Source organism: Chiloscyllium punctatum, chromosome 24 (assembly GCF_047496795.1).
Source record: "Chiloscyllium punctatum isolate Juve2018m chromosome 24, sChiPun1.3, whole genome shotgun sequence".
Lineage (NCBI taxonomy): Eukaryota > Metazoa > Chordata > Chondrichthyes > Orectolobiformes > Hemiscylliidae > Chiloscyllium > Chiloscyllium punctatum.
This window is the reverse complement of record NC_092762.1, coordinates 69,210,048-69,315,709: the sequence shown is the minus strand read 5'-3', so window position 1 is coordinate 69,315,709 and position 105,662 is coordinate 69,210,048. Positions and strand designations below refer to the sequence as shown.

At 40.9% G+C, this 105,662-nt stretch overlaps 1 protein-coding gene across 4 annotated transcripts; it reads left to right on the top strand.

Moving 5' to 3' along the window:
• The first annotated feature begins 5,157 nt into the window (after positions 1-5,157).
• On the top strand, positions 5,158-100,564 carry LOC140494672 (GRAM domain-containing protein 2B). 4 transcript variants are annotated; one of them, XM_072594117.1, is made up of 14 exons: positions 5,161-5,237; positions 14,939-15,068; positions 72,042-72,188; positions 73,275-73,353; positions 76,018-76,081; positions 76,336-76,436; positions 77,457-77,555; positions 78,558-78,629; positions 78,824-78,898; positions 79,183-79,270; positions 84,290-84,382; positions 87,625-87,724; positions 88,679-88,786; positions 97,420-100,564. In XM_072594117.1, the coding sequence occupies exons 2-14, from the start codon at positions 15,025-15,027 to the stop codon at positions 97,433-97,435; spliced, it is 1,086 nt and encodes a 361-aa protein (XP_072450218.1). In that variant the 5' UTR covers positions 5,161-5,237; positions 14,939-15,024; the 3' UTR covers positions 97,436-100,564. The 4 variants fall into 4 exon arrangements, with proteins under 4 accessions (XP_072450217.1, XP_072450218.1, XP_072450219.1 ...); XM_072594116.1 differs by lacking the exon at positions 14,939-15,068 and having other exon boundaries at positions 5,158-5,237; XM_072594118.1 differs by lacking the exons at positions 5,161-5,237; positions 14,939-15,068 and adding an exon at positions 12,963-13,000.
• Positions 100,565-105,662: the final 5,098 nt, after the last annotated feature.

Genomic DNA, 105,662 nt, shown 5'->3' with positions numbered 1-105,662 from the left:
TCCAACATCTGTTATTTTAATTACTAAATTTGATTTTTTTTTTTAAATGTTGTGCTGGCCTGTTAGTTTGTAACCTACAAATATTTGCTCTGTTTACGCTCAATCTGAAAGTAACCTATAATAGCCATTAATTTGACTATCACCAAGCAATGAACTTGCAGTTTACCTGGGATGTCAGTCTTTGCTGTTGTGCCCTCTGCTTCAATTTATCCTTTTATTTTTTTAAGAAAAATAAGCCTTGCCAAACTGTAAGCCACAAAAAGCAAGCAGCGCCACCTCTTCTCCTCTGCACTGAGTTCTCACGTTGTCTCTAAATTCCCTGAACTATATGTAGAACCATCTGTGTCTCACTCTAGATGGGATCTCTCCTTCCTGATCAAGTGAAGCTTATTGATGAAGGACCATAGAAGATATTCAGTATAGACATAAGAAATATTTAAAATGTATACAAAAAAAATTTGGAGCACTGTGAAAGCTTATAGTTTCAAAAAAAACGTTTGGACTATCACCTGATGTGAAGTGACTTTGAGTTTGTCCACCCCAGTCCAGCACCTGCACATCATAAACTTGATTGACAGATTTAAAGATTTGATATAGACTTTCACTGACATTTGTTATATAAACTTGTGTAAGGGTTTACCACTGACTTGAAGTGTGAATGTGATCCAGATATTCATTTGACTTTTAACTAGTTGGGTTAGATTACAGCCTTTGTTGGTGTATAATTATTGGATTATGTCAATTACATATTACAAGCGTTAAAATTTCAAATGACTAACAATGAGGAGTGTTATTGACCTTGGACCAACAGACCGCATTTATTACTAACAAACTTGAGTACTGATGTTTTGTAGGACTGGATTCAAGAAAGAATAAAAAACCATCCTGTGAGAGCAGGTTGAAAGTCAAAGGCATTCTGACTGGGGCCTTATAAATAGAGTACAAGAGTAAAGAAGCATTAATAAAATGTTCCTTATTCCATAATTTAAGCATTGTATACAGTGGACCAAGTTCGCTTTTAGAATGGGAATAAAATCCATAGGGAATGCACAGTGGAGATGCAAAGGAAGGAAATATGAATTTAATTCAAATTGCTTTGTAGCCTCAACTTCCCACCCCGGTGGAACAACGAGCAAAGAAAATTTACAACCTAGGAACAGGCTCTTCAGCCCTCCAAGCCTGAGCCGATCCAAAGCTTCTGTCTAAACCTGTCGCCCAATCCCTAAGCATCTGTATCCTTTTGCTCCCCATTTCCTCATGCATCTGTCCAGATGCATCATAAATGAACCTACTGTGCCTGCCTCTACCACCTCTGCTGGCAACATGTTCCAGACACCCACCACCCTCTGCATAAAGTACTTGCCTCGTGTATCCCCCTTAAACTCTTCACCTATCACCTTGAAAGCGTGACCTCTTGTTATTGGATCCTTTACCCTGGGAAAAAGTTTGTCTCTATCCACCCTGTCTATACCCTTCATGATTTTGAAAACCTCAATCTCCTTTTTTCTAATGAAAACAAACCTAACCTACTCAATCTCTCTTCACAGCTAACACCTTCCATACCAGGCAACATCCTTGTAAACCTTCTCTGCACCCTCTCCACAGCGTCCACATCCTTTTGGTAATGTGATGACCAGAACTGTACACCGTATTCTAAATGCGGCCGAACCAATGTCTTGTACAATTTTAACATGACCTGCCAGCTCTTATACTCAATACCCCGTCCAACGAAGGCAAGCATACCAAATGCCTTCTTGACCACTCTATCCACCCGTGCAGCATCCATCCTGCACTCCCAGATCTCTCTGCTCATCAACTTTTCCCAAGTCTCTTCTGTTCACTGTATAATTCACTCTCGAATCAGACTTACCAAAATGCATCACCTCACATTTGCCTGGATTGAACTCCATCTGCCACTTCTCCGCCCAACTCTCCAGTCTGTCTATATTCTCCTGTATTCTTTGACAGTCCCTTATGCTTTCTGCTACTCCACCAATCTTTGTGTCATCTGCAAACTTGCTGATCATACCAACGGTGCCCTCTTCTAGATCACTTATGTATATCACAAACAAGTGGCCCCAGCACTGATCCCTGTGGAACACCACTGATCACCTTTCTCCATTTCACGAAACTCCCTTCAACTACTATTCTCTGTTTCCTGTTGCTCAACCAGTTCCTTATCCACCTAGCTGGAACACCCTGCACACCATGTGACTTCACTTTCTCCATTAGTTTACTATGGGGAACCTTATCAAATGCCTTACTAAAGTACATGTATATGACATCAACAGCCCTTCCTTCATCTATCAACTTGGTCACTTCCTCAAAGAACTCTATTAAGTTGGTAAGGCACGATCTTCCCCCGCACAAAACTGTGTTGCCTTTCACTGATAAGCCCATTCTTTTCTAAATATAAATAGATCCTATCCCTCAGTACCTTCTCCAGCAACTTTCCCACCACTGATGTGGTGGCTCAATGGTCTATAGTTACCTGGAATATCCCTACTATCCTTCTTGTGCAGGAGTACAACAGGAACAACCTTCCAGTCCTCCGGCACTTCACCTGTATTTAAGGATGCCACAAAAATATCTGTCAGGGCCCCAGCTATTTCCTCTCTTGTCTCCTTCAGCAACCTGGGATATCACATCCGGTCCTGGGGATTTGTCCATCTTAATAACCTCGAGCATACCCAACACATCTTCCCTCCTCATGTCAATATGATCCAGACTAATCAAACTTCTATCTCTCATCTCAACATTCATCATGTTCCTCTCCTCTGTGAACACTGATGCAAAGTAATCATTCAGAATCTCACCCATTCTCTCAGGTTTGACACACAGCCTTCCTTCATTATCCTTTAGTCGACCAATCCTTTCTCTAGTTACCCACTCGCTGCTTATATAAGAATAAAATGCCTTCAGATTCTCTTTAATTCTGCTCGCTAAAACTATTTCATTACCCCTTTTAGCCTGCTTGATTCCTAGTTTAAGGGAAAAACGAGGTAAAAACAATGACTGCAGATGCTGGAAACCAGATCCTGGATTAGTGGTGCTGGAAGAGCACAGCAGTTCAGGCAGCATCTAAGTAGCTTCGAAATCGACGTTTCGGACAAAAGCCCTTCATCAGGAATAAAGGTAGTGAGCCTGAAGCGTGGAGAGATAAGCTAGAGGAGGCCCATTATGTTCTTAGCTGCCTGGACCTTATATGTGTTTCCCTTTTCCTCTTGGTTAGTCGTATGATTTCTCCTGTCATCCACTGTTCATGAATCTTGCCTTTCCTATCCTTTGCCTTCAATGGGACATGCCTATTCTGCACTATCTTTGAAAGCCTCCCACATATCAAATGTGGACTTCAGAGCACTTTTGGGAACATCTCCAGGACACCTGCACCAATCAACCACACCGCCCTGTGGCCCAACATTTCAACTCCCCATCCCACTCTGCCAAGGACATGGAGGTCCTGGGCCTCCTTCACCGCCGCTCCCTCACCACCAGATGCCTGGAGGAAGAACGCCTCATCTTTCACCTCGGAACACTTCAACCCCAGGGCATCAATGTGGACTTCAACAGTTTTCTCATTTCCCCTTCCCCCACCTCACCCTAGTTCTAAACTTCCAGCTCAGCACTGTCCCCCATGTCTTTTCCGGACTTGTCCTACCTGCCTATCTCCTTTTCCATCTATCCACTCCACCCTCTCCTCCCTGACCTATCACCTTCATCTCCTCCCCCACTCACCCATTGTACTCTATGCTACTTTCTCCCCACCCCCACCCTCCTCTAGCTTATCTCTCCACGCTTCAGGCTCACTGCCTTTATTCCTGATGAAGGGCTTTTGCCCGAAACGTCGATTTCGAAGCTACTTGGATGCTCCCTGAACTGCTGTGCTCTTCCAGCACCACTAATCCAGGATCTGGTTTCCAGCATCTGCAGTCATTGTTTTTAGCTCGTTTTTCCCTTCAAAAGTTATGTCCAATCCACATTTCCCAGCTCCTGCCTAATTTTGATATAATTGGGCTTGGCCCAGTTTAATTCTCTTCCCTTAGGATCACTATCATCTTTGTCAATGAGTATTCAAAAACTTACAGAATTGTGGTCACTGTTCCCAAAGAAATCCCCCACCGCAACTTCTACCACCTGGCTTGGCTCATTCCCCAATACCAGGTCCAATTCTGCAATCTCACCCAATCTTATTCTCCCATCCATATCTATCCCTTGAATATTCTTGTGAATTTTTCCTTTTGGTTTTGCCCTATTATTGGCAACTGGTCAAACAAATGGATCTTTCTAAGCTTTCAGCTATTCCTCCTAACATCTCTTTCGATTTGGCACCCTTTGCTTTGAGTAAGTCTCTGAAGCACCCTTGGGATGTTTTGCTCTGTTAAAAGGCATTGTATAAAAGCAAGCTATCATTCTTAATAAAGACTTTGATATTTTCTAATCAAGCTGTTCAGAGGTGTTATTTCGATCTCTGAAGAAGTGGGACTTGAACTTGGAGGCTCCTGGCAGGGTCACATCCACTGGACCACAAGAAGCCTATCAGGAAAGACTTAAAGTATAAACTGAAACCATGGGGAGCTTTGTTATTTCAGGGCAAGTGGGAATTGATTGTGGCATCTTTTGAGGATAAGCTGTGTAAATAAGTAGAGTTGAATAATATACGAGACCAGAATATGGGGAACTGAATTAGGTTTGATTTGTTCTTGCAGAGAACTGGCACAGATACAATGCTATTTCTGGTTGTATTTTCTTCAGTTCTAAGTTCAGGTTGAGCCACAATTTCTCCAGCAATTTCAGTTGTGGTTTCAGATGTTCAGGACCCGCAGTTCTTTATTTCAAATTCTCAGTCTCTGTCCCATGTGTCTGCATACTCACGCTTTAAAGTTATCAGATTGCAAACTTGTTGGAGCGCGGTGGTGGCGTTTTATTTTAAATTCAACCTGTGCGCAGGTGGGACACGAACCCCAGCCCTCTCAGCTCAGAGGTTGGGACATTGCCCGTCCTGTAAACAGCACAGTAGAGCTGTGCTGGACCAGGTGAGTGAGAATTGGGGTTGAGAACCTTGACTCTCTCATTGGTCAAACTGGCTGAAGGGTTCCCTCCCACAGATTAGCGTGAAACCTGCCGGAACCACAGGCGATTAGAGCCAACCAGCTGGGACACTGCGAAATGTATGAGATTTTAGAGAACACCAAACACTCGGTTAAAACAGGATTCTGGAAGCGCCACCAAACCAAAAGGTAATATCAATCTGTACGCAGAAGGTAAGATTTAAAAGGCGTGGTTCACTATTAACCTTAATAATGGTATTTAGAATTGGGTAACTTTGATTTTGTTTTGAAGAAGCTCCAGTTGGTGAACTTGTCAAGGGGTAAGACGCTTTGATACACTTTTAATATTGTTACTTGGTAAAAACGAGTTTACAATGTCCCCATAAATTGCGGGGAAGGGGTGCAGAGATGTTTGGAATTTTAACCCAGGATTGCAACTATGTCTAAATTCACGTGTGCACTGTGTACTTTTTAAATATCAATATCTACAACATGCGCAGCTCCATGTGTCTAATTTCAGAAGGGAGGCAGGGGGGCATATTATTAGAGTCCTAGAGATGTACAGCACGGAAACTGACCCTTCGGTCCAACCAGTCCATGCTGACCAGATATCCCAACCCAATCTAGTCCCACTTGCCAGCACCCGGTCCATATCCCTCCAAACCCTTCCTATTCATATACCCATCCAAATGCCTCTTAAATGTTTCAATATTTTCAATAAGTTTCTCCAACCTTTTATTGCTGATCATTCACTGTGACAGTCTTTAATCTGCTAAATGTCATTTCATTAAATCACATTTCTTTCACTTAATGAGCTTACTTTTCTCTGTGAAGTAGTCATTCATTGATGCCTAGACTCAAAACCCTTTTGCTACTGGAGCTTTTTTTTTAAAACTCTCTCTTTCTTCTAAGCTGCTGTGATTAGAGCTCCTCAGGGTACTTTCCAGTCAATCCCTCTGTTTGCAGGCTCTTTCAAGCTTTTTCTGCTTATCGTGTTAGGATACCACACACCATCATCTCCACTAAATTTGTGCATTGCCCAGACTTCAAAATCTCATGTTTTTCGTTCTCAATGTTTTGGCCCTTAACACACAGCTTGGTGGCCCATACCTTTCTGGTTTGATTCTTCTCTTCTGTCTTGGTCTTCCATCAGAGTTTGGAAAAACTTCTCAACAAAATACCTAATTTTATACATTTGGGAGACAGGTACGTGGCTAGAATGCTTGAGAAGGATATCGGTTAAACACAGGCAAACTATGGTCAGCATGAACAAGTTGGGCTGAAGGGTCGTCTTCTGTGTTGCATGATGCTGGCTCCTCTTATGAATCAGTGCCCCTGTGATCTTTGTATTATAGAATTATTGTTCCCCTTGGAAGTATGGGTCTAGGGTGAGTGTTTTAAATCTTAAAAAAAAGTAACCATATATAAATAAAGGCAAAGCTCGCAAACTTTCTTGGGAAACTAGATTAAAACTAAGGGCCGGTAGCAGTACGTTGACCACCCTATTTTATGGGGGAGATTTATTAAATCACAGTAAAGATTAATGCCAGTGAGAAAGAAAGACCCTTTGAGAAGGCTACATAGTGCACGTCCAAATAAGGAACTTAAGGATAGTTTCAAATTAAAAAGAACATTGTACAAATCAACAAAGATTAGTGGCTGGTCAGAAGATTGGGCAGGTTTAAGACTGACTTAGTAAAGGAGAACGTAGAGGATGAGAGAAAGCTAGTGAGTAATGTACAAACTGATCAGAGTTTCTGCAAATATTTAATTTGAAGAAATGTAACTAAAGCTAGTGTTGGTCCTGTAGAGGGTAAGTCTGGAGAATTGATAATGGAAGTGGTGTTGAACAAGTATTTTGTCTGTCTTTTAAAGACTTAGAAAGCTTCCTTAAAAAACTTAAAAATGAGAGGTGAAAGTGAGGGAGGAACCTTTTAAAGCAAAGATACTGGGAAAAGTATTAGATCTAAAGATTCACAGGTCTCCAGGACCACATCACCTGCATGCTAAGGTCTTAAAAGAAGTGGCTGCAGAAGTAAGATGTGTTGAGGATAATCTTCCAAAATTCCTGAAATTCTGAAAGAGTCCTAGTAGATTGGAAAATGGTGAATGAAAACAGGAAAGTATGCATCAGCATCCAGCATCTGTCACAGGGAAATTGTTAGGATCCATTTTTAAGGTTTTTGTAGGATATTTTAAAAAAAATTGTTTTTGCAGAATTCACATGACTTGGTAAAACAGACATTGCATTAAAATGATTTATTAATTTTTCATGCAAGTAACAAGCAAGGTGAGTTAACAGGCTTTTTATGGCGTTATTTTATTTGGATTTTTAAAAGGCACTTGAAGTGCTATATCAAAACAAAAATATTTGCTCTCTTTACTTGAAGAAAGGGATATTCTTGCAGTAAAACCAGTTTGGAGAGAATGCGTCTGACGCCATTCTGATATGGTTTTAAAGGTTGAAGGGGCCATGCCTCTACCCACTGAGGTTTAGAAGGTTGAAGGGTGAGCTTATTGAAATGTATATTCCAAGGTGACTTCAGAGTGGATTCCAGAAAACATTTCCTCTTGTGGAGAAGGCTGGAAAAGCAGAAACAGTTTAAGAATGAGGTGTCTGTTTTTTTTAGGTCAAAGGTGAATACTTTCTCCCTCTGAGGGTCCTTGCATTTGGAATCTTCCCAGAAAGCAATGCAGGTTGTGTTATTGCATTTATTGGACCCTGGCTAAGATGAATGTTATTTTTATAGATAAAACATTGGAAGTGAAACCAAAGAGATCAGCCATAATATCAACAAACCAGCTCATTGGGGCTGAATGGCCTATACCTACTCCTCTGTTCCTAAAATGTTCTGATTCTCACTTCTATTCTTACGTGAGATGTGCTTATTGCCCATTCCTAATTGCCCAAAGACTTAATTAAAAACCAACCATATTGCTAAGCGTCTGGCATCCCATGTACATCAGACCAAGTAAGAATGACAGACCGATTCATTCTTTTAAAAGATATTAGTGAATCAGCTTTGTTTCTTACATGAATTGGCAATGTTCATAATTAGATGAGATTTTCAATCCAGTTTTTCATTGAATTCAAGTTTTGCTATCTGCCACAATGGGGGACACAGCCACATCACCAAAATGTAAGCTTGGGATTCTGGATGACTAGTCCAGTGACATTACAGCATGTATTTAATATTCTGTCTTTCAATAAGATGAAAGTAAACAAGGTATTGAATTAAAAGTGTAAACTTGGAATGAAAGAAAAATAAAACCTACAATATGGGAAATAAGTTGAAACGCTTTATGGATAGAAGGGGTTGCATTTTCTCTGGTATTCTACGTCAGCAATGTCTATATGTTATCTCTTGAGTATCCAAGGGTATATTTTTCATTGTAGCAATAATGTCAGTAAGAAATCATTTGTTTAGTACTGTAACTAACTAAAGTTCTTTGTATAAATCTTAAGTGAGGGTCCAAGGGTCCAGACTTGCATAGTCTTGTAATGTTCATTTGCCCAAGTGAATGTTCTCCATATAGTCAATGCTGTTTTTAAAATGCAGACTTTCTGATCCACGATGCTATACTTTTGAAGCCATTTCTCATAATTTATAGCCTTTGTACCAGGAAACCCAAAACTGTAGTTAGAATCAGTTTCAAGGTTTAAGGTATTTTGGTGATTCAGAAGTGAGGAGGAGGTCTTTTGCCAAGAGTGATGCATATTCAAGCTTCCTGTGGTTTGTATGTATCAGGATGACTGACTGCTTTCCAGAGGGCGAACTGTAATACACAATAGAGTGATTAAGCGATTTCAGAACACCTACTTTGAACTGAATAAAACCCAGACCTCTATTGATGGAACCAAGGTTAATAGAACAACAAGATCCATCAAATAGGAAGGGGTAGAACCTTACACTGCCATTGAGTTAGTTAGTTTTACATAATCTCAAGCTGGGGAGGGAACACAAAGCTCACTAGATTGCAAATAACACTGCTCAATTTGTCTTATTTTAATGTGTCTGCTTTATGAACTTGGGTATGTGCTGTTCTCTGCCTAAATGTTTGCTAATATTTAGGTGTTAGGAATTATTGTAAAGAGCACTATTGATTTAGGTAAGATTAGAGCATGTTTACAGCACAGAGATCCAAGCTTTTGTTTGCATACTATTTGAATGTCTACTACAAGTATCAAAACCATTTTTTTCCCAATACTGATATTCTTACTTATTCAATTGTATAAACCATATTTTCTACTCCCCATGGTTCACTAATATCCTTTTAGGGAAGGAAACTACCATTCTTACCCTGTCTGGCCTACATGTGACTACAAATCCAACACAATGTAGTTGAGTCTTAACCGCCCTCTGGGCAATTAGTGATGGCAACAAACGCTGACCTAGCTATCGATGCCCACATCCTGTGAATAACTAAAAGAAATGTGTTCCTGTAAAGGCTAGTTTAAGCACAGTAAGACTGACAAACTGATATGCATTTGTTACTTGTAATAGTCATACTTATTTTGCGTTTAGTCAAGAATAAATGCATGATGCGATTTTTGAAAAGATTTTTGGCTCAGGTTGTGGTTTCGGTCGTAAGTCTGCTCACTGAGCTGGTAGATTTGTTCTCAGACATTTCGTCACCATGCTGGGTAACGTCATCAGTATCCCACTTTCTATTTATGTGTCTTGGTCTTGTGGTGGGTGATATCACTTCCGGTTCTTTTTCTGAAAAAGGAAAAATAGAAAGCAGGACAGAACACCAGCTCTTCAATGGAGGCTGAACGATGATGTTACCTAGTTGGTGACAAAACATCTGAGAAATTGACCAGCTCAGCGAGCAAACTTTCAACCATAAATACATGATGGCTGAAGCAAGAAGAATTGCAAAAGCTGAAAAATTAGTGTAAGGATTCATTTGGTGCCATAAGTACAAAGATGCTTTTGTTAGCAAAGAATGCTATGTAGGGAGAGATTTTAATAAATGTCTAGACATACCTCTGAAGTAGGCTGCGATATGACTAGTGCTTCAAAAGTTGCTTCTGGTAAGAAGTTTGACCATGTATAGCTTGAAATGTGCTGCCATGTAGTCTCACTATCCTGTAACAATAAACAGTGCTGAACAGTAACTAGGAAGCCTGGCCTAAACTTGTATCACAACCTGACGAACCCACGTGAGAACCCGAACCAACATGTTTTGGATGTGGTTTCTAATCCATTTAGATTAGAAAATAATCTAATAATTAAAAAAATAATTAGTCTCCTACATGTTGCCCCTCATGGTTCCAATTCTTCTTGTCCAAACGCAACCACTGCATCTCCAGTAATAACTTATCTTCTTGCTTTGTATGACCAATTCTGGAGACACTAATCTCTCCTTGTTGAATTGAATTGAATTTATTGTCATGTGTACCGAGGCACAGTGAAAAGCTTTGTCTTGTGAGCAATACAGGCAGATCACAGAGTTAAGTCGCAGAGATAAGTAAATAATGGGTAAACAGCAGCAAAAACAAAAACAGAGGTACAGGCGAATGTTAAGAGTTTGAGAGTCCATTCAATATTCTAACAACAGTAGGGTAGAAACTGTTGCAAAACCGGCTGGTACGTGTGTTTAGGCTTCTGTACCTTCTCCCCAATGGTAGAGGTTGTAGAAACACATTGCCAGGGTGGGATGGATCTTTAAGAATATTGGCGGCCTTTCTTTGACAGCAGGCCTAGTAGATAGATTCCATAGTTGGGAGATTGGCCTTTGTGATGGTCCGGGCTGAGTTCATCACTCTCTGTAACAGTCTCCGATCCTGAATGGTACAGTTGCCATACCAGGTAGTGATACATCCAGACAGAATGCTCTAGATGGCACACATATAAAAGTTGGCAAGGGTATTCGCCGTCATGCCACATTTCCTCAGCTGCCTGAGGAAGAAGAGATGCTGTTGGGCCTTTGTAACTAGTGTATCCACATGAGTCCAGAAAGCTATTGTGGATGACCACTCCCAGGAGCTTGACACCCTCCACTAGTTCCACCTCTGTGCTGCTAATGTTGTAGGAAGGGAATGAGTAACATCCTGCCAAAAGTCAATAATGAGTTCCTAGGTTTTGTTGGCATTGAGAGGTAGGTTGTTCTCAGTGCACCATTTTTCCAGGTTTTCCCGTCTGTAGTCTTTCGTAGCCGTCTGAGATTCGACCAACTATGGTGGTGTCATCAGCGAATTTGTAAATAGCATTAGTCTGGCTGTCTCCAGCCTCTTCCCAATTAGTTCATTATATTTTTGGTTATTAAAGCTAGATTGTACCCTTGACTTCACTATCATTGTCTGCTGCTGTAAACAGCTCTTATGTTCCCAAAACCAGAAAATGCCTTTACAATAGAAAACCACTTGGGAAATGTAGGAATTGAACAGTTGAAACATTCCATTTAACAGAGGTGTGGCAAGTTGGGGTCATGTGTGACAAATGTAACTTCAGTGGATGGGAATTCCTCTGGGGCTCAGCCAAAGTACAATTGAACAACGTTTATGGTTAATAAGCAATATTAGATTCTCTAAGAAGTGGAAACAGACCCTTCGGCCCAACAAGTCCACACCACCCCTCTGAAGAGAAACCCACCCAAACCCATTCCCCTACCCTATATTTACCCCTGACTAATTCACCTAATACTATGGGCAATTTAGCATGGCCAATTCACCTGACCTGCACATTTTTGGATTGTGGGAAGAAACCGGAGCACCCGGAGGAAACCCACGCAGACACAGGGAGAATGGGCAAACTCCACACAGACAGATGGGAATCGAACCCAGGTGCTGTGAGGCAGCAGTGCTAACCACTGAGCCACAGTGCCACCCATTAAATAGCCTGCCGCTCCATTGCGTGGCATAACACAAGTGCAGATGGGTGACGTGAGCAGCTACTGCTGGCGGAAAAAGCCTACTGCACCTAGTATTCCCAGGCGATCTCCCCTCCAAGTACTAACCAGGCCTGTGTCTGCTTAGCTTCCGAGATCAGACGAGATTGGGCGTCTTCAGCTGGCAACAAACAATATGCCGTGCCTTCACGTTGTGGGCTATGATCTCCACAGTGGGGTTGCTAGCCAGCACCTTGCAATCTCCAAGACAGGCATGTGTGCTGCAGCTTTTAAATCTGTTTTGTTTAGCAGGTACCGTCAGCTGGCCAATCTTGAGGCCTGAATCCTGTCCTGAAAGCTTTTTAAAATTACCTAACTTTGCAGATTAAACAGCTCCTGCCATCCCCTCTCCTGTCCCTTATTCACCCACACCTACACCCCCAAACTACCACTTTCTCAATTTTTCACTACATCCACCCCCTTCATCAGGGCAGTTTCACCCTTTCCTCGCCTCCCCACCCCTATCACTGGTCTCTTCCACACCCAGACAACACCACAAAAACTGCAGTATCCTTTCAGTTCACTTTTGTCATCTCACAAAAACTCAAACTAATAAAAAAAAGCATTGCCCAAACTAGCCTTTAACATGTACTTGAGCCTTTGGTATGGGATGAGTCATCATTTTGATGATGAACACGACTATGCTGTTTCTAAATAGCCTTGCATTTGTACTGACTGAACCAAAGGGAGGTCAGGCCCCACTGCATTGTTCACAATTCTTTATTTAAGCTGCAACGGAATGTATCTCCATACTTAGTCTGTTTTAGCCAAGTTGTGAATTGTATAAGAATTGAATGGAATGTTTAACTCCCTAATCTGTGCACAAAGTCTTAGCTTATTGGGTGGATTGCCATCCAGATACAATGGCAGCAATTGTAACATGCCAGGACCTTCTTAACTAGTCATTCTGTGCCTTGGCTTGCGAGTGTGTGATTCTCCATGTCCCATAGGAGCTCCCCTTTTACCCTGTATGCACTGTGCTCAGCATGGAAAAAAATCAGTAAGTTGCTCGTTAATTCTACATGCTGACTTTTGATGACCTTTTCAACAAGTGCAAGGTGAGTTTGCATATGTGTGCTAATGAAGCCCAGATCTACTCCTTACTTACTTTCTTTCATCCTGTGACTACATCTATTGGACATTCTGCTCACATCAAGTTATGAACATAGAATGTGGACAAATGGGGGGTTTTGCTCTTTGGCAGGAAGAATAGAGAAGCTGAATATTATTTACATGCAGAAAGCCCCTTGGCTAAGGAAGGGTATTCTGGCATTGGAGTCAGTCCAGAGAAGGTTCACAAGGCTGATACCAGCTATGGAGGGACTGCCTTATGAGGAAATGTTCAGTAGATTGGGCCTGTACTTTTTGGAATATAGACGAATGAGAGGCAATGTGATTGAAAGATACAAGATTCTTAAGGGACTTGACTGAGTACAGGAGTTGGTAGGTCATGTTGCGGCTGTACAGGACATTGGTTAAGCCACTGTTGGAATATTGTGTGCAATTCTGGTCTCCTTCCTATCGGCAAGATGTTGTGAAGCTTGAAAGGGTTCAGAAAAGATTTACACGGATTTTGCCAGGATTGGAGGATCTGAGCTCCAGGGAGAGACTGAACAGGCTGGGGCTGTTTTCCCTGGAGCATCGGAGGCTAAGGGGTGACCTTATAGAGGTTTTCAAAATTATGAGGGACATGGATAGGATAAATAGACAACTTCTTTTCCCTGGGGTTGGGGAGTCCAGAACGAGAGGGCATAGATTTAGGGTGAGAGAGGAAAGATATAAAAGAGACCTAATGGGTAACATTTTCACAGAGGGTGGTACGTGTATGGAATGAGTTGGCAGAGGAAGTGGTGGAGGCTGGTACAATTGCAACATTTAAGAGGCATTTGGATGGGTATATGAATAGCAAGAGTTTGGAGGGATATGGCCGGGTGCTGGCAGGTGGGACTAGATTGGGTTGATATATCTTGTTGGCGTGGACGGGTTGGACCAAAGGGTCTATTTCCATGCTGTATATCTGACTCTATGACTGGGAAATGTTGTTTTCCCCTTATTGGAGAGTCCAGGATCAGAGAGCATAATCTCCCAATCGGGAATCACACATTTAAGGCATGGATGAGGAATTTCTTCTCTGAGGATTGTGTATCTGGAATTCTTTACCACAGATTCTAGATTATTCAGTATGTTTAAGGCTGAAAGAGAATTTTATTCAGTAAGGAAATTAAGGATTATGGGGTAAAGGAACGAAAGTGGAGTTGTGGGTTGCTCAAGTCTACTGCGATCTTATTGAATGGTGGACCAGACTGAACGAGCCTAACGGTTTTTTTTTTGTCCCTAATGTTTCACCCACCATTGATATAATGCTTTTGATTCTGACTTACTGTACTCTGGGAAATAGATATCCCTAGGTATTTCTATTGCCTCAAATGATTCACAACTAAAATAGGAACTTATAGGCTAATCATTGTTTCAATTAGTCAGTAATTTTATATTTTACTTATTTACATTGTATTGCTACGTTGTTTATTGCCATATAATTTGAGTTCAGTGCATTATGTGATATTCTGCATTACACCAAAAGAGTTTGGCTACTTTATCAGCTTCTACTGACTCCCAGAAATACAGAAACCCTCATTTGCTTTTGTTTCAGGCTAGTAAAAATGAGTTTACATTAATTTCCAGTCATGCAAAGGCCCCAGAAGTAAAATCCCACTGTCCTGGCAGAACGTTCATGATTCCCTCCTCCACTATCCTTCACCATCCTGGCCATGTTTTAAAAACAATTTTTTTTTGTACAACTTGGCTATTAGTCTGGACTGGAAGGAGACTAGTATGTTGGTTTAAAAAAACATTAATCCATTCAATTTGTAAGTCAAAACAAATTCCAAGAAAGTTCAGTTTTATTTAATATTATTATAAAACTCCAGTATTTTTGGAAGCATTTTTATTTGAAAGTATAAGTTTGAAATGACAAACCTAAAACTTCTCATTCATAGATCATTTAGTTTTTGATATTTGACTCTGGCTAAAATGTTTAGATCAACGTGACTACTTTTACATCGCAAATGGATAAGAATAAGAAATGAAACATAAACAGTCTGCAATTCTACTTCTAAGTTTTCACTGGTAAGTTTGAACATGCATGAGGAATTTGTAGCTGTCAGTTTTGTAATATGTTATTGCGTGAGAAAAATATTGTATTAAAGAATGACAATTTTTCATTTATTACCCTTGAGCTTGTTAGTTGGCAGAGACAAAGGTCTGAGAACTGGCCTTGAAAATGTTGCAATGTAGATTATGAGAAGAGATAAGACAATTCCAGTATGCACCATAAATTGAGTTACACAATTGATACTACTTCTGGTACAGGACCCATCCTAATTTACATTACAGAACTCAAAAGTCTGATGCAGTTAGAAAAGTGTTAGGCTCAGTATTATCTATTTTCAGTTTATTTCTTGTTTGTTCTTAGGGTTGGCGCTTAAAAGTAGGAATGGAGTTATATTCATGGAGAGATGGTAGCATAGTGGTTAGGTCACTGAGTTAGTCACCTGGAGGATCAGGCTAATGCTCTTGGGGGGGGGGGGGAGGGGGGAAAATCAATTTCAAGTTACTACCTTTCTATTTCAGAAATATTATCTTTGTACTGGTGACCAGGACAGCTATCATTGTTGTAAAAAACCATGTGGTTCACTCAGGAAATCTGCTATTCTAACCTGATCTGGACTGTAATTTACTCCAAGTCCAAAACAAGCCACTGAGTTCAAACGGAGTAAGGCATTGACAATGGCAGCATTTGTACCCAATGCTCAGCGAATAAAAGAATAAGGAAAAAAAAAATTGATATGGGGGATGAAGCTACACATTTTTAAAACTGCTAGTTTTTACTACAATATAATTGTTTTGTAATGGATCTTGCTATTTTATAAGGCATCATTGAATAGGGCCAGATTATTTGTGATTATGTTGTGGGTTGGTCTCAAATTGCTATGTAGTGGATTTACAAGCTTCAAACATTTTCAGCAGTGATTTTATTTTATCATATGATTGCTAAATGGCCAAGAAGGGTGATCAGTTAGCTCGGTTGGCTGGATGGCTGGTTTACAATGCAGAGTAATTCCAACAGCGTGGGCTCCATTCCCGCACCAGATGAGGTTACCATGAGGATACTCCTTCTAAATCTTTCCCCTTGCCTGTGGCATGGTAACCACCAGTAATCTAATTCTAATGAGAGCAGCCTTATGGTCTCCTCTGCATTGGGGAGACAGGATGCCAATTTGTGGGATGTTTCAGAGAACATCTCTAGGGGACACACACCAAACAACTTCACCAGCCTGTGGCCAACATCTTCAACTCCCCCTCCCACTCTGCCAAGAATATGCAAGTCCTGGGTGTCCTCCACTCCAAATCCTAACCACCTGACACCTGCAGGAAGAATGCCTCATCTTCCAACTTTAGGATCCTCCAACCACACTGCATCAGTGTCAATTTCACCAGTTTCCATATTCCCCGCACCCCCCCCTCCCATTTTATCCCCAAACCCACCCTCCACTCAGCACCATCCTCTTGAACTGTCCCAGCTGTCCGTATTCCTTTCCACCTATCTGCTCCACTCTCCTCTCCTCTCCTCTCCTCTCTGATCTATCGCCAATACCCCCATCTGCATCTACCTATCATCTTCCAAGCTGCCTTCCCTCTGGTCCCCGCCGCACCCTCTTATTTAATTCTGAGGCCCACCCCCCATTCCTGATGAAGGGCTTATGCCTGAAATGTCGACTGTCCTGCTTCTTGGATGCTGCCTAACCTGATGTGCTTTTCCAGCTCCACACTTTTCCAGCCCTGTGGTTTGGTAAAACTATGGCAATTTTACTTTAGCTTAACATGGCCAAAAATGTGTTACTTCAGTGTAAGAAAAGCATGAGATTGTAGAGAGAGTTGGAAGATTGCAGTTGGACATTTTCCCAAGATGGGATCCCTGAGCGTGAGCTAGTTAAGTATGACTCCTTGCTGTAAGGTTTGTTATTCTTCCAGCAAAGTAAATATGCAAACACAAGGTTAGCCATCTGAAGGCTCTCAAACTCACTCTAGAGTTTGAACCCATTAACTTCAGTGATTTGTTTTCAGGTCACAGCAAGCACTCTGTGTTAAGAGGTTACTTTGCGATGAAAATGTATTTGCTTAGGAATAATTTGAAACAGCATGACGCATACTAGGCAGTAATCTGTATCCTCTTCATTATATGGAAAATAAGGTCACAGAGGCAAAACAAAGATTCTTGCTATCCATGCAGTAATCAATATTTTGAACTGAACAGTGATATTTTGTGAACATTTTGCAAATGAGGTCTTATTATTGTGAGAGAATTCCTGCAATATTTGAATTGTTTAATTTTATGATCATAGTTAAAATCATGGACATGGATAGGGTAAATGGACAAAGTCTCTTCCCTGGAGTGGGGGAGTCTAGAACTAGAGGACATAGGTTTAAGGGAAAGCTTTAAAAGGGACCTAAGGGGCAGCTTTTTCACACACAGGGTGGTGTGTATGTGGAATGAGCTGCCAGAGGAAGTGGTACAGTTGCAACGTTTAACATGCATTTGGATGTGTAAATGAATAGGAAGGGTTTGGAGGGATATGAGCCAAGTGCTGGCAAATGGGACCAGATTAGGTAAAGATATCTGGTTGGCATGGGTGAGTTGGACCGAAGGGTCTGGTTCTGTGCTGTACATCTCTATGACTCTATGACTGACCTGCTTGCATCAACATTATTTGTGCTATTATTTTGAAATGTCCAGATTTTTAAAATGTGAATATTTAAATCATCTTTTTTCAGAGAATTTAATTTATTTTCACTCTTTTATTCCTTGTTTTGAGAGTTACATTCCAGATTAATTTTTAAGGCTGTTCTGGTAGATTTCTTTTCAATCCATCAATATCCATAATCAAGACCATCAAACTGCACACGATATTCCAAATAGAATGTTTATATCGAATTGTTAAAACAGTTTTTGTAGATGTGTGCTGACTAAATTTAGGGTTATTGATGATTGCACTCGTACCTTTCTTTTTCATTTTCTCGTCCCTCCAACAATAAACCTGAACTAAAATATTCTGTATACCCAACACAAGGTTCATAGCTTCCAATTTGTTTTAAGGTTCTGGGACAGAGAGATTTTTAAATGTTGCTTTTTGCAAACATTTCTTGCCTTAAGAATTGACAAATTGGTGAGGGATTGAGCTACCTTGGCTGGACCTTTGGTGCCCAAAGCTCATGTCTAAGTAATAACATCTCATTGTTGTGGTTCTGTTCGCCGAGCTGGGAATTTGTGTTGCAAACGTTTTGTCCCCTGTCTAGGTGATATCCTCAGTGCTTGGGAGCCTCCTGTGAAGCGCTTCTGTGATGTTTCCTCCAGCATTTATTGTGGCCTGTCTCTGCCGCTTCCGGTTGTCAGTTCCAGCTGTAGTGGCCGGTATATTGGGTCCAGGTCGATGTGTTTGTTGATAGAATCTGTGGATGAGTGCCATGCCTCTAGGAATTCCCTGGCTGTTCTGTTTGGCTTGCCCTATAATGGTAGTGTTGTCCTAGTCGAACTGTTGTTGCTTGTCATCTGTGTGTGTGGCTACTAAGGATAGCTGGTCGTGTCGTTTTGTAGCTAGTTGGTGTTCATGGATACGGATCGTTAGCTGTCTTCCTGTTTGTCCTATGTAGTGTTTTCTGCAGTCCTTGCATAGGATTTTGTACATTACATTGGTTTTGCTCATGTTGGGTATCGGGTCCTTCGTTCTGGTGAGTTGTTGTCTGAGAGTGGCTGTTGGTTTGTGTGCTGTTATGAATCCTAGTGGTCGTAGTAGTCTGGCTGTCAGTTCGGAAATGCTCCTGATGTATGGTAACATGGCTAGTCCTTAATAACATCTCAATTGAAATTGTCAAGGACAAATTGTAGAATTTGCTGTGCTTGCTTCAGCCAGTTGGACAAGACTTCGAGCAGCCTAACCAGTAGTTTTCAGAGGAAAGAAGGCTGTTCTAATCAGTTCTTTTGAAAAATGTCTTTTCAGCCCAGTAGGCACGTCTTCCTTGAAGGGATTTATTTTGATGTTAAGTGTTCTAATCATCACTAAATTTTTAAGGTCTTGGCTCCCTGACTGGAAGACATTTCCAGTCAGATGTGAACTTTGCTTAGCCTTGGCATTTCTCTTAGTTTCCTGTAGTATTTCTGCAGCCAATGCTATTTACACACGGAGAAAGATCTCCCCAGCCTCTGTCAAAGAGCTGCACAGGTGTGGTTATGGCAAAGCATCAATTTAAATTTTGTTAGGGGTTACATATGGGCAGTCAAATTTATACAACCCGTTCTGCTGAAGCTGTGCAGTCTCCTTTATTAATCCATGAGTAATGAATGTCAGGCCTTAATTGTGAAGCTGAGACAAATGTTGGAAACATGAGTACACCAAATTACCATTTGCTTACCCATCTATGGAAAATATTCTGTACCTCGTGTGGCTGCTGCTAGGAGGTAATGATGAAGCTAATCCACCAGCAGCACAACTGTGAACAGCTTTTAACATCTTCACTCCTCCAAATCTGCAGAACAAATCAGTAAATTGCTGGATATTGGTGACTAGTCAATAATTTAGTCACTGAAGAAATTGCAAAGTCTGAGTTCCATATTTACAGATTAGATTACAGTGTGGAAACAGGCCCTTCGGCCCAACAAGTCCACATCGACCCGCCGAAGCGCAACCCACCCAATACCCCTACATTTACTCCTTACCTAACACGACAGGCAATTTAGCATGGCCAATTCACCTGACCTGCACATCTTTGGACTGTGGGAGGAAACCAGAGCACCCGGAGGAAACCCAGCAGACATGGAGAAAACGCGCAAACTCCGCACAGACAGTGGCCTGAGGCTGAAATTGAACATAACATAAGAACTAGGAGCAGGAGTAGGCCGTCTGGTCCTTCGAGCCTGCTCCGCCACTCAAGATCATGGCAAATCTTTTCGTGGACTCTGCTCCACTTATCTGCATTTTCACCATATCCTTTAATTCCTTTATTTTTCAAAGAAAATATCTATCTTAGCTTTAAAAGCGATTACTAAAGTAGCATCAACTACCTCCCTAAGCAAGGAATTCCATAGATTAACAACCCTCTGGGTGAAGAAGTTCCTTTTCAGTTCTAAACTTGCTTCCTCCAATCTTGAGGCCATGCCCTCTTGTCCTAGTTTCACCTACCAATGGAAACATCCTCTCTATTTCTCTTTTTATCAAATCCCTTCATAATTTTATGTTTCTATAAGATCCCCCTTCATTCTTCGGAATTCCAATGAATGTAATCCCAATCTACACAACCTTTCCTCATAAGCCAACCCTCTCAACTCCCAAATCAACCTAGTGAACCTCCTCTAGTGCCAGTACATCCTTTCTTAAGTAAGGAGACCAAAACTGCACACAGTAGTCCAGGTGTTGCCTCACCAGCACCTTGTACAGCTGTAACATTATCTCTCTGCTAAAGGGGTTGAGTTTAAAAGCAATGAAGGACAAAATTCCATTTGCCTTCCTAATTACTTGTTGTACGTGCAGACCAACCTTCTGTGATTCATCCACAAAAACACCTAGGTCACTTTGCAAATCAGCATGCTGCAACCTTTTACCATTCAAGTAGTAATCTATTTTGCTGATACTCCTACTAAAATGTATGACTTCACATTTATTAACATTGTATTCCATCTACCAGACCTGTGCCCACTCACTCAATGTATCTAGGTTCCTCTGCAAAGTTTCACAGTCCTCTGCACACTTTGCTCTGCCACTCACCTTAGTGTCTTCGGCAAATTTTGGACACCGTACACTTAGTCCCCAACTCCAAATCATCTGTATGAATTTGTAAATAATTGTGGTTCCAACATATCCCTGAGGGATACCACTAGTCACTGCGAGCCAGAATAGCACTCATTTATCCCCAATCTTTGCTTCCTGTCAGTCAACCAATCCTCTATCCACGTGAATACTATACCCCTAACACCATGCATTCTTATCTTATGCAGCAGCCTCATGTGCAGCACTTTGTGAAAGGTCTTTTGGAAATCTAGGTACACCACATCCACTGGGTCCCCGTTGTCCACCTTGCTTGAAATGTCTTCATAGAATTCCAAAAGAATTGTGAAGCATGACCTGCACATCATGAAACCATGCTGCATCTGCCCAATTGCTTTCGAGATGCCCTGCTATTTCTTTCTTGATAATAGACTCCAGCATCTTTTCCACGAGAGGTTAAGCTCATTGGTCTATAGTTCTCCATTTCTTTTTGTCTACTTTCCCTTTTAAACAGTGGCATCACATTTCCAATGTTTTCCAATCTGTTGGGGTTCCCCCATAGTTCAGCGAACTTTGGAAAATTACAGCCAGTCCACCTGCTGTTTTTCCCACCATCTCTTTTCGTATCCTGGGATGCATTCCATCAGGGCCAGGAGACCTATCTGTCCTTAGCTCCATTAGCTTACCCAGCACTAGCTCTTCCATAAGAATAATTGTTTCCAGGTCCTTGCCTATCTTCATCTATTTGTCACTTACTGGCATGATATTAGTATCCTCCACTGTGAAGACCGATACAAAAAACCTGTTCAATGCCTCAGCCATTTCATCATATTCCATAGCTAACTGTCACTTCTCATCCTCTAAAGGACCAACATTTACTTTAACCACTCTTCTTCATTTTGTGTATTTATAGAAACTTTTGCTATCTGTCTTTATATTCTGTGTGAGTTTTTTTTCTCTATCTTTCTTTATAGCTCTTTTTGTGACATTCTGTTGATTTTTAAAGTTTTCCCAATCTTCTAGATTCCTGCTGTTTTTGGCCACTTTGTATGCCTTCTCTTTCACTTTTTGATAACCGGCCTTATTTCCTTAGACACCCATGACGGATTACCCCTCCTCCTTACAGTCCGTCCTTCCCACCGGAATATCTTTTTGCTGAGTAATTTGAAAAACTTCTTTGAAGGTCCTCCCCTGTTCATCAACTGTTGCACCATAAAGTCTCTGTTTCCAGTTTACTTTAGCAAGGTCCTCTCTTATTCCATCACAGTCCCCCTTATTCTAACCCAGGATCCTGGTATTGGATTTTATCTTCACACTATCCAGCTGTATTTTAAATTCAATCATTCTGTGATCACTCCTTCCAAGAGGATCTCTGACTATGAGGCCATTAATTATTCCCATCTCATTACATAGGACCAGTTCTAGGATAGCCTTGCTCCCTCTTCTGTTCCATTGTATGCTGTTCAAGAAAACTATCACAGATACACTTGACGAACTCCTCCTCAAGGCTACCGTGACAGAGTTGTCGACCAATCTACATGCAGATTAAAATCCCCCATGATAATAGCCGTGCCATTTTTACAGGCGTTAGTTATTTCCTTGTTTGTTGCCTGCCCCAATGTGATATTATTATTTGGTGGCCAATAGACTACATCTATCAGTGACCTTTTCTTCTTGGAATTCCTAATTTCCACCCAAATGGATTTGATCTCGTGCTCCATTGAACAGACGTCATCTCTCAGCACTGCCCTGATGTCATCCTTGAATATCAGAGCTACACCACCTCCCTTGCATTCCTGTTTGTCCTTCCAAATAGTCTGGTACCTCTGGGTATTTCATTCCCAGTCACAGCCATTCTGCAATCATGTCTCCGTGATGGCTACTAAATCCTATTCGTTCATATGCCATTAACTCACTACCGTTGTTATGAATGCTACGAGCATTCAGGTAAAGTGCCTTAATGCTAGCTTTCTTATCATCGTGATTCACAACATCTGTATCTCCTGAGGTATCCTTCATTTTTGCTTCTTTCATAGTCTGCCTTGAACGTAAACCCTCCTGCATACATGCTAACCTGCTGCTTACCTTTTCATTTATCACCAAAGTTCCTATTGCTTTCCCTTTCCCTTTATTCCTGACTCACAAGTTTTAAAGTCCTAGTGACCACGCTATTTATCTTTTGCTAAACACTGGTTCCAGACTGGGATGGTCTCCACCTGAACCATCGCAACAGATCCCACCCCAGTTCCAAAACTGACGCCAATGCCCCATGAAATGGAACCCCTCTTTCCCACACCAGTCCCTTAGCCACTTGTCTACTTCCCTAATTTTCTTGACCCTAAACCAATTTACAATAATCCGGAGATTGTGACCCTTGAGGACCTGTTCCTTAATTTCATTCCTAGTGCTTGATAATCCCCAAACAGGTCCTCCATCCTACCCTTGCCTATGTTAGCCTCAAGATTGGCCACCACAACTGGATCCTCCCCCTCCCACTTCAGTCTCCTTTCAAGCCGGTCGGAGATGTCCTGCACCCTGGCATCGGGCAGGCAACAACCATGTGGGGCTCCTGATCCGGCTTGCAAACGATACTATCTGTCCCCCTAATTATAGAATCCCCCTGTGGCTACCACTTGTCTTTTTGTTACCCCCTCTTGAATGACCTTCTGTACCATATTGCCATGATCAGTTGGCTCACCTCTTTCCCACCTCCCCAACCACCACCACCACCCCATGCAGCCTGGGTCCCTGGTGCTGAGGCAGCAGTGCTTACCACTGAGCCATCATGCTACTATCAGCCGTGATTTGTTTTGAATGACCGAGTAGCATTTAAAGGGCTAAGAGACCACCTCCTCTTTCATATATTCCCTGTTTATAATTTTATCAGTTGTAAAATGAGAAAAATACTTGCGCAAATTGACCAAGTGGATACCACCAAAATGCATAAACTCGCTCACAATGGGTCAGCGTCTCTGCCTGTGGCACCTATTCTGCTTTTCTTAGAGAAACGCTTTGGGCAACACTTAGAAAAAGTAACGAAAACAATTTGCCAGTAACATTCTTGTAAAAATGTGTTTTATTAAAGTGTCTTCTGAGATCTGTAATGCAGTAAGGGCTTGCCATTTACCATAAATGCTTATTGGCAAAAGGAATGGCTTTTTCTTTTAGTTTTCTTTCCACTTTCTTTTGGGCTCTATGCTTCACCATTCTCATTTGGGTTTGAGGTTAAATCTATACTGCATCACTCTTTGACAAGAAAGGCACTTAAGTGCTATCTTAAGTGATGTCTCTCTGAACCAGGTATTGATGCTGGTCCAGATTTTTTTTTTTCTCACCAATCTTCAGTGCCATCACCTTTTGCTGTCTGTTTCCCTTCGGGGCTTATTGTGTCTGTTTGGTCACCTTTGTTAGCAGGCTGCTAAGTAACTGGATAGAGAGACTTGCATTTATATAGTGCCTTTTATAAACTCAGGATGTTGCTGTGTTTCACTGTCATAAAGCATTTTGATCTTTTGATAACTGCTACACAGCAGGAACCTGCATGCAGCAATGTAATCATGATCAAATGGTCTGTTTGTAGTGAGATTGCTTGAGGGATGAATATTGACCATGCCACTAGGCCAGTACTCTCTTATCCTTCAAACTTGTTCTATGATCTCTTTCACATTCAACTGAAAGGACTGATTCAGCCTCTGTTTAATGTCTCACCTGAAAACTAAGTCAAAAATGCAAGTTTGACACCATCTCTCAGTAATTGTTACATTAGGTGACTATGATGTTTGTCTGTCTTTGTTTTCAAAATGAGTATCAAAAAATAAAACTTGTTTATTTTTATCACTGGTATTTCCTTCGCTCCTTCATCTGCAAACTTGCCTCAGTTTTCACATTTTAGCTTCAACTCTCTACTAAGAGAAAGTGAGGACTGTAGTTGCTGGAGATCCGAGTCGAGAATATGATGCTGGAAAAGCACAGCAGGTCAGGCAGCACCCAAGGAGCCTTGGTGTTTTGGGCATAAGCCCTTCATCAGAAATGACTCTCTACTATCAACTGTTGACTGAAACCGTGCTATACCTTGTTTTTCAAAGCCTTTGTGACACTTATCAAAATGTTTAAAAAGCCACACGTCTTTCTTGTAACACTGGAAAAACTAAAACTATCTTTTTTTTCAGTTCTTAATGGGAATGTTCCCAGTTCCCTTCAAATTTCCTCTGGCAAAACCTTGAAATGCTGCACCCCAGTTTACGTATCAGCAGTGAAATGAAGTGTGACCGATTTATCGATAAAGGGCCAGATGTACCAATTAAGATTATAAAGTGCAAGAAAGGCCAAGAGCTAAGATGCAAGAGGGTCGGCAAATCTTGAGCTTTATTTTTACAAAGGGAAAACTGTTTTTGCCTTTCTGGCTATGTAAAATGTAAACCGTGTTCATCTAGGAGTTAGCTATCGAGCCAACTGAGCTGGTTTGTGATGTCAACAGCATAGATCCAATTCCCCTCGGTTGAGGTTACCATGAAGGACTCTTTCCGAACTTATCCTCTCACCTGAGCTGTGGTGACCCTCAGGTTAAGCCACCACCAATCTTCTCTCACTCGCTGTCTGTTGTGCTCTCACTCCCTCTGTTCTTCCCCCCTTTGGTTTGTCAGCTGGATGGAGGATTGGCTTACTAATGCCAATTGGCTCAGAATAAGAGGAAGGATCTAGATTAGAGTGGTGCTGGAAAAGCACAGCAGGTCAGGCAGCACCTGAGGAGCAGGAAAATCGACGTTTCGGGCAAAAGCCCTTCAGTCAAAACGTCGATTTTTCCTGTTCCTCGGATGCTGCCTGACCTGCTGTGCTTTTCCAGCACCACTCTAATCTAGACTCTGGTTTCCAGCATCTGCAGTCCTTATTTTTACTGTAAAAGAAGGTCTGTAATGAGTGAAGTGCTATAGAGATCAGTGCTGGAGTCATAAATAATTATGATAAATATTAACAACGTAGATGATGGAGGTTATTCCGCCAATTCCAGCATCTGTTCTCAGGATGATCAATTTTACCATAAACCACCTCTCACCCTGCCTCATGTAAAAATGTCATCCCTTACTCTCAATTCCTCTGCCACTGCTGCCTCTGCTCACAGGATGACCAATTTCCCCATAGAACATCAGTGATGACCACCTCCTTCAAAGACTGCAATTTCCCCTCCAATGTGGTCAACGATGCCCTCTAGCACTTCTCCACTTCGCAGAGGTCTGCCTTGAACCCCATGCCTCCAACCACAACAAGGACAGAATCCCCCAGTCCTCACCTTCCACCCCACCAACATCCTCTGCCACCTCTCCCACCTACAAACAGACCCCACCACTAGGGATATAGTTCCCTCCCCACACCTATCAGCATTCCTTGGTGACTCCCTTGTCAAACCCACGACTCCAACAGCTCTCACTCCACTGCTGGCACCTTCCCCTGTCACCGCAGTGCAAAACCTGCGCCCACACCTCCCTCTTCACCTCTGTCCAAGACGCCAAAGGATCCTTTCACATCGACAGAAATTTACCTGTATCTCCATCAATGTCATCTACTGTATCCACTACACCCAATGTGGTCTCGTTTACATCAGGGAGACAGGACATCAACTTGCAGATCATTTCAGAGAACAGCTCTAGAATACTCACACCACCTGCCCTTCAACTCCCCCTCCCACTCCACTAAGGATATGCAGGTACTTGGCCTCCTCCATTGCCAAACCCTAACCACCAATGCCTCTAGGAAGAATGCCTCATCCTGCTTTGTGACCCTGAAACCACACGGAACTAAACATGGATTTCACCAGTTTCCTCATTTTCCCCTCCCCACACCATATCCCAGTCCCAAGCCTCCAACTTGGCACCGCCCTGTTGACCTGTCCATCATTTTTCCCATCTATCCACTCCACCCTCCCCTCTGACCTATCACCTTCTCCCTCATCTTCTTTCCCGCCCTCTTCTCCCCCCACCAGCCCACAAGCCTCTTCCTGATGAGGGGCTTATACCTGAAATGTCGATCCTCCTGCTCCTCGGATGCTGCCTGACCTGCTGTGCTTTTCCAGCGCCCCAATCTCAACTCTGACCTCCAGCATCTGCAGTCCTCACTTTCTCCTCCGTGATGGAAATTATTGCCAAGATCATAGATGACACAAAAATGGGTGGGATGGGTAAGTAGTCAGGATGACAGAGTCTGCAGAGGGATGTGGACATAAGCAAGTGGACAAAAATTTGGCAGATGTAATGTGGAAAAATTGCAAAGTGATGTACTTTAAGAGAAGCTGAATATTCTTTAAAATATAGAAAGCTGCAACACAAGGATGTTGGAGTCCTCTAGCAACAATTCAAAAGAGTTAACGTACAATCAGTATTTAAAGGAAAGGCAAATAGAATCTCGGCCCTTATTTCAAAGGGAATGAAGTATAGAAATGAAAGTAAAACAAAGATCTCTTAGATGCTGAACATCTGATACAAAAACATACATTGCAGGAGAAACGCCAGGCCTGGCAGTGTCAGTGGAGAGAAAGCAGAGTCATTTCTGAATCACTGGAGTGGAAATATTAATTCTGCTTTCTCTCTACAGATGCTGTCAGACCTGCTGAGTTTCTTCAATTTCTGTTTTTAATCAAAATAGCAAGATTTTCCTAAAACTTTACAAGTCGCTAGTTAGATCATACCTGGCTATTGTGAATAGTTTCGTCCCCTTTATCTAAGGAAAGATTTACTGGCACTGAGTCCAGAGAAGATGCAAGTGATGACTGCAGATGCAGGAGATTAGAAAGTCAAAAAGTGTGACGCTGGAAAAGCACAGCCAGTCAGGCAGCATCCATGGAGCAGAAGAGTCGACATTTTGAGCAGGAATGTAGGGTGGAGGGGAAGGGGTCTGAGAGATCAATGGGAGGGGGGTGTGGCTGGGGGAAGATAGGTTGGAGCACAGGGTGAAGTGGATAGATAGGTAGGACAGTTCAAGAGTGTGGTGCCAAGTTGGAGGGTTGAGGTGGGGGGAGGAGAAATGAGGAAACTGGTGAAATCAATATTGATTCCATGTGGTTGGAAGGTCCCAAGGTGAAAGATGAGATGTTCTGCCTCCAGTCATCAGGTGGCGAGGATTTGGCCCAGGACTTGCATGTCCTTGAAGTGGGAGGGGGAGTTGAAGTGGTCACCCACAGGGCGGTGGGGTTGTTTCGCGTGTGTCCCCAAGAGATGTTCTCTGAAATGTTCTGCAAGTTGGCTTCCTGTCACCTCAATGTAAAGGAGACCACATCGAGAGCAGTGGACACGGTAGATGAGGTATTTGGATGTACAAAAAAATCTCTGCCGAATGTGGAAGGATCCTTTGGGGCCTTGAATTGAGGGGACGGGGTGGGGGGGGATGCAGGAGAAAGGAAGTGGAGGGTGTGTGGAGGTATAGACACCTTCATCTACCCCTCATCTTCCTAGCTCCCTCCCTCCTCTTTATTTCTCAGCCCCCTTTGGGCACCTACATTCCTGATGAAGAGCTCATGTTTGAAATGTTGACTCTCCTGCCTCTCGGATGCTGCCTGACCGGCTGTGCTTTTCCAACACGACACTTTTTGACTGAGTCCAGAGAAGCTTGACTAGATTGATCTTCAGTGTGGAGGGATTGCCTTATAAGGGGCAGGTGAGTAGGTTGGGCCTGAATTAATTGAAGTTTAGAAGAATGAGTGAACTGATTAAAACACATGAGGTTCTTTTGGGACTAATCAGGATAGCTGCTGAGAGGTTGCCTCACCTTGTAAGAAAAGCCCTGGACCTGAGGGCATAATCTCAGAGGAAGGGGTCGCCCAGTTAATACAGAGATAAGCAGCAGCTTCTCTCATAGTGTGAATCCGTGGAATTCTTTATCATGGCATCATTGAGGTACGATCAGTCTGTTTGCAGCTAAGGTAGATCGATTTCTAATCCGTAAGGGAATCGCTTATTGATTAAGCGTTTAGTTAAGCATCTGTTGACGCCATCTGCATGCACATTTTTTGTTAACTTTGAAAACCGAGCATGCGTAAATCTTGGGAAAAGCTGATTTAGGCCACTTCACGGCAGTTGGTTATAAGCTAGGGTTGGTGAGGACATTTTGTCAAATTGCAGAGATTTGGTGATGTGTTGCTTGATAGGTGAATTGTTGACTTCAGTTATCTATTTTTTTCCAACAAGATTACTTGTTGACTTATGGTTAACGGACTCTATAGCAAAACAATTGGTGAAAGTTTGACATTAGCATTTTGGATTCATTAAACCCACGCTTGTTTTCCATTAGTTAAGTTGGACAATTGAGCCTGCAAAAACAATAAGTTTTTTTCTTGCCCCATTCCAAAGGGGGTCAAAATAACCTGCATCATTTGGTGCTTTCTTTTATTGTAGTTAATCAAACTTGTGGAAAAGCTAAGACTGCACCAATATGATATATTCACATGTCAGTTAATGACTGCCAACTAATTTCAGTTTCAGGTCATACACATTTTTGTGAAGTGCATTTTTTTCAAACTGCCCTTAATATTTTGTAGTACAGTAACTATTGTGGTGTTAGGTTTTATCGTTGAATGTAACAACTCATGTGTTCAGACCCAAAAATGGTTTTATGTCCTTATTTAGGCCACTTCAGAGGGCAGTTACCCATCAGCCAGAATGGGAAGGATAGTTGATTACAGGGCTCTGACCCCATCTGCTATTCTTAGTTGTAATTACATAAAAATCTTGGTCACAAACTGTACAGATAATCCGTTGCTTACAATGGAATTGAGAACTGTCATGATTTAATTGATCCTACCTGAATATCAGATGTTTTGCATAGCCAATCTTGATAAGTTTGAACCCATGATAGACTTTATTACGTGTTGCAGTTGATAAGCTTTTGTTGAACACTATATATTGATGTTTCTTATTGCAAAGGTGATGTGTACAACAGGTGTGACTGTTGAACTGTTTCCAGCCTCATGTTAATGCTGACCTGTTTTCAGTACCTACTTGTATAGTGTCGGGCAAAAACACACACGAGTCTTGGTTTGTACGGTTTGTGAAGAATAAATTAGACTACAGTACAGAGGTAAGACTAGTTCCCAAGACTCTTGAATAGAGAAGTAGGGGGTGTAAGCAACAGAGTAAATGGACAATGTCAAAAATACCTTTGTCCAGCTATTTTGTTTAGAAAAATTGTGGGCATTTTCTTTCACCTGGGGTGCTATTCTCTTGAAAACAAGGGAATTCAGAATTAATTGAGGTACTTAAGTTATTTTGAGGGTTTGTCATTCATGATGATTTTCTGAGGCAGTTCAGGGCCAAGTGTAATGATGTTTACAAATGCTTTTTCTTGTGAACAACAGTGGAAGCCTGGAGTACTCTTTTTTTTATTTTGCACCAGAAGTTGCAGGGATAGCAGGTAAGACCCCACATAAACGGTTCATTCTTTGAATGGCAGTGTTAACACTCCACTGTGGCATTAATTGGATTGGCTGAAAACTTGGAAGTGGGCCATTGCGGTCACCAGTTCATTTTTATAATATTGTCACCATAAAGCAATCATTTACATGTGCAAAATGTAAACGTAATGCAGCATTGTGAAACTGTAAACGTAGTCCCAGGAGCCTGATACTCTTGAATGGCACCATCCTGTCCCTTGAGTACGGATAAAAAGTAAACCTCTTTGCAGGGATTTAGAACATAGAACGCTACAGCGCAGTACAGGCCCTTCAGCCCTCGATGTTCCACCGACCTGTAAAACCAACCTGAAGCCCATCTCACCGACACTATTACATTATTATCCATATGGTTATCCAATGACCATTTAAATGCCCTTAATGTTGGTAAGTCCACTACTGCTGCAGGCAGGGCATTCCATGCCCCTACTAGATTCAACTAGTTGAATCGCAGTTTCAATTGTGTATAAAAGGGACTTTTTTTTTAAAAAAAAAGAGATTGAAGCTTTACTTTAATAATGCTGAATGTCAATTGTAAGTTTTATTTCATTGCTTTGAGCAGCTGGTGATTAGGACTCGACTGTACAATTCAATAATTTTCCTGAATTCTGATTGTTGTTCTAAGAATTGGTGTAAGAAGCAACTCTTATCAACAATGTGCACCTACAACATCTACTTTTCAGCAGTTTTTTTTTCCCGAGTTTATTCAATGTTCGTCCATGCCATAAAATCGCTCACCGTTCCAGGCCTTTGCTTTAAAAAATAACCATTGGTTAGTTGTGAACATACCAGGAATCAAAGTTCAAATTTATTTATCATTTAATTTCATACCACACCTGCTATTGCTGCTTTTGTGGTTTGAAAACTACTTAGGGATTTTGAAGTGAATATAATTGTCTACAAAAGATTTTAAAAATAAGTCTGTACCGTTTGTATTGCGCAATATAAAGAAAAGAATTGGTATTAGCAAACTGCACCATACTTGGGTTGATTCTTGCTGTAAATAAAATTCCATTTTAATTGTCAATAATTCTTCAAATGTAGCCTTGCTTTGCATGTTTGCAGGAAGCTTCAACTGTCAGTTGTTGAGTTTGGTTATGTTAATCACTACTTTAAGCAGCCTGAGCAGCTTATTTTTATATGATCTAGCACTTGCTCCTTTTTATGTCTCCTTGAATGAAACTCCAGCTAATAAGTAGTTTCCTTTTGTGAACTGATGTGGATATATTTGTATTTATCACATGAGCTTGTTCATTTTTTAAAGATGTACCAAACAAACACCTAGAAAAATGAGGCTGATGATTGTAAATCTTTTTTTTTGGTTTAAGCAGTAGAATGTATACAGGAGACCATTTTAAATCTCTGCCTGATAAGCAGCTTTAGTTCCCAAATTGAGCAGGTGGAACAGCAGCTATGGGTTGTTCTCACTTAATGCACTTATAGTAAGAAAGGAAGTTGTACTATTGCAAAATACCCTAATGTACTGCGCTTAACTTTAAAATAATTTCTGATTCTTTGGGGCACTATCATTTCATAAGATGCCTGACTGGCTTAGAATACCCTGCCTATGTTTTACCTTCATAAGCAATGAGTTTAATGATACAATTGTTTTTTGAGATTTTTTTCTTTATGCCGTAACAGTCTGAAGAGGAAGTGACTAAAATCATAGGATTTTTTTTCCCATTCTGACTGTTGTGTCAGATGGGCAAAGTTACGTTAACCTTGCAGTGAATCATCCCTTTATTCCGAAAGGGTCATTTGCATCTCGACTGAAGTCCTGGCCTGGTATTGCATTTGCTTTAGAGTGCACAAACAGCAGCTTGTTAGAATTTGCTGATGCGTTTCTAGAAGTTTTGCTGGTCTGTCTTAGATTTTGTTTTTAAATAAAAGGGGCAAGCTGATGGATTTGAATAAATCCTAAAGTTCTCATCCACTTCAACCATGAAGGTCATTATCTATTCAATGACTTGGTCCCAAGTGCTGCTGGAGTTCAATTAGAAAAAAAAATATTAATAGTTAATGCAGCATCAACAGTTTTTAAAAATATTCATGAACTTGATGGGAACAGTTGTGATTTGTCACAAGTGTAGCCTGCATTCTTTTTGAACTGCCTACATATTTTGACAGGGTTGGGTAGCTATGGTATGAATTAATTTTGGCATATTATATTGCTTTTAAAATGTTGCTCAACCTGAATGTTTAGTAGAAAAGGAATTATTATATTTTTTGTTTCTCTTTTGAAAATATGATCCAAATGGTATGCTATCTTTGGTACTGCACAGACTGGTTTTGTAAATAGACCACAATGAAGGGTATTTTACAGGATTTTGATTTAATGTTTCCCCTTTTCTATAAACTGTACCTCAAACAGTAATGTTTATTTTGGGTTAGCAGTATTATCCAACAGAATCTGTTGTTCAATGACAATTATGTCCACAATTTGAAATGAATGTAGTAACTTTCATGGGAAATAATCAGTAGGAGAAACTAAGGTTATGGGTGAAAAGGCAGGATATTGGAGTTGAGGATCAACCATGATCTTGGAGGGTCGAGTGAACTTGTGGGGCGGCGCGGTGGCACAGTGGTTAGCACTGCTGCCTCACAGTGCCAGAGACCCGGGTTCAATTCCCGCCTCAGGCGACTGACTGTGTGGAGTTTGCACGTTCTCCCCGTGTCTGTGTGGGTTTCCTCCGGGTGCTCTGGTTTCCTCCCACAGTCCAAAGATGTGCCGGTCAGGTGAATTGGACATGCTAAATTGCCCGTAGTGTTAAGTAAGGGGTAAATGTAGGGGTAGGGGTATGGGTGGGTTGCGCTTCGGCGGGGCGGTGTGGATTTGTTGGGCCGAAGTAAGTAATCTAATCTAATCTAATCTGAATGTTCTACTACTTATGGATTTATGAAAAGTGCCTGGAACGTCCTTTCAATGTAACAAAATACTTTTTTTTTAAACCGTATACATTTATTTAATGTGCATATAATGTCCATTGAGGAACTAGTATAACACTCTCCATGGTCAAGTACAAACAGACCTGCAGTTCTTTTTTGTCCTTATCATTTTACCATAACTGGTTAAAGTTCACGCAGTCATAAAATGACTCAGCACAGAAGGAAGCTGAGTGCCAATTGGAAATGAGTGCTTCACCTCTTGTCAGCCTCTGGCCATTAGTTCCTTTTATTTCTTCCCTTTTTTTTCCCAGCCATTTTTCTTTTAATGTTGGCTGAATCTGTTTCCAGTACCTTTCTTTCAGACACTGCATTTTGGATCCAAACTGGCTTGTTTTTAAAAAATTGTTTATCTCTTTTAGCTGCACTCTCTCTGTAAATATGTCAGATGAGCTTACTGAAGTATCTGCCACCAGAAGCAATTTCTCCTATTTCATTTACAACTTAAAGTCATAAATGTTCTTAATGATTCAATTATTAATGTTCCTAGTTTCTTCAGTCTAAGGAGAAAACTCCAGAACTGTGGTTTCAAAATCACTGTCGTTTTAGTTATCTCTTCAGAACCTTTTAGCGGGTATTAACATTTAAATTTTTTACTAGTTTGTATAGAGGACAGAAATTCAGTTGACACTCGAAGTGTTTTTAAAAGGTTTAGCATAAATTTCTTAGTGTATTCTGAATCCTATTAGTAAAGCCAAGGACCTCTCTTTTCTTTAAATCAGATTTGTCAATGTGACCTGATATCTTGAAAGATTTGTGTACATCAGTAAATCAGGTGATGCATGCAAGTAGGTGTCACAATCACATGACCGGTGATTGTATCTATTACTCAATTAACTACATCTGAATTGCCCAATATGGCTAGTGGCTAATATATTGAGCAGTATTAGACAAGCAAGACAGAGGGATTTCCTTATTTCAAAATTTCATTAAATGTGAAATGGGAATAATTAGGCAAGTTGAAATACATGGCTGCATTCATTTTTGACACCATTAACTCGACATGTCAGCCATTGCCCTCTTCACAGGAAAATTTTGAAAGTTGATAGTTTTGCCTCAAGTGAATTCCATACATTCAAAACCTAAGCCAAAAATGTTTCTGCTCTCTTCCAAATCTTTTGCATTTAACTTTGTGCAACTACTTAAACTCCACAAATGCTAAAATAGTTTGTTTCTTGTCAACCCTACTTACATTTTCACCATTTTTCAATACTTATCAAATCATCTATGTATGAAAACCATGATATAAATGCAATGAAAACTGAAAGAACTGCAAATGCTGGAAATCAGAAATAAACAGAAATTGCTATGTAAACCAAGTATTTGAAGCCTGTCTTTGTAAATCCTCATGTCTAATGGTATTTTGCTTCATCATGCTCTTTCTGAAGCCTGTCTGGAGTCTGATTACTCTCTCTAAAGTTGCTGCAGTTTTGTTTCGCTTTGTCATATTTGTTTATATTTAATGCATCCTTGAGACTGAGAGCCTGGGATTTGAAATTTCTTTTCTAACGCCTTAACAACCTAGCATGTAGCTCTTTTAATGTATTTTTAATGCTCTGCATAGCACTAAGTGCTTTTCAAAGTATAATTGTTGGTTTTTTTAAAAATGCATCACTTCATGCTGACATTGAATCCAAACTACCATACCAATAGCCTATTATTTGCTTTTAGAGTTTCACTATCACTTCCATTGACTTTCTTTTAAAGCATTTTGCTCCTTTTCTCATCATATGCAAATTCTGAGGATTCCTTCCCCTCCCCTTCCAAGGCCAAAATGTTTGAGATTCGTGTCAGCAGTTGTTGTAACACAGTTGCCTTCAATTTGTAAAGTTGAAGGTTTGAAGCCCACTCCAGGGCTTGAGCACTTAAAGCTGCTACTCTATGTGCAATACTGAGGGAATGATACATTGTTGGATGTGCTGTCTTTTAGCAGAGATGTTAAAGCGTGGATGCGTTTTGAGTTAAAGTAAACTATCCCTTGACACTATTCAAAAGGTATTATTCTGGATGTCCTGGCAGATGATAACCCTAAATCAACATCATTATCTCACTGCTGTTTGTGGAAGTTTTATGTGAAAATTAGTTGCTGCATAACAACAACCATAATTCAGAGGTACTTAATTGGCTGTAAGTTGCTTTGAGATGTCTGGGAGTCATGAAAACCATGATATAAATGCAATGAAAACTGAAAGAACTGCAAATGCTGGAAATCAGAAATAAACAGAAATTGCTGGATAGGCTTCTCAGCTCTGGTAGCGTCAGTGGAGAGAAATCCGAGTTAATGTTTTGGATTCGGTGACTGGGACTGCCAGAGTGTTAAAGGTTTAGATGGAGAGGAATTTCTGAAGTGTGGACAAGACACTTTTCTGATTCAGTATGTGGATGTACCTACTAGAGAAGGTGCAAAACTTGACCTACTCTTGGGAAAGAAGGCAGGGCAGGTGACTGAGGTGTCAGTGGGGGAACACTTTAGGGCCAGCGACCATAATTCTATTCGTTTTAAAATAGTGATGGAAAAGGATAGACCAGATCTAAAAGTTCCAAGTTGTAAATTGGAGAAAGGCCAATTTTGACAGTATTAGGCAAGAACTTTCAAAAGCTGATTGGAGGCAGATGTTTGCAGGTAAAGGGACGGCTGGAAGATGGGAAGCCTTCAGAAATGAGATAACAAGAATCCAGAGGAAGTATATTCCTGTCAGGGTGAAAGGGAAGGCTGGTCGGTGTTCAGAATGCTGGATGACTAAAGAAATTGAGAGTTTCGTTAAGAAAAAGAAGGAAGCATATGTCACGTATAGACAGGATAGATCGAGTGAATCCTTTATAAAGGAAGTAGGAGTATACTTAAGAGGGCAATCAGGAGGGCAAAATGGAGACTTGAGATAGCTTTGACAAATAGAATTAAGGAGAATCCAAAGGGTTTTTACAAATATATTAAGGACAAAAGGGTAACTAGGGAGAGAATAGGGCCCCTCAAAGATCAGCAAGGCAGCCTTTGTGTGGAGCCACAGAAAATGGGGAAGATACTAAATGAATATTTTGCATCAGTATTTACTGTGGAAAAGAATATGGAAGATTATAGACTGTAGGGAAATAGATGGTGACATCTTGCAAAATGTCCAGATTACAGAGGAGGAAGTGCTGGATGTCTTGAAACTGTTAAAGGTGGATAAATCCCTAGGACCTGATCAGCTGTACCCGAGAACTCTATGGGAAGCTAGAGAAGTGATTGCTGGGCCTCTTGCTGAGATATTTGTATCATCGATAGTCACAGGTGAGCTGCCGGAAGACTGGAGGTTGGCAAACATGGTGCCACTGTTAAAGAAGGGCAGTAAAGACAAGCCAGTGAACTGTAGACCGGTGAGCCTGACCTCGGTGGTGGACAAGTTGTTGGAAGGAATCCTGAGGGACCAGATGTACATGTATTTGGAAAGGCAAGAGCTCATTCGGGATACTCAACATGGCTTTGTGCATGGGAAATCATGTCTCACAAACTTGATTTGAGTTTTTTTGAAGAAGTAACAAAGAAGATTGAGGGCAGAGCAGTAGATGTGATCTATATGGACTTCAGTAAGGCATCCGACAAGGTTCCCCATGGGAGACTGATTAGCAAGATTAGATCTCATGGAATACAGGGAGAACTAGCCATTTGGATACAGAACTGGCTTAAAGGTCGAAGACAGAGGGTGGTGGTGGAGGGTTGTTTTTCAGACTGGAGGCCTGTGACCAGTGGAGTGCCACCAGGCTCAGTGCTGGGCCCTCTGCTTTTTGTCATTTACATAAATGATTTTGGATGCGAGCATAAGAGGTACAGTTAGTAAGTTTGCAGATCACACCAAAATTGGAGGTGTAGTGGACAACGAAGAGGGTTACCTCAGATTACAACAGGATCTTGACCAGATGGGCCAATGGGCTGAGAAGTTGCAGATGGAGTTTAATTCAGATAAATGTGAGGTGCTGCATTTTGGGAAAGCAAATCTTAGCAGGACTTATACCCTTAATGGTAAGGTCCTAGGGAGTGTTGCTGAACAAAGAGATCTTGCAGTGCAGGTTCATAGCTCCTTGAAAGTGGAGTCGCAGGTAGATAGGATAGTGAAGAAGGCATTTGGTATGCTTTCCTTTATTGGTCAGAGTATTGAGTATAGGAGTTGGGAGGTCATGTTGTGGCTGTACAGGACATTGGTTAAGCCACTGTTGGGATATTGCGTGCAATTCTGGTCTCCTTCCTATCGGAATGATGTTGTGAAACTTGAAAGGGTTCAGAAAAGATTTACAAGGATGTTGCCAGGGTTGGAGGATCTGAGCTCCAGGGAGAGGCTGAACAGGCTGGGGCTATTTTCCCCGGAGCGTCAGAGGCTGAGGGGTGACCTTATAGAGGTTTACAAAATTATGAGGGGCATGGGTAGGATAAATAGGCAAAGTCTTTTCCCTGGAGTCGGGGAGTCCAGAACGAGAGGGCATAGGCTTAGGGTAAGAGGGGAAAGATATAAAAGGGACCTCAGGGGCAACTCTTTCATGCAGAGGGTGGTACGTGTCTGGAATGAGCTGTCAGAGGCAGTGGTGGAGGCTGGTACAATTGCAACATTTAAAAGGCATTTGGATGGGTATATGAATAGGAAGGGTTTGGAGGGATATGGGCTGGGTGCTGGCAGGTGGGACTAGGTTGGGTTGGGATATCTGGTCGGCATGGACGGGTTGGACCGAAGGGTCTGTTTCCATGCTGTACATCTCTATGACTCTCTGACTCTTCCTCAGAACATAAACACAACATTTTCTTTCTTTGCTGGAGTTGCCTTTGTCTACCATAATGAACTGTTTAGCACACCGCTACTTGTACTAGCTCAGCTATGATTGACCATGCCAGTTCTGCTTTCCTTTTGCCAATCTTGAGTTGGATTCAATGTAAAGTTCATCGACTTCCAATTTAGTTTGACTCACTCTGGACAAGAAACCAAGCAATGTAGCAAAAGAACCCTTGCAGTCTAACAATTAAATTTTTTTTAAGGTCTGCCTGGTACCATCCAGTGCAGGTGGTCTTCACTGTTATAGGCCTGTAGGGATTCTTAATTTTCACTTTCTGCTTGGAAACATAAGATTAAACACCTTGTGTAAAAACCCAAGAACACCTTTCCAGGGATTTTGATAATTGTTGATTTTTGCAGTGTTTTTATATTTCTTGCCATTTTTTGTGTGTTTTGTCCACTAGGAGTAATTTTAATTTTTTATTTGCAAAAGATTTGTTGTCTGGAAAGGCTGATTATACAACTAGCTTTATCGTTGCAACAAAAATTACTTCAGAACTGCAGTTGTTTTGTCAAATGCAACAGCTTTATAAAAAGCTTCTAATAACAATGGGATCATTAGTCAATGACTTCTTTTCTTTGTGGTAGTGCTGGTTGACGTGCATGCTGTTCATCTCACTAGGAAAATCTTTGCTCCTTTTCAAAAAGGTGCGAAGAGTCTAAACATGTATCTGTCCAGGTAACCAGTCTTTTCGTGCACCATCCCATCTGAAGGAGTCCCAGAGTGCAGCTCTTCCTCCGCAAGGATCATAGAGTCATACAGCACGGAAACAGATCCTTTGGCCCGACTGGTTCATGCCGATCATGTTTCAAAATTAAACTAGTCCCATCTGTCTGAGCTTGACCCATATCCCTCCAAACCGTTCATATTCTTGAACTTATCCATATGTCTTTTAAAAGTAACTGTATCCACATCCACAACTTTCTCTGGCAGTTCACTCCATACACGAATCACTGTGTAAAAACAAATTTGCCCTTTGTCCTTCATTAAATTTTCTCTTCTCACCTTAAAAAATATATCCTCAGTTTTGAACTCTCCTACTCTAGGGAAACTCTCCTACTCTTGTCATTCACCTTGACTATGTTCCTCATAGACATGCTTGTTACTACTTCATCATTGGCCTATGTGCTATTAGTAAGCCCCGGTTGGAATTGTTGAGTGATAAACATTTGATTAAATTTGAGCTGAGCACTTGGGCTAAGAGATCCGAGCTGATGTTCCTGCTTGCTTTTAAAGTGAACCTCTATGGACATTAACAATTAAAAATACAATTCAGACCAGTAAACAGAGGTTTCAATAACTTAGCACGCGGCAACCAGTGCAGTGTCCTTTTCTGCATTCTGTGTTCACTGACCACAATGGAGTCTTACCAGCAGTGGGAGAGACTTAACGCAAATTTAGATTATTGCTTTATAGAACACCACTGTTCAGGCTAAAAGAATGTTTGAGATTACAGTTTTGGTGTGTGGGATTAATAGCTATATGCTAATAGATAAACTGCTTCACCAATGGCTCTGATCACCTGGAACTAGACACGAGAAACTTCAGCTATGAGGGATAGATTGAAGAAGTTGAGACTGTTCTTCGTGAAAGTCTGAGAGGTTTTTAAAATTGTGAGGGGACAGTAGATACAGTAATGCTGGTTCCACTTGTAAAAGAAGAATGAGAGGGCATAGATTTAATGCAATGGGCAAACAAAGTGATGTGAGAAAATTTACTCACAAAATGTGTAGTCAGGGTACAAAATGCAATGCCTGGAGATGTGTGGAGGCAAGTTCAACGAAAGGTGTTTAAGACGGCATTGGATGATTTTTTTTTTGGATGTTAACTATGTGCAGTAAATGGGAGGTTGGAGTGTAAGACTAGAGAAGCCTTATTGCAACTGTACGCGGAGGAGACAGTGAGGACTGCAAATGCTGGACAGCAGAGTCAAGAGTGGGTACTGGATAAGCATAGCCGGTCAGGGAGCATCCAAGGAGCAGGAGAATCGATATTTCGGGCCTTTCATTGCGAATGAGGCTTGTGGGTCAGGGCATTTATCCCTCAGTTGTGTTTTCTAGCACCACACTCTCTATTCTGATGTCCAGCATCTGCAGTCCTCACTTTCTTCTCCTTGTGCAGTTACAGTAAGGCTTCCCTCGTCTTACACTCCAACCTCCTTGAAATAAGGATTCCATTATGTCCAATTACCTGTTGTAGCTATGTGCTAACTTTGAGCGCTTCATGCAGGAGTACCCCAAGTCCCTTTATCTCACAGCTTTCTGCAGTTTTCTCCATAGAAATAACACTGTATTGGTGAGACCACATCTGGAGTACTCGGAGCAATTTTGGTCCTGTTATTTAAGGAGGTATTATTTCATTGGAGGCAACTTTAGAGAAGGTTCACTAGGATCATCATCCCTGGTTTGGAGGGATTGTCTTATGAGCAAAGCGTAAATGGATTGGGACTGCATTCACTGGAGTTTAGAGAAATGAGAGGTGATCTCGAGGATTCTTAGTGGTCTTGACAGCGTAAATGCTGAGAGGATTTTCCCCCCTATGGAAGAGTCTAGGACCAGAGGGCACTTTCTCAGAGCAAGAGGGAGAGAGTTAAGATTGAGGTGAGGAGGAATTTCTTCTCTAACCAAGATTGAGTCTCTTTGGAATTTCTTGACACAGAGAGCTGCGGGGCAGGTTTCCTGTATATATTTAAGGCTGACAGTGATCCTATATCAGTAAGGGAATGAAGATTTAAGGGAAAATGCAGGAAATTAGGTATGAGGAATGTCTGATCGGGCGCAATCCTGTTTAATGACAGAGCAGGCTCGAGGGGCCGAATGGCCTGCTCCTGTTCTTGTTTCTTACAGTGTCACATTAGACAATACAACTGTATTGCATAGAACCCTGAAGAATTTAAGTGTATGACTTACATGCATTAAGAATGCTCTATCCACTTACATTTTCTTAAACGTACTGTAGATGTTGAAATCCAGTTGAAGCCCTTATTTGTTACATAATGCTGTTGAAATTGGCTGGTAATATTTTCAATTTGAAATCAATAGTTGTTGGCGGATGCATTATTTTGTTTTCAAGAGAGGGCGTTTAAGGTATTTGAAACACAGCTGAGGTTTCCATTGGTATTGTAACAATGTCAACTTCATCCATCATATTCTACATTGGGCTCAAAGACTCAATAGCTGTCTGTGTGGAATACTCCGTATGAAGCCTAAATAAATGAAGAATGTGTGCAGCATTCTTGCATATAAACAAGTTTTTGGTTGTAGAGGAATTGTTAAGAATAGTATTTATATTCAAAAGTTAAATATTGAAGTCATGTATGTAGCGACTGGATATTTTCCAGCTGAATGGTGAATAGCAAATAGGTTGGAGCTTCATTCTCTGGAGTTTAGAAGAATGCAATCTGAAAAAGGGTCACTGGACCAGAAACGTTGATTCTGCTTTCTCTCCACAGATGCTGCAGACCTGCTGAGTTTGTCCAGCAATTTCTGTTTTTGTTTCAGAAGAGTGAGAGGTGATCGCATTGAAACACAGGATTCTTAAGGGACTGATGGTAAATCTTGAGAGGATGCTTCCCCTCATGGGAGAGTCTGGGTGTTTAAATCAAAATTTTGTAATGAGTCTTAAATCATAGATAGTCAGAGAATTTTTACGTCGTTGTGTCCATGCTATCATCAAACACCAATTGCATTTTCCAGCACTTGGCACGTAGCCTTATGTTATGGTGTTTCATGTAGTAATCTGACCAGTTCTTAAATGTCTTGCAGGTTCCCACCTATTTCAGGTGAGAGTTCCAGATACCTACAAATCTGTTGGTGAGGGGGAAAAAAATGTTCCTTTAAATCCCTTATAAACCTTCTACTCCATGCCTTAAAAATATGTTCCCTTGCTACTGGCCTTTACTAAAGGGAAAGGTTTCTCCTTATGTACCCTGGCCAAGACCCTCAAACATTGTAGACCTCAATCAGCCTTCTCTGTTCTAAGGAAAACACCCCCAGATTATCTAGTCTCTCTTCAGAGCTGAATTGCTCCAGCTCAGGAAACATTCTGGTGAATCTCTTCTGCATCCTCCCGAGTTCAGTAACACCCTTCCTATAGTGTAGAGACCTGAACTGCGCACAGTATTCTAGCTGTGGCCTATCATAAGTAGCCTCTTCAGAACCTCCTTGCTCTTGGAACCAATGCCTTGGCTCATAAAGGCAAGTATCCTATATGTGTCTCCTCTACCTGTCCTGCTCCATCACGTCCTTCTGATCCTCTGTACTTCCTAGAGTCCTACCATTCAACATGCACTCCCTTCTGTTGTTAGTCCTCCCAAAATGCATCACCTCTCACTTTTTAGGAATAAGGTCTCTTTACCACTGTTCCTTTCCTCTGACTAGCTCGTCTAGATGTTGTATCAACTATGTCGGAGGGTGAGGGGTGACCTTATAAAGGTTTATGAAATCATGAGAGGCATGGATAGGATAAATAGACAAGGGGTAGGGGGAGTCCAGAGCTAGAGGGCATAAGTTTATGGTGAGAGGGAAAAGATTTTAAAAGGGACCTAAGGGACACATGTTTCACAGAGGGTGTTGTGTGTATGGAATGAGACAAAAAGACTGCAGATGCTGGAATCCAAAGTTGACTGGCAGGAGGCTGGAAGAACACAGTAAGCCAGACAGCATCCGAAGGTGCAGAAGTCGAAGTTTTGGGTGTAACCCTTCTTCAGGACTTCATGGATAGAGCTGCCAAAGGAAGTGGAGGAGTCTGGTACAATTGCAACATTTAAAAGACATCTGGATGGGTATATGAATAGGAAGGGTTTGGAGGGATATGGGCCAAGTGCTGGCAATTGGGACTAGGTTAATTTAGGATATCTGGTTGGCATAGATGAGTTGAACTGAAAGGTCTGTTTTCATGCTGTACATCTGTGACGATAAATATGGGACATCAATGCGTAGTTAACAATCTATGTGGACAAAAATGGATTGGTTCTTTGACTTGTTTTCATTTGGTGCCTTTTTCCTTGTCTCCTTTTTCCTGGTTGACAACTTATTAGTGTCATTTTTTAAAAAGAATTTGCAATCTGCACACTTTAAATCTCAAACACCAAGTAGGTTTGGATAATGAAATCCCACTGGTATTTTTAAATTGCTACAATCAATTTTACACTTTGTATGGGAATGTAAGAACCTAGAACCATTGCCTCAGCCATGCTTTCCTGACAATCTACCCTTGGCTTTAGATCATTTTCTGTTTGAGATGCTTCCTTTTATCGATAACAGATCAACAACTGCAGTTTTTCCTGATTTTCCCCCTTAGTGTAAGAACTGGAGTAGCACTAAGCCTGTTCAGATATGCTGGATTTGATTTCATAATCCAGTTGTACCCCTGGAATTGGCATATCCGGCGACCATGTAAGCAAGGCAAAGAAGCTTACTAAATGTTACAGGTTTAAGGGCCCCACCTGCAGCTAGTGTAACAATTTGTGATTCTGTAGTTGCTGAGGTCAGAGCCTGCTGTTTGTACAGTAGAGTAAGAAAGATGGCCTCCATCTGACGCCTGATGTACAGAGAATACAATAGCCAAATGATTGAAAGCAAGATTATAAGATTTGCTTCTGTTCCAAAAACAATGGAAATAAAGCTGGAATGGTGGGAATGCCTCATTCCCATTGAAATGTAGTGCTTTCATCTTTTGTGTATTACAGACATTGGCCCCTCTTTCTGATTCGATTAGATTCCCTAGTGTGGAAACAGGCCCTTCGGCCCAACAAGTCCACAACGACTCTCCGAAGAGCAACCCACCCAGACCCATTTCCCTACATTCACTCCTGACTAATGCACCTTGCACTATGGGCAATCTAGCATGGCCAATTCACCTAACCTGCACATCTATGGACTGTGGGAGGAAACCCACGCAGACACTGGGAGAATGTGCAAACTCCACACAGACGGTCAACCGAGTCTGGAATCAAACCTGGGTCCCGGCACTGTGAGGCAGCAGTGCTAACCCCTGAACCGCGTGCCGTCCAAGACTAAATCATCGAATCTACACCTCCCTGAACATTATGGGGCAATGTATTGTGGCCAAGTCATCTAACCTGCACACCTTTGGACTGTGGGAGGAAGCCCACACAGACAGTTGCCTGAGGCTGGAATTGAACCCGGGTCCATGCCACTGAGGCAGCAGTGTTAACCACTGAACCATGCCGCTTGATCCTTCTGTCGCCTAGATGTATTGAGCCTGCAGTCAGAGGGTGGAAAGTTGGTGTCATGAATTTCCTATTATTTTGTTTCATTTTAAAGAATAGAATTGGAGGCATTTGCAAATTTTTGCTCTAGAAGGACAAACTTCAATGGTGGAGATTTGCCATTGCAATTCTTTTGGAAAGCTTTTATAAAGTTTTTTTTTAATATCTTTTCCTTTAGTAGCTCAGTGGTTAGCACCACTGCTTCAGCATCAAGGACCCGGATTCAATTCCAGCCTCTGGCAACTGTCTGTGTGGAGTTTGCACATTCTCCCCGTGTCTGCGTGGGTTTCCTCTGGGTGCTCTGGTTCTCCCTCTCAGTGCAAAGATATGCAAGCTATGTGGATTCGCCATGGGAAATGCAATGTTGCAGGGATAGGGTGGGTCTCTGAGGGGTCCGTGTGGACTCGATGGGCCAAATGGCCAGCTTCCACACTCTAGGGATTCTATGATTTAGCATTACTGGACTCCAGAATCTTGTCCATTGAAATGGTTTTCAATCTGTTATAGTCATTAATAAAAAGGTGAGTCATTGTTACTGATGATGTGAAATGCAGAGTGATCATGTTGCTTAACAGCTTGCTCTGTCACCTTATTTCAGTGTGAAAGTCTGTTTCTGTTCCCTTATGTTATAGCAGTGACTACATGATGTACTATGGTATATCATCAGGATATGATGAGTGCTATTTTACTGCACTTATGCTTATTTTATAAGCATGACGACTTTGATCATGTTTACAGTCACATCAATTCTTAGCCATCGAATCATAGAAATGTACAGCATGGAAACAAACCCTTCAGTCCAACTTGTCTGTGTTTACCAGATATCAGAAATAAATCTAGTCCCACTTGCCAGCATTTAGCCCATAGCCCTCTTAAACCCTTTCTATTCATCTACCCATCCAGATGCCTTTTAAATGTTGTAACTGTACCAGCCTCCACCACTTCATCTGGCAGCTTGTTCCATACCTGCACCACTCTGTGTGAAAAAGTTGCCCCTAAGGTCCCTTTGAAATCTTGCCGCTCTCCCCTTAAACCTATGCCCTCTAGTTCTGGACTCCCCAACTCCAGGGGAAAAAAGCCTTGGCAATTCACCCTATTCGGCCCCTCATGATTTTATAAATCTCTATAAGGTCACCCCTCAGCCTCCGATGCTCTGGCCTATTCAGCCTCCCCCTATAGCTTAAATCCTCCAAACCTGACAACATCCTTTACACCTTTTCTGAAAACTTTAAAGTTTCACAGCATCCTTCCTACAGCAGGGAGACCAGAATTGAAGGCTGTATTTCAAAAGTGGCCAAACCAATGTCCTGTACAGACACAGCATGACATCCCAACTCTTATGCTCAATGCTCTGACCAATAAAGGCAACCGTACCAAATGCCTTGAAGGCATTTAATCACTGAGATAAAAATTTAAATTGGCGGACTGATAGCGTAGGTGATCAAGGGCTCATGTGAATGGAATCTGTTGTGGATACGAGCAGAAATTGTAGTCAGCTGAAATGTATGAAGGATGTGAATACTTGACTTTGAAATGGTCTGGAGGTGTCAAATACCACTTCAGGGTTTGACAAGCAGTTTTACTGAAGTGTGTGTCCGTGTGTGCAAGAATTTGATATCATATGGCCATCAGATAATATGATGTATGTCCAGTACATCGTGTACTACATATGGGGATCACCTGACCTGGGAGTGGCAGGTCAGATAGTGCTGGAAGTTAGCAGATGAAACAGGGTGACATCTGCAGTTAAATTTGTTACCTTGATTCTTGATGGTGGCAGTAGTAATAAGCAGCTTCTATTATAGCACTTCATGTCATCACAGCAGAGAAACAGATGCTGAGGTTGTAAGCAATTTGGTTCAGCCCATGATTACTGGAAGAATAAAATATTGGAATGAAATATAGGATTTCAATAGAGGAGTAAGAAATAGTTTTTGAGGCATTGCAAAGACAGGATCTCCAAAATACCCGTGAATAGAGAAATGGTATAATGTGGTTAACTGGGCATCAAGAAGGGAAGGTAATGAAACTGTGGCTAAAATGTGGAAGAACAAAAAGTGGGTTTAAGATACCAACGCTTTGCAGAGATTAGAAGAGGCAAGTCCTGGTTGTAAAGATCATTTCTGCTTACTCGAGACATCTCTCAGTGAATAGATGAAAAGTATTTTACACTTGGACTCTCTTTAATGTTGCAGTAAAATGTTACAATATCTGATTAACCAACTGTCAGCTCACAGCTGCAAAATGTCACTAGATTGACCTTTCCAAATTTTTTTCTGAGTTTCACCGTATAGGAATGATTTAGAAGGATATGGAGGAATAGTTTAGTTTGGGAAACCTGGTCGGCATGGATGAGTTGGACCGGCAGGTATGTTTCCACACTGTATGACACGAACACTCTCTATTGTTTCCTTTCTATTAGCTTCTGTGCATCCATTAGGTAACAGTGCCTCAGTATTTGACGTGGTGAGTATGTATCCTCAGAGTTTATTGCTCCCTCCCTCTTTGGTTTTTAATTTAGATAAATGAGAGGTGTTGCATTTTGGAAGGACAAATCAGGGCAAAACTTATACACCTTAATGGTAAGGTCCTGGGGAATATTGCTGAACAAAGAGACCTTGGAGTACTGGTTCATAGTCCCTTGAAAGTGGAGTCGCAGGTAGATAGGATAGTGAAGATGACGTTTGGTATGCTTGCCTTAATTGGTCAGTGCATTGAGTATAGGTGTTGGGAGATCACGTTGCAGCTGTACAGGACATTGGTTAGGCCACTTGGAATACTGTGTGCAGTTCTGGTCCCCCTGCTGTAGGAAAGATGTTGTGAAACATGAAAGGGTTTAGAAAAGATTTACAAGCATGTTGCCAGGGTTGGAGCTACATGGAGAGGCTGAATAGGCTGGAGCTATTTTCCCTCAAGTGTTGGTGGCTGAGGGGTGACCTTATAAGTTTATAAAATCACGAGGGGCATGGATAGGATAGATAGACAAAGTTTTTTTTTCCACAGGTGGGGGAGTCCAAAACTAGAGGGCATAGGTTTTAAGGTGAGAGGGGAAAAATTTAGAAGGGACCTAAGGGGCAACATTTTCACTTAGGATGCTGTGTGTGTGGAATGAGCTGTGGTGGAAAATGAAGGCTGGTACAATTACAACATTTAACTGGCATCTGCATGGACATATGAATAAGAGGCATTTAGAGGGATTTGGGCCAAATGCGGGTAAATTGGACTAGGTTAGGTTAGACTATCCGGTCGGCATGGACAAGTTAGACTGAAGGGTCTGTTTCCTTGCTGTACATCTCTATAACTGTATGTTTTATCGTGATCATTGTGCAGTTCTGTTGGGGAGTACATGCAAGGGAAGAGTGTCTTCCATTGACTTCCAACTCCATTTGGGAGGGAATCATGTAATAAGCTGAAAGCATAGAATATTTCCCACATCTTCACTCCTAATTAATGTCGCCTAGTAGACACTACCCAACTTTCCCTGCCCTTGATTAATCTGCACTTGCATCATAAAGTGACAAGTCAGTGTCATTTGTCCTGGTGGTTAGTAATAAATCTCCAAGCAAATGGTTTTTGCTCATTGTCCTAAATTTGAAGCTCAGCTTTGTTTGTGAACATTCTCTCTCTGCTTGATCAAAACTGGTGAAGTGGAAACTAAAAGACTTGAATTATTGATGATGGATTTGCATAGTCTAGACTTTTAGTACCTGGAGTCAATAGAAGATTAAGGGTTGGTCTAATTGAGATATTTAAGATAATTAAAAGATTTGAACAGGTAAATGGAAAGAGGACTTGAGATTAAGAGGGCATAACCATAAGCTTAGAACTAGAGATGACAGGATGTACTTCTTCACAAAGGAGATCTGGGAGACCCTTAATCCAAAATTCGACGCAGCTCTGCTGCTTGAGACAGATTGTTTTGTTGTCTATTACACTCATGCCCATCATTCGTGGATAGGCACGAATTATAGCATCATTAGTGATTTTTTTTTTTACTGTCTGTTCCTCTAATTCAACTGTATTTTAGATTGAAAACATACTTCAGATTGATTTAAATTGGATATGCAGTTCTACCCCTCTCTGCAAACATTTCAAGCTTAATTATTTTGGTGGCATTGTTTCTTGCGGGGGTTCCGCTGTTGTCAAAGTAACAAACATAACGCTGGATGTAATTCTATCTTATCAGGTAAACATTATCCAACATGTTCCAGAACCCTGTAAAAATGATATAGACAATTAACTAATCTTTAAAGCATTGCTTTTTTTTTGTTAACACAAATTACTTTGAAGGATGAGGCAAAAGGTGGCTGAGAACAGGATCATCTCCAGCTTTTCTTCCAAATCCCCCTGTCCTGGGCTATTTTTCATTGACCATTGGTTAACATCTGATCACAGTTGTGCAAGGCTGAGAAGTGGCAGATGGAAAGGCAAATCAGTGCAGGACTTATACACTTAATGGTAAGGTGCTGGGGAATGTTGTTTAACAAAGAGACCTTGGAGTGCAGGTTCATAGTTCTTGAAAGTGGAGTCACAGGAAATAGGATAGTGAAGAAGGCATTTATAATGCTCTCCTTTATTGGTCAGAGCATTGAGTATAGGCGTTGGGAGGGCACGTTGCGGCAGTACAGGACATTGATTAAGCCCCTTTTGGAATATTGTGTGCAATTCTGGTCTCTTTCTTATAGGAAGGATGTTGTGAAACTTGAAAAGCTTCAGAAAAGATTTACAAGGATGTTGCCAGGAGGGTTTGAGCCATAGGGAGAGGCTGAACAGGCTGGGGCTGTTCTCCTTGCAGCATCAGAGGCTGAGGGGTGACTTTATAGATGTTGATAAAAACATGAGGGTAATGGATAGTGTAAATAGACAAGATCTTGTCTCTGGGGTGGAGGAGTCCAGAAGTAGAGGACATAGGTTTAGGGTGAGAGGGGAAAGATTTTAAAGGGACCTGAGGGGTAACTTTTTCATGCAGAGGCTGGTGCATGTATAGAATGAGCTGCCAGAGGAAATGATGGAGGCTGGTACAATTACAATATTTAAAAGGCAACTGGATGGGTATAAAAAAGGAAGGATTTAGAGAGATGCCAAGTGCTGACAAATGGGACTAGATTTGGTTAGGATTTCTGGTTGGCATGGACGAGTTGGACGGGAGGTAAAAACAATGACTGCAGATGCTGGAATCCTCACCATTAACTATTCATAATGGGCACTAAATGTCAATCTAACTTGCAGCACTGACATCCACAAAAACTGATATCAATTTTAAAAGTTATGCTTTGTTTGATGATGTGAAAGATGAATTCTTATATTGTCAACACATTTCAACTAATCATTTAACAATGAAAAGGAACTTGACTCTAAATCAAGCTAAAAATGAAAAGACAATGTTGCATTTATAAAGTGCCCTTCACTATCGCCTACTCGTCTGCATTGATGGAACTGTTTGTTAATTGTACTTTGCAACACCACAAAAGGCTACACAGCACCAGATAGCGTGCAGCAAGGAATTACTCTGCTATTTCGTGGAGAGAATGCTGTCTGGCCGGTTCTCGGGTAGGGAGGAGTCTAAACTATCTTTGATTTATTCTGGCTCTATCCTGATTGGATTAGTGTAAAACAGGTTGATGCTGCATGCCTTGTGTCAGGATATTATCAAAAGTTCTTCTCTGGCGGACAGAACTTCATTTCACTCTGCCTACTGTGGTCACAGGCATTTTGAAGGATGACTGCAGCTATGTCAAAAGACAGCTTCCCTTCAGCAGGCAGGTATATGAAATTAATTGGGAGGAAGGTCCATTTCCCAGAACTTCTCAGGTAAATCCCACCATTTCATGAAGTTATTGAGATTTGTAATGGTTCACAGAGTGTGGTGATTTCCTTCAGTATCAATGTTTGTTGTTGTAGATGTGCTTCATAGGATTGTAACACTAATGGAAGCAGGATCATTTTCCCTATGTTGCTAATATCAACTAGATCATTGCAGTGTAGGTTGCATGTTCAATTTAGATTTGTTATGCTCAATAGCTGAAATAATTTGGAAGTACTTTTAAATGGCTAGCAATATTATCTACTCATTCTTGTGATGGCTCGGCAACTTTAACTGGTGCACTAGAAAAGGCACAGACTGTACTGTCCTTGGTCTTCAATGAGTTAGTTCCACAGGCAGCAGTATGCTCCAGCGATTCAGATTAGCAAGGGAGAGAAAAGTCAGGATTGTTGTTCTTGCTTGCTGACCTGTGAAATTTGTTTGAAGTATATGTACAAAAGGAACAGAAATGTTCACAATGAATTGTTTTTCCTTGGTCAAGTTTTACTTGTGAGCAGTTATGTGGAGAAAATCATTATACATCTCTGTTTCCAGGCAGTCAATATGGGAAAGAAAATGAATTGATAGATAACTTGACAGTGTTTTGCAATGCTTTAAGTTTGAGAGGGTCATTTTGAATTTTTAGGACTATCAAGTGAGTAATTCTGCCCATTTTGAAGAGTCCTGTTAGTTGACAAATATGTGAATTTGCAAAATTACTTTGAGTAGGTAAATTAAATATTTCCATTGGACAACTGAAGTCAAGAAATTTCTGTTTGTGATACTCTCTCATTCCTTTCTCTGCTATTTTAATATTAGGTCCTCCATAAACATTTAGAAGATGTCAATCCATGAATGGAAATTGAAGAGCAGTGCACTAGCATAGTGTTCCTCACTCTAGCGTTGCATCTAGAGGGTTGTAGCCAATCAAAGTGTCATGCAAACTTTACCATTTGCGAGTTGTATTTTTGGAATGGGGAAGTGCTGAAACCACAGGAGTGATCCCTGCTTGTTTTTTGCTGGACAGCTGACCATGGGTTCACAGTCATGACTCCATAATCTTGTTGTATCAGCTAATGTTGGGTTGTTTATAATTAGCAGTTGACTTCATTCTAGATGGAGTATCTTAGAACAGCCAAAAGCACGAATTGACGTTTAAAATCGAGTGTAGCTGATTGCTGCTTTTGTGTTGGGGTTTGTGGCATGTTTTGCATACCCACAGGTAAGTTATTTTTAAAAGTAATCTTTATGTCTATATAAATGCTAATTTAGAAGTAACACTATCTCCAATCATGAGGTGAATATAATCTGTTATGGAAGAAGGGTGTTGGATGTTATGGAATTGGATGTTGGTTTTATATTAAAATTCACAGATTAAAGGCATTGTTTAATTAAGAACTTGAGAGCACTTACAAGTGCACTTATTAATGTCCCCTACTCTGATCCGGGAATCCTGGGTTTCACCTTAAACCTATGCCCTCTACTTTTGGACTCTCCCACCCAAGGAAAAACACCTTGGCTATTCACCCTATTCGTATCCTTCATGATTTTATAAACCTCTATAAGGTGAACACTCAGCCTCTGACACTCCAGCGATAAAAGCCCCAGCCTATTCTACCTCTCATAGCTCAAACCCTTCAATCTTGGAAACATCATTGGAAATCTTTTCTGCATCCTGTCAAATTTAGCAATATTTAAATAACATCTGGATGGATATATGAATAGGAAGGGTTTAGAGGGACATGGGCCAAATGCTGGCAAGTGGGATTAAGTAAGATTGGGATGTTTGGTCAGTATAGATGAGTTGGACCGAAGGGTCTGTTTCTCCTGACCTAAGTCCCACCTATTTCAGAGGTGTTTAATACCTCTCTGAACAGGCTGATTAGAAAATAATTCAAAAACGAGACTAATTCCTTATTCAATTTTGAATAATTAGACTCCCCTTTAAGGGGCTAGTATTAGTTTAATTAATTTGACTGGAAGTTCCTTTCATTCTTTGATTTAAAAGAGTATAAAGCATGATGACTGGGACATTGGAGTGGTAGGTCGGAACAGACATAGTGCTAGCTGCTGTAAATAAACCCATTATCAAAAACCGTGTTTGGTGTCATATTTCACCAACTGGTTTGGGATTGAGTTAACAAAGTAACCTTTATCATTCGTGAATGTGGTCACCTTGTACAATGAAAATGTCTTTGTTAGCTGGATGTAGACTAAGGTGTTTGATCAACTATACTGAAGCAGATAATGGTTAGTTACAAAAGTGTGATATTCTTCAAATTTAATTTTCTCCTCTTAAAGTTGGCTACAAGCTGTGATTTCTGTTAAAGGACATGATGCAAGCATTCACACAATTGAACATAAATTTCTGATTTCTTGGTTTGGAAAGGATCTAGTCAGACCACTGCCTGACACACATTGCAATTTTTCATCTGTGCTTCCCATCTGTAGCTTTATCTTTTAATCAAGAAATTTGTATTTTGTGCAAAGAGACTTTTTGCTTTTCCACCCAGTGCTTTACACAGGAGAAACTACCAACTGTTGATTCTTATGTCCCATGTGAAAGATTTTCTTAATTGTGCAGGTTTGCAGAGAATATTTCTTCATCTTGACTTGCCTCTCTCTTTCTTACTGGAGTGTTTGGGAGTCCATTAGCACAATTGCATCCTGTATATGTTGGCATTTACCATCAGAGCTGATGTAAGATGAATCCTCATGATAGCCTATGGGTGTAAGATCCATCTTGTAGATTTGCTGCCAACATCCTCTGGTGGTGATCTATGGAGGCCTGCTTACTCTGTGTGGTAAAGGAAAACCGCCTGTGGCCCCAATGAGAAGAGGCTATTATCTTAGTATCACAGATTCTGAGAGATATTGTATTATGATCTTCTCTACTAATTCACTCATAAGCAGTCTGTTTACTATACCGCATTTCCTTTCTTTCATTCATAAAATTTGTTTTTGTAGTAAATTTTATTCTTGAAAGATAAATTTAAGTATCCCTTCCTAAGATGCCACCCCATTACTCTTTCTTTACGCATTTCGATTCTGATTGGCACCATTGTCAAGCAGAGTTTAGACCTGTTTACGTATCAAAGGCTACCCTGCATAAGTGTTAATTCTGTAACCTACTCAGAACAATGCCATCTATGCTACTGTGTCTCCATAACTCACTTGAAACTATGGAAAGATAATATTAATTAGCCTTTAGTAACTGTCTCTTGGGACCTGAATATGTTGCAGGACATCAAATGGTTTCCTCCACTAGTGTATTAAATAGGGCTACTATCCCCTTGAAGAAATTTACTATCAAATGGTGCTCCTTGAAACTGAATGAATGAATATGTAAGAACTGTCAAAACCGGCAATAGTAGATAAAATCTCATGACCAACTGTTTAATATCCTCTACACTTTTATTTAGAATGTATAATTTCTCACTTATTTAGATCATATATGTTTAGCATTTTTACTACCATTACTATCTTTAAAGACAAAAGGACTAACACCTCTTAATTGTGCAAGCTCAGACCAGAGATATTCTATTCCCATCGAGAATAACAGCCAGCATTTTAGATAGTACTTAAACCATGTGTCACACAAACCTGTGTACAATAGATACAACTATGTGCCTCTGTGGTGCTAAACTTTAAATGTATGTAAAAACTGTGCTGCTATAAAACTGTACTTTGGATTCCATTAAACTGTGCTCCTGCAGATGCTCAATAAAGAAGCTATTTTTGTCACTCACTGATTTTGGTCATTATTAAAAGTGATCCCAGAAATCCCAAATGCAGAGAGAGGCCATTTGGCCTATCGACTAATCCACCTAACTTGCAAATCCCCAGACAATACAGGACAATCTTTAGCATGACTCACACACCTAACCTGCACGTTTTCGGACTGTGGGAAGAAACCTGAGCACCTGGAGGAAACCTATGCAGACGTGGGGAGAATCTAACCTGAATCTGCAACATTCCAAGTATATACTTCACAGGATGGAAAATATCCTTTTCCAAAACAAAAATCTTTTTAAGGATACATTTCGACTGGATTATTGTTTTTTATTGCACAAAATGAAATTGGGGGACATTATGAGCAATACAGGGAGTATTTTTGCATGGACTTAAGTGTTGTGGCTAAGACCATAGCCATCTTTAACCCCAGTGCTAGTGCACTGTACAAAATAGTCATGCTGGTCATCCTGGTTTTATGTATCAAAACATTCCTGATGAAGGGCTCTTGCCTGAAATGTCAATTTTCCTGCTCCTTGGATGCTACCTGACCTGTGCTTTTCCAGCACCCCACTCTCGACTCTGATCTCCAACATCTGCAGGCCTCACTTTCTCCTGACTTTACTGTAGCTTTCTCTTCCATCCCTATCAGTCTGTCGGTTTATTTCCATGCTGACCCAGGTTTCTGGGAACACTTACTGGGAATGCAGTATGCCATCCGGTCTGCACTACTGCCTGACTTTACATGGCTGACGTTATGGAAAGCTGGTGAATAAGGAGGAAGGTGGTTGGGGAGGAGACAAATTTAGGAGCCTCCATCTTGGCCAGAGTGAAATGCTGCCTTCAGCCTTATGTGCTGAGGTCTTGTCCCTCCCTCACTGTGCCTCCCTCCCTCAAGGGTCAGGGTTCTTTGGTAAAGTAGAGGGGATAAGCAGCAGTCCAATGAAACAGAAAGTGCTTTTCAAGTTGTTTGTCTGGACAAGGGCGATCCTGTTTTTAAAAAAAGGAGTGCCGTATTTTTCAGATTTAATCTATAAAGTCCTAATTTGGAGTTCCTACCACTAACCTCTAGCAGCTCAAGTCAAATAACTTACAATCTTTAACCACATTTAATGACAAGACAGGCCAGCATTGGAATCTTTCATTTGGACTGCAGAATGATATAACACCAGCCTGTTAGGTTCATGTCACCTCACTTGATTCCATTCCCCTACCCTTTTCCCATAGCCTTGCAAATTTTCTCTCTCGAAAAATAACTGGATAATTATTTGAGAGATTTGATCGAATCTGCCTCTATCACACCATTGGACAGTACATTCTGATTCCTACTCACTGGGTAAAAAATATTTTTCACACTTTTTTTGCATCAATGTAATCGGACTCTTGATATAAACCGTCAGCACGTTCTCCTTTTCTATTTTGTCACGCACCTCAATTAAATCTCATTTATGGATCTCCGATTTGTAGGAATAGCCCCAGCTTCTCCAACCCCACAGTATCTAACTGCAATTTATCAATCCCAGAATGATACTGAGTGATACTTTTTTTTTCCACATTCTTACCTCCACGTCCTTTCTGAAGTGTTGTGCCCATGACATAATAGTTGAGCTTGGAACAATATTTTGTACAGTTTTATCATAACTTTCTTGCTTTTGTATTTGAAAGAGATTAGATTAGATTCCTTAGTGCGGAAACAGGCCCTTTGGCCCAACCAGTCCACACTGACCCTCCGAAGAGTAACCCACCCAGACCCATTTCCCTCTGACTAATGTACCTAACACTGAGCAATTTAGCATGGCCACTTCACCTGACTGGCACATCTTTGGACTGTGGGAGGAAACCGGAGCACCCGGAGGAAACCCACACAGACACAGGGAGAATGTGCAAACTCCACACAGGTAGTTGCCCAAGGCTGAAATCAAACCAGATTCCCTGGCGCTGTGAGGCAGCAGTGCCCATCACTCTGCCATCATGCCACCCATTTCTTTACACTATCCCACTAACTCCCATCAAGCAAAACCAGGAAACATGAAAATACACAGTAAAACATTAAGCTTTACTGCGGAAACAGGGAAGGCAGTCAGCTAGCTGGGCATAACTGAAACAAAATCAGGAGATCCTGGAAAAACTCAGGTTCTATCGCATCTGTGGGGTGAAACTGGAGTTAATGTTTTGGATCTAGTGACCGTTCTTCAGAAATGAGTATACTTGAAATGATCTTAACTGACTAGAGTCATAGAGATGTACAGCCTAGAAACAGACCCTTCGGTCCAACACGTCCATGCTGGCCAGATATCCCAACCCAATCTAGTCCCACTTGCCAGCACCCAGCCCATATCCCTCCAAACCCTTCCTATTCATATACCCATCCAATTGCCTCTTAAATGTTGCAATTGTACCAGCCTCCATCACATCCTCTGGCAGCTCATTCCATACACGTACTACTCTGTGCAAAAAAGTTTCCTCTTCAGTCTCTCTTATATCTTTCCCCTCTCACCTTAAACCTATGCCCTCTCGTTCTGGACTCTCCCAATCCCAGGGAAAAGACTGTCTATTTATCCTATCCATGTCCCTCATGATTTTGTAAACCTCTATAAGGTCACCCCTCAGCCTCTGACGCTCCAGGGAAAACAACCCCAGCCTGTTCAGCCTCTCTCTGTAGCTCCGATTCTCCAACCCTGGCAACATCCTTGTAAATCTTTTCTGAACCCTTTCAAGTTTCACAACATCCTTCCAATAGAAAGGAGACCAGAATTGCATGCAATATTCCAACAGTGGCCTAACCAATGTCCTGTACAGCTGCAACATGACCTCCCAACTCCTGTACTCGATACTCTAACCAATAAAGGAAAGCATACCAAACGCCGCCTTCACTATCCTATCTACCTGCGACTCCACTTTCAAGGAGCTATGAACCTGCACTCCAATGTCTCTTTGTTCAGCAACACTGCCTAGGACCTTATTATTAAGTGTATAAGTTCTGTTAAATTTGCTTTCCCAAAATGCAGCACCTCCCATCTGGTCCAGATCCCCCGTTGTAATCTGAGGTAACCGTCTTCGCTGTCCACTACACCTCCAATTTTGGTATCATCTGCAAACTTATTAACTGTACCTCTTATGTTCGCATCCAAATCATTTATGTAAATGACAAAAAGTAGAGGTCCCAGCACTGATCCTTGTGGCACTCCACTGGTCACAGGCCTCCAGTCTGAACAACAACCCTCCACCACCACCCTTTGTCGTCTTCCTTTGAGCCAGTTCTGTATCCAAATGGCTAGTTCTCCCTGTATTCCGAGAGATCTAACCTTGCTAATCAATCTCCCATGTGGAACCTTGTCGAACGCCTTACTGAAGTCTATATAGATCACATCTACCGCTCTGCCCTCATCAATCTTCTTTGTTACTTCTTCAAAAAAATCAATCAAGTTTGTGAGATATGATTTTCCACGAACAAAGCCATGTTGACTATCCAGAATCAGTCCTTGCCTTTCCAAATACATGTACATCCTGTCCCTCAGGATTCCCTCCAACAACTTGCCCACCACTGAGGTCAGGCTCACCGGTCTACAGTTCCCTGGCTTGTCTTTACCGCCCTTCTTAAACAGTGGCACCACGTTTGCCAACCTCCAGTCTTCCGGCACCTCACCTGTGACTATTGATGATACAAATATCTTCGCAAGAGGCCCAGCAATCACTTCTCTAGCTTCCCACAGAGTTCTCGGGTACACCTGATCAGGTCCTTGGGATTTATCCACCTTTAACCGTGTCAAGACATCCCAGCACTTCCTCCTCTGTAATATGGACATTTTGCAAGATGTCACCATCTATTTCCCTACAGTCTATATCTTCCATACCCTTTTGCACAGTAAATACTGAGAAAGTAAAAAGTTAGAAGTGACTGGTTCAGTTCTTTTTGATTGCTCTGCTCTACAAACTTAATATTGAAACAAAACTATTCGTCCTGTAATACCACTTTTGATAATTTATCATTCAAGCTAGATTGAACTTTGAACCAGCTGCAATTACAGTAACTGCACAGAACACATCTCATTGTGTATAACAGCAATGAAACTACCCCATGGTGCGCAACATATTGGAAGCTTTTGCCTTCCTCTATTTGCCAGAGGTTAGTAAAACCGGTTTTACTTCCCTGAATAACCTATGTTTTCACAAAAATGTCAATCTTTTGCAGCCATTTCTAATTGAATGTTGAAAAACATTTAAACACATATTAACAAGTTACAGATTTAATTCGAGCATTGCACATCAAATAAAAAAAATACGTTAACCACCCCTCGATAAAAGGTTTCTCAAATGAGGATTTGGAGAGTAATATTGAGTGACTCAATTGTTGTATAAGGATCTGATAGAGTTAGTGTAGATTACATTAAGCAGAGCCCAATAGTATAAGATCAAAGGAGTGAAACCCTATAGAATTCTTCTTCACTTTTAGTAACAATGGCTTTCACATGAATGTAACTTGTACATATTTAGTAAACTGCAATAAGCCAGATATCATTTAAGATTCCAGGGACCCTGATTCAATTCCATCCTTTGCTGACTTTGTGTGGAGTTTGCATGTTCTCCCCAGGTGTTTCCTCTTGGTGCTCCAATTTCCTCCCACAGTCCAAAAATGTGCAGATTAGGTGTGTTGGTCATGCCAAAAACTCTCATGTATTGTCTAGGGATGTGCAGGTTAGGTGGGTTAGTCATGGTTAAAACACCACATGGGTTTACAGGGGTAGGGTGGAAGGAGTGGGTTCTGGGATGCTCTTCAGTGGGTTGGTGCAGACTTGACAGGCCAAATGGCCTCTTTCTGCACTTGGGATTTGTGGGATCGTGTTCAACAACAAACAAGATCAATGAGTGGCAAAAATAGCCTCTTTATTGAGCATCCATAAGAGTAGTTTGAAGTGGCAATGGAATGATGCTAATGTCTTGGAAGCTGCAATCCTGTCCAATGACCAGTTTGGGCACAAAGTGATTTGATTTTTGACCCTGTTCCCTAAATGCAGGCCTGGCAGGCACTCTATTCTGATAATGTTTCACTGACGTTCGCATCTAGTGTCATAAAGTAACATTTGTAGTAATACTCATGCAAAGCTCAGATTGGCAAGGAGCTCACTGTAACCTATCAGTCCCCAGTTCACAGCTTAGTTGTTCCCACTAAACATTGACTGGTCACAGCCAAAATTAAGCTGTGGAATTAAAAAAAAGGGGCGGTACAGTGGCTCAGTGGTTAGCACTGCTGCCTCACAGCACCAGGGTCTCAGGTTCAATTCCAGCCTTGAGCGACTGTCTGTGTGGAGTTTGCACATTCTCCCCATGTGCTCAGAGTGTTCCGGTTTACTCCCACGGTCCAAAGATGTGCAGGTTAGGTGAATTGGCCACGCTAAATTGCCCGTAGTGTTAGGTGCATTAGTCAGAGGGAAATGGATCTAGGTAGACTCTTTGGAGGGTCAGTGTGGACTGGTTAGGCTGAAGAGCCTGTTTCCATACTGTAGGGATTCTAATCTTCTAATCTTAATCCAGTTGTTCCCAGTATATAACTGGTTGATCTGGTTAGAAGTTGGCTATTCAGTACAGTACACAACCGGTTTAAACTGTTCCAATTTCCTTTCCGGAAAGGCATTTGAGCAACATCGAGAAATGTAACCATTAATTAGTTCTGATCCGATCTAGGTTATATGGGTGTTTTCACATTGAACCATGTCAAAATAAAATCACGTGCATTACAGAAGTTAGATCAATAAACTGGATTTTGTTGCATCTTGGATTTAATTCTTGCAGTATTTTCTTTTGGGTTCCTGAAGCTTGCAATAAAATGAACAATTGCAGCTGTGTACGGTTTATTATGTTAGGTCTTGCAGCATGAACACATGAAATAAGCTTCTTATTGAAAATGAGCATCATTGGAAGATGTTTTCACAAAGCGACAAGTACAGTCCGCAACAAAAAAACAGAAATTGATGGAGAAACTCATCTGGCTGCATCTGTGGAGAGAAAACGGTTAACATGTGACCATTTTTCAGAATTGGTTTGGGTTATAGAGCTTAGTTGGCTGATTGACTAGCTTTCACAATAGATTGCAAGATACAGGTGTTTTTCAAGGGGAAGCTTGTTCCATTTTTATGCAGACTATCACGTGTCATTGATGTCACACATGTAACATCATTTTTGCTCTTTCACATTGAGAAGATAGTAACCTATTACCATTTGTATTTTTCCAAAAAGTACAGTGAAAAGTGTTTAAGTTGCCATACTCTAGCCCCAATATCAATAACAGAACTCATTTTAAAAAATTAAGACAAAGTCCATCTTTGTTCAGTTCATGGCTCGTGGGTTCCCAAGTTGAAGAAAAGACAGGAATCACGTTGTCTACTGTTGCAGAGAGCCAGCAAAGCCACCGAATCTCCGGGCCATTGGAATTCCAGGCCAGAATTAGGCCGTTCAGACCATCGTGTCAGCTCTGCTATTCAATCATGGCTGATACACCGCTCAACTCCATTTTCCTGTCTTCTCCTCTTTACTCTTGATCCCCTTACTAATCAAGAACTGTCTACCTCTGTCTTAAATGCACTCAATGGCTTGGCTGCCACAGCCCTCTGTGGCAATGAGTTCCACAGATTCACCGCACTCTGGCAGAAGAAATTCCTCCTATCTCCGTTCTAAAGAGTTGTCCCTTCACTCTGAAACTGTGCCCCTCTCTTGTCTCTCTTACTATTGGGAACATTTTCTCCATTCCACTCTCTTTTTACCAAGCTTCTCAATATCCTCTAAGTTTCAATCAGATCCCCCCCTCATCCCTCTGAACTCCAGAGTCCTCAACCATTCCTCCTTTGACAAGCCTTACAGCCCCAGGATCATTCTTATAAACTTTGTCTGGACCCCCCACAATGTCAGCACATCTTCCCTTCGATGCGGGACCCAAAACTGCTCACAATATTCCAAATATGATCTGACCAGAGCCTTATTCAGCCTCAGCAGTTTCTGCTTTTGTTTCCAAGTCCTCTAGAAATGAATACCAACATTGCATTTGCGTTCTTAACTGCCAAAGGACCTGCATGTTAACATTAAGAGAATCCTGAAGTAGGATTCCCAAGTTTCTTTTGTTTCAGATTTCTGAACCCTTTCCCTGTATGGAAAATAATCTACACCTCTATTCTTCCCACAAAAAATGTATAACCTCACACATTTTCCCCACGCTATATTCTATCTGCCTCTTCTTTGTCCACTTCCTCGCAGGTTTAAGTCCTTTTGCATCCTCCCTGCTACTTTGTCCCTCGACCTGTCTTTGTGTTGTCTGCAAACTTAACAACAATGCCCTCAGTTCCTCTGTCCAGATTGTATGTATGTATAATGTGAACAGGTGTAGTCCCAGTACTGATCCCTGCAGAACTCCAGTCGTCATGGCTGCCATCCTCACCCTTTATCACAACTGTCTGCCTTCTGCCAGTCAGCCAATCCTCTATCCATGGCAGTACCTTGTCTCTAATACCATGGGTTCTTATCTTATTTAGCAGACTCCTGCATGGCACCTTGTCAAAAGCCTTATGGAAATCCAAATAGATCATTTCCACTGGTTCTCCATTTGACTAACTTACTTGATACCACCTCAAAGAATTATAACAGATTTGTCAGGCATGACCTTCCCTTGACAAAGCTGTGATGACTCTGCCCTATTTCACCATGCATTTCCAAGTACACTGCAGTCTCATCCTTAGTAATGGACTCTATGATCTTGCCAACAACGGAGGTCAAGCTAACAGGCCTACAGTTTCCTGTCTTCTGCCTCCCTGCCTCCTTAAACAGGGTTATTATTTTAGCCATTTTCCAGTCTTCTGGAACCCTCCCTGACTCCAGTGATTCCTGATAGATCACCACCAATGCCTCTACAATCTCTTCAGCCATCTCTTTCAGACCCCAGGGGTGTAGTCCGTTTGGTCCAGGTGATCTATTCACGTTCAGACTTTTCAGCTTCCCGAGCCCTCCTTCTTAGTGACGGCCATGACACTTGCCTCTGCCCCTGATTCTGTTGAAGTTCTGATATGTAGCTGATGTGTTCCACTGTGAAAACTGATGCAAAGTAGCTGTTCAGTTCCTCTTCCACTTCTTTGTCCCCCATTATGACTTCTCCAGCTTCATTTCCCAGTGGTCCAATGTCCATTCTTGATTCTCTCTTACCTTTCAGATATGTGCTTACTCTCATTTCATCTTTTTAAGTTATCCTCTGCTGGTTTTTAAAGGCTTCCCACAAATCTTCACCACGTTGTATGTTTGTTTTTTCTTTTCCTGTTATGCTGTCTCATCCTCCCCTTAGTATGTTTGTTGTGGCTGTTCAGGACATTGGTGAGGCTGCTTTTTAGAAGATAGCATATGATTCTGGTTACTGTTCTATCACAAGGAAGTAGTTAAACTCAAGAGGGTTCAGAAAATATTTCCAAGGATGTTGCTGGGTCTGGAGAGTTTGAGTTATAGGGAGAGGTTGAATAGGCTGGGTCTTTTCTCCCTGAAGCTTTGGAGGCTGAGGAGTGACATTATAGAGGTTTATAAAATCATGAAGGGTATGGATAGGGTGAATAGCCAAGGTCTTTTTCCTAGGATGGAGGAGTCCAAACTAGAGGGCATAGGTGAGATGGGAAAGATTTAAAACTGACCTGAGCGGTAACTTTTTCACTCGGAGGGTGTTGCATGTATGGAATGAGCTTCCAGCAGAAGTGCTGGAAGTAGGTTACAATTACAACATTTAAAAGCCATCTGAATGGGTATATGAATAGGAAAGGTTTGGAGGGATATGGGGCAAGTACTAGAAAATGGGACGAGGTCAGACTGGGATATCTGGTCAGGGTGAATGAGTTGGATTGGAGTATGTTTTTGGGCTGTATGAATCTGTGACTCAGACTCTTCCTTTTTCCATAGGATGAATTTCTGCTGTACCTCCTGAATCAGTCCTAGAATTTCCTTCCTTTGCTGCTCCACTACATTCCCTACTTAGGGTCCCCTTCCAGTCAACTCTGGTCAGCTCCTCCCTCATGTCTTTGTAATTACCTTTACCTAATTGTAATGCTGTTACATCTGATTCCAGCTTCTCCCCCTCAAACTGCAGGGTCAATTCTGTCATATAATGGTCACTGCCCTGTAAGGGTTCCTTCATCTTTATCAGCTCCCCAATCCAGCCTTCCTTGTTACACATCACTAAATCCAGAATTGCCTGTTCCCTAGTGGGTCTACCACAAGCTGTTTCCAAAACAAAACATACCACAAATTATTCTTCTTGAGAGCACTACTGACCTGATTTTCCCAGTTCACCCAGTTCCCAGTCTATTGGAAGTCCACCATGATTATTGTAATAGTGTCTTTCTGACATGCCTTTTCAACCTCCTGGTTTATTTTCTTCCCCATATCCTGACTACTGCTAAGGGGTCTGTACACAACTCCCCTCAGGGTTATGTTCCCTCTTGCAGTTCCTCAACTCTCACCACATGCCTTCTGACACTATATCACTTCTTGCTAATGATTTAATTTCATTTCTTACTAACAAGGCAACCCTTCCCCTCTGCTCATCTGTTTGTCTTTTCAGTGGGATGTGTATCCTTGGATATTTAGTTACCAGCCCTGATCCCCTTGCAGCCTTTCTGTGATGCAATATCGTACCCACCAATTTCAACCTATGTGACATGCTCATTTCCCTTGTCTTGTCTTGTATACTGTATGCATTTAATTACAACACACTAAACCATGTGATAACTGCCCCCACCCCTTTGTGTAGTTGTCCCCTTATTTGCTATGTCAGAAGTTAGATTTCTGACCCTTTCCATTGTGTCTGTTTTATTACTTTCTCTGGAAACTCCAACGTCCTGCTGCCCAGGAACTCCCTCCTTCCCTAGTACTAGTGCCATTCAGCATATGCAATTGGAAAACGTTCCTGAATCGTTCTCAGGATGTGGTTGCATTATTTTATGCTGTTGAAGTGTCAGCCATTGTAGATTGGTTCTGCCTTATTGGACAGATTGTTTTCTAATGTTAAAATAATGATTGCTGAGCCTGCATTGTTGCGTGCAAAACGAACGTGACTTCTGTTTCGTCTCAGATCGTGAATGTTGCTTATAATAATGTTGTATGATTTGGTTGGACATGTTTTCTCCGTACTCTCTTCCACATTTCCAAGCATTACAATTGGTATTTTTCTCTTGTACACAAACATACTGTCCTGTTTGAAGCTGAGGAATTGTCGACACACTGATTGTGTTTCTGCATCGTTCTCTGACTCCTCTCGAAGAAACAATATGAAATTGAAGGATACTATGAACTTGTACTCCAAACATAAGTTATAGCTGAAGGTACATAGGTTCTTCCTTGGAGATTAGCCCACACTTTCAGTGAAGTCTTGAAGTGTTACTGAATTGCCTTACATTTCATGAACATTGTTTCTACTCGACACAATATTGTGTCTGCTCATTTGATTGTAGATAATGTGGAAAGGATATGTTATGCTGGGCTCCCATTGCCTGCACATTTTTTAGAATGGTTTGCTGACATATTGAGGACTGTTGTTTGACACCATATGCTGTGGGCTGCCAAACAACATATTAAAGTTAGCAGCTAATGTGTCAGCAACTGTGGTGGCAATACTATAGTAATCTATCACTAATATTTAATCTGTGCCTTGGGAATAAACATTGCTTGTCCTCAAATGATATTTCTCAATAGGCCTCATCTGCATATGACCAAATGGAATGTACTTCACGTGTTCGAGCCATGGTGATAGTTCAGCCTTTGTACCCAGTCATCATCAGCTGTTGAATTTGTTCTGCTTGGTCATGACCCAAGTGAACAACAACAACAATATGAAGATTGAATATGAGGTGGAGGGCAATAACGTCTAATTGTAGATCCAAGGGTATATCTTTCAACATTGGCTGGGTTCAGAAGCTGACTCAGTGCCAAGTTATCATCTTGGAATCTGGTTTGCACTATTCTCTCATTCGGAACCCTTGAATTTTGACAGATGCAGAGTAGTGCACTTGTATGGTTTCTTGTGAATGATTTTCAACAGCTTGTGATTCGTATGAATTAAAAGATATTTGTTGAACAGTTTGAGTTAAATCACTACATTTGAAATGCCTTGTGCCAGAATATTCTGATTGGGTCATAGTGAGGACTTGGAGCCAAATGTGACGGACTCATGTAATCATATAACAGACATTTAAATATATCTACCTTCAGAGTGGTAGGTTTAGATGTATGCAGTTGCTGAAGGAGAAGATCCTTCAAGGTACCAAAGATATGGCCGTCTTGTCGCAGGAAATGTTTATTGTTAAGTAGACGTTCTCAGTAGGCAGAGACTTCACAAAGCCTGGATTTTGTGCTGATAGGGAGTTGAAAGGCTGAGGCATCTCTGCACGTTGTTGTTAGCCTGAGGAGCAGGCATCTTCGAGGTCAAATGGCTGAGTGCCTTCAACCAAAACATTTCTTTGACTTGTATTAATCTGACAACTGGTGATAAGGGCAAAGCTAAGTCTCTTCACCACCTCCATGAATTCGTGGAGATTGCTTGTGCTTCATCTTCCCTGGGACTGCAATGTCGTCAGCAATGCAAGGATCAACTGGAACAATATCTACAGTTCAGTCCATGAGCTGAAAGATGTCCTGACTCTGAGCCAGAATGGTATTTGTAAGAAGCAACAGCTACCAAAATGTGTCCAGAGGTAGTAAGCTCTTTTGACATGGATGAAGGATGCACAGACCAATGGCTTTTTGTTTTTGCATTTGACTCCGAGTACTTGGCAGTGGAGAGTTTGGGAATGAGTTCCTTGCATGGGAATTTTGTGAACATTTTTCAGTGTGAGATTCAGTCACTTGTCATCTAAGCAGAGGTGCATAGTGATGAAACCTTGCAGCTAGTATTGTTGTGAACCATTCTGAACCTCTCCTTTTCATGGACACTATTTGGAAGCAGAGTCGATGCTGGGCTGGAATGTAGTGATGCATCACCATACAAATTGCCAATCTGGAAATAGATTTGTGCGATCATGGGTGTATTCAGTTTTTCTGTCTGTGATCCTTTGCATCATAATGGATGTTTTTGCCACCTTGTGGATCATTACAATGCAAAGATCCGTGAACATTGGCAAATTAGCAATGGCTGTACCACTTTGTTTGCTAGTGTAAACATTTTTGGTATCCATCCAGAGGTACCTTATTGAAATTTGAGAGTACAAATGCTAACGCATGGAATAGTGGATCCATTTATAGGCAATAACTTTATTGTGTGTAAGTTTCACCACACTCTTCCTTTTTCTTGCATCTTCTTTCCAATTTACCTGTTCAGAGATGTAATGTCACACCTTTGGACAGGTGGGACTTGAATCATGGTCTCTTGGCTCAGAGGCAGGAACATTACCACTGTGCTGCAAGAGCCCTGTCCATTTCCCTGCTTATATTGCATCTAGGATTTGTAACAGCTGTTTGCAATTCATGTCTATTTGTCTGCGCAATATATAATCTCAATCATAGTGAATGCTTCAGCTCTTCTAACGTCAACAAGGTATATTAAATTGACTACGTGTACAGTTTGGTTAGGATGTGGAAGCTGCTTTTACAGATGCTTCTTAAATTACCTTAACATGTTTTGCTTCATAGGTGTAACCTTGGTAACGTCCTTTGTTTTGAACTTTAAATCCTATCTATGTGTTATTCTTAGGTTTTGTGCTATATCTTGGACATGTCCTGAATATTACACTTTCTCCACATCTTTGCCTAGTGACCTTTTGTGATTGAAAGCTTGTATGTATTGTAGAATGCTCAATGCTGTTTAGGTAAATGCGTTTAACCTGACCTGGATGCTTCATTCAATTTGTTTACTGTTGCCATTGTTGTGAAATCATGAGATTGGTAGCATTGTTATCCTGCAATTATGGCTTTGAACCTTCATCCATTTTTCAATAGGGAGCCCTTTCGCTTTATTTAGGTGCTTTCCAAAAGGACTTGGTGTTGTAGTGGGCGGCAAGGTGGCACAGTGGTTAGCACTGCTGCCTCACAGCGCCAGAGACCCGGGTTCAATTCCCGCCTCAGGCGACTGACTGTGTGGAGTTTGCACATTCTCCCCGTGTCTGCGTGGGTTTCCTCCCACAGTCACAAAGATGTGCAGGTCAGGTGAATTGGCCATGCTAAATTGCCCGTAGTATTTGGTGATGGGTAGATGTAGGGGTACGGGTGGGTTGCGCATCGGCGGGGCGGTGTGGACTTGTTGGGCCGAAGGGCCTGTTTCCACACTGTAAGTAATCTAATCTAATCTAATCTATTAACAGGCTGATTCTTTCAGCCAATTCTTCTTTAAAGTCTGACTCTGCTGACATCTGGCCACAAACTGGACAGTTGTTTAGCTTAGTTCCTTTCTGTGGGATATGAACTGATGTCTGTGAATCTTCAGGCTTACCTTGATCTAATCCTCTTACAGATTGAAAGGCCTTTTAAGGGTTTGTTGCCATTAGTATAGAAACCTGAGAAATTAATCCTTCTCAACCCTTCATTGTCTAGAACATCAAAGTGTTTGACCACTTTCGTTTCTTTATTAAGTATGTGACAGAGATGTACAGCCGTGGAAACAGACCCTTCGGTCCAAATCATCCATGCCGACCAGATATCCCAACCCAATCTAGTCCCACCTGCCAGCACCCAGCACATATACCTCCAAACCCTTCCTATTCATATACCCATCCAAATGCCTCTTAAATGTTGCAATTGTACCAGTCTCCACCACTTCCTCTGGCAGCTCATTTCATACACACACCACCCTCTGCGTGAAAAAGTTGCCCCTTAGGTCTCTTTTATACCTTTCCCCCATCATCCTAAAACTATGCCCTCTAGTTCTGGACTCGCGCACCCCAGGGAAAAGACTTTGCCTATTTATCCTATCCATGCCCCTCATAATTTTGTAAACCTCTATAAAGGTCACCCCTCAGCCTCCGACGCTCCAGAGAAAACAGCCCCAGCCTGTTCAGTCTCTCCCTATAACTCAAATCCTCCAACCCTGGCAACATCCTTTTGAAACCTTTCTGAATCCTTTCAAGTTTCACAACATTTTTCCGATAGGAAGGAGACCAGAATTGCACGCAATATTCCAACAGTGGCCTAATCCAATGTCCTGTACAGCTGCAACATGACCTCCCAACTCCTGTACTCAATACTCTGACCAATAAAGGAAAGTATACCAAACGCCTTTTTCACTATCCTATCTACCTGCGACTCCACTTTCGAGGAGCTATGAACCTGCACTCCAATGTCTCTTTGTTCAGCAACACTCCCTAGGACCTTACCATTTAAGTGTATAAGTCCTGCTAAGACTTGCTTTCCCAAAATGCAGCACCTCACATTTATCTGAATTAAACTCCATCTGCCTCTTCTCAGCCCATTGTCCCATCTGATCAAGATTCTGTTGTAATTGGAGGTAACCTTCTTCGTTGTCCACTACACCTCCAATTTTGGTGTGATCTGCAAACTTACTAACTATACCTCTTATGCTCGCATCCAAATCATTTGTATAAATGACGAAAAGTAGAGGACCCAGCACCGATCCTTGTGGCACTCCACTGGTTACAGGCCTCCAGTCTGAATAACAACCCTCCACCACCACCCTCTGTATTCTACCTTTGAGCCAGTTCTGTATCCAAATGGCTAGTTCTCCCTGCATTCCGTGAAATCTAACTTGCTAATCAGTCTCCTATGGGGAACCTTGTCGAATGCCTTACTGAAGTCCATATAAATCACATCTAATGCTCTGCTCTCATCAATCATCTTTGTTACTTCTTCAAAAAACTCAATCAAGTTTGTGAGAGATGATTCCACGCTCAAAGCCATGTTGACTATCCCTAATCGGTTCTTGCCTTTCCAAATACACGTACATCCTGTCCCTCAGCATTCCCTCCAACAAGTTGCCCACCACCGATGTCAGGTCCAGCAATCTGTAGTTTCCTGGCTTGTCCTTAGCACATTTCTTAAACAGTGGCACCTCGTTAGCCAATCTCCACACTTCCAGCATCTCTCATGTGACTATCGATGATCCAAATATCTCAGCAAGAGGCCCAGCAATCCGTTCCCTAGCTCCCACAGAGTTCTCGGGTACACCTAATCAGGTCCTGGAGATTTATCCACTTTTATGCATTTCAAGACATCCAGCCCTTCTACCTCTGTAATATAGACATTTTTCAAGATGTCACCATCTATCTCCCTAGAGTCTATAGCTTCCATGTTCTTTTCTACAGTAAATACTGATGCAAAATACTCGTTTAGTATCTTCCCCCATTTTTTGCGGCTCCACACAAAGGCTGCCTTGCTGATCTTTGAGGGACCCTATTCTCTCCCTCGTTACCCTTTTGTCCTTAATGTATTTGTAAAAACCCTTTGGATTCTCCTTAACTCTATTTGCCAAAGCTATCTAATGTCCCCTTTTTGCTCTCCTGATTCCCCTCTTAGGTATACTCCTACTGCCTTTATAGTCTTCTAAGGATTCACTCACTCTATCCTGTCTATACCTTACTTCTGCTTCCTTCTGCTTCTTAACCAAAACCTCAATTTCAATTAAGTAGAGTTTCATCCTTTGCTTAAATATTTGGAATTCTATTAGGAGCTTAGTAGCTTGCTACTCTATGTTGAGAATGTTGTTATTCATTGTGGTTTTTATATCAGGTATTTGTATCCTTGCTGTACTTGCAGAGAATTGAAGAACTGTTGCTGAGCTGGCACTCAGTGAAGTTCACTTTGCTGCTTTCTTTTTCAAGGGTCGTTACCATTTCCTCTCATTGTTCTGAGAGCGGATACAGTACAGCACTTATCAGCTGTTCCTATTTTGAAATGTTTCATGTCAGTGGCTGTACTAACTGTGGATTGCACTTGCACTGACTTTAGTAGAACTTGGGATGAGCACTATTTTTGCCAAATGGGGTTTTATGCCTCTTCCTGAAAATTTAAAATGGTGGAATTGAGGCATGTTTTGACAGAGAACAGCATTGAAAAACATCACAATTGACTGTGCTGTTTATCTCTTGACTAGGAACCACTACAGCATCATTAGTAAAATGTTCCCAGCTTTCTATTATCGGGTCTGAATAGATTTTCAGTTACCTTTTCTCTTTGTCCATCCATTTTGACTTAATGGATCACCCAGTTTTGAATACAATGTACACTCAGATCATTCTTCTCCTGAGGACGTGGCTGTACTACCGAATAAACTGAAGCACTTTCATTCTGGATGCTTGTTGCTCGTAGATTTCTGTCCTAGAACTGGTAATGTAGCTGTCACAGTGATGGCTTCAGAATAACCACTTTTTTAAATGTGTATGTCACATGACATGACATCTTACCAATATCATCTTTTAGGTCTCTTGAAGGTATGTGTTTGTGTGATCATTAGATACTTGCAACATTACAATACACAGAACATCAGGAGAGCATTGAACCATATTCACCGATATCATCTTTTAGGTCTCTTGAAGGTATGTGTTTGTGTGATCATTAGATACTTGCAACATTACAACACACAGAACGTCAGGAGAGCATTGAACCATATTCACAATGAACGCAACAGTGATATTGACTAATTTAGAATTAGTTGAACTCTTGAACTAAGCATTTTCTTCCTTTTGACTTGCACACAAGTGAATTGGCTGACTAGCAGCAAATCATTCTTCTGCAGAATTCAGAAGCATTAGTATACTTACAGCATTGAGTAGTAAAGATAATGGGTGGATTTCTTTGGCCCAGCAGTCAAGTGAAGACTCTCTTAATGTTGATCTCCTTCAGCGGAGGGGCTGAGCATTCTCTCTGGAGCCCATTTTTCCTTTTATTGCCATGTAGTAATCCTGTAGCTGACATATTTGATTCCAATGTTCTTTACTACTTTAGCTCCATGCTAAAAATGTGTCAGAGCAGCCAAACACATTAAGGAATCTTTCACTGGCACCAATCCCCAACACCTACTCCCAACTGGAAGTTAAAGCTTTTTTTTAAAAATGAGGCAATATTATTGAGATATGCATACAAGAAGAAGGGAGAAACTAATATATGCCGAGAACTTGTGTTTAAAAATGTGTTAAATGGTTTATTGATTTTAAACTAAGCAGTCTAATTTTTTAGGGCAAGTTTTATGAATTGCTATTTTTATAAACCCAATTACACCTGAATCAAACATGGTGTAACATGGTTTTTTTTTGAGCGGGGACAGAAATTCTACCTGTGCTAGCATATTGGAATATTGGATCCACTTATAGGCAATGAGCATATAATGGTTGGGTTTCACCACCCTCTTCCATTTTCCTGCATATTTTGCATTTAGGGTATGTAACGGAACAATGTTATTACCCACCCCCCCCCTCCCCCACCAAAAAAGTCCATTTGTCATGGTGGATGGTGCTTAAGGCACTCTTTAGACCCTTATGTCTTTGATTCTGACATCTGAAAGTTGAATGGAGTGCAGCCTGAATCACTGACTGCAATTTCAGGATTTCTGCGCTAACCTGCAGAAGCCCCAGGTAGTGAGTACTGATGTAATGCATGATTCGTCAATGCAAATTGGGTATAACGCGATTGGCAAATTGTGGGCGCAGGTTGGATAACGTAAATGTTCTACTGAACGGGTATAGCGATTTTCTTTAGCAATATTCTACAGCATGATTTTCTATAGTGGTTTTCCATAGCGCGAGGTTGGAGAGGAATACAGCTGTTACGTTGTACAAGAACACACCATATTGTAAAGTACAGATAGTCATACAGTTGTACAGCACGGAAACAGACTCTTCGGTCCAACTCGTCCATATCCACCAGATATCCCAACCCAATCTAATCCCACCTGCCAGCACCTGACACGTATCCCTCCAAACCCTTCCTATTCATATACCCATACAGATGCGTTTTAAATGTTGTGATTATACTAGCCTCCGCCACTTTCTCTGGCAACTCATTCCATACACGTACCACTCTCTGTGTGAAAACATTGCCCCTTAGGTCTCTTTTATATCTTTCCCCTCTCACCCTAAACCTATACCCTCTAGTCTTGAGGGATAATGTTGACAAACACTGTTGGTTCCACTCCATCTCCTAAAACCCAGTGCAAGGATTGTTTTTCCATTTTAGCGAAGTTCAGGAAGTGTAGGTGGTAAAACCTGGCAGTTACTCTCAGAAAGGGCCCATGAAACAACAGAAGGAAAGCTCCAATATTACTACCCTACACCATCATGTTTCTAAACTAATTGATCACTGGTTAAATGCTTGTTTTGCAAAGCTGTTACAGAATGAGGGTGATGCTGGTTCATATTTATAAATTCTAAGTTTTCTCATTTTATAGCAGCTGCCCTAATGAGATTGGACTGATGGCTGACAAACTGAAGAAGAACAAAAAGAAGCTGCAAGCACAATCGAGGCTACCAAGCTTAGAAACCGATTCCATGTCGTCTGAGATTCAGCAGAAGGAGAAGACTCTGCAACTCACCAGGTGATTTCAGTTGCTTCTATTTGCAATTGTTCAAAAACATGTAAAAGCTGAATACTGTTTGTGTGCACATTTTATGAACTTTGCAAAACACTCATTTGTTTTCAGGAAAATATTTTTTAACTGAATTTGTTGTGAGTCAAACTCTAGCTGTGTAAGTCTCCAATAGCAGTTGAGCAGATATCTCCCAAGGTCTCAGTCCTGGTTAATCTGATAGAGACCAGGAGAGAGCATTAAGGTTCGAGTGTGTCCTATAAAGACATAAGGGTCTGGAAGTACTAAAATGTGCCTTAAGCACCACCACCATGATGATGTCATATGGATGTTTTGGGGAGAACAGTTTAGGATTGTGGAAGAATAAAATGTAAGATCCAGCCCTTCCATCTAAGAGGTCCCCCTCTTAAGTATCTATTGCATCATTATAATTGATAGTTAGTTGCTACTAAGTTACTACTTCATAGAATCCCCAGAGTGCAAAAGCAGGACATTCAGCCCATCAAATCCACACCAAGCTGCCAAAGAGCATCCCCCCCGACCCATCCCCTACCACATCCCTGCATTTCCCCATAGCTAATCCACCTAACCTACAGACTGTGGGCAATGTAGCATAACCAATCCACCTGACCTGCACATCCTTGGATTGTACAAGGAAACCGGAGCACCCGAAAGAAACCCCTGCTGATACGGGGAGAATGTGCAAACTCTACACAGACAGTCCTCTGAGAGGGGAATCGGACCCAGGTCCCTGATGTTGTGAGGCAACAGTGCTAACCACTGAGCCACAACGCCCACCTCTTTTTCAATACAACAGCCTCTTCTAGTTAGATCAGTAAGTGGTTTTCCTGCCCTATCAGACCAAGCAGCTCTTGTCGAACCACTCCAGGAAAGAGGATGGAGGAAGCAAACCTACCACATGGTGAGACTGCCCTGGTTTGAGTGTACAAAAGCAAAGTCCTAACCTTTCATCTTGAATTCATCTTTCTCTTTTGAATAAACTCAGCAGCAGCAGAGTGGGACTGTTGGATTTAACTGTAATGACAATGGAAATGAAAATGATTTATGTGATGGGTTTTGTTTTGCTTTATTCAGATCACTGGCATTTGATTTGCCTAGTTCAAAAAATGAAGATGAGCCATATACTGGAAGACGACGATCCTCCTCTGCTTCTGTAAGTAGCTTATTCATCTTCTGTACAGTTTTGTGTCTAATCACAACTGTAGAGCTAGAGAGAAAACTGCAAATGCACAGAAGGATTGACTGTGACATTGCAAGTAAGTCCAAAGATGGCAGCCCGGTGACTCAGTGGTTAGCACAGTTGCCTAACAATGCCAGAGACCTGTTTTCAGTTCCAGCCTCTGTGTCCATTCTCCCTGTGTCTGGGTGGGTTTCCTCTGGGTGCTCTGGTTTCCTTCCACAGTCCAAAGATGTGCAGGTTAGGTGAATTGGTCATGCTAAATTGTCCAGTGTTCAGAGATGTGTTGGTTAGGTGCATTAGTTGGGGGTAAATATAAAGTAATAGGGTAAGGGAATGGGTCTGGTTGTGATATTAGAGTCATAGAGATGTACTGCATGGAAACAGACCCTTTGGTCCAACCCATCCATGCTGACCAGATATCCTAACCCAATCTAGTCCCACTTGCTGGCACCCGGCCCATATCCGTCCAAACCCTTCCTATTCATATACCCATCCAAATGCCTCTTAAATGTTGCAATTGTACCAGCCTCCACCACATCCTCTGGCAGCTCATTCCATACACGTACCACCCTCTGCGTGAAAATGTTACCCCTTAGGTCTCTTTTATATCTTTCCCCTCTCACCCTAAACCTATGCCCTCTAGTTCTGGACTTCCGCCCCCCCCCCCCCACCTCTTCCAGGAAAAGAATTTGCCTATTTATCCTATCCATGCCCCTCATAATTTTGTAAGCCACTATAAGGCCACCCCTCAACCTCCGGCTCCAGGGAAAACAGCCCCAGCCTGTTCAGTCTCTCCTTGTTGCTCAGATCCTCCAACCCTGGCAACATCCTTGTAAATCTTTTCTGAATCCTTTCAAGTTTCACAACATCTTTCCGATAGGAAGGAGACCAGAATTGCATGCAATATTCCAACAGTGGCCTAACCAATGTCCTGTACAGCCGCAATATGACCTCCCAACTCCTGTACTCAATACTCTGACCAATAAAGGAAAGCATACCAAACGCCTTCCTCACTATCCTATCTACCTGCGACTCCACTTTCAAGGAGGTATGGACTAGCACTCCAAGGTCTCTTTGTTCAGCAGCACTCCCTAGGACCTTACCATTAAGTGTACTAAGATTTGCTTTCCCAACATGCTGCACCTCGCAGTTATCTGAATTAAACTCCATCTGCCACTTCTCAGCCCATTGGCCCATCTGGTCAAGATCCTGTTGTAATCTGAGGTAACTCTCTTTGCTGTCCACTACACCCCCAATTTTGGTGTCATCTGCAAACTTACTAACTGTACCTCTTATGCTCGCATCCAAATCATTTATGTAATTGACAAAAAGTCGGAGGGTCAATGTGGACTTGTTGGGCTGAAGAGCCTGTTTTCATACTTAGGGATTCCTAAAGAAAACTAGAGTATCCTTTTTTAATTAATAAGTCAAATGTCATTGGAGATGATTAATCTGTTCATAAATGTTAACATCACATCCTAACTGGAATATGACAATATATAAAAATATTTAGTTGTCACTGCAGCTCTTTTTGTAAATTATTTCACTCACCTGACAAAAAAAAATCATACAGCACAGTTGGAGGCTGTTGTCTATCACTGATTAGTGTGGTGTCTGAGGTGTTATAATGTATAGTTTAATCAGTCTGTGCTAAACATAACGTTTTGAGACAACATTTATCAATACACCATTTAGAATTCAGGGGTAGAATTTGAAGGCCATGTGGGGCTTGAACATCTACCTGTTCCAATGATATGATATGCTGTGGCCCATTTTCTCAGGAAATCCATTTGAGATGGGTGTCAGTGCTGTTTACTGCACAGCTGGGGCATCCACCTCCAGAGAGCAGTGGGAACTTGCTGAGGTACCTTGTCCTGGTCAAAGTCTGTGACTGAATCTCATGATTAACTCTTCTTAAAATAAAAGAACTTTCAAAGTGCTTTTCTTAAAATACTTCCACTTCATGTTGCAGTTGTCCCGAATGCCACGACACAAATGCAGGCAAATGTATTGTATTTATGAATTTCTTCAGCTCAGAATACATTTCATTGGGGTGGAATGGTATATTACTGCCTCTGTCTCTTGAAAATCTTGACTGTCAAAAATAAGGAAACTGGCATGGTCTAATACAAATTTCTACTATCCGTCCTGATTACAGTTTTTGCACCAAATTAAAAGCCAGCTACTTTTAAACACTGTTTCATACATATGTACCAAAGGGCAACATGATGGCTCAGTGGTAAGCACTGCTGCCTCAAATCAGGGACCTGGGTTTGATTCCACCTTCAGGTGACTGTGTGGAGTTTATACATTCTCCCCATGCCTGTGTTGGTTTCCTCCAGGTGCTCCGGTTTTCTCTCACAGTGCCAAGATGGATGGATTGGCCATGCTACATTGCCTGTAGTGTCCGGGATTGATGGATTGGCCATGGGAAATGAAGGGTTATAGAGATAGGGCAGGTTATTCTTCAGAGAGTCAGTGTGGACTCAATGGAACCAATGGCCTGCTTCCACACTGTAGGATTCTATGAACAGTTATGTACTTCAGTTTTAACTATCATCCAATTCTGTTGTGCATGTTTCTGATCTAGCTAAGTTTTGTGTTTCTATAAAATTGTTTTTTTTCTGTCCCCCACAGGTTGTCAAGTTGAATGCCACATTTTACAAACAATTTAAAGACTTAAATGAGAATGTGATTGACAGTAAGTTTCTACATCTGGGATCAGTAGGGGCTGGAGTTTCCCAAAGGTTCTGTAATATGTATCCTAGCTTTGTGTAAATCAATAATAATGTGGAGTAAAGAGTTTCCAGAGCAATTTATATTTGCATTAAAGTATTGCTATTTTCATCATAATTCAGTAATGTTCCTAGATATGGTAGAACCTGGGATCCTGGCAATCTAAATTCAGAGGGTTTTATATGATTAATAATTTAATTAGTTCCTATTTCCTGATAGGTTTCAAGTGTGCTTTGCATAAGGAGGTCCCATACCATGGCAAGATGTATGTGTCTGCCAACCATATCTGTTTCTACAGCAACATATTGAAAGAAATAAAGGTACATTTCATTTTATTTTTTAAAAATCCTTAAGTTAAGTGTAATAAAAACAAAGTGCTAGAGAAACTCAGTAGGTCTAGCAACACCAATGGAGAGAGAAACAGAATTAATATTTTGAGTCCAATGCAACTCCAGAACTGAAAGGAACTACAAAGTTGTTGTTTATGCTAATAGCGAAGGAGAGGAGGAGCAAGTGGAATGGATGATGAGCATGTGTAGTGCAAAAGAAAATAACGATGGTAAAAGAGTGATAGGTGTATAAAGTTAGTGTAAATGTTAGCAATGTAAAGGAGAATATCAGTCTGGTCTGCTGAGAGCAAAGCCAACAAGACACGCACACAAGACATGACCAAAGGAGGACAAAAAAATGGAGTATGTACAATAGAGGTCATACACTTGTACAGCTCATTCTTACAACCTGGAAGCTGTAAAGAGCCTAAGCAGAAAATGAGGTACTCTTCCTACCACTTGCTTTGAAGTTTGTTGGAATACTGCAACAGGACAAGAATGGAAAAGTGTGTGAGAGCAAGGTAGTTTATCAGAATGGAAACAATTAACAGGTCCATTTCCTATGGACAGAGTGAAGCTGTTCTGTAAAGTGGTATGCCAGTCTGTGTTTGGTCTCACCAAGGCCACATTGTGAGCAGCAAATACAGTAGACTATGTTGAAAGAAGTACAAATTATTTAAATTAGTGGCCTGAAATAGATACATGATGATGAACAAACATCTTGGTCATGATTGCAGTGCTGGGTGTTGGTTGAATCTCATGTTGGTTTTGTGCAATGGAATCCTCCATGCAGCAAATGCATTTAACCTCCTGAGAACAAGGCAAGTTCCTACTTCATTAACTTTTAAAGTTGTAAATTTAAATCTGATCCCTATTCCTCTCTCTCCATTTTGATGAAATTATACCTGGAAGTAGAGCATGGTAAGAGAAAGTTACATCTGATGGAGGATGTTGTTGTAAAGTAGCAAAATACAGATACATGACTTTTTTTTTCTTTGTTTGTATGTTTAGCTCATGATTCCAGTCACAACAGTGATTTCATTGAAGAAACAAAACACTGCCCTCCTTGTTCCCAATGCCTTGTGTGTCAAGACGACAGAAGGAGAGAAGGTAAATTAAATTTCTCAGATTCCATTCATTCATGCTTTTTAATTGCAATAAATTACCTGCATCTCCAGTGAATCCTATTTGTTTTAAATGTCAAACTTTACAATTTTCAAACAGGCTGGAGCTTTTCATGTTTTTATCATTTCACCTACTAGGAAGCCCGTTGATTAAGAGATTTTAAAAAGGAAAAATCTATAAATGCTGGAATTCTAAATTTAAAGAGCATCTGAAATGAGAAAAATAACCAAATAATACTGGTTCTGGTGAAATTGAACTGTCTGAAACATTAACCTGTCTTTCGGTTTTGGATATAGCTGAATTAATTATGTATTTCTAGCATTTAAACTTACTTTACCATTAAGGGTAAAGTATAAATGTAAGTGTTTATGTTGACAAAGTCCCAGAGAACCGTAGGGCTGCTGCTGTCTCATTACAGAGAGATGACTGGTATTGGTTTGACCTGAGGGTGACCGTATCTTGGATGAGGGATGAAGTGGATAAGGTGGGACATGCATGGTGGCATCAGCTGGTACAGAAATTGAACCTGCGCTGTTGGCATCACTGCAGTTGTCCAACCAACTGAGCTAGTCAATCCCCAAACATTTATCCTACAATAGCGGCGTCACTTAGAATTAGTATGTTTCTAACCGATGCGGCAGTATGAATCCAAAGTCAGGGTCAGACCTAATATCAGATTGCAATGGAAGTTCATTCTGGGAATGTGGGTATTGCTGGCAAGCCTGGGATTTATTCACCTGAACTTGGTGGTAGATCGTCCTGGGCAACTGCAGTCTCTGTGGCAAAGAAACTTCAAACATGTTGCACAGAGTTAGCAATTTATAACAACTTAGCATTTAAGAGAATACAGTGCATGATGGATGGGACAGTAGCTACATGAGGCCAGATCCAAGCAAGTTTCTTTCTGTAACAGTCACTAATGAGTTAGGTTTGTACACCAGTTATTTCCAGGAAACTAATCTTGCTTTGCTATTTTTTTTCTTGAAGCATCTGTTTGGATCATTACGGTCAAGGGATGTGACATTTAAAGTTCTGAAGACCGTTTGTACCCATCTTGAGGTATTATCTCTATCATCCTTGACTTATTTAATAAAAAATAAAACTCAAATCCTTGTTTTGGAAACCTGCTGTATAAAAATCTGATTAGTGCATTTGTTTAACCTAATTAGTGCAATTTCTACTATTATATTATTAGCATTTAATTGCATTTGTTCTGTAAGTCTCAATTAATAACAAAATGTTTTTGTTATTAGAATGGAAGTCCCACTAATAGCCCTCGGGTTTCAATAAATGAAAGTAGCTTTAGTACAGACTCCAAAAACTCTCAGGTAAGATATATAGTTGGACGCACTTATTTAAAATGATTTCAGTAACACTGGAAAAGTTTTAAAGTTTTAGCTGTAAAGTATGAGATTATGTACCTAAATGCAGTTTTTGGCTTTGTTTTGCTATTTGCAATCTCACACTACTGTTATTTAAGACAGCAAAGAGTTCCAGCGTAACCTTTATATGGCAACCTGATTCCATAATAAATTCAGAAATTAACATTGCAAAGCTGATTATTAGTGATTCTCTCTATATATGATAAAGACAGATTTTCTTTCTCCCACAGGAGAATCAGTCCAGCTTTGAACAAAAATGCTCAGATCTGAATTCTATTGATTGTCCTGATGCTTCCACAGAGCCAATATCAAATACAGGTTAGCAACCTTAATATGGATTTATAATGTAAGGGCCAAATAAGTCTCTCTCTATTTAAAAAGGATATAGCATCTGTGAAAGTATGATGTGGAGGGCTTGGTAACTGTAACCAGAGAGTTTCCTTGTGTGATACAATGCTATTAAAAAATCACAATTTACATATGAATTATATCAACAGCCATCACCTTCAACCAGAACTTTTCAGAACCCTTCTCTCCTTCATGTTTGGATAATAGTCAACATTCATGCCAAAAACATCTTCCTGCCTCTCCCTTCTGAATGTCATTCATCTCCCCAACAGTCGTCATGTAATCTAGATATTGAAACAAACTTGGAGAAGTTTGCGTAAGAGCTGGAATTTTTGACTATTTACCAGAAGCCCTAACCTTTTGTAATATGGCTGGCTGCCAGCTCAAAATATTTTGAACTTGATACTTAATTTCTTCTCAAAATATGAGAACAGGAAAGTTGGCTTGAGCTTCCACATATGGTTTCAAAAATGTCAACATGTGTAGGTAATAAATATTTAATTCTGATGGAGGAGAGCACCTGTTCGAACAAGGGTTTGGTGGGGTGGGGTGGGGGGGTGGTGAGATAAGTAGTTTCAGTGGGTGAGACATATAATAGGAGCATACAGTTGTAACTACCAGTTATTGTCTTTATTGTTTCATAAATTACTTTACAGAGGTGCAATAAGTTGTGTGCTATCTTTTATAATTTGCAAATATTGCATTTTTGGATCTGTAACTTTGCTGTAAACCACCTGTACATTGTTCAATCTTAATATTTAGCTGCTAAGGGCCTAAGCTTGAATTCCTTCAAAACCGCCATATGCTTCACTGCCTCGGTCCTCGTGTGAGATTCTTCTTTATAGCCTAAGGGTGAGAAATTGGGCTTGTTTATGCCTGTTTTTAGATGCTACAAGTGCCTTTAGGAACTGCAAGATGGCAGACTTGGATTGAATTGTATCAAATGCCACATTGCCAAGGGTGCAGGGAACTGCATTTAGAAACACTTGCTATCAAACAGATCCTAACGTTAGTCAGTGCACAATATTGGTTTTCTGCTCATGATGCCACTTATGGAACTCAATATGCCGGTTAGAACATCTTGTGTTGGTCACTGTCTTAAACGTACACAGTTGAACACGTGTCCATGAGCAGAAAGGAGCCCCTCCAGCATTTGAAGCAGCCATCAGCTCTCTCGCTGGTTGCTGCAATTCTGCAAGTGTTTGGTGCTCTCTATAGTTGTTTCAAATTGGAAAGCTTACAGCCAGTTGTGCAGTAGATTGTTGAAGGACAATTTGGAATATACAGCATGGAATCTGCCCTTCGGCCCAGCATATCCATATCGAACAGTTTTCCTAAACTGTGAACTAGTTCCATTTGCCTACCTTTGGCCCATATCCCTCTAAACCATTCCTATCCATATCCAAATGTCTTTTCAATGTTGCAATTGTACCTGCCTCTACCCCCATTTCCTCTGTCAGGTCATTATGTATACTTTGCTTTTAATTGAGAGGACCCATTCTTTGTGTTTTGCACCTTAACTTATCTCCATTTTATGTTTTTATTTTGGGTCTTTCATTGTCCTTTACAGCCCTTTTGTCTTTGACACTGGGAAGCCTCTACACCACCTGCTCTCCTCTTCTGCCTTTGTCAAAAGTATATTTTTAAAAAAATAATTTTTCCAACACCTTTTAGCTCTGAGAAAGTCATATTGAACTTAAAACGTTAACTCTTTCCCTTGCCTCAGATACTACCAGATCTACTGAGTTTCTCTTGTATTTTCTGTATTACTTTCAGATTTTCAGCATCTGCAGAAATTTGTTTTATTTAACTCAGTAAATGTTGTGCAATTTGTTGGTTAGGTGCGGCTGTCATGGTTGAACAGAGTGTTGTGTGTGTGTGAGAAGCTTATAGCAGTAGTAGGTATGTGAAGATAAGACAAGATATGAGAGAGCCCTGATTGGTGATTATGGATGTGGTGAGGTTAGCAATATCTGAAGGTATTTGTGAAATTGGTATGGCATTTGATGTATTCACTGTCCTTGGCCACTTATCATTTAATTTAATTTCTTGTGGCACTGTCTGTAATCTTTAGTTTGAATTTGACCTCCACAGGTATGGCAGCCTCGTCTTTCTAAATGTGTGGCTTGATGGAAGCCTGCACTGTCTGAGAATCTTTTAAGCCTACAGTCTCCACTTTTGTATCGTTTGCTAATATTTCTCAGGTTCAAATTTACTTCCTGTACAATCTGCTACAGCCACAATACACTTCCTGTATGAGAGGTGTGGACCAGGTTACATAATGTTGACCACTCGCTGTACTGACCTCCCAATGTGTCCAACCAATCAACAGGATAATTGGTGTTCGCTGGATGCTAATTCAAACCAGTAGGTGGTGTGCTGCCTGTATTGCAACAATTCTGAGGTTATCTAACTTTGTCCATATGGCTCTTTGTCAAATGTTTTTTGATAGTCATTTCAGTAAAATGCTTTAAGACACTTTTTATAAGACTAAATAACTAGTTAAATGCAAGTGTTTAATGCATAATTGGTACCATGAGCCTTTGTGCCAATTGTGATTCTTTTCTGCCACTCCATCGTGTCCATCAATAAGTTTTCTAGTCAGACTCTCTTAACATGTGAAATGTTAAGTAGAATAGGAGGACCATCAAAAGGCATTAGAGTGTTTTGCATTATTAAAAGATGTTCCCTGTCCACCTTCTGATAGCAGGTCACCTGAACCTCCATAAAGAGTCACACTTGTCTTCCCTGGTGATTAGTGCATTCCAAAAGTTGGTTTTGGCAGGTGGCAAAATTGTAAAAATGAAAATACCTAACCAACTGGTTTATTGGAAGATTGTGAAATGAGCACATTATTCTTCATATTGAAGTGTGGCAGAATGCTCATCAGTCAGCAAAACATGATTAGCTGTACCCACCCAAATTCCAAAAATATTTACGTGCATTGTTACACTTGCCTGGCCACATTATTGGAGAATTGTCTTTGGAATGACAGGAGCAGCAGTCATATATGAAGTTGTAGAGGTAAAAACAATGACTGCAGATGCTGGAAACCAGATTCTGGATTAGTGGCGCTGGAAGAGCACAGCAGTTCAGGCAGCATCCAAGTAGCTTCGAAATCGACGTTTCGGGCAAAAGCAGGGCTTTTGCCCGAAACGTCGATTTCGTAGCTACTTGGATGCTGCCTGAACTGCTGTGCTCTTCCAGCGCCACTAATCCAGATATATGAAGTTGTGTCAACATCAGTAAGGAATCCTATCCTTAATGTGGATATGTTCCTTTGCCCCTGTGCAGTGTGTTCACCTAGACTGTGCAGTTAGCCATACCCTTAGATATGCTGTTAGAGATTTTTCCAAGTGCATCAAGTATTTTTTTCGTCCCATCCCCCTTATCTCTACTTCCCTTTGTCATTGTCTGTTTTATTAGAATTTGTTGACATTGCTAATGTTCTCTTGACACTTGATCTGCTCTGCACCTGCATCTGTAAATAGTGATGCAAATTAGAGGATGTGAGAAATTTTAAGTACTATTTTCACATCAACCCTCTCGCAGGTTTTAACCTTTTTAAGAGATGACTTATAACAGACAGGGGAGGACTAAGTTGTTATAACAATGTGTTTGATGCATTCTACACACTTGTCAGATCCTGTGGACACAATTCTAATCTGGTCACCCTGTCATTTATATATTGAGGTTTTGTTGGATTTATTTTCATTCCAGGACAATCAGAATATATTGCAGATACTGTGGGATAAATTCTGGATCAATTGTTTGGTTTCAAATTGTCATGGCTTCTGTATTACACATCAATCTGCTCTGCCACATTCATCACATTTCCCATGATGGCAAAATATAAAGGTGCCCATATTTCATGTTACTTCCTTGCATAAGTTCAAGAATTAATGAGAGAGACTTGGAAACTTAGGGAGAAAACTACAAAATTAGGGAATAAGACTCTTTGCATCATCTTATGGATGTGTGCAAATATGTCTTTTTTCATTTTTATATCCGCTCTTTAAAATCATTTTTCATCCAGCGATAAATAATCATAGACATGTTTCAATGATAAATCCCTGTGAAAGTTTCAGAAGCTCCACCATCTTTAAGAATGTTTAGGATAGAGATTGGTAGCTTTATGATTGTCATTGGCACATAGGGTTATGGGGATGGGGTATGTAAAAAGCACTGAGATGTTCAATTATTCATGATCATATTGAATGGCCTATTTCCCGTTCTGAAGTGTCTGTCACACTCCTTTTCCACATTTTGATTTATGCTGGGAAAAACATTGTCATTATTTGTGTAACCAGTTTCGCAGACTGAGAGTACAGGGTGATGGAGGTGGTGCAATTGAACCAGGCAACTCCTACTGTACCCCTGAACATTGAACAGTTCGTTCCTTCTCTTGCAAGTGCATCTTTTTTCCCTTTTCTTCCCCTTCTTTCACTCTGTTCCTTGTAAACTTGCCGTCTGTAGTATCTTCTGATTCTAATGAAGGGCTACTCTTAACGTGGGCAAGACTAGAACTAGTAAAAGACCTTCCATTTAAGGTAAAGAGGAGAATTTTTTCTGAGTGGGTCATAAGGTGGGAAGTCATTTCCTGAGCAGCAGGGCCCTTGAAGTTTTTTTTATGGCAGGGATAAATGGACTTTTGTCAAATATGGGAATCGAAGGGTATGGTGTGTGTGTGTGTGTGTGTCTCAGGAGAGAGGTGAGATAGAGTGAGGGGAGGCAGGAATGAGGAGGCCAACATTAGATCAGCACTATCATATTGAATGGTGGAGCAGGCTTGTGGGGGGCAAATGGCCTTCTCTTTTGCACTTTCATGCTTTTCTTTCTTAACAGATGGTGTTTGAATATTTAAATGTTTTCAGCATTTTTTGTGTCATTTTCAGCTATTCTAATGCTTATCTGGTTTTATGGTGAAATTCCTTTCACGTAACAGGACCACTAACCAGTAATTTTCCTTTTGTGTGTCTTGTCTCACAGATGCTGCTAACACGACTGGGAATGGTACTGTTCTTTGTAAGGACAACAAAGAACGGGAAGGTCAGCCTGAAGAAAGAACTTCATGCTACATTGGTAAGGATCATATTACACATACCTCGAATAGTGGAAGCAAAGTGACATTTCTACTGTGTCATGTTAACGAACATGAAGTGATTACGTCTGTTTCGCTTGGGCATAGCAACAAGTCAACTACTCACAGTTTAATTGGTTATGATTTGGAGATGCCGGTGTTGAACTGGGGTGTACAAAGTTAAAAATCACACCACACCAGGTTAAAAGCCCAACAGGTTTAATTGGAAGCACACTAGCTTTCGGAGCATCACTCCTTCATCAGGAGTGTGCTTGCTTGTGTGCTTCCAATTAAACCTGTTGGACTATAACCTGGTGTTGTGTGATTTTTAACTTTAATCGGCTGAGGCACATATAGTGCAAAAACCAGAATGAGACAAAATCCAATACTGTAACTGACAGTTAACTGATTCAATTGGCTTTCACAGATAATAGGGGAGTAGAGCTGTGTAATGCAAATGTCCTGTTAAAATTAATAAAAGGTATTCAATTAATTTTCACCTGTGGTGGGATACCAATGGCTGAAATAACCAGCGCCTTGACATAATTCTAGTTAACTTTATAAAAATTGGACTAATGATTCATCAATAATAGTACACTATTTCAGATCAGGAAGCACTACATGTTGCTTTCAATGACAGCACAAATTATACTGTGATGATGACAGTTTATGGACAAGTTGCATCCATCTCTGAAACATATTTTTTTTTCTTCAGTGACAACAAGCTCTCCGATCTTGGTACATTTTTCAACAGGGTGTATTTAACTCAAAATCTAATCATTTTCTTACCATGGATCCTGTTTTAAAGAAACAAAGTGCAAAATTTAATTCTCAAATCATCTGTGCCTGTCTGTATTTCTTTTTAATGATTTGGTATAAACTGAATCACCCCATACATTGATTGCACCCGACCAATTTGGAGATCCCAGTAGGCAATCATGCAGTAGCTTCCCCATTAGGCTGATAAAGGTAACAAACAGCGAGGTTACCTTCACACTTGGATAAAAAAGAAGAACCAGGAGGGAACACATTGTTCCCCCTCCCTGAGGAAACATTTAAATGCAAGAGCAAGTGTAATGAGGGGTTTAGCGATGTGCATCTTGAATAGCAAGACACAACATGTGGGAAAACTTCAGTGAATTTCTTGTTGAATAATGGCTCTGAGGAAAGATTCCCCAGATATACCTAACAAGTAGTATTTTGTCATTCAAAAGTAGGAAATAAAAGTTAATAAATTCCAATTTTGATACTTTATTTGGGCACCTTTTGAAATTTCACCCAATATGAACCATGCACAAACAAGTGAAGTTTGAACTGTGATAGGACTCCAAAGCAAAGAGTGAACTCTTTGATACGAAAGCAAAAGTGAGGACTGCAGATGCTGGAGATCAGAGTCAAGACTAGAGTGGTGCTGGAAAAGCACAGCAAGTCAGGCAGCATCTGAGGAGCAGGAAAATCGACATTTCGGGCAAAAGCCCTTCATCAGGAATGAGGCTGGGAGCCTCCAGGGTGGGGAGATAAATGGGAGGGGGGTGGGGCTGGGGAGAAGGTAGCTGAGAGTGCAATAGGTGGGGATGAAGGTGATGGGTTGGAGAGGAGGGTGGAGCGGAGAGGAGGGAAGGAAGATTGATAGGTAGGACAGATCATGAGGATGGTGCTGGGCTGGCAGGTTGGAACTGGGGTAAGGTGGGGGAGGGGAAATGAGGAAACTGGTGAAGTCCAGATTGGTGTCCTGGGGTTGAAGTGTTCTGAGATGGAAGATGAGGCATTCTTACTCCAGTACACCTCTTCCCACCCTACCTCCTGCAAAAACGCTATCCCATATTCCCAATTCATCCGCCTCTGCTGTATCTGCTCCCAGGAGGACCGATTCCACCACAGAACACACCAGATGGCCTCCTTCTTTAAAGCCATAATTTCCCCTCCCACGTGGTTGAAGATGCCCTCCAATGCATCTCATCCACGTCCCACACCTCCGCCCCCAAACCCCACCTCACCATCCGCAACAAGGACAGAACCCCCCTGGTCCTCACCTTCCGCCCAACCAACCTCCGCATAAACCACATCATCCGCCGATACTTCCACAACCTACAAACGGACCCCAGCACCAGGGATATATTTCCCTATCCGCTTTCTGCAAATACCGTTCCTTCAGTGACGACCTGGTCAGGTCCACGCGCCCCTCTTCCCCCCCCCCCCCCCCCCACAACCCACCCTCCCCTGCCACCGCAGGAATTGCAAAACCGGCGCTCACGCCTCTCCCCTCATCTCCATCCAAGGCCCCAAAGGAGCCTTCCACAACCATCAAAGTTTCACCTGCACATCCACAAATGTCATTTATTGTATTTGTTGCTACTGACGTGGTCTCCTCTACATTGGGGAGACTGGACGCCTCCTAGCAGAGCGCTTTAAGGAACATCTCCGGGACACCTGCACCAATCCACCCCACTCCCCCTCCCACTCTGCCAAGGACATGGAAGTCCTGGGCCTCCTCCACTGCCACTCCCTCACTGCCTGTCACCTGGAGGAAGAATGCCTCCTCTTCTGCCTCAGAACATTTCAACCCCAGGGCATCAATGTGGACTTCACCAGTTTCCTCATTTTCCCCTCCAACCTTACCCCAGTTCCAACCTGCCAACTCAGCACCATCCTCATGACCTGTCCTATCTGCCAATCTTCCTTCCCACCTATCCACTCCACCCTCCTCTCCGACCTATTACCTTCATTCCCACCTCCATTCACCTATTGCACTCTTAGCTACCTTGTCCTCAGCCCCACCCTCTCCCATTTATCTCTCCACCCTGGAGGCTCCCAGCCTCATTCCTGATGAAGGCCTGAAATGTTGATTTTCCTGCTCGGCTGCTGCCTGACCTGTGCTTTTCCAGCACCACTCTAATTTTGTCTTTGATATGTAAGCCATATGTTACAGAGTTGTGTCTCTCACATTATAGAGGAAAGAAACTCAATAAATTATTTTAAAAATCTTGATGGTGAAACAATGGAAATGTTCTGCATTTTCAAATGATTTCAAACTTTTTTTTGTCTTTTCAGCGCAATGATGATTGTTATTTTTTCCCCATTATGAGTAGTGTATTTTTAGGGAGAAGTGCTGCTTTCAAACTAAAATCATAGTTACAAACAGAATTGTTATAGACAAGACTTTTCTTGCTACTTTGTGAAAATTATTCTTTTATGTGCCTTTGCTCACAGTAATCTCCAAGCTTTGCAATTTGTCATTCTGTAGGTAATTCCTGGTTCCAGAAGGTGATGAAAAGAATGAAATCAGTTGTTGCATTTCATGAATCGACCACTTTTAACACACTCATTATCATCTATGTGCTGCTGTATGTATTATAAATCTTAATCAATATATTTATGAGGCTTTGCAAAGTTTAAGAACCTATATAACTTTTTGTTTCTTTGAGAAGACAACTGTTTGGTCACTTGTGTAAAAGATCGAAAACTAGTAGAACCCATTGTGTACATTTTAACCTGGATTTAGCACAAAATTGTCCAAAATTGCTGATGCTCCAATTAACTTCTCCAAACGAGGTGATGAGTTGAGTCACCAAAGTGTTTGCCAGTTTCAAATGCAGTTCTTAAACCTAGATCCTACATAGAACCTCTATGTAGGACTTGCTGTTCAATCAACAAAGAGAACATAGCTGTGTTACCATTTATTTTGTAGAGTAAGCAGGAGCAGAGGTACTTCTTCAAACTGTACAAAACTTGCCTGTGGTACTGCTGACCCTGACCCCTAACCAGACAAGCAGTTTTCAGGACAGGCTACTCAACATTGAGCTGTCTTTCAGTTGGTGGATATATTTTCTCATTTTTTATCCATTTGAATGAATTGCCATCAGGTGCAGGCCCCTGAACTGGACCTCATGTTAGCACTCAGGTGGTCAGTTGATAGTTGGAAACAAGTCTTTAACTTCTAAATTGACGCAGCATTTATTTCAGGGGGTAATACCTTTTTATATAGAATGTGCAGAAAGAACTTACTGAAACATTTTCTAACAGAGCATTGACCAACATTGTTTAATTGTTATCTAAATGCTAGGTTTAAACTACATACAACTAATCGTGGTGTTCGTTAATAATGCATTAGAATATATTATGCAAAAGCTATGCGTTCAGTTTTCTGATGTGGGATAACGTTTGCAAACAAGGATTAATGATTTGTGATGTTGTCACTGTGAACTGTTTCAAAATAGATCATCGACAAATTATCGGTAAAACTTTTGTCCAGGTTCCACCTCGATCCTTGTTAATCCATTTTAATTTTTTAATTGCAGGGTACTACTGTTGCTGATCTCTTCCAGTTACATTGGCTTCAGAATTGTGGCTCTAGAGGAGCAACTAATGTCAATGGGGGCCTGGCCAGAGCTCCATACACACAATCAGTAAGTACATTAACTCATCAGGTAGAATTGATAGTCTTTTGAAAGCCTTGTGCCATGCTTGTAACAGCATGGAGCATTCATGTGCCTGAATCAGCCCAGGTTGTTCCTTAAAGTAACTGATGCATCCCCCCAAACATCTAATTATTTACCATCTCTTCATAGAAGGGCAGAGTGGTGACAGTACCAGGGTCATTGCTTAAAACAAACATATATAAAGTGCTTTACTTATGCATTGAAATGTATATCTTGCTGAAAAAAGAGACTTTTTAGTAGAATGTTTTGTCTTGTACTCATCAAGAATAATGCAAGAATGTCAAGTTTTAAATCTCAACCATTTCAACTTCAAAGTACTGATAAGCTCAAAGTGGCTCTGCTGAAGGTGTTGCCATGGAGAAAGTATTGAGGAACTCTTACAGGCTCTCTGATAATTTTAAAGGTTCCAGGCTTGAACATATTGCATTTGTTTGCAGAGCGTGGTTACCAATGACCGAATGTGATATGTGTCAAGAAATTACACATGAGCTTCTTTGCATGTTTGGCTATCGTCACACTCAGGATTAGTACAAATCTATTAGAAATATCCTCATTTAGGATTTGTATCACACAATTATTCATCACAAAGTGATTGAGAAATGGATTACCAGAAACAGGTGAGGGCAATGTAATCATTTGGATACTCATTCTTTGCCAGCAGAGTTTGAGGGATTTTCAGGATGGATGAATTAAGATGGGCTGAGTGCGATTTCACACCCAAGATTATTTTGTGATGTCTGAAATGGGGGCTTGTATTCAAGACCAATTCTGTCCTTCAGCTGAAAAAGATCAGCATGTCGACAAGGCTGATTACAATTCTAGATGTGTCTATAAATTGTGCTGCACAAAGCAATGAAAATGTCTCATGTGAAAGCCAAAGTAGTAATGTTTGAGATTTTGCTTTCTTCTTCTCGCTTTACACAGGGTTAAAGTAAACTCCTATTGCCAGTTCCATTATCAGTTTCATTTTCCGATATTTGATGTAGTGTATGCCTTCAGAAATAAAGCCATTCAGTTGAATGTTGTGCAATTCAGTTGTAGTTCTGTTGGCTGCATTCCAAAAGAGCATGTTAGAGCTTGCAAAACTGAAGGTTTTACGACGAAAGCCAGTCCTATACACTACTTTCTGATATAATTTAACTTCTGTACATTACGGAAGTATTTACTTTGGCTTGAAAAAAGCCTCGGTTTAATATCTCATTACCTCTAAAAATGAGACTCCTTCATTTCTACATTGAAATATGTGCTGAGGCTTTATGACCCAACTCCGTGTTGTTGGATGTGAACCTCCCACCTGACTGCTACGACCTCTTTCCCATTGTCTTGTATTCGGAATTTAAATGGATAAACATAAAAGAGCATGGCAACTCCTCAATTAGTAGTTTCACTTTCCCTGTATCCACTTAATTCACACAGAACATGAGTGACCTATGATTGTATCTCAGTCATACTTGATTTAAATTCAAATGTCATTCATGTTATGTCAAATCCAGTCGCTGTAAATCTACAAACATCTATTCTTATTTCAAAGATTTATTCTACACCTTTTTATTTCTGGAATTGCCTAGTAATTTTAAACAGATGGTTATTGGAAATTAGGAATTTAATTCTCAAAGAAAGCTTTAAATCATTAATAATATGCATTTAAACACAAACTTGCAATGATATAGCACATTTCATAACCTCAGGTTCCAAAGTTTTGCGGTGAATGCACTTTTTTTCCCCGAAGTGGCATTGGGGTGTGGAATGGTTACAGTATCCAATTTTCATTCTGTTCCTGGAAAGCAATAACTAATGAATAAAAAAGGTCAACTGTTTAATTCGAGGATAAATATTTTCCAGGTCATCAGGAATCCTAATATCGGATTTCCAAAGCTGATTATTAACAGAAAATTCATTCAGAGGATGTTGGTGTCACTATTTAGGCCGGCAATCAGAGATGTACAGCATGGAAACAGACCCAACCTGTCCATGCCGACCAGATATCCCAACCTAATCTAGTCCCACTGCCAGCACCCGGCCCATATCCCTCCAAACCCTCCCTATTTATATATCCATCCAAATGCCTTTTAAATGTTGCAATTGTACCCGCCTCCACCACTTCCTCTGGCAGTTCATTCCATATACGTACCACTCTCTGTGTGAGAAAGTTGCCTCTTAAGTCTTTTTATATCTTTCCCCTCTCACCCTAAACCTATGCCCTCTAGTTCTGGACTGCGTGACCCCAGGGAAAAGACCTTGTCTATTTATTCTATCCATGCCCCTCATAATTTTGTAAACCTCTATAAGGTCACCCCTCAGCCTTTGACACTCCAGGGAAAACAGCCCCAGCCTGTTCAGCCTCTCCCTGTAGCTCAAACCCTTCAACATCCTTCTGATAAGAAGGAGACCAAAATTGCATGCAGTGTTCCAACAGTGGCCCAACCAACGTCCTGTACAGCCGCAACATGACCTCCGAACTCCTGTACTCAATACTCTGACCAATAAAGGAAAGCATACCAAACACCGCCTTCACTATCCTATCTACCTGGGACTCCACTTTCAAGGAGCTATGAACTTGCACTCCAAGGTGTCTTTGTTCAGCAACACTCCCTAGGACCTTACCATTAAGTGTATAAGTCCTGCGCGGATTTGCTTTTCCAAAATTCAACACCTCGCGTTTATCTGAATTAAACTCCATCTGCCACTCCTCAGCCCATTGTCCCCGCTGATCAAGATCCTGTTGTAATCTCAGGTAACCCTCTTCGCTGTCCACTACACCTCCAATTTTGGTGTCATCTGCAAACTTACGAACTATACTTCCTATTTTCACATCCAAATCATTTTTGTAAGTGACGAAAAGTAGTGGACCCAGCACCGATCCTTGTGCCACTCCACTGGTCGTGGGCATCCAGTCTGAAAAACAACCCTCTACCACCGCCCTCTGTCTTCTACCTTTGAGCCAGTTCTGTATCCAAATGGCTACTTCTCCCTGTATTCCATGAGATCTAACCTTGCTAATCAGTCTCCCATGGGGAACCTTGTTGAATGCTTTAGCAAAGTCCATATAGATCATGTCCACCGCTCTGCCCTCATCAATCCTTTTTGCTAGTTCTTCAAAAAACTCAATCAAGTTCGTGAGACATAATTTCCCACGCACGTAGCCATGTTGATCATCCCAAATTCTTGCCTTTCCGAATAAGTGTAAATCCTGTCTCTCAAGATTCCCTCCAACAACTTGCCCACCACCAACATCAAGCTCACTGGTCTATAGTTCCCTGGCTTGTCCTTACCACCTTTCTTAAATAGTGGTACCACGTTAGCCAAACTCCAGTCTTCTGGCATCTCACCTGCTTCTACCGATGATGCAAATATCTCAGTAAGAGGCCCAGCAATCACTTCTCTAGCTTCCCACAGAGTTCTACAGTACACTTGATCAGGTCCTGGGGATTTATCCACCTTTATGCGTTTCAAGACATTCAGCACTTCCTCCTCTGTAATATGAACATTTTTCACGATGTCACCATCTATTTCCTGACATTCTTTCTCTTCCATGTCTGTGTCCACAGTAAACACTGATGCAAGATACTTATTTAGTATCTTCCCCATCTCCTGCGGCTCCACTCAAAAGCTGCCTTAATTGTCCGTCCCTAAATTGCTGTGGGTCTGGAGGCCAGATGGGATAAGGATTGCAGCTATGTTTCCTGAAGGATATTAGATGAGTTTTTTCAATAATTGATAGGGGTCATCAGATCCTTAATTCCAGCTTTTTATTGAGTTCAGATTCTACCATCTGCCATGACAGGATTTGAGCCCAGGTCCCCAGACCATTATCTGGGTGTCTCGATCAATTGTCCAGTGGCAATACCAGTAGGCTATCATGTCCCACTGATTACTGAGTTCACCCTGCTTTCGATTGCTTCTATGTTTATATCTCATTACTCAAGGAACACTGTTATCATCTCACATTTTCAGCAGCCTTCTGTGGCACCTTTTTTTTTGAGCTGACAAATGACAAGTTGAACTAAAGCAGATGCAGTCAATGCCCTATCATAGCAGGATGTATCTCAGTGGTGTTCTGAGAATATATGACATTTGCATTGAGAGAAGCCTACCTCAGCATTAGTATTTGCATATCTGCATCATAATGAAACATCCTGAGGCACTTCCTCGGAAGAGTATAAAATTAGTATGATACCAAATCACCAAAATCTTAATCAAAAGATTGTCTTTAAGGAGGAAGGTGAAAAGTGAGAATTGTAGAGAGGGAATTCCAAAGCTTGGGTGTCTTTGGCAACTAAAAGAAATGCCAACAAGCAGGAGTGATTGAAATCTGTATATTCGATGATATCTCAGAAGGTTGTGGAACTGGAGGAGATTACAGAAATGAAGAAGGTGTGATCATTGAGGGAGTTGACTGAAAGGATAAGAATTTTAAAATCAAGATTATGCATGATCAGGAGCAAACGCAGGACTGATGGGTTTTGCTGGAAGTAGAGGTGTGAGCAGCGGTGACCTTCGATTCACGCAGGTTATAATGCTGGGATGGTGAAGACCAGAATGTACTGGAATATTTACATCTCAGGTGGTAATTAAGGCATAAATGAGGGTTGTAGCTGATGTGCAGAGACTGGGAGAAGTTGAGTGATGTGATGGAATACATGGTTCTAGTTATGGCTGAAATATGAGTTCAGAAATTCATCTCTGGATCAATGTGACACCAAGAATGCAAACAGACTTGTTATATAAATTTTGCTTTCTCTGCTTATTAATGTTGGTGTTGTTACAGCTCGGACCCTAACCAGAGTTGATTGAAATCTTTCATATTCACTTATGTTAATCTTGGAAATCTTTTTGTGACTTCGTGTCCATTTAAGGTTATAGACTTTATTGCCAATTTCCTGCTTTGCCCACAAGAGAATGGACTGTGGGAATAGGAAATCTTTCAAATAATCTGCCATCCTCTATTGAGTGTTTCTTTTGCAAATCTGCAACTACATGAGCATAAAATAGGTTCTCAACTTCCTAAATATTAATATATTCAAACTCTTCCAGTCTAATTTTCCTGATGGAGTCAGTTATTATTTTTCAGGATGAAACCTACAACATAACAAAGACCTGCTAGCTTTCCACCAAACCCCCTGTAATGTGCAGAAAATACTCTGTTACCTCTTGTTATTATTTAAACATTGGACGCCTTCATGCTAATGCTTTAATGGGTTTTCAGTTTGTTTTTGAACTTGCCGCAAACATGCATACACAGTCCTCACTAAGTGAAGGGGCTTATGGATATTTCCACTGACTTACAATCCTCCTCCTGAAATACTCCTGAGTGATTTTATAAGAAAAGTAATCCCATTTATTTCTTGCTTTATTATATCCACAACACCACCCACCCTGCAGTGTTCTCTCCTCATCTTCACTCCACTTTGCCCCACCTCCTCTTTAAACCACCTCTGTGTCTTGGGATGAAAACTAAAAACTCCGATGTCTTCCAGTTTAAACAAAAATAATTTGGTCTCTATCCATCACTCTATATTAAAAATACACCAATGCCCTGAATAGCTAACAGTTTGTCACAAATGAATGACAATTCTTTACTATTTTTGACCAGCAGTATGGAATTTAAAAATATTCCCTTTTCCAAAACAACAATGCAAAGCAAATTACTGAAGACAGACTTGTATTTCTTAAGTCCAGATGCAGGTGATGCATTTGAAGCTTTCTATTTAAGATTAAAACCTACCGTCGCTTTTTTTTTAAATTTGGTTTTATTTTAAAGTTTAAGTGCAAGGCATTTTCTTCTGCAGTCATTTCAGCTTCAGAAAATATGAAACAAAAACAGAAGTTGCTGGAAAAGCTCAACACCTCTGGCAACTTCTGTGAAGATAAGTCAAAGTTTCAGGTCCTCAATATTTTGAGAAATTGTCACCGGATCCGCAACATTAACTTTGACTTCTTTTCACAGATGCTGCCAGACCTGTTGCGCTTTTCTGCAGCTTCTGTTTTTGTTTCTGATTTACGGTATCAGTGTTTCTTTTGGTCCAGAAAATATGGAACTGTGGTTGATAAATGAAATACCATTACAAAATGATCATTCTTTGGAAATATGATGTGCGCAGCTGAAAATAGAATAAAGTTTAAAAATATGAATCATTGACTGGAAGCAAATGTGCATAGCCAAGATGGTAAACATTATAATACTTTTCTCCAGAACTCCCGTACAAGTGAGTTTATATTTTGTATACGTACTGTCTTATAATCTCATAGAGTATACAGCAGGGAAACTGAGTCTTCGGTCCAACTTGTCAATACTAACCAAGTTTCCCAAACTAAACTAGTCTCTCTTGCCTGCCCATATCTCTCTAAATCTTTCCTGTTCATGTACCTGTCCAAATGTCTTTTAAATGTTGCAACTGATGAGTGCTGCAGCAGACAAACAGGCACGAAGGAGGGAGTGCAGCGGTTCTAGCAGATCAACGACCACATACAGATGTGTCCTCAGCGACCAGGACTGTCACTGCAGCATTGGTCTCTTCAGTCACAAGCGATGTTGTTTCAGGGAAGCAGAAAGCCAGAACAACGAGGATGCAGCCCATGGTCAGCCATGACCGAAAGGGGCCTCACTCACATAAACTGTACCTCCATCCACCACTTCCTCTGGCAGGTCATTCCACATTCAAACAGAAGGTAGTTTGTAAAGGTTTGCCCCTCTGGTCCCTTTTAAATCTTTCTCCTCTCCCCTTAAAAAAGATGCAGCCTAGTTTTGGACTCTCCTACCCTAGGGAAAAGACCTTTGCTACTCACCTTCTCTATGCCCCTTATGATTTTGTAAACGTCTATAAGGTCACTCTTCAACCTCCTACACTCCAATGGAAAAACTCTTAGCCTTTCCTTATAACTCAACCTCCAGTCCTGAACTGTCTTCAATTTAATGAAAATATGCTGTTCCACGTAGTCACAAGAACTGTGGGTTAATAAAGCTTGTTTAGCCCTTTTTTTTAAAAAGACTTGTATCATTTGAGTTAAAGTAGACCAGCAGTCACGATTTATTTAAACAAGTTAAGGGTTAGTTTGTTGCAAGCGATCGAATATTCTTCAAGAATATAAGAGTTAAATCCAATTAACAAATTTTGGGTACAAAGATGAAAGCAAATACAGATAAGTCAAAAGACTGGCTTCTTGAGCAGAATGTCTTTGGTATACCACTGGGGCCCATTGCTCCGGTTCCTTCTTGTTGAAATGATAAAGTTAATCCATGAAAGACAGATCTAGCAACTGCAAAGTCTTCTGTACTTCTGAATAGATGGAGGGTGCTTGCATTGGTAGACACAGCAGTTGGAGAGACTGAGACTGAGACTGAGAGGGAGAGAGGTTTCTTATATATTTGCAGGTTGCCTCAACTCTTGTGAAAGAACTGTAGTTGACCCTGAGCAAACATATTCTTCTTTTGAGCTGAGATGTCTCTATTTTGAGATTGTTGCCTCAGACCTTTCTGAGGAGTTCTGATTTTAAAATGGAGCTTCACAATTATATAGAGATCAAGTGGCTGCTATGATAACTTTTGATGATATGTTGTCTCATGAAACAAAGTCAGCTCTGCTGGAAATCCCCGTGGTGGTTTCTTCTAGTTTACTGCTTGTTGTCTCAAAAGTATTGATTTCACACACCAGTAAAAGAAAAACCATTGTGTTGTCCAAAGGGATAATTGAATTCTAAATGATTCTCTTTTGAATTGACAGGGACAGCCATGTGACTCATAGCAGCATTTTTTATGGCATGCCAATTATTTTAACACCTGCAGGAGGTGATACAGTGGTAATGACACTCGGCTACTGTCTAGAGTAGTACTGTAGGAGGTGGGTTCAAATCCAAAGATGGCAGCTCCTGGAATTTCAGTTTAACACTCAAAGATTTTGAATGTGAAGCTAGTCTCCAAAATGGTGCCATGAAATTGCTATCGATTATGGGGGGGGGGGGCGTGATAAAGAACACATCTGATTCAGTAATATCCTGTAGGGAAGGAAATTGGCCATCTTTACTTGATCCAACTTACACATGACTCTAGATTCACAGCAATGTAGTTGAATTTTAACTGTGAAATGTCCTAGATATTCATTCTGATCAGGGCAATTAGGGATGGGTAGCAAATCCTTATCAATTACACCCACATCCCATGAAAGAATGAAGAGGAAGAAAAAAGATCAAACCAGTGTCTAGACAAAATATAATGTTATTCTTACTTGGTGTAGCACAAAAATATTTTTGGGAGCTGAATTTCAAATGGTTGACATACACCAATCAGCATTTTAAAAATTTGTTTTAGGTACCAGACTGTAGTCCGATTACAGTGTTAAAAGATTAAAGAAGTTCTCTGTATCTGACTTGGTGATCACTGATGTATCTTCAACAACAACAATAACAGAAATTACTGGAAAAGCTCAGGAGGTTTGGCAACATTTGTGGAGAGAAAGCAGAGTTACGAAACATTAACTCTGATTTCTCTCCACAGATACTGCCAGACCTGCTGAGCTTTTCCAGCAATTTCTGTTTTTGTTTCTGATTTCCAACACCACAGTTTTTTCCGTTTTTATTTACTGGTGTATTTTTCCTTTTTGTAGATATAGAAAAACATGAAGCTTGAAGACTGACCGTGAGCAGTATCATCCACATGTCCAAGGACTCTGATCTGTTTGTTGACTCTACAACAGGATCACGTTATTTTCACTGGTTCACACGAAACCTTCAGGCACCAGGGGATGATGTGTTTTTGTTGACTGTCAAAAAAAGAGTAATAGTCTAAACTCTTTTTAGTCTGTTGTAAATTAAATGTTTTGGAGGTGCCCTCCTTATAAAGAGGGGGGCACTTGTCAGAAATTTGGTTATTTTGTAGCAAGTACTGATTCTAGCAAGATGTAAAAATTTGAAAATGGTACAATGTTCTTAAGTTGCACAAGCCAGTAAACTCAGGATTTATCACTGATTTGCTTCTCAGGAGATCAACTGCTAATTGTAAGATGATCTAGTGAACTAGCAAGCATTGAAAGTAAGCTTGAAACTTTTGATTGGAAACTACCAATCATCGTTTTGAAAATTTCATGCTATGAACCATGTTTAGATACCCTGTTGTATGAAGAAACAGTCCATGACATGGCATGATCGGATGGTATTAGTACAAGGCAGACGACAGTCTGAGTTACTTTTCAAGCTTAAACGTTAGACATTCTGTAAGTTGGTCTTGAAGATTAATGTCTGCAGAATGGTATAATTGGAATTTGTGTAGGATTAATGAGAGCTGACTCCGTTTATTCTGACTTGATGTTGTTTTGACAGGGTAATTTGTGCAATACTCTATCCCTGCAGTGAATAAAATGTTTTTAAAAAATGAATAACTTATAGCTGGAAGCAAATGACTGTGTAGGTGTAAACAAGAAACTGTTACATTTTTTTCCAACATAGGAAAGTGTATATTCAGCACTGTCTTCATTCAGAAATGTGATCACAAAAATAAAGTCTTTGAGTTGAGCTTTATGGTTTGTTTCTTTGAAACAGGCCATTCTACATTTTATTTATCTTTACACTGCAATATTATACACTTAAGACCTACCCTGTATTAAGTTTGCTATTTATGTTGAACACTCACTTGGACATCAACATTCTATAGCAGCCACTCAGGCCTCACTTCTGCCATGGGTTGTAGACTTTTAAACCCAACCACATGCTTTATTTCTTACTACTGTCATTTCCGCTCCTCTCTTTTTTACCTTTTGTTCTGTTGTCATTTTATTTCTTCCTTCTTCCCCTTCCACTCTTGCCCTAACCCAATCCTTACCTTTTTATTCTTCACTGCCACCTATCCATGTCATCACATTTATACCTTCATTCAATTCTAAAGCTGAGTCAAATTCAGCTTGAGGCATTAACTCTTACTGCCAGAACTGTTGGATATTTATAGCATTTTGTTATTTCTGGTTTCCAGCATCCACAGTATTTTGGTCTTTTTTTTAATGTACATTTGTTCCTAAAATGTATCCACAATACATTCTCTTATGGGTGATAACATACATAGGAGGTAAACCTTTACTTCCACTTTAGAGTGACATAGACATTGGGCTGCTACTTGTAGAAGCTAAGCATTCTAACATCCACACACTCCCAGTCACAGTGAGGACACATTGTCTGTAATTATCTAAATCAAAACATTTTTACAACAGGAAATCTAAATCTATAGTCAAACCCAAACCAGAAGCAGCAATGAAATCCAAATCCAAAGTATAAAAACAACAATTTGTGGAATTATACAGTGTGTTCATCTTTACCTGAGATGATTTGTTCTCAGTAGTAAGTCATTTTCTAATTAATTATTTGTATCTAACTTTGCAAAATGCAGTCTAATTTGCTATATACTTTCATCATAATTTATTTTGCTTTTATTTATAACTCGTGGCATGTAAATAATTGAGAGTTTAATGAACTCAGCATATTATCTATTGAATTTATTACATTGTCAGGTGTAGTGGATCTTTCATTTTAATTCTAAACTAAAGAGACTTGCATTTTGCAGCATATTGTAATTATTTGTATACTGAAATGTTCAGAATTTTATTATTTTGTACTTATTTTAACAAGTGTCCATAACCATATTGAGATTGTTCATTTTATTTGTATTTTCGTCACGATTCGGCACACATTGCCATAATTTTTTCTGTCTCTATTTGTCTTTATTTCATAAAGACAAAGCAACCTGGCCTGGTGTTTAGGGGTCAGTGTCAAAGGATATGGTAGATTTGATTTCATTCCGATCAAAGATGGTCAGAATCATCTGAACCTTTTGTGTGGAATAGTCACACAGCTTATTCCCACGTGCCATTTAATCATTTTAGTTTCTCCCATGGACTAATGAAGCAGGAAAATATATAGAACAGATGACTTTAGGAAGTGTCTCAACATTAGTGTCTGTAAGAAGAATTGTGCTGATGTGACATATTTTCATTAGAATTATTTTAAATGACAACTATGTTCACAGCATGCTTTCTCAAAAAGAGCTAGATGTTTTTTCTCCTTTTTGAGTTTGTAGAAAGACCACATTGTTGTTTGTATTTCTGATTTGCCCTCTGTCCTAAAGGCACATGACAGGCAATAAATCTCTAAAGATTGATTTTTAAAACTATTAATTTACAAGCCAAAGATTCAAAAGGAGGGAAAGTCTGAAGAACGCAACACAAAGTAGGAGTTGTGTTCGGGAATAATGGGGAACAATTTCCCACTACAGATCAGCAGTGATGATGTGACATAAAGAATACAGTTTGTGTGTGGAGGCTGAATCTATAAATCTGATCTTATCTGAGAAATTACCCAGATTCTCGTTAAAACAATTAAGCAATCTTCTCTCTCTTTCTGGACCATTTTCACCGGCTAGAAAGATGCAGATAACATAAGAAACCTGTCTCTTTACTTGATTTCAAATTATTAATGTTACACCAATTCTGTACACTCAACATGTCTCAGGAAAGTTATTGGAATGATCAAGAAAATGTGAAGATTTAAAAACTAGTTGTTTTCCCAAAGTAAAACTTGTCCATTATATTTGTGTTTATGCTAGTAAGAGTACACTATCGCTATTTTAATACATTTGAGTAATGAGATTCTCTTGTTTTGTTTGAAGAGGAATGTTGGAATGATTGTATTAAATCTGCACTAATCTGCATGCCATTTCTGTGAAATGGATTTTTGTAAACTAAAATATAAATAAAATTATAAATTGTTTGCTGTTGTTTTCTTTTTATTGCATCTGCTTTTCTACATTGATATGACCAAGATGGCAGGACTGCACTGTCTTACTCTAGTCTCCCTACTCCAATTTGTAATAGTTTTACCCAGTTCCCAATAAAGCCAATTGTATGCTTTCTCAATCTTAGACTTAGTTTGGAAAAGGTCCATCAACCAATTAATTGGGCTCAAGAAGGGCTCATGCCCGAAACATCGATTCTCCTGCTCCTTGGATGCTGCCTGTCCTGCTGCACTTTTGCAGCAACACATTTTCAGCTCTGACGATTCTATTGGACAATTTCCCAGAATGAAATTTTGCTTGATAAATTTTTAAAATTTTGGTTAACTGGGTGGTCAGTCACTGAAATGTAGTCCTGTAAATCTGTGGAATTTCTTTAACATAATTGCATATTGCACATGATGAAAGCAAAAACAATATTATGACATCGAAAATGGTTTAGATAAATTTTCAAATCATGAACAATGTTTCAACTTACTTCCAATATCATCAATTCATAGAGATTTAAGTTCTGCTTAAATGATGCTCCCCATTTTTAAAATAAAGTCACACATGGAATGTGTCATAGAGTCATAGATGTACACCATGGAAACGGACCCTTCGGTTCAACCCGTCCATGCCGACCAGATATCCCAACCCAATCTAGTCCCACCTGCCAGCACCCATATCCCTCCAAACCCTTCCTATTTATATATGCATCCAAATGCCTCTTAAATGTTACAATTGTACCAACCCCCCACCACTTCCTCTGGCAGCTCATTCCATACTCTTCGGTCTCTTTTATATCTTTCCCCTCTCACCCTAACCCATGTCCTCTAGTTCTGGACTCCCCGACCCCAGGGAAAAGACTTTGTCTATTTATCCTATCAATGCCCCTCATAATTTTGTAAATCTCTATAAGGTCACCCCTCAGTCTCTAACACTCCAGGGAAAACAGCTACAGCCTGTGCAGCCTCTCCGTATAGCTCAAATTCTCCAACCCTGGCAACATCCTTGTAAATCTTTTCTGAACCCTTTCAAGTTTCACAACATCTTTCCGATAGGAAGGAGACCAGAATTGCACGCAATATTCCAAAAGTGGCCGAATCAATGTCCTGTGCAGCTGCAACATGACCTCCCAACTTCTGTACTCAATACTCTGACCAATAAAGGAAAGCATACCAAATGCCTTCTTCACTATCCTATCTACCTGGGACTCCACTTTCAAGGAGCTATGAACCTGCACTCCAAGGTCTCTTTGTTCAGCAACACTCCCTAGGACCTTATCATTAAGTGTTGTGTCACCCTATAGTCAGAATCATATATCACGGAAACAGACCTTTCAGTCCAGCTTGTCCACGCTGATCAGACATCCCAATCTGACCTAGCCCCATTTTCCAGCATTTGACCCATATTCCTCTAAGGAGAAAGTGAGGACTGCAGATGCTAGAGATCCGAATCAAGAGGGTGGTGCTGGAAAAGCATAGCAGGTCAGGCTGCATCCGAGGAGCAGGAGAATCGACATTTCGGGCAAGAGCCCTTCATCAGAAATCATATTCCTGTAAACTGGTGAAGTCAATGTTGATGCCACATGGTTGAAGGGTCTCAAGACGGAAAATGAGGCATTCTTCCTTCAGGCGTCGGGTGGCTAGGATTTGGCAGTGAATGAGGCACAGGACTTACATGTCCTTGGGGAATTGGGAGGGCAGTTGAAGTGGTCGGCAACAGGGTGGTGTTGTTGCTTGATGCATGTGCCCCTGAGATGTTCCCTCAAATGCTCTGCCAGTTGGTGTCCTGTCTCCCCGATGTAGAGGAAATCATATTAAGCGCAAAGGACATTGTCGATGAGGTGGGTGGATGTGCAAGAAAATCTCAGCTGGATGTGAAATGATCCTTTGGGGTCTTGGACGGAGGTGAGGCGGGAGGTTTTACATCTCCTGTGGTGGCAAGGGAAAGTGCTGGGAGTGGAGAGTGGGTTGGTGGGGGTGTGTGGACCTAATGAGGGAGCCACAGAGAGAATGGTCTGTGTGGAATGCAAGTAGGGGTGGGGAGGGAAATATATCTCTGGTGGTGGGGTCTGATTGTAGGTGTTGGAAACGGCGGAGGATAATGCGCTGTAGCCAGAGATTAGTTGGGTGGAAGGTGAGGAGATGTGGAAAACTACAGGCTGTGGTGCCTTTGAAATAGTCTCTAAATCCATTGGCAAGAAATGCAGGTAAACAGCTCTACCTCTCCCAAAGCAACTTGCCCAATATCAAAATACTAATCAGTCAAACCAGCAATATGCTCAACACAGCATATTGTTTGTATGCCTGACATAAGACTTCTAAAGTAACTGTATAACTCAGAACACAGTTATGGCAGGAGACTCCCAGATAGACAGTGCAAATGCTTTAGGGATGTCCTCAAAGCATCCTTGAAGAGATCAAGCATATGTGGGATGGGAAGACTCTGGCTCATGACCGACCTAAATGAAGAAGGTTCATTCAAGACAAAGCAATATTAGCTGTCAGATTATTGTCCAATGACAAAATAATCTCCTGTTGACTTTATAATGTAGGTATTGCCCAGTACTGCTACTAGATCCTTATGACGGCTGCTGGATTCCAAAATAGTGCTTATGCAAAGCTTGATTGTCAGAGTGATGATCATGATCCCTGAACATAGTGCATTACTCCATCAAGTGAGAGCAACAATTACTTCCCACAGCTGTACTTGTAAAAGTAATGATTCAACAATAGCATACAGTAGCACTGATAAGTTATTTCTTTAACATAACCCAGTTATATTTTTATAAATTATGTCCACTCAGTTTCATGCTGGGAATCCTTATGATACTGGCACCGATAGAGAGCAAAAGAGTTAACAGTTCAAGACCAATGACTATTTTTCGGAAATCACCTGAGTTCCAGACCTTCTGAATTACTCTCAAACTTCTTAATTTTATTTCAGATCTCCAATGTCTGCAGTATATATATTTTTGTTATTCACTCACAGGATGTGGGCATCACTGGTTGGGCCAACATTTATTGTCTGTTTCTGGTTGGCCTTGAGAAGGTGGTGGAGAGCTGCCTTCTTGAACCACTGCAATCAATCTGGTGTAGGTAGACCCACAATGTCATTAGGGAAAAAGTTCTAGGCATTTGACCCAACAATGCTGAAGGAACAGCCATCTAGTAATACGTCAGGATGGTGAGTGGCCTGGCAGGATCTTGCAGGTGGTGGTACTTCCTATGTATTTGCAGCCCTTACCTTTCTACGTGATAGTAGCTGTGGGTTTGGAAGGAACCTTGGTGAATTTCTGCAGAATACATTGCTGCAACTGACCATCAGAGGTAGAGAGCTTGAATATTTGTGGATGTGGGGCCAATCAAGCAAGCTACTTTGTCCTGGATGGTGTCCAGCTTTTTGAATCTTGTCAGAACTGCACTCACCTGGGCAAATGGGGGATGTTCCATCAGACACCTGATTGGTGCCCTGTAGATGGTAGAGAAGCTTTGGGGAGTCAGGTGGTGAGTTACTTGCCGCAGCAATTCTAGTCTCTTACTTTTGCATTTGCCATTTGCTTTTAAATATTTATGAAGAAAGTGTGTTTGTTTCATTTCTCAAAACATAAGAGATTCAGTTACATTATGGACAGAGGGAAGTTATGGGGCAAAATTCTTTTCTAATCGAAAACACATGAAAGCACATTTTCACCACTATTAATGAATTTGCAGTTGTAGAAATGACAGGTTTCAAAGCCACATGAACATTGGAATCAGGTCAGTACCTTAATTGTTTCTAAGTGGAAAGAAGATTGCAGCGTAAGAAGATTCTGACCCTAATGCTTCCAAAGATCACATTTCAATTAGTAGCTTATTAATTATGGATGGAAACAAGAAGTCACCCATTAATTTGTCAAAGGGATTTTATCCCTTTGGTGTCTGTAATACATAAAACAAATTCAAAAAGTAAAATGGAGATGGACATAAATATATATATATATTTACACACACACACATATATATAAAACAAAACAATAATCATAAAGTTGTGTTAATTTGGAGAATTGTGGGATTGAGGTATCTACCTTCAAACAATTTTAAAGAGAAGTTAATAAGTCTGGATAAAATTACTTGAATTTAGGAATAGATCATAACTTTCTGCTTCAGTTCTCCTTACACACATTGGAATCACATATAAGGAAATTCCACATCTCAGTTTCTGACTTTCTGACCATTTGGTGGAAAAGCAATAACTATGTAGGGAGAGTGGAACATGTTTCCATTTTGTGTCAGGATAGCTGATGCAGAAAATCCGAACTGTAATGTTTAAACCAAGAGTTAGTTTGTAGCAAGGAAGATGAAGAGGCTGTGTCTTTTAAGCTAAATGTGAATTATACTAGTTTTCTGGAGAGTTTTAAGCCTTGAAGCCCAGCACGTTTTCTCCCCATAGCTTATCAAACTCGCCTCAGGAACAATCCACCTCAACCTTATGGTGCCCCTCTCATCCAATTCTCATCCAAATAACTGGACACCACTGCCAAGATATCCCAGAATTGACTGGTATCCAGGTAAGCTCAGAGTCAGTGAGTGCTATGACAGCATGTGAACATGCTGGAAATACAGCCCGGTTCAGGCCATGACCTGGGTGTATGTCCCTGAGTACACAGTGCCCTTGCAGCAGCATTATGGAGATAAGTTGTACCATGAACTGAGGGACAGCTGTTAAGTGCAGAAGCATCCTGTAAGTGGATTGGAGATGTGCCATGAGGGTTTGTAGAGGCTATGACATGTCGGATGCCAATCTCCGTGGACATGGGATAGTACCCATGTAGTATGCATTGAGATGTTGATGCCCTGTGTACAACATGCTGTTCCTTTGAAACCATTGGTAAGCTGTAGTTACTAGGCACCTGCTCTGGTTTCCAAGTCAAGAATTCACAACATTGATTTGATCTAGTAAGATAGCAAGTTCAATGTTATTGAGACAATTTGTGGCACTAATAGGGTGTTTGACAAGCAACTTGCTACTGCTTGCCTTACCATTCAGCAAAGATGCAGCAAATTGCTCGCTACATTGAGGTAGGTGTCATTGTATTTCACGCCTCATAGT

Coding starts and splice junctions, on each gene's coding strand:
- LOC140494672 (XM_072594115.1), top strand. CDS start 49,886: ATGACTGCAGCTATGTCAAAAGACAGCTTCCCTTCAGCAGGCAGGTAT. Junction 73,354..76,017: donor GACGATCCTCCTCTGCTTCT/GTAAGTAGCTTA, acceptor TGTCCCCCACAG/GTTGTCAAGTTGAATGCCAC. Junction 76,437..77,456: donor ACATATTGAAAGAAATAAAG/GTACATTTCATT, acceptor TTGTATGTTTAG/CTCATGATTCCAGTCACAAC.